The sequence below is a fragment of the Cryptomeria japonica genome, chromosome 1 (genome assembly GCF_030272615.1).
Source record: "Cryptomeria japonica chromosome 1, Sugi_1.0, whole genome shotgun sequence".
In the NCBI taxonomy this organism is placed as follows: domain Eukaryota; kingdom Viridiplantae; phylum Streptophyta; class Pinopsida; order Cupressales; family Cupressaceae; genus Cryptomeria; species Cryptomeria japonica.
Window position 1 is genome coordinate 16216688 of NC_081405.1, and position 126774 is coordinate 16343461.

A 126774-nucleotide genomic window follows, 5' to 3' on the forward strand; every position below is an offset into this window, starting at 1 on the left:
GTCTCTTATGCAATTTTTTGTTTAATATATTTTGCTATGTCAAAGTGATAGAAAGTTTACAAAATCAATTAGGAAATACATAACAAATTTTTTTTAAGGAAGATGTACTTTCTTGTAGCATTTTAACAAACCAAGCAAGTAAACCAAAATGTTCTTGAAGAAAAGTGGCGTTTGAACTTGTAACACATAAGTGTCACCAACCAAAGTCACAAAAGCATAAACTCATTTAATCTTAATTAGTTACATCGTTTAAACCCATTGTGTGAGATTGGGAATCTCATAAATCAAATAAGAGAAAATGTAGTCTCGGTTATAAGAACTTTGTCGATTCGCATGTCCCAAAATATTCTAAATCCATACAATTTGTACCAAGGGGACATGAATAAAAGTCGCGTTGAGTTTTCATCTATTTGTGATACTTGTGAAGTTCAAAATTGTAAGCAAGCCAAACCAATATGTATTAAGTCTAATAATGTCCAGATTTGTTACCATTGTGGAGGTTAAGGTCACCTTGCTAGTAGTTGCTTTGTCTACATTCTTGTACATTATGTGGTTTGCGTACTCATTCTCCCAAAACATTGTTGTCTATCAAATCAACCTTCAAAGTTTGAGACATGAATTTCGATTGGATGGATAATTCCAAATGGAGATCCAAGGTTGATTTGTTAACCAAACTTTATAAAAGAGTTACAATCTATTATTATTATTGATGATGAAAATGTGCCTACTCGTAATGGTGATGTTACTTTTCATCTTCTTTTAACGATGATGTAAATCTTATTGAACCTATATTAACTATTGTTAATGTTGATATTTATGAAATGTCACTTGGTATATTTGATAAGCCACTAATATATTCCAATTATTTGAGGCTATAGAGATGAAGATTTTGCACCGTGTTTAGTATGATATATGCTCTCTATTATTCCTCCATCAAGGAGACCAAGTTGTGGGCATTTTTCTCTCATATAAGAAGGGAGAAATATTTCAAACTAAGCATAATTAGAACTAACTATATAGCAGGAAAATACTACATTTTCAGTTGGAACTTTGTGAACATGATTATATTTTATCTTAATTAGAACGAAGGGGATTGGCCCTATCCAGTAGCTTAATTATCAAAAACAAAAAGGGGGAGAAATCTTGTTAGATACGATTGAGAACTTTAAAAATTGACACCATTTGATTAGTGTGATAGTTAATTTGATATTATGGTGCATTTGATGATGTTTAGTAAATGATTGCAATTTTTATTGGGTGGATAGTATGTGTATGTGTTCCTCCATAATGTATTCATTGCACTCAATGTGTGCTATTTCAAATATTAATTTCATTGATGATGCAAAGTTGTTTCAAATGGATGGTCGGTGACTAAAGTTGTCATTTTATTTTTTTTCAAATAATAGCATACCAATTTATTTTTTCAAATAATAGCATATCAATTTTATTTTTTTCAAATAATAGAATATCAAATAGTGTCTACATTCCTAATTGGCAAATGTAAATTCATAATGGATAGAACATGTGCCAATTTGAGATTTGTCAAAGTAATAGGTTCGCTATCAAAATTTGAGGCCTATCAAGATAACATGAATAGTTGAAATTGTTGGTGTTGGAAATAAGCCACACCTGGACCGACGATGGACTAGTCCAAGAGGGGCCAGTAGCTTAGTGGTAGAGCACTCCAGCAGCGTATGGAAGGTCCTAGGTTCAGATCCTAGCTGGTCCATGCCTCAACATGGTATTAGAGCCAGGTCCAGGCTAGGAGCCCCAAGCACACGAGAGGTGTGGCTTAAGGTGGGGTGTTGGTGTTGGAAATAAGCCACACCCGGACCGACGATGGAGTGGTCCAAGAGGGGCCAGTAGTTCAGTGGTAGAGCACTCCAACAGCGTATGGAAGGTCCTAGGTTTGGATCCTAGCTGGTCCATGTCTCAATAGAAACAAACTTAATACTTGTCATAATAATAGGCTTTTTAAAGAAGCTTCAAATCAACAAGCAAATATTCTCAGCAAAGCAATCTATTTGATTTCATGATAACCCGTTTAAATTGGGGGATGCTAATGTGTTAATCATTAGGGTATAAAACATTTGTAATTTATGAAGTGAAATCTTTATTGATTCATTATTAAAGACCTGACATAATTATAAAGCCAAAATAATTGCAAAACATATTGCCTAAGTATAACGTCATGTAACAATAACAATGTAATAACTAATATATGTTAGCATTCCCCCCCCTTATTACATTGATCATGCAAATGTACCATCGAAATCTCAAAACTCATCGAGGGACCTCATTTTTTAGATCTTTCTTTGAGAAACAAATTGAAAGTTGTTTTGTTGGTTACTTGCAAGTCACATGATGTGGATATTCAAATTTGTACATCATGGGTCATATGATAATGGTTACAATGTGTGTGCAAACAAGGGGAATTTATTGTGGATAACATGGTCTCTTTGTTAATAAGGTGAACCTAAAAGGGTTCTAGTATATTTATGTTGAATCATGAATATCAATAGGAGTTTAATTGAGATATTGATATCCTTAAAGGGTAGTGTTATTAATTGAAGGGAATACTCAAAAAACCTTAGGTTACAAGAACCCGTGTGTAGCTGTCCTTTGAGAGACTTGGTAAGGAGAACTACATGTAACTTTGACCCGTTTGGAAGCGGGAACATAGGCGGTCCTTGGGTGAAGGATGCCCCTGTGACCTCAAGTCAATAGGGGGACGATCTAGGGAGGATAACTCCTAAGTTATGGGGTTGTTCCTAATTGATTTGGCCTTCTCTCTTTACTAGGCTTCAAAAGAGGTTGAAGAGGGTATTACATGGTTATGAAAGGGATATGAAAAATTGATCATTAATATTTATTACATAATGTGTTTTAATTAGCGAGTTGAATGAAGTGAAGTGGTCGTCTACCTTATAGTCAATTTGTTTATCTGGTGAGTAGAGGGCATCTTATGTTGGAACCAAGTGATCTTACATGCTTGTGAAATAAATCCCAGGTGTTTAAGACACTTTGTATATACTCCTAGATCGATCAATTGTGATCTACTTATTTTGAATTAGGAACCTCTCTTCTAGTTATAGTGCTAAGTACAAGTGCTAACTTTTACAACGAATGGAGTTAAGATCCTACGAGGGCATAGGTAAAGGATTGTATTCCTCTAGCATGTAGACTAGTTCTCTCTATTTGAGGTGATCACCGAATCGTAAATCCTATGGCCCGCATAAGATAAGCTTATCTGCTCGAGATTGATAGTAGTCAAGGAGCATATTATGTCAATAGACTGTCAGTTGTACCACCTAGTTAGAGGATGGATACCACTTTATATCTAATCTTAACAAATAAAGTCAAGTGTCATTGTTACCCAATAGAAATCCTAAATTACTGATTCTCACCATCAATAGTGCTTAACTATATGCAAGGAAATTCAACCTCATTCCCAAGTTAATGTAATCTATGTACATGAGTGCGATATGTGTCTTGAGCTTTCCAACCCTTAGCTGATTGTTACCCTTGAGAAAACTAAGCATGGTCTTTAATGAATGACAACCATGTAAAGATAATAATAAGAATATATATAATGTTACCATAATGAATTAGTTCAATGTCCTAGAATGGGCATTACTAGGATCAAGATCTCATAACTACTTGATATTCTATGGTCACTATTACCAAACATCTTATAATTAGCTAAGTATTAAAACATCACCCATCTTTAAGGAAACACCTTAGATATTGGGCAATAATGGGCACTTATAGGGACAACTTGTCCAAATCAAATCCCTGCACATAAATTAGTTATAATATAAGAGTTAATATAAAATAAATCTAATTTAACTATAGTGCCCTTCTTTTAGTTCAAGTGATAATTCCTATAACTAGGTTCTCGTCTTTAGGAAGCTAACAAGCATTTTATAGTCACATAAATCCTTTACCATGGAATCAATGTATTACCAAGTACTAAATTCTAGCATTAAAGATGAGTTTAGCATTATTGTAATGCAAAGCCATGTAAGGTTTTATTTGGATATCATACAAGAATAAACACCTCTTAGGCATGATATTATATCACTTCTACATTTATACACTAAGGTAGAAGTACACAACTCAATTATTCATTTAGTCTTGACATTAACGTCAAATAGAATTCGAAGGACATTTGCCGATATGAACATTGCAACAAAATTAATAACCATGATGTTCTAATTAAACCATTTTTATATTATATATATAGGTATTTTAGTCTCAATCACTAATGGAACTAAAATGCAATCAAGGTGTTGTGCTCTCAAAATGAGTCCATTACTAGGTTCTTGGGTTTAATTACCAGGAGTCTTATGTACACATTGTATGCTTACTTGCCAATCTTTTTAAGTGGTCCAAACCATAAGAATCATGGAAAGGGAATTTGTTTATTACATTATTAATGATATACAAACGAGTGTATGGTTCTTATAGTAAAACGTGAATCTAATTAATAAGTTAGGTAAGCCTCACTTTATCCCTCTCATTTTCCTACATATCTAATCATTGCTACTTATTAAAAATGTGAGCTTTTTTTGAGTCCAAGTGTATGTGTTTCTTACTTGCAAGGAATAACAATGAATTCCAATTTTCTACATGAGAATGAAATTTTTAAAGAAATATAACTATCGTCCACACAAAACCCTTCACACTAAATAAACATGTATATAGAGAATAATCTTTGTATAGCCTACCTTAAAGAGTTTCTGCTTGAAATGCCTTCCCCAACATGACAGGATCCTCAACACAACAAGAATTTTGGTTATAGGAGATGTTGTAAGTTCTGATACTAAAAGTAAAGTACAGATGCTAATAGCTAACAAGATGAGAAAGGGGGGGGTGAATCATACAAACTTAATCTTCCATAAAATCAACAGATTCAACCTCGGTAACTTATACTTCAGCAATATAACCAAAAAACTATTAAACATGCAAACTCATGAACACATAATCATCACAACACTCATAACACCAGATTTAATGTGGAAACCCAAATAGGGAAAAACCACTGTGGGATTTCGGACCCACTAAGAAATATACTCTTCTAGAGTATGCTCAGTTAAAAGCAAATCTTGTTAAAGATTACAAACACATTGCTAGATGTGACCCGGTTAAGGGATTTCCCTCAGATCTGTTAGGATCTTCACTTTGTTAGAAGTGACCTTGTTAAAGGATTTCAAACACTCATTTAGAATGTTACCTTGCTAGAGGGTTTACAAATAAGACTGTTAAGTCCACTCGGTTAAGAGATTTCATGTCACTTACAAAATAACAGTAATAAAATATATCTGCAACTTCACATCTAAAATGCTAAAGCAGATTCTTATTTGCTCAAAACAATCTAGTCATAGGACTTATCTTGTCCCTCTGCTGGGCTCCCTACTCTGTTATTCAAATAGGTTTTCAAGCTTTTGTGCTCGGTAATCACTATGTAGCATCCTTGTGCTTACATTTGCCCGCATACATTGTTTATTAACAATTCCTTATTTATAAACAATTGCTAACCGCTAAATCTCCTTGATCACATTTCCCATGATCAATCTTAGCCGTCAGATCTTCAAACTTGACCAGGTTCAATGTATCCTTTTGATTTGAAAACGTTTTACCTTGCCTAGGGACTTGCATTCCTTTCTTGGAACTTGCACAAGGTTATTGCGGTTCAATCTGCGTTGTAGGTCTTCCTGTCGATTTTCCTTTGCCATAGATCCTTAACAAACTTCATGCACGACATACCAATCATTTATACATCTCCAGCTAATCATTGTCCTTCATTAAATAATGCTTTTATCCATCCAATGCGCACTGTCATAACTCTGTCGCAACTCGGTACATACTAAACTTTACTCGGTAGACATTTTGCCTTCATTAACCGATATCGATAACCTTAGGGTTTACCGACTAGGTTCTTTGCTTGGTGACATAGTATAGTATTAACCTTACAATCAACAACATATGTAGGATATCAAAACAATCTAAACATCATGATTCATCATTGTCTAACTCGGTAATAGTTGCCCATTGAATAACTCATTCCTCCTCTTATTCATCACATTCTTTCTGTGTCTTTTATCGACATCTTAATTCTCTTCAAATCAATCTTCTCAAGATATGGCAACATCATACTGAATCAGATAATCAATTTCTTGACATCAATGACAAAATAATGTTATAAAGATAGTTATCATCCTTCTTCAGTTATATCAATAATCTCCAACAACCTTCTCAATATCCTTATTGAATATCAACAATCTTTCTTACTGTAATGCCAACATATGTCTCTGCAAAACATTTGCAATCACCTTTCCCTCACCTCCAAAGGGTTCTAGCATTGCATCCTCTAAACAAGATGAGACAAACCCAAAAAGTCAGCAACAACTGCACTACTAGAGAACTTGAAAATGGAGACATTGCACACTCTCATAGGGGAGATTCATGAAGCCATGTGTCATGTCTCAATATTCCATTTTCATGGTGCACCCTTTTTAAAAGATGGTTCAAGGAAACTTTCCATTAGAACGATAGAGATTCTATTTTTTTCTCTACAATAATACAAAAAGATTTGCATCTCCTCTACTAGATGGAATATGATATCAACATAATATTTATTAAGGAGGCTTCAAATCACTCATCAAATAACATGAAGTTGCTAACTCGAATGAAAGAATTTGAAATGAAAAGGGCACAAATTGATCTTCTCATCTTCGTCAAGGGCTCTATATTGAAGAGTTTGAGCCATTTGATCTCCCCCTCCATGGGTGAAATCATCAAGTGGAAAGTCTTTGTATATTAAAACTATCATTGAACTTAATAAGGAATCAAATGTTGATTGTTCTATGGGTAATCCTACAATGATGACTCTCACTTTTTGGCCAAAGTGAGACATTGAAATCAACATTCTCAACTAAATCTTCACTTTCTAACACCTATAGTAACTAAACTGTTAAGAATTTGAAGAAGAAGAAAACTATTGAATTTTGAATTTTATCAATAGCTTTTAATATATATATATATATTTAAATTGGAAAAAAGTTGTGAATTTTTTTACATAACTTTTACTAGTTTTTTATAGTAAACATCATTTTTCAAAAGTGGCGCATATGTCGTAATACATTTTTTCATACGAAGGATAAATTATATTTTTTAAATATAGATTTGTAATACCAATATCTAACATTTCTATTTTGTTTCATAATGTTTTGTTGCATAATGTTTTAATTAAGTTTTGAAGTCAAAGTAATTATAACTTAGACACAGGTGTATGTTGAAACGCATAACTTGTTTTGTATGTATCAAAATTCAATTTTGTTTTGTTGGAACAAGGACATCAATACCTAATATATATATATATATATATATATATATATATATATATATATATATATATATATATATATATATATATATATATATATATATATATATATATATATATATATATATATATATATATATATATATATATATATATATATATATTTTTAAAAGCACTAATTTACTATTTTCCCACATATAGAATAGAGAACTTGATGTTCGATGAAAAATCTATCTGCAATAAAAACAAAAAAAATTATGTAATAAAACAAAATATATTTAAATTAATACTTGTTGGAAAGCTCGTATTGGGGGTTGTAATCCTTAAAAAAATAGTTTGTCAAGATCGTTTTATTTGGAGGTCCAACTCGAGCTTTGAAAGTGAAATTTCTAAGGAAAATTGAAGAGGGGGAGGGTGGAGAGGCTTCTTCGAATTAAGGTACCTCCAAGCAAAAACTTACCTTAGTCCGAAGGTCCTTGTAAAAATATTTCACCCTTTTTCAAAAAATTTATGTTCCAAGTTTGGGATCCATAAGATGACCCCTAAAGTCACATTGAGGTCATAGTCCTCAGGAAACTTATATTTTCAAAATGACCTTAATTCACCACTTAAATCGCTTGGTCCCACTTCATACTTTTTAAGACTTAAATGATAGATTACTTTAGGTTTCTTAGGAGGTTGTGAAAGTTAGTTATATAGGTAGTTATTTATAACTAATTTTGTGTTATAAATAGGAGAGCCTTATCATTACAAAAGGTTTTTCTATAATCAACAAAGATGAGAGCTTTCAAGCTTGTAAATGAATAAATATTTTTTGCAATAAATTAAAGGCATCTTACAAGGTTTTAATGTTGTGAGAAGGGTATGAATTTTTGAAAGCTAATTTTGAAGATTCTTTGGTTTATTCATATAAGGTTACATCACAACTTGGTTAATGAATTGGGTCTACCTCCATTTGATTCTCTACATTATTCTATTTAATATTCCATAGTATAACACTAAAATGGGAAGTATGTCATTATTCCTCCCTATAATGTTATTTTCTTGTTAATATTGTATATTGATAAATGACCTACCTAATATATAATCTTTGCATGTGAATAAATATTCTTGTATATTTCATCATACTACCATGTTAGCTCCACATATTGCACCTCACTAATTTATGCAAGCTCAACCTCACAATGTGTCAACCAACATTACTAACATATTCTTAAACCCCATGTCAACTAACAAAAATAAAACACTTCCATTCACATCCCCCTTATTTCAAGTTATAGCATATCATTTTGATGTTATTCTTTTCATCTTTCTAGCAAAGAAAAAACACTATAAAAGTAGTTCTCAATCAAATGATATCTACAAAATACAAGTAGACATTTTAAGGTTGTTTCAATGGTAGAGATTATAATTTACAAAAACTAAAAGTTACCAAGGCTCGATGAATTGGCATATGACTTCAACCTTATTTGTTTCAAACCAACATGACTATTTCAAGAAACTAAAATAATATTTAAGAAATTAGAGCACGAGTGGTACAATTATATTGGAAGATAAATTGACATATAAGTTGGTAGCCTAAAAACATAAACAAAAATCATGAAACAAAATACTAACAAGCTTTATGATTCATGCATAACAAGTTGCCTATTATTAAGAAAACTCAAACAAATACGTTATCTAAAGTTTCTAGTTACATACTAATATAGAGCTCCACACATGCTCATGCCACAACCTGTGTGTTCTATTCTATAGCCATCAACTTCAAGGAAATCTAATGGAAGATTGAGCGACCTATCTTCAAGGAGAACAAACATAATCATAGCTCAAACGAACACATGAAATCACAAACAGGGGGTGATACCACTTATAGATGTGCATCCTTCCCCACGCTTTATATATTTAAAGGCCAATGACATTTTTATCAAAAAGTATCCATTTATTTAAAGATTGTCACCTCTTTTACTAAAGGTGAAGTTGGATGGCTCCAAATGAGCCCACCAAGGATCAAGTCTTGCTAAGTGCAAAGGCTCTGATATCATAAGCGATGAGGCCGAGATCGTGCATCGGACGAATTTGGTGGAATGGATAATCCTTAGTCATTGACTCTTAGTTGAATAGGTTTCAACCTATAGGCCCGTGTCGTCGTATCGGGTGCAAAAACTACTCCATGAAGTCCCTCGCTGGGCTAGTGGCTCACAAGCTTCATGCCCTTGCTAGGCTACCGTACTCACAATTCTAGACCTTAAAAAAAACATTCTTTTTCAAAACAAAAAGCATTAAAGCCTTGAACTGATTGTAAAGCTCACAAGTTCAATGTCTCTTGTTTTGCGCTAGTTGAGATAATAATATTTTTGATACATTTTATGGATCTAAATACTAATTTATAAATTATTTGTCTTATGTGTTTTAGATGAAACCAACTTTGGAATAGGTTTATTCTTTTTTAATGGAAAAAAGATGAATTTACATGCAAAATGTTAAGTGTTGGTCCTCAATGTTTTTGTCTTGAATGTGCAGGTGGGACATTTAGAATTCAAAGACACAATGCAATTTATTTCAAATTGGTATCATCTTAAAGTCATAGTGTCCTATTTCCTAGTTGGAATTAGAATGCTTGTTATACTAATGCATTTGAGATCATAGAAATTATTTCCTTGTATGTTTCTTAATGGAGCTTGGTGACCATTTTTCTTTTGGTGTGAAAATTTTATACAAAGTAATTTTGCAAGCTTGCTTTACAACAAGTTCATTCACTTATTTACCAAAGGTTCTTCACCTCTCTAAGATGTTCACCCCTCTTAATAGGGGCAAACAAGATTGCTAATAGGTCAAACACAAATAGGAAATGGAAACTTGACTTCTAGGAATCTTCAAAAAGGGAAAATTGCCTCTTTCACCTACTTTTGCCCCACCTTCACCTTGAAATGTCCAATTATGATTCGTTTCACCTTGAAATGTCCAATTATAATTTGTTTAAGTGTTCTCAATATATGTTTAACTCATTTGCATTTTTCATATGAAAGAACATTCTCGTGTGAACTCGGTGGACCAAAAAAGTTCCCTAATGTCTCTATGGTTGTGCAAGTGCAATTGAACACAAAGATTGAATTGCTACCTTTTGTTTTGTTTATGCTCATGGACTTAAAATGGATAAATCAATGTAGCTTATTCATCTTGCTTCGCCTTCTATGTTTGAAGTTAGGAATATGAAATGAACTATTATGAATACAAGTACCTAGTCACTAGTATCAAGTGAAATCCTCTTTCCTATTTGTTGTTGGTTTGAATTGGCATGTCATTGTTCCTTGACCCTCGTGAGGACTTGTAAATTCAAATGGGTTGCATTGGAATGTGTGCTACCTTCAGGTGGATTTAAGTGAAGAAGAAGAAGAAATTATTTTAACATCCACGAGGCTAAGTATAGCCTATGGAACAGATTACGATGATTATCCGTCTATTGATAGTAATTGAAAAAGACAATTAAATACTAGCATGTATTGTACACTATCATGTTGTGATTGTTAAACAACAGATATTAGCCATGTATTCTCCCATTTTGTCCATCGTATAGCTTAGGGCATTACATCATCTCCATGTGATCCATAAAGGATCGGATAGACTCCATGCCTATAAGTTTTGCAACTCAATATAGTACTTTCAATGAAGGAAAACGAGATTTCAAGACAAGGGCATACTTAGATGCTGGAGAATATTCAAGATGGCATGGGACATCTCAGAGCAAGCTTTTGCAAATGAGAAAAACAAAGATAAAATAATGTTTTTAGCTTCTAGAAAAAATTGTGGGTTTTAGAAAAGCAGCTGTTTCTAAATCACCTTGACAACCGATGATTTTAACATGATAGAAAATGGCTTGTGGCACTCCAATTTCTTCAAATGTTTAACTTCCTTCCACTTGTTAACTTTTATTGTTGATTGTTAAGCATAAATAAACTATTGTGAACCCGAATTTAGTAATGAGAAAGCATGTAATATGAATTAGAAGTGGATTCAACGAAGTGCATGCTTCCATTAGATTGCGTTTAGACAAATTCTAGAGCAATGAGGTGCTTTAGAAGCTTGCACCTGATCTGAGGGACTAAATAAGTTAGATTAAACAAGTTGTGTAGTAAAGAAGATTAAGATTCATATTGCCATTGCGATAGTGATCAGGAAACTTTGACTCACAATTTGCCAAAGTTTTCTCTTGGGTAAATCTTCTGTTGTCTTCAATTATCGACTAGATACTTTCATTTCCTTGCAATTTATGAGTGACTGCTTAGGGAATCCCAATCTTTCATGTTCTTCATTGGGATCTGTTGTTGATGAACTATCTAATATATGTAATCTCCATTCTACTCAAGTCAGCACCAGCACCATCTGAACATCACTAGCTATTAATGCTCTCAAAATGTAGATATTTGAAATTTACGACTAAAACAGATTAACATACTGACCTTAATAAAATATATCACCTTCAATTTTAAAGCATGACAATAAACTTTCCCATTTCCAGTCATGAGTTTAATTTCAACAAGCATTATAATTGCATTACATTACTCTAATCAATTTACTTGTAAATTTAAATCCATGCCAAGACACTAAACTGGGATGTTGGATGAGGCCGATTTTAATTTTATTTATTTATCATTGCCTCTCAAGCAGAGGATTAATCTTTGCATTCTGTAGAGAATGGCCCCACAGGTTTCAACTCGACTTGATACCCATAAGAAATGCCTCTAAATTTAAATAACCAGTACAATGAATCCAACAACGGCTAAAGATCAAATTGCACATATATCAACCAGAAACTGGGCACAACGTTTTTGCTTTGAATTGTTTTATCAAACATTAGATGGAAAACATGAAATACCAATTTGCAAAAATATCAAGGCTGTTTGCTCTCTGTTGAATAGAGGATTAAAGCTTGCTACTTTGCATAGAATAACATCATAGATCAATATCAACAAATTCTAGTGAACAGTCAAAATTGAAATTAATTTCAGAAAGCATCCATCAAGATGACATCGTGACATCATTACAGGCCTGTAGTGCTTGGCCGGCAAAGTATCTTACATCAACATCGGGATCTTCAGTTAGCTCAATTAAGCAAGGACGAACAGTCTGCTCTATGACCTGTAAAAGAAAATTTCATCAAAATTCTTTCAATTCTTACAACTTTAAGCAAGATCGCAGTTGCAATTCCAATACTATTACAGTACTTACAACTTTAAGAAAAATAAAGTTCCAATTCCAAAAGTAACCATGTGAAAACAAATAAACTTTATACTTACAGACTGATCAAGAATTGGAATGATGGCCTGCAAGACCTTTGCTGCATTAAATTTCATATTTGGAACCCTGTGAAAACGACTCTCAGAATCTAAGAATCCATCGTTTCATATAGAAGCTCCAAGTGCACAAAATAAATCTTTTGAAGTCACACATCCACAAGAAAATTTACCTATCCTTGGCTACATTGATGATAACAGGTAACATTCTTTGGCTTGTAATTTCTGGACCCATGACAGGGGCTAGAAGTGAAATAGTATGCAAAATTGTCATGCGATACAAGTAATGTGGGTTATTGATCATCTGCAGGACCTATTTTCCAAACAACAGGGACACTATCAAACTCAGAAAAAAAAAACAAGACTACATCACAAGACATCATATAATCTAAACTTAAGAGTCTGACCAATCTTAATCCCAGATCATATTTTTCCCTTGAGACTTTTCCTTAACTAGCATCCCAATCATAATCAACAAACCTAATCAGATCTCTAACGAACTCAAACAAGACTACATCAGGGACACTATCAAACTCAGAGAAAAAAAAAACAAGACTACATCACAGGACATCATATAATCTAAACTTAAAGAGTCTGACCAATCTTAATCCCAGATCATATTTTGCCCTTGAGACTTTTCCTTAAACTAGCATCCCAATCATAATCAACAAACCTAATCAGATCTCTAACGAACTCAACAAATTGCACCATGTTATTCCCATGCATTCTACCTTTTTATCTCTAGATATTAATGTTGTCATATCAACCTTTATCCAAGCTTGCAGAAAATGTTTATTTTCGTTAAATTGTAAAAAGACAAACTGTACAGACTTGTTTTCTAGGTAAAACAAATACATTACCAGGCCTAGTTTATAACAATCTAGCAATCGCTGGACGTCAAAAATAATATATCCTTCTATTGGTTGTAAATTCACCTGACAATGAACACTACCTCTAAAATATGTCTTTTCACTTTGATTCAAGTTTAGTTTCATAGTCCAATAACAAACAACTGAATTGTTTCATAATTTACAAAACCTGCATACAATGTAACACTTACGGCAACTTGTGAAGCACTTTGGCTGCAGTGGATGGGAATAAGTCATCAGCAGCAGTGGACAACATCATCTCCATATCATTACAACCAGAGTGTATTTAAATTACCAAAAATACATATTTCATGCCCAGCCAAGCATATTTAACTCCACCATTTCATCCAAGGAGTTCATGCAAAACAATTTGATTGTACTCCAATATTGTTTGGCTCAAAACTGAGAAGCTTGACTGAGGACAAACTTCTTGGGTCTTGGAAATATTAGAATGTAATAAAGACTCAAAAAAAATTTAAAAGTGGTCTATATAAATTAATAGACATTTATATTTTTTAGTTTTGGAATCCAGGTAATATAGGCGATTCGTCAATGGTTATATAATCAATTGTTTTCTGTTACACTGTAACTTTTGAAATGTTTAACAATGTAGACATTTAAAATGAGAGAAATTTCATCCATATTTCAGTGTAAACTGCCATTCAATTCCATAATCCTTGATTTTTAAACATGAATTAGCTCTCTATAAGCATTTTATTTTGTCCCTTTTAAGACAATGCAAAACAGAACATGTGCAAGGATAAACCTTCCTTCAAATTGAAAGGGAAAACTCTCATGTAACTAAAAACTAAACTCATCTCTGGTATGCACAAAGTATCTTTGAGGTTTTTGTATCATACAAACGAAAGAAAATACGTGTGTTTAATCATCGGGTGTGTGCAGAAAGCTACAAAATCTCTTCTACACATACATGGGAGCTTTTATGATCTTTTTACCGACATATATGACCTAATTTATGATAACTAAACACACCTTTTCTTCTAAAACGAAAATACCGAAAAGGGTGTGCACAGAAGAATTGAAATTGTAAGAAAACACAAGATCCTACACCAAGTTACCGATCTTGGTATTTGTTTGGTTTTGGATTCGAGGGTTCAAGCAAAAATATTTTGGGGTTGGGTTTGCTTTAGGTTTGTCCATACAAAAATATATAAAAAATCAGAAATATCTACATATTTGCAGCAGTAATTAAGTTCAAAATACCACAACACCACTATATAAAAACAAAAAAATATTACAATGTAAATTAGTCAAACTCGAATGCCATGATATATATTTAATTAAAAAATAACAATGTGAAGCATCAACAATCAGCCATCATTGATCAAGCATCATCATATGGGTCCTCAAAAATATCATCACCATCCTTATTAGTCTTTAGATGATGTAGGTATTAGTAAATTAGAAGAACCACGGTACCATTGACACTGCCTATAGCAAATACATAATCGGATAAACCATATTATAACATAATAATAAACAGTGTATAATAACAACATCATCCCCCCGCCCCGAATAAAAAAGTCATCTTCTAGACAACAAAGAAAACAAGTAAGCATTAAAATTAGGGAAGATTGTTCAGTTTGATGATGATATTGTAGACAACAAACTATACACAAACTTGGAAGCAAAGTTCACAAAATCAGACTTGGAGAGTACTTGACAAATCAAATAAGTTTGGTGGGGGTCTGGAGGTAATTCCCCCAGCAAAGTTGAGGGGCAATGCCCCTTGCAAGAGTCTAGGGGTAGTACCTCCAATGAGGTCAAGGGGCAACTCCCCTGTGAGGGTTTGGGGGTAGCGCCCCTAGCGGGAATTGAGGAGAAATAACCCTTATGGTGGTGCACAACATTTTACATTCAATCACAATAAGAGAAATGAATTTGTTTGTCTTTAAAATGTATTGGAATCCCACATTTTAGGGTGTAAATTGCATTTTTTTTTGGGGAAAGTTCAAAAGAAGTAAAAAATAAAACAAAAATTAAATGGACAAATTTGGCAAATTCACATAGGTAACTGCCAAATTCACCTCAAATTCACCCAAAACAGATCCGCAGGGTTTGAATGGGACCCGACCCAAAACCATAGAGGACCACATTTGGACCCCAAACCCAAGCCAGACCAAACTGGGACCCAAGCTTTTCAGGGGCCTAACCAGTAACATAGAAGGATATATCTAATAAATGAAATTGGTACAACACTACAATAATGAATTCAATGAAAAATGCAAAATAAAGCCTGCAATAATCACCAAATTAAATTCAATTTTTCAAAACACCCTCAAGATAACACAAAGCAATAAATTCAACAAGCAGGCATAAAATGCCATTGGCTAGAATCTAAATGCATAATGCCATAAAGCACTTATTTATAAGAGTTTACAAGGCTTCAACTTTTGTATGCTCATGCAAGCAATTTATTCAAAATACATACAAATGCAAACAACTGAAGTTCTATGCTAAAAATAGATCACTTGCATAGAAGGTTATCTATTACATCATTCAAAAACACTAGTTACACTGAGACATCAACTAGTGATCCTAGTGCAGCAACAATATCTAGGCCCTCCAAACAGTCTGAAAACTAGAAAAATAAGACCCGTGACCTAAGAAACCTTGAGCAATGATGAATAATACTAAAAAACTTACGAAGAATGAAACATCTCATTTTGCTTTTGTGTTTTTTTTTGTTTTTTTTGTTTTGTTTTGTTTTTTGGTCTTGTTCACAGCTAGGTCAAATTATTTGTGAGACAAATTGTACCCTAAAATTCTAGAAGACATTAATTAAGGAGCGGAATATTCCTTATATAGAAAATTACAAGACTATCTTTCCATAATAGAAACAATCGAGAATAGAAACACAAAAGACAGAAAGGAAACTTCCTAAAACTAACTAAAGACAACAGACAAACAAAAGTTTCTAAATAATAACTAAATGACTAAGATGACCATTATATCAATATTTCAATATTACTTTAATACCCTCCCTTAATGGTCATCCTACTAACTACCCTATAGAATATGCGACATAATCTGCAAGTCATTTGGCCCTGAATGCATAGAAGGCTGGCCCCTTCTCCTTAGTACGCTCTATGACATGAGTCTGCTACTGAGACCCTCCCTAGTTTTGTAGAACTTCCGAATATGACCAAGTTTACCACAATCCTTCCAACATAATGTTGGGTAGCAAATCTATCCCTCCTACTATTCAAAGATATGGAAACAAAGATCATCTGCTCAAAAACTTCACAAGTTAGAAAGAACATGATTTTGCCAAAAATTGTCAAAAGAAGCAACACATGATATTGTAAAAAAACCATCAAAAACTTTTGCAAAAAAACAACGTTCGCCCAAGAAGCCCTAGGTGTGACCCAAAAAAAAGTTGCAAGTAAACACAATTTTGTGGAAAAAATCATCAAACCCTTGATGCGATACTGAAATCACAAACCATTTTTTTGGAAAACGGTGAAAACCCCCAAAACAGCAACACCCTACATGATTTTATTCAAAAAGATCGCAAAAAAATGAAAAATCTTCACGTGTTGAAACCCTAGCTGCGGAAAAATCCACCATGATTTTTTTGGAAAAAATTCAGAAAACCCTCCAGCAGAAGAACCCACTATTTGTGTGAAAAACCCACGACCAAGATTTTTTGGTAAAAATCATGCAAAAACCCTCCCTGATTTTTATGGAAAAAATCATGCAAAACCCTTCCATGAAACGCCTTTGAAAATATTCAATAAAACCCTTCTAAAAATTTCTCACAAAAAATTCAAAAAGAAACCACAATTTTATTTAAAAAATCATCAAAACTTCTGAAAAAACTTTCAGGTAACAACACCACTTTGACTTCTCATAAAAAAACATAAAAAACTTCTGAAAATAAATTCCAAATAAATGCCCACGATTTTTTTTTTAAAATCCATCAAAAAGACTTAACCTGCCCTGATACCATGAAATGATAATTCATTATATATTAATTAAGGAAAATTACAAGATGATATTTCCATAATGGAAACGATTGAGAATAGAAACACAAAAGATAAAAAGGAAACTTTCTAAAACTAACCAAAGACGAAAGACATAAACAGAAGTTTCTAAATACTAACTAAATGACTAAGATGACCATTATATCAAAATTACAATATTACTTTAATAGTTTGAATAGACATCATAGCATGGTTTTTAAATTGGTCCAATTTTAGATAGCCTTACTTCATTCAAGTCACTTAAATTCAACACCCTCAATTAATCTTGCAACTGGAATTTTATTTTCAGCGAACTCCATATTACCTACTCTACTACTTTCAATTGAACACCGAGAATTTGCCCTATTAGCTAACCAGTTTGAATTCCAATATCAACTGATAGCCCAAATTAAACATCTTCAAAGATCAATTACTGCAGCATATTTGGAGATAGGCAAAGTGTTGCATGGTCCTTTTTTCTACAATATACACCCTCCTTTCTTCTAGATATACAATGTTTTGCACACTCAATGCAATTTATTCAAGATAAATACAAAAGCAAACTACTAAAGTTCTATGCTGAAAATAGATCGTTTGCAAAACAAGCAAGCTCTAGATACAAAATTGTCTAGCGTAGAACATCTAATAAAGGAAATCTTCAAATAGATTTCAACTAAATATATAAAATCTGAAAATAAACCTTCGAGAACATTATCTATGAATAGATAACATCATCCAAATATAGTAACGGGTAAAATATGCTACTCCAAGACATCAACTAGCAATCCTAGTGCAGCAATATCATCTAGGCCCTCTTAATAGTCTGACACTTGGCAATCAAACCTTTGACCTGTGAAATCTTAAGCAATGGTGATTCAATGAACAATAATGATCTTGCTAAAAACCCATTAAACCCATTATGAAGAATGAAATGCCTCATTTTTCTTTAGCGGTTTTTTTTCTCTTGCTCATGCCTCAGCAAACACAAACCATGCCCAAAAGACCAACCTAACACTTTTGTCCTCAGACCAAGACTTAGTAATCTCATGTCACACAATTCATAAGACTTGACTGACTTTTGTATCTTTGTTCACTTTTTCTCACACTAGAGAGTCGCATGATCATGAACTTCGATACCATTTTTTGGTTTTAAAACAACTTTGGCTCCACTATGGACATGTCCACACTTCGTGAAGGAGACGCCATGTTTTCATGTTTGAGAAATTTTGGCATGACAATGAGAGGGCGCATGCTCATGGTCTTGTTTCGAGTTTTATACTTATAAGACAGTTTTGGTGGTCTAGTGGAAAAGGTTCATTCCACTATAGTGGCATTTTTTCAATTAAAGCACATTTTTAGCCTTTTTATGGGAGAGCACATACCTCACCACTAAAGTTCCACTTTTTCACACAAAATGCATTTTTTGGCATTCTAGCAAGAGAACACATGCCTCACCACTAAGGTGCCACTTTTGCATCCAAGCTCAAATTTCTGTTTCATTTGATGCCTTGGAAAGAATCCATCACTGGCTATAAAATGGAACTGACTACAACTCAAAAAGACAACATCAATGAACATTGGAGACAAGGATTCCTTAATGACTAACTGCACAAGAAATCGCAGGTGTTTAACATAAAATATGACTATATACAAAAAAAAAAAAGTGTAGATACAACAAAATCCATTGCGGAGAATAGCTGAATGTAACTATACCATTAGCTATCACTAGCTGCTATCAATACCAAATCTCTAAATTGCATGGTATGCATCCCTAAACTGTTTCTTCAGGGGTCTCTTTAATCTATCTCTTCAAAACTTCATTATTCCCCTGACTATAATTTAGAACTTTGAGACTCTTCTTGGTAAGACTCCTATCTGAAGTATCTTGTCCTGCTCACCATAGGTATTTAAATGGAGGAACATGCTGCAGTCAATTGGAACTATGCTTATACATTCAAACTTCAAACTCAACAAGCCATTCTTCTCCTTAAAAGTTTATACCTTGAATCACCATAGTTGTAGTACATTCAGATCAATAGATCATATGTGGAAACAAAAATTCATAGGGTCTGACTTGCACCTTTCAGCAAAAATAGTTGGAACAAGCCAACATAATACATATGACCTATAATAATGAAAGCTCCCTTTTGATAAATCAGACTATAATTAGCCATGGCTCTTTCGACCAATAGAGCCTGTTTAGACAATTCGTAATTTGATCTAGATAAGTAATTCACATGGAAATCTAGTTCTGTTACATTTCACAAATATTGACTGCACAAAATACCAGCAGATTAGTCTAAAATATATTTTTAAAATCCTGTATATGCAATAATACCTGTGGAACAATATGTTGCATAGCCCATTCATGGCCAAATTCTTCAGTAAGTCGTTTCAAATTGTTGGCAGCTGCATCACGAATTGAGAAGACCTGAAAGAAGGTTTTAATGTAAGGAAATCGATTATCATGCAAGCACACTGGGAACTAAATGGCATTATAACAAATATTCAAAAATATTTCAGACTAATTAAATGTTTGTAATAATTTCCATATGTCGACAAATTTGTATTAAGTTCCATATGTAGACATAGAACACATTAAATATAGCAAGTTTAGTAGCATACATATTCTGTTTCTTGAATATTGGCGACTTTAAGTTCATTTTTGCTTGTACATAGAGATGAAAATTTGATGCTATGAAATCAAAGCCAATAAAAGATCTTAAGTTAAGCTGATGTCACAGAACTATAGTGGGCATGTTATAAAGTAATGCCATTTACACCTGTTTTTAGTTAGTTATATCTTTCAATTCTTTCTAATCTTCGTAAATGAGTCTTCGGTTATTCCCTTAACTTTATTTTGTGAAAATTAATATAAGTTAAGCTTAGTTCTCTAAAACCTAAGAGCTTCAGTAGAAACCTGGTCTTCAAGCCACTTCATGCAGAGTGAACCCAATTTATCATTAAAGAAGCCAATTCCCAGCTGACTAGCCAGCAAAGGAATATATTCAATTATTGCAAGTCGAACTCTCCAGTGCCTGTCTTCCGCAAGCTCAACAATGGCTGGCAAAAGGGACTGAGATAAAAGATCGATTCCAATCACCTGCAATGCTCAAGAGACACAACTGAAAATCACCTCTCTGTGCTAAATTTTTTAAAACCAATAATGTATATTTCTGATTCTAAAACAAACAGGAAATTATTTATTTCATAGGCAAAATGAATAAAATTCATTAGAAACACATTTTGAGGGTTTGAGGCATCTAACTTCTAGCAATTGTATATTAACTTAAAAAGGATCAGAAGAAAATATCTCCAAGCAGAAATCAGTAAGAGAAAAAGTTGACACTATTTTATGACAAGAAACCAGATGCAGATCTCAACAAATGATTGTCACAAGGCCACAAAAGTGATCCAGTAGACTTACTAAAAGTGAACAGCAGAAAGATAGGAGCAGATTCTTAGTGAGTTAAATACAAGATAAATTAAAGAGTTTATTGTCCAAGCATGGCATAGAGTTGTATAAAAGATGGAAGAAAACTGGACAAGATGGGGGATGATGGAACTATACAATTCACTTCACTGATTCAAAGCCAGGATCATGACTGTACCAGTTACAGTTGTGCAGAAAATATTGCTAGCAGAATAGGTTACAGCATGCCTGATGAGGTTGAACAACCATATTCCAGCAAGAATAACGCTAATAATCCAATTAATTTGGATGATCATGAAGAACAGCCTATGAAAGGAAAAAAGAGAAATGATGAAAAAGATGATCCAAATTGAAGCATAGCAGACACTGACTAAAGTTTAGTTTTGTCTTGTACAACCTTCAGGATAATTATAAAAATATAAAATTTACATTTGAGACTACGGACTTTGGCATGAGTTTTATTTTATCATATGATGCTTTCAGTTTTTTTTCCTGTGAAAAAGAGATTGATTAAAAGTTCAATGAGTTCTTTAAGGAAGCACATAGATAATGCCAGTGTTTTGCTTATTGAAGTCAACATATGATACTGAGATGCTCACATCACCTGAAGCTTTCAGTGACACACAATCTTTTAGGTTTTCAACTTTTAACACAGAATGAACAAAAGATGTGTTTCAAAATCAAAAGTAAGGAGCTCCAGATAGAGATGAGATGTGTCAAAAATTTGTATTCTTGTCATTGGAACTCCTGTTTGGTGGCAATTTGATGCATGGTATCAAAGCAAAACTCAGCCCTATAGCTTTACTTTTTCTTTTATGTCCTCAGTTCAAAGATAAATAAGATAAGATAAATTTATAAATTTCCAACAAGTGACCGCAAAGAAGGCAAAGGAATTGCAGAACACAGAAAAAGGGGCCAGCCCACAGCGGGAACATCAAAAAATGGTGCCCAAAGAAATAAACCAAAAACAGCAGAAATAACAGCAACACAAAAAAGAGTGGAGGACCCAACAAGGGAACCCCAAAACCCCCACTAAACATCCGGAAAAGCCAAGAAGAAGCCCAAAATGGAAGCCATAGGAAGAGCACAGGCCCCAGACTGCTTCTGAAGATTCTGAGTAGGAGAGGAAGACCACTGCAGTAAAAGGCCCCGGAGGGGCCTCACGGACCTGGAATGACTAGAGAAATAGTTATGTAAATTTGGTTGCTTGAGTAATGATGTGTAGGCAATGTATGCTTTGCTTGTTGATGTCAACATGTGGCACTGAGCTGCTCAGAGCATATGAAGCTCTCGCTAGAACACATTCTTTTATATGCTTACAGTACAAACAAAAGGTATGCAAATGCACTGGTTCAAAATAAAGGAAAATTTGTTATTTGAATCTTGCCTTCTTGTCATTAGATCCCCCCTGTTTGGCAGTGAATATATGAATTGTATCTGCAGCAAAACTCCATCCTATAGCTTCACTCTTTCTATTATGTCCTCTCTTTTATTAACTTGGAAAGAAATAAAATTGAGCAAGAAATGGAGGTTTTATGATTTTTTTTTAATTTAATTCAGCACTGTTTGTGAATGATGCTGGATGTGTTCAAAGACACCTCTGCATGAAATCAGTATATACACCAAAATAATTATTTAGTCATTTGATTTTTCAAGTTTTTCTATGGAAGCATCCTAGTCTTTAACCAAATGAATACTATTTAGGTTGAGTTGCATTTGCTTGCAGATTTTTATTTTTTTTAGTGCAAACAGGAGTGAGGATGGAAGCCATGGTCTGGGGTCCCTTAAACACTGTTACCCTGAGCCAAAAAAAGCACAATAGTGAACAGCCAATTCTTCACATACATCAAAGTAGCCATTAGCAAATTTTAGGTAGAGCAGGCATATGAGGTACAAAGTAGCCAAATAAATAATGATGACAGTTGTTACTGGTGACAAGCTTTTGTCTACATAAGTTTATGACGATGCAGTCTGCATCTTAATGATATGTATTCAATGACCATTTATATTGACATTGACAATTTACCAAAACCAGAGTACACACTTCACTGCTAATCCAACATAAATTATGCCTCTAGAAAAGATTTCTGGTAGCAATTAAGTAAATTTTTACGAGGGATATATAGATATGGGGCAAACCCACTCTAGAACCAAAATTATCAAGCTTGCTTGCATGCATAAGAATGTAAGTCATGTGCTCATGGCGAACATCTTTCTTGTTTTGAAATCCTAATGTTAGCTTTTCTATGCATACAAGGCACTGCATTCAAGAAATGTAATGTACGACTTTCCCATCTATTTGGATCATGTTCCTTCCACCTGTTCAGGACCTATTACACAATGGCCTGGAATACAACAAATCCTCAAGAAAATTCCGAACCTATGTAATCACTGCCTGCTACACTTTGCAAATAAGAAAAGTGTTATAGAATTCTAAACACATAAGAAAAGAACAACTTTAAGGACCTGATTCACTTGATCGAGCTTGCTTATTATGTTAAGTCGGACATCAGGGAATTCATCCTTCAAAAGAGCAAGAAAAATTGGAAGAAGTTGTTCAAGTGTTGCTTCCTGCATCAAAACCACAGGAAAAATTGCAAAATGAATTATTTACCATTAAACCGGTGTTATATAAGTACACTTTCATTCTGCCTCTATAACTCATAGAAACTATAATATTAACAAGGCCAAAAGTAACAGGACCAACCGTATTACTCTCTTAATCAAAAATATATCATCAAGGCAATTTTGACAACAGAGAAATGTTTTAGCTTTTCTGAATTCTGTTTTGTGATACAGATATATTAATTTACGAGCATTATTTTCACTAAAGTAGGATGTCATTAAAAGGAATATACAGAATCCGGAGGCATCTAGCAATAAATTAATTTGAAACATTCAAATGCAAATGCTAGACAGAGCACTAGTGAACAACTATACAGTAGAGATGCCACGATGGATAAGAAAAATGCAAACAAATGATTAAAAATAATAAAATAATTTAATGCCCTTTCACATAACCAACAATAAAAGATAATCATTTGTATTATCAAGTCCATTGACATGGTGTGGGATAAGTGTAAAAGGAATTCAATTTATCCAGGTTTAAAATGGGATAAACTCATCAAAATCTTGAGAAACTAAAAAACAATATACTATTCATAAAATAGAACAAATTTTGATTCTGTTATTTCATGTCACATACAGTACATAAAGATAATAAATAAACATGATACATTAAAAAAGGCCATTTATTATAATAAGTTTGGCTTTTTAAAAAGCTGTTTTACTTTCACCTAAGAGACTTCATATAAAAAGAAAAACTTTGGTCCTAAATAGTAAGTGCTACAATCAAAGGGCAAACGATTATGTAGGGGCGGCCCCTTGTTCTCACCTAAACACTCATTAGGCTACACCTTAAAATAAAATACACCATCAGCATTGATATTTTTAACTCTAAAGAAATATATTCAAAGTAAGACTTAAAGAAAATTTTATATGCCCTAGCATTAACCATAAACTAAAATTTGCAGTTTCCCATAGTCTAATTTTTCTCCACTTAAGTAGAGAAATGAACCCAAAAACATGATAAGTATACATAAAAGCATTTCAAAACCACTTATTTTAAAACTCATGAAATGGCATGGCATATATGGCATGTCACAATTACTAAAATTCATAGCGTTCAGATTCAGACTTGGCAAGCTGATTTTTGAGTCAGACTCGGACTTGGTGCCAAAACTTTGCAAATACTTAGTTGGAAAATCTCAGGGAATTAAAAGAATCGCTGAAAGTTGTGAATTTTAAGGATAAACCTATCATATTGCTTATCAAAATTACATCAATTATCATAGTAGAATTAATAACTCAGAATCCAAAAGCACTGGTAATCATCTTCATGGACTGTAAAAAGTTTATACCTACTAGCATTACTCAAAATCGAGATTGACTGCACAAACCAAAAGTATATATAGAATTCAATTACTCAGAAGAAAAAATGCCACTTTCCATCCAGTGCAGCAACAAAACAATTTTTACTCATTCTGATTTGAACAATAAATCTGGGTATTAGTGTTTGTGTTGCTTTAAAATTGGCTATCTTTGAAGATAATGAAAAAATGGTGACCTCTGCCATCAAAACCCACAAGGAAGAACTTGGGGTTTTGCTCTGTGATAAAATTGTGGAAGTAATTAGAGCAGTAGTTTTCCTGAAGCATCACTTGGTGGAGCATACCCGCAAAGGCTGTCGCACTTCCCTCGCACCAAATGAAGGCTTCTCTTCAGCTTAATTGATCGGATCTTATGAAATTTTTCTCTGTTTTGGTTCGAATGCAATTAGTCTGTTTTAAAAGGTACCCAGATTTTGTCTTATACTGTAAGTTTGATGGTAAGAAGTTTCTTTTGATGCTATAGGTAGTTTTCTTTTGAAATTGATGACCTGGGTATACAGTAATTCTCAGATTTCTGTAGGGGTTTCCCCTCGTGGACTTGATCTTTTGGTTGGATAATGTATATGGTATTGTGGGAAAATAGAAGGTTATTGGTAGGTTGATAATACTGTATGGTATCAGTCTTGATAAAGGGTTGTAGCAAGTACGTTTATTGCCATTTTTCTAATGTAATAATCTCGTAGATCTCTGTAAACTACTTATTATATTAATATAGTTCAGGCTATTGCCTTCTATTTAAAAAAAACAAAACATAACAATTTTTTATTTTCTTTCTTAAAACTAGATGGGGATTTGGTGGTGACAGCCCCCACCAGGATCCCCTGTTGCAATACTGAGCAGAGTTGAGGAGTGGAGGCCCCACCCCCAAGCCCAATTTAAAGGATTAGGACACAGGGACCTTAACTTAAAAATTAAATATCAAAAAATACATATTAATAAAAAAAAATTAAAATTATGTCCTGGGTTGGAGAATCACATAGATAATTATTAGGTTAAAAAGTCGCAAGGCTTACAAGTACACATGCATAAATATATGTACAATTTTAGAATTACCATAATTACCCAATAGCCGTATCAGGAGATCTTTAAAATTCACTGGGTAGCATATCCATTTCCATGCAAGTCTGATGGAAACAATCTGAACGCAAATGGGCAAGTGAAATAAGATCAAAATGGGTGCGTGTTTAAAAGTGTTGATGTTTTTTAAGGTTGGGGATAATGCACTTCTTTGAAGTGTGTTTTTTCAGATGTTATTTTAACTGACTGCCAAGACCGCAGATTGTTAATTCCAGGCTCAGAACTCACGAGTCTGCACAACTAATGTGATTTTTTACAATTTGATTTTTAAGTTCTCTTTAAACTGATTGCCGACCCTGCAGACTTGCTGAGTCCTGAGACAGGACTCACAAGTCCCAATCCTGGACTCATGAGCCTGTGAACCTAATCCAGACTCTCCAAGGGCTCCATAAACTCAATCTCCCGAGTCAGAATGTGTCCCAGGCAAGTTTCAAAACTGTGCTCAGGATTAATCATGAGATTTTAGAATCTAATGCTACAATGATCAAGACTACCTTTCCCAAGACAGGTGCCATTCCCATGATAACAGAAGCCAGCGCAGAGCGCACATGCTGAGAAGAATCTGCTGCCAGGTCCTGCAGCATAAAGAGGAGAATTTGATGGTCATTAAAATATGAAATAAAAATAATTGCTATAAGCTATAGTTTTACATGTTAAGCAAACTCTTCATTCACAGTAATAGAATATACAGGTTCAAAGGTAAAAGTTATAGAGCATGCTAGTTCCAGAATACCTCTTGCCTAAGCCAAAAGTTATTTTTAATATTAAATGGTTTAAAAATACCTTCACACAAGGAAGGATGTGCTGAATAGCATGCTGAGGATCCAAAATTCTACAAAACTTTGTCACCTTTCCTGCAGCCGCAATACGCACTTCTGCTTCGTTGTCACGCAACAATCGTACATATGCAGGCACAAGATCCATCCTTAACACAATTTTCAGCATTATTATATTATTTTTTGGATTAAAATTTTAATTACCTAATCATATTTGAACAAATTCTCTTATCAAAATTGAGGTAGTGCTAATGATTAAGATTATGCTAATAAACACTAGTGGACTTGTTTGTAGTAAATAAATCCTTGCAAATTAATTCATAATAGAAAACACCATCACTTGAAGCAAATCATGTCGAAACCATGCCCATAATTTTTGAGTGAATCTTATTGGTAAATCCCCTTGAGCTATTTAACTTATGACTATGCTAGTAAAAGTTTGTGTACTAATTTGTGGTAAGTAAATCCTTCTTGCCAATTAAATCAAAACAGAAACTTATGATCCAGAGCAAATCATGCACAACCCATGCCAATGATTTCCCAGTAAATCTTTAACTGGAAATACCTTTTAAGAACTATCTTGATAGATTGTGGCACAATTATGTGTACAAAAAAAGCCTATCTCAGCATAGAAAAGAGAAGCACCTGGTACTCTCAGAACCAATTGCCTCACAAAGCTCATATAATTGATTTGCAACCATGTAACGAACTCGCCAGGACTTATCCTGTTTGCAGCATAACTTTATTAGTCATAGTCGGATAGCATTACCTGTGCGAGAGGCACTAGGAATATTTAGAAATAAACAGCACTGTAAAATCAAATAAATTCAAAAAAACACAAATAAAAAAAGACAATTTTCAGTCAATACACAACAGTTTGTCAGCACTTGAATTGGATATAAAACTAAAGGAGTTCCCCTAACAATGAGTGAGGTAACTCACTCATCAATTTGTAAACAACACAGTGATAAGCAAAAAATAGCAATTTGTCATAAATGCAGTGAATTGCCCACAATTATTTTGCACTGGATTTTGACAACTCAAATCTGAGTTGTCTCACTGTTTTCCATTTCATGTATTTGACAAGAATCCCTTATAATGAGTAGGGAAAACATGCACAATCTTTCCCAGCCCTATATTTTTCCATTGTTGGTGACCACTATCATGAACATAAAATACACAAAATACTTCAATAACTATCATTTGACACTGCTGAGAAAGTAAATTCCTTCTGTCATGAAGTCCTAAAAGACAAATTTAGTTCATAGCACCCAAATGTTCTGATGTTTGTAGAAAGAAGCCCAAGGTTTGAGAAAGGAACCCCTCACAGAATGCTAAAATAAGATTGTTGATATTAAATTCACATGCTCAGAGATCCTAGCAGACTAGATAACCCCAATAAAAAACTATTTGCATTTCTTACAGAAGTATATTAGCAAGATACATGGCAGATGCAAATTGTTTCTGAAAATTCTTATAAAGGTTAATGGTTTTTCTTGTTCCTGGATGATTTCCAAACTCTCTTAATTCCTCCCTTCAGATTGCTTCAGAAAAACTCCACAAATGTTTTCCACTTCAGAAAACCACAATAATGGGAAGTATACAGCAACTGTCCTATGTTCTACCAGAAAGTAGTTTAATTATACTTCTAAATTTCAAATTCAAATCAACAGGAAAAAACTATGCTTGTACATTTTCATATTACATGCATGGAACAAATCAACTTCAGATGATTAGATTTATTTCATTGCCTGGGAGAAAGAGAGAATGATAGGGAGAATATGCTCTGCACAATCCTGAGGTTCCAACAGCTTTCCAAGTGCTGCACATCCCTCCACAGCTAACAGCCTTACTGAATCCTGATCTGCAAAGACAGAACAGATGTCCACAATGTGAGGTAACAGTCTCATGACTGGAACTGCATATATCAAACAAAAACAAGTAATCACAAATTGAACAATAATCACATCGATAGTTTAAAGCTTCCTGATACTTCAGAATCTTAGATAGCTTTACGCTAAAAACACTATGATCAAGGAACATCACCCAATATTCCTATGTTGGCATTACCAGATGCCTTTTCTTTTGTTACTAATGTAAAAGCCAAGAAAACACACACACGAAAAAATGAGTAATTTAGATATCTTAAATACATCCATTCTAAAGATGATGAGAGATATCAATATAATATTATTAATATAACAAATTACTGTTGGTGTTCCATCATTTACCCACGTAGGTAGTTTGTTCAGATTGTTTTAGGTTTGTTATTGTCTTGTTTACTTGGTAGTAGTTCGTTTTCAATACGGAGTACTCCCGTAAGGCTGTTCAACAGAATTTGTAATAATTTTTGGGTATTTATACCCCATCTAATGCAAAGAGAGATTATCGGGTTTATATTTTAAAATGCTGATATGGTATCAGAGCGGGAGAAGATCAAAATAGTGGCACGTAAATCTACAATTTTCTAAGGTTGTGGTGATCCCAATGATTCCGTAATCTTGAATGATTATCGACTTTGAAGATGAGTATCGGCTGAAGCAGTTTAGTGGAGCTCACGTAGCCACTCTTGTGGTTGTGAAACTCTTGTGCAGATCAGCCATTGCATGGTTCAATATTACAAACTGCATTGGGGTTGAAATACGGTGTCCTGCCTGAAGTAAAGCCTGTGCAATCATTGAATCCACTTTATACAATACTCCGCAATCAATTGGTGCGTTCCATGATTCCTCAGGCTAATTCTTTCATTTGTGCCGATTTGAGGTGAAATCAGGCCAGTGAGACTGAGCATCTTCGAGCCTGACGATTAGCGCTCTGTCTTGGAGGGAAATGTTGATGGCTTTGAGATCTGTTTGAGCTGCAGCCATTCTCTGGTGCACTCATGGATCGTGAGGTTTTCACTTTCGATCTCCTGATCCGTAATGTTCCCTTTTTGGGATGATATGGTTTATGATTGGATTAGCCTATTATTGGCCCTCGTAGGTTAAGACTGACGGTTAGAGGGTCCCAGTTGGCAGTGCAGGAGGCTTATTCCCATTCTAGAGGTTAGTAGTGTTCAGGATTGCTCTTTGTTTGGTTCAATTTGGCACACTTACTAGTTATAGTAAGTAACTATTTTAAGAAAGTCAGGGTTACTATTTATAGCAGAGCACTAAACAGGCCATGATTGCAATGCACAATTGGTTTGATTAGATGATGAGGGATTTACTATTTATAGTAAGTCAGTGGTTGATAAAGAGGTACCCTTACTATGTTTAGTAAGGCAGTTGAATGCACAATGGAAACAATGGTTAACTCCCAAGTTCACACGGAATTGAGAAATAATGATTATTTGTGGAGTTAATGTTATTTAATTATTAATAAAGTGATTACTTTATTAATAGAGTGCAATTATAATATAAGATATTAAAAATCACTTAATGTGCAATGGGGCCATGACCCTCAATTAAGTGACTTAAAGTGCAATTAATCATTTTTAATATTTGAGGCCTATTTATTGATGCATTTGATAAAGTTGAAAGATAAATATAAAATATCATTTTAAATGATATTAATGTGCATCTAATAATTCAAGTCTTGGGCACCCACTTATGAGGATATTAAATAAAGTTATTATACAAACCCTAAAGTTGTGGATTTGAAAGTGGATTTAAATGCTATTAAGGAGATTCGGGTTATAAAAGGACTCAAAAAGCAAATGCTTTTTCATTCTTGAAGATTATAAACTTTTTCTTTTTGATATGAGAGCTGTGTGTAGAAATACACAAGGGTTTCAGTCATTTCCAGCATTGGAGAACGAAAACTCTTCAGTGTCTTTGCCATTTTGAGGCTGTGAGAGATCAGCTGAATCATTGCCATACTGTGGGCTTCATCCAAGATTCCAATCTATGTATAAGGAGCAGATTTGTGCAAGGGTTTGAAGCATATTTGAAGTCTCATCTATTGCAGTCTTGTAGCTTCATTATTGCAGCCATTGTTTATCAGATTTCTGGAACTGATCAGCAGTTCTTAATCACAGGAAATCTCAGATCAGGTTTATGGCAGGCCCATGTGAGCGTCATAGGCGTGGACTTTGTCAAAGTATTGCTTCAGATTTGTATCAGAACTTATAACCTTTAAGGGTATGTACATCAACACACTTAATATTGAACAAAGGTTATTGTTTGCCAAGTGTTTGTCTAAATGTCTATTGGCTGTAAGTGTCTTTTGCTGTACCTTCATGTTGGGTTGAATAGATGCATGCCAAATGTTTGATAATTTGTCAAGTAGCTGTAGCTAATATTTTCAGTCACTTATATGCAGGTGAAAAGTAATAAAAAAGCTGGCATATCATTTCTATGTCATTGTTAGTCAATCTTGCATTGCTAGAAGCATTCAAAACATCAATTTGCAGCATACAAACAGAAACTCATAACAGCAAGTTCAGAAATTGTATGCAAAGTGTTCGACAATATTCCTTGAGGGTTTAATCGGCGACTTGAGGTCAAATTAGTCAAGGGATACCTCGTTGTAAATGATATTCAATTCTCAATTCAAGATGCAAGTTATATTCAAGGTTATCTTTTCTTTTAACTATGTATTATATATTCAATATGATAAATCTGATTATCTTCTTTTATATTGCAGGTGAGAGGAGTATTTATTGATTTCGATGTCCTTCTCACAAATGCCGATTGATATTTATATGTAAGCAGGGAGGATCAAGCAATGCCTTGACCGGTCATGTCTTTTAGACATGATCGATCAAGACATTACTTGATCGCACCCTTTGGCTTATCGTAGCATTTACCAATCAGTGTATACTTAACTAACCACCCGATACTTAATCGGCATGTCTATTATATGCAAAACAACCGATATTAATCGGTATGTATTAGTTAATCTCGATAACCATCAATGTTCACGGTTTAATATATCAACCAATATTAATCGGAGTACATAAGTTAGCCCGATAATAATCGGTGATCACAGTTAATATGATAACCGATATTAATCGGAGTGCATACGTTATAATGTAAACCGATATCGATCGGTATTCTGTGCTATGAGATTTGCAATCGATGATTATCGATAGTTAAGCATTGATCGAACTTTACAAGTAGATTGAACATATACAAATGAAGAATGATCATCAAATGAAGGAACAATAGCTTGAAGTTTTTCATCATAGTTTATCAATAGGATAAATGATTGAATGAGAGACTTTATTTATCTCTCATTCAATCATTTATCTTACCGAAGCTATCATGCATTAACACTCATGATCAGCCTTGAAGAAGCATTTTGGATCAGCATTTAGCTCCTACGATCCATTCATGTTATTGTGCAATGAACAACATTTGCAAGTGTTTATGGCTTCATTGTTCTTGTGGGTCATTCATTGCTTCATAGAGCCGTATTTTCTTAGTTATTGGCTTGCAATTACCAATGCATTCTATTGTGAGGCCTGTATTTTGTGCTTTGCCAGAATTCTAGGTTGTGCCTCACTTCCATCTCATACATTGATCGGGGCTTGCCTTGGCTAGGCTCGGTTCTTCTCGAGATTTTGGCAAGGATTGGTTCTTTCTGAAACTTCAGACTGCTCTTTGGTGTTTTTCACTGGGACACCATTTTGCATGGTTGGCGGGCTCATTATATGTAAAGGCCTTCATCCTCTCTGGCATATACATTCGAACCACATACCAAGCTTGACAGACCCATTGAGGGGGCTTCATCTAATCAATGCTTGGGATTCCATGATTGGTGTTGCTGAGTGTCTTGGGTATGGTAAACAGGTTACACATCATGCAGATCCTGGTCAATCATATGAAGACAACATCTAAGAGAATGTGCATCAAGAGGTTCATCGTTCCAGATCTATTCTATCTGGTCATTATCTTCACATTATATAGTGATTTTTCATTGTAATGCTTTACACTAGACTCGAAGCTTCAAAATGAGCTAATATTAAGGGTTTTATCTTTTAATCAATATGATTATTTTTAATTTCAACGATTTTCAATAATATCTTCTTCTCTGTTGATAAGAAAGAGGACAAAATTGCATCTATCTCTAGTTAACACAATGGCAAGCAGTTTCTCCAAAATTTCTCAACTGCTGCGTGTGAACAATTACTCTGCATGAAAGACCAAACTAAGAACTCAGCTCGAGTTTGAGGAAGTTTGGGATGTGGTTAGTGAAAAATAAATTGAATGAATGATTCAATGATCAGATGATTACATTGAAAGATATGCACATGTATATATAGAGGTTACAAGACGATGTTCTATAATTAGCACATAACGTTGAAGTAAAAGATTAAAGAGCTAAACACTAAATTAAGCGTGAAAGCCAAATTAAGCTTAAAAGCTAATTAACTAAAAAGCTAAATGAGTCGACAACTAAAAATAGAAGATGACCACTAAAAATAGAAGATGACCATTATAGAAATTAATTTTACTTAACAGTTAGTGGGGCTGCAACACGACACAAGACAGATGCTAATGACTTAAAGAAATTTGATCAAGCCGACAGAAAGGCAAAATTGATCATTTTGTTCAATGTGTCTGATGAAGTTCAGCTCTTTATCCGAGACTTGTCCACAGCCAAAGATGCATGGGACAAGCTCAAGATGGTGTATGAGACGAAGAATCAGAATCAGATCTTGAATTTGCAGAGTCAGCTACATGGCTTGAAGATGAAAAATGGAGAACAGTAGGAATCCTTTCTCAAAAGGATTGCTAAGTTGAGGGCTTCCCTACAAGCATTGGGACAAACAATTGATGATGCATTTTTGGTGCCTATTGTTCTACGGGCACTACCTTCCAAATATAAAGTTTTTGTGACAACTTCAAATGTCACAGAGACAACGCCCACTTTTGATAAGCTAGTGAATCTACTTCAAAAAGAAGAGTCTATCAGCCAAGATCATGGTGACAATGATCATGCAATGACCACATGGCATAAAGGCCAAAAGCCTATGAAGCAATTCAGTGGAAGGGTTGGGCTTGATGTGAAAACTTGTTGGTACAACTCCTTCAACAAAGGATCACCCAATATATCACATCAAAAGCCATTTCTTAGTGGCAAACCACAATGGGAGCAGAAGAACAAACAGAAACAACAAAGCAATGTTATTGAAGCAGAAGATTCTTCGGATGAGGATTACGTGCTTTTAGCCCACACTTTAAAAGATGGTGCACAATCAACCTCAATATGGTATATGGACTCTGGTGCTACAAAGCACATGACTAGACAGGAGTGGTTTCACACATTGAAACCCCATCACGGTACAGTCACTCTTGGAAATGATACCACCCATGAAATCAAAGGTATTGGTGACATCTCTTTGAAGTTTAGCATCAACCTTGTAGCTTCCTAATGTCTTGTACGTGCCAAGACTTACCAAAAATCTCCAATCTGTTAAACAATTTCTTGACCACAACCTTAGGATTGAGTTTGATAGCAATCAAGATAAAAAGATTTCTCTTATCAAAGATAAATCTAAAAATGAAAAGATTGTTGCCAGTGCTACTAAGATTGGAAAAATGTTTAGGCTTGATACAACTGCTAATAATCAAGCCTTAGTGACTAAGGACATTGATCTTGCTATGCTTTGGCATCGTAGATTTGGTCATTTGAGCACTGGTTACTTGCTAAAACTTAGTAAGAAAAGCATGGTCAAAGGGCTTTCATCCCTTGAGAAATCAAGTGTTGTTTGTTCTAGCTGTATTATTGGAAAACAACACAGAGCATCCTTCTATCCCAGTGAACATCGTGCAAGCCAACCCTTGCAGCTAGCACATACCGATCTATTCGGCCCTATGACACCTACTCATAAAGGATGTAGGTACTTTCAGCTTTTTGTTGATGATCACACAAGGAAAACATGGGTATATTGTTTGCAGCACAAAATTCTCCACATATCTAAAGGAAAATGGAATTCCGTGTCAACTGACTGCAACATACACACCTCAGCAAAATGGTGTTGTTGAATGAAGAAATCGCAACATCGTGGTGATGGTTCAAAGTATGTTGAAAGATTCTCAACTGGATCATGCATATTGGGCTGAAGTTATACACACTGCAGTTTATCTCTTCAATTGTGCACCAACCAAAGCACTTGATGGCATCACACTAGAAGAAGCACGGACAGAGGTAAAGCCTTCTATCTCTCATCTTCGTGTATTTGGATGCACTGCCTATATGCATATTCCTAAACAAAAAAGGACGAAGCTAGATGAAAAATCAATGCAATGTATTCTTCTTGGATATAGTAATGAATCTAAGGCATATCGCATTATGGATCCAAAGACAAAGAAGATATACATTAGTAGATGTAATTTTTTATGAGAAGCATGATGTAAGTTCTCCTCCTCCATCATCATCTACTTCAAATAGTGCTCCCATATTCAACATAGATAGTAAAAATGATGGGAACGTTGATAATCAATCAACACCCACCAATGTCACAAAACCTTTCCCAAAGTGGTATACTAGTACGGAGTACCATTCAAGATGCAAAGCTAGATGGAGTTCCAGACACTTCAACTTCAAGTCCAAGGACTCGCAACATGGCTCACAATGAGGTAAGCTTTGCACTAATGACTTCAATTGTTGATAATTTTGAGTCATCCACTGTTCAAGAAGCGCTAGAGTTAAAGCCTTGGAAAGAGGCTATGGATGCAGAGTATCATCTTTGATGAAAAACAGCTTGTTGATCTACCACCAGGTAAGAAAACAACTGGATGTAAATGGATATTCAAAACTAAGTATAAAGCAGATGGTAGTATAGACAAATATAAGGCTAGGCTTGTAGCCAAGGGTTATGCCCAGAAAGAAGGAATAGAATATGCAGAAACATTTGCTCCCACGGCAAAAATTAAAACAATTAGAATGATTTTTGCTTTAACTGCCCAATTTGGATGGAAATTGTATCAAGTGGATGTAAAAAGTTCCTTTTTTAATGGAGACCTTAAGGAAGAGGTTTATATGACCCAAACAAAGGGATATATTGCACCTGATAAAGAAGAAAAGGTATGTGCAAACTTGTCAAATCCCTATATGGTCTCAAACAAGCTCCTAGAGCTTGGTATATCAAAATTGATGAACATTTGTTAAAACATGGTCTTACTAGGCATCTATATGATCTAAATCTCTACCTCAAGGATCAAGGGAGGGATATTGTGATAATTAATGTATATGTTGATCACTTAGTTATCACAAGTAGCTCTGAAGAAATGGTTGAGACAACCAAAAATGATCTCAAGAAGGCATTTGATATGACAAATCTCGGGCTACTGCACTATTGTCTAGACTTAGAGGTATGGCAAACAAATCACCATATCTTTGTATCTCAAAGAAAATATGCCAAGACGCTGCTTGAGAAATTCGAAATGATGGATTCCAAGCCCATGTCTACACCTACAAAATTAGGATTGCAGTTATCTACATCTGATACATCTCCTCAGGTGAATTCAACTCTCTACTGACAAATGATTGGAGGTTTGATTTAATTGACTTACACCAAACCAAATATTAGTTTTGTTGTTAATTATCTATCAAGATTCATGCAAGAACCAAAAATGTGTCACTGGAAAGAAGCAAAACGGGTACTAAGGTATATCCAAGGTACAATGAATCATGGTTTGGAATATGAAAGGAATAATCAAATTCTTCGTGACAGGGTACATAGATGCAGACGATGCAGGTTCAATTGATGATAGGAAATCCACATCCGATTTTGTTTTCTTCCTAGGTTCAGGACCTATTTCTTGGGGAAGTAAGAAGTAGGCCATAGTTGCTTATTCCTCAACAAAAGCAGAATATCGTGTAGCAAGTGCAGCAATTTGTGAAGCAGTTTGGCTACAACACATATTAGAAGGCTTGGGGATACCACAAAACCAACCTACAATCCTCTATTGTTATAATCAGAGTGTTCTCAAGCTTGTTCGCAATCCAGTGTTTCATGAACGAACCAAGCATATTGAAGTTGACTGTCACTTCATACGAGAAAATGTTCAGCAAAACAACATCCAACTCCAATTCTCCTCAACTCGGGAACAACATGCTAATATCTTCACCAAGCCTCTTGCACGGGTGAAGTTTGAAAGTTTTCAGGATTCTCTTATTAGTACTTTGAAGAAATGATTTAATAAGGGGGGAATGTTGGTATTCCATCATTTAGCCACATAGGTAGTTTGTTCAAATTGTTTTAGGTTTGTTATTGTCTTGTTTAGTTGGTAGTAGTTTGTTTTGAATATGGGTACTCCCGTAAGGCTGCTCAACAGAATTTGTTGTAATTTTTGGGTATTTATACCCAATCTAATGCAAAGTGAGAATATTGGGTTTATATTTTAAAATGCTAATAACTACTTACATAATTAATTATATTTATATAAAAAATTATTTAATAAAATTATTAATTATTCTATTATTCTATAATTTCTATTATATTAAAGAATTATGATTAAATTAAAATTAACATTTATAAATAATATATAAATATTTCCCCCTGTTCATTGGGCTCTCAAAGTTTAATCAAGGTCGGATATCCAGAAAAATGTAAAATGGTTAGCCCCTCAACCTTGGTGTCTACAACTGAATTTCAACAAAGCTTCTAGGAAATCTAAGGGTGTCAAGAGCTAGATGTATGGTTAGAAACGCTTCCAGGAAAATGATTTGTGCTGCTGCTAAAAAGTTGATGGATGGAACAAATAATGAAACCAACACATGAGCTCTCCTTCCCGGTCTACCAGATAACATCAAATATGGAATCTCATCTATCTCAATCAATGGAAATTTGACGGTGATTATAAGCACTAGAAGAAATAGGGGCTCCCATGGCTTGAAAGTGGAGAATATTTTACAATGAATTTGGCTTATTGTAGACTCTCTAAATTCATTTTCCATCAATAATTGTTTACGTAAAGCCAATGAGTTGGAGGATTACATAGCCAACTATGCTATAAACTATAACAATAAAAAATAATCATTGATTATAATTTCTCAAGATAAGATAGCTAATAATTCAAAATATTTTCAGAAGGTGTTGAAGGAATCTTTACTGCATGGCATTCTTTTTCTTGGCAGATGGCATTTATTGGAAGGTCCTTAAATGGTGTTGAGAGGTGGATTGCTTAGCTTTCTTGATTTCTCTTTTCTGGAGCCCTCAGACAAATGGAGCCCAAATTTCAATTTACTCTCTGAGAGATGCCAGATGGCTTTCCTCAGCCCTATAACTGAGCAGCACTTGGAAATGATCTTCAATTTGGGTTCAGAAGCTGTTGAAAAGGGATTAAGATGGTTATTGGGACATAACTGTTGATGTAATGTCCCCTATTAGGACTTAACTTAAAATTTGTCTAGATGTTGGATATAACAGATCTGAATCGGATTAGAATCTGATTCTCGATCATGTATCTGCTGCTTATCTGATATAAATGTTGTCTTCTTTCACTGATTGCTGAACTTATTTGGAGTTGATGATCTTAGGCCAGTTTAGAATGTGTACTCCTTTATCGGCTACTACAGATTTTTTAATCTGTTGATGTTCTTCTCAGAGACTGATTGCTTCACAAAACTAATCAACAAAGCTGTTATCAGTTCGATATCATAGATCTAGGACTGCTCTGGTATGAGTCTGATCTTAATTCGCACTTGTTGCTTGATATGATCTTTTTCCCAGTCTGGATTGATGTCCTCTTTTATTATTTGCTGAAGAAGTTCAATTCTGATTGGATGCCTTTTACTATTTCAGATCCAAATTACTATTTTCTCTTCCCACTCCTTTTCCTTCAATCATGTCCCTCCTTAAATATGCTTCTCTTGTTGCTGAAGAGTTGTGTCTCCTTAGACAGCCACCTTCTTTTCAAGGGCGGTGTCTATATACATTTTCCTTTTGCTCCTTAACTAATATTAAACATATTTGATCACTGGATTTGATTGCTAGGCTAAGCTTAATATCTGAGTCTCTTCCTTCTTCCTTTTTCATCCCAAATGAAGTTCTCCTCTCCCTTTTATATCTCATGTTTGAGGAAGTCACAACTTTTCATTTCATGCCTTTTGACCATTCATTAAACTTGACTAAATTTTATTTATATTAAATTTTACTTTTGTTCTTTTCTATTTTAATTTATTATTGTTATTAATTATTAATAAATCCTATTTCAACAAGGGAACATTACAGTTGATGCGTTTTTTATGACACCTTACAACACAAAAATAAAATACTGAGTATCTTAACCTCTTGAACAAAATCTCCTCAAATGCTAACTTCATGATCAAACGAGGTGACTCCAAGGTTCCTATAGTCAGGTCTTGACATTCACAATGTCCTCCCTCGACTTGAATAGCTTGCCTTGATCAATTTGCATTTTCATCTCCATACTTGGGAATTTTCCTTCTAGTGATGCTTTTGCATCCTCATGTTAGGGAGTTCATTGCCTTGAACTCAATCATTTTCTTTGTCACTCTTGGAGTGTGAATCTTATCCTTCCTTGCAGTGTTAAACTTGAAGTCTTCATGTTGCTAAGTCTTGATGCATCATTCTTCATCTTCTTGAACTCCTCGATGTGAATTCACATACTGAACACAAGATCTTGGATTTCCGAAGGAAATTCAAGATGTTGTAACAGTATCCTTCCTCATGTACATCCTTGCACATGCTTTGTTGAAATGTTCCTCCTTGGTGGCTCTAATCTCTAGCTTAATGCAATCCCTTGTTATGGTTGAGTCATTCATTTGATTCACCTCCTTCTTAGATGTTATCCCTTTTGAACACTTGAACCTTGGTGTGAAGATGTTCTTCATGTTGTTAAGCCTTGGTGTCGATCTTCCACGGCATTGATGAATTTCCCCTTCACCTTTTGAAGGGCTCTTGGTCGTTTTCCTCATTTGATTTGCCTCGTTGGATCACTTAAACTCTAACTCAAATTGTGAAACCCTATCTTGCTACCTCCTTGAATGCCTTGACGTTGAAAGTCCTTCAATGAGCTGACCTTGCAATCAATCCTCATTTCCACACTTTTGCCTTTTCTGGTTCCTTGTGAAGTTCTTCTTCATTCCTATTGCAACTATACCTGAAAGACAAAGAAGATCACATGAAAGTGGATAAAAAATGAAATGGAAGTTTAAACCCTTGCATCACCAAATAGACTTGCTAATCATTGGAAATAATGATTTTCATTAGGAAAATGATGCCTCCAATTATGTGTTGTCTTTCTGGTATGCTCGATTAACCATGGGCAATAACTCTTATTGCCCTCCCAACCATAGACGATATATTCGTCTCCCCCGAGCACTCTAATTTATATTGATCTGCATATTTTGTTATATTGTTGTATTGTTATATTCCCCTATGAATGAGATCACACATCTCATTATGTATATGTGAGAGATGTCTATACACCAAGGGTCGCCACCCTTCCAAGTGGCACCAATTATTACATTATTAATATAATATTATAATTATTGTATTATCATATAATATAATAGTTATACATTATAATTATATTATCACATAATAATATAATTATATTATCTCGTAATAATAATATAAATATAATCACAACCTTTGTGATATCAATGTCGGCCTGTGGATTCCAACCATAGCTACAATAAAATCAACACTCCCTCTTAGCTAGGGAGGAATCCTTCTTAACCTTTAATAAGTTACATCACTTCATTGTGATGATTGTCCACAATGGCTACATCCATATGTGAAAAGGAAAGATATCACCTCACTATGATATCAAGCATTATGGCTTATCCAGGGATATCACCTCACGTGACATCCACCATAGATATCTCCTCATGTAATATCCACCATTATGGCTTATCCATAGATATCACCTCACATGATAGCCACCATTATGGCATATCCATATATATCACCTCGCGAGATATCAACCATTATTGTGAGATCGTCACCTCACAATGATGGTAAGATGCACAAGTGTTCATCATTGTGAGATCGTCACCTCACAATGATATTCACCATGGCTCATCCAGAGGATAAACACACTAGTATAGGAAAAAATCACCATGGACTCTCTCACGTGGTATTGTCATGGCGTCACATACATGACATCCACCATCAACCATATCAAAGGGTGGAGATAAGGGCTTTCACCTCAAGTTTCCCTCAAAGAGAAATGCATTAATCAAGAGTTTACACTTTAAACATCTTTTGAAAAAGAAGAATACATTAGAATAACATATAACTAAATCAATGATGTTGAGACTCAATCTCAGCTAGGGCTTCATTCTCCATCATACCAAGCTTACCTCGAAAGTACACAAACTTTATTCTAAAGAGAGGCTTGGTGAGAATGTATGTCGTCTGCTCATTAGTGCTAATGTATCTCAACCGAATAGCATTCCTTTGCCCCATATCTCTAATATAGTGATATTGAATTTCCACATGCTTTGTCCTATTATGAAATACCAGATTGGAGTATGCATCACACCTGGCAAGTCCCAAGCTCACCAAGTATCCATCTATTCAGGAATATCACGACCTAGGAGTCAGCATAAAGGCCCTCCGACCTACATACATGGGACTCCATCCCATGAATCATAGTCCTCTGACTGATCACTAGAGAAACCATCTCGACATGGTCCACTCCCTCTGAACCAATATGATCAAGATCCTCGGATGTCAACCAAAGCACATCCTCTTAGCTGCTCCCTCTATCACAGAAGCATACCCTGCTGACATGGTCCCAATCATGGAAGATATTTTGCTCCAAGAGACTCTCATTAGATGATATACATACGGCTGAAGGTATGTTATTTCCTCCTCTTTGAAGAAACGTCTTCAGCCACCAACTCAGTCTCATGGCTGCAAGCATCAAGTTCTTCCTTCCTTGAATGCAATCTCTTATGCTTCTTGGTCCGTCTTGAAGGCATCTTAAAGAGATTAATGATAGTTTATAGAACTAAACTATCTCGAAGAGAAATACCAATGTTAGAAACATGCATGGATCACTATTCCAATATAATTGCATTAATTAATAGCCACACAGAAAATTCATGAACATTATGAAATACTTATCTCATTTAAATCAAAATCTCTTCAAGTCCCCTCGCAGTCCACTCCCTTCTACCAAAGGGTATCTTGATGTCAACCTTTTGATCTCCTTGTTCAAGGCTACCCTCTGATGGTCTGTCAAACTCTCTCTGAATGTTGATTCTTCCACTTCGAAGAAACTAATCTCATCTCAACGATATTACCTACTAAGTACAAAGTTGTTTGTTTAATTTGATTTTCTCCCGATTTTCTATCATCTCTGATTTGAAATCTGCCATGCTTCGCATGGAATGAATGTAGTCAAAGTCTAAGATCACGATTTGAACTAATGCAAGCCAGCAATTTGTGCAACAAGGATGAGAGAATTTCACAACATATGAATCAGGCTATAAGATATTCCCCCTGGCAGCCTCTAGTAAATGCAAGGTTCCTCTTCCACTCTTGCATTCCCAAGCACAAGCTACAACAGCTGAGAGGGTGGTAACGATTTATCCCTGTTATGGTTGCTCAAATTAATCCTTCCTTCATTTGCATTGTAAACTGCCTGGTATTGGGCCCAATATGTCGTCCTCCTCACGGTCAACTATCCTAGTCTGTATTCATTCAAATGCCATAATCTCTTCTCTCATGTCAATCACTGACCTCTGCGGCAATCACCTTATCCTTATTTGATTGCAATGGATTCTGGCTCTGCCCTTCTTATCAGCAATCCTCTTTTAAACACAATGTAGAGATTATGAATTAGACTGCAACAAGAATGATTTCTTCTTTCCACTTCAAGTTTGTCTAGAAGACAGAAGATTACACCACATTCTGGAAGAAAATGCTTGTACCAAGTAGAGATAGGCAATACAGGCTCCCAATAGCCTTGACCTGGTAAGAGTCGCTCTCTGCCAATTAAGTTATAGACCACACCTCAAGGAGTCACCAATTCTCAAGTAATTGTCTGGTGCTAAGAACAACAACGCCACACCCTAGCAAAGAACTTCACATGCAGTAGGAAAGACTGTTGCCCATGAAGATAAGGATTGCACCATAGCAAAGAACTTCATGTGCAGTAGGAAAGACTATTGCCCATGAAGATAAGGATCAATAGTCTTAAAGAATGCTAAATCTGAACAGGATAAAATGGTGGCCAGAATACAACCTTCTACAGTTCCAACACTATATATGGAGAATCGCACCTTCAATACTATGCTTAATTTTGTCACGCCTAGAGCACTAGATAATTCACAATCTGTCAAAATATTGTCATGCCAAGTACACAGAATGATACACACGCCGAAGCAACAAGACTCCCACCAATGAAGTTTTATGTGCCTCAACCAAGAAAAGGTTGTTCAACTTTTGACAATTTGCTCCTCTGTCCATTCTTGCTTTATGTCCTTGAACAATATTGTGGAGATTCTGACTAATTTTGTCTCCCAATAATCCTTGGGCTTTCCGTAGAGCATTACTTGAAAAACACTTCAACAAGATCGTGAAATTCATGCAATGGGCTCGGTTGGCCGAAGGCGTGCCAACAAAACAGCTGTTGGGCATGTGATTTATTCAGTCCATCCATCTTATAGGTTGTCGTTAAAGGCATGGAGGGCGAAGACAAAAGGCCGATGTAGCAAGTTGTCACGATGATCTAGTTGTCATATCCAAGCTAATTTGTGGGAGGTAGCAAAGCATCGATTTGATCTAGATCATCGATATCATTCAAGACAATAAGGAGGCGGCAATGTTTTAAATGACGTGCCAGAAGTTCCTTCCCTTCACTTATGTTGGGAGCTATAAAATGTTTGATCAGCAGTTCCTTATTGTGCGTTAACTTTGAGGATTACGCGTCTCCATGTTATATTGGATGAAGCCTCCTTTTACATTTGCCCAGCGCTTGCCGCTAATAAGGCTTTCAAGGTAACGTGAATCTGGTAGAGATTTGTATTGCCTGTCGTGAATCACAGGCCAAATACATAGAACGTTATCAGCATACGTTCTGGATACTCCTCTTTGACCTTGCTTTCATGCACAGCCGATCCTGTAGTAAAAAAAAAAAACTCTTCTGCTCTATAGAAAATAGTCGAGATCGTAGCTTATGCTGACTTGCTTCCAGACGATGTTTCTCCAATCGCTCAGGTCCCAGGTTGATCTTCCTGCTCTGATACCATGTTGTTTTTCTGGTATGCTCGATTAACCATGGGCAATAACTCTTATTGCCCTCCCAACCATAGACGATATATTCGTCTCCCTCAAGCACTCTAATTTATATTGATCTGCATATTTTGTTATATTGTTGTATTGTTATGTCCCCCTATGAATGAGATCACACATCTCATTATGTATATGTGAGAGATGTCTATACACCAAGGGTCACCACTCTTCCAAGTGGCACCAATTGTTACATTATTAATATAATATAATAATTATTGTATTATCATATAGTATAATAATTATACATTATACTTATAATATAATTATATTATCTCATAATAATAATTATATTATCTCATAATAATAATATAAATATAATCACAACCTTTGTGATATCAATGTCGGCCTGTGGATTCCAACCACAGCTACAATAAAATCAACATTTTGCACATATAAGGCTTAGGGTCTAATGTTCCTTTGACAAGCTTCTGATTTTGATCAGATTCATCCTGAATTTGCACGAAGTCTTCCTTGACAACCTCGCCCCTAAATCTGATTCCTAATTCTCCCTTTATGCTTGATGAATTTCACCTTTAAATTTGCCCTTGCAGTACTGCAGGGCTTTTCTGCCTCATCAATTGGTGCATCAATCAATATTCTTGATTGATGCACAACAGAAAACTCAAGAGGTTGAAACAGAGTTCAACTGGAAGAAAAGAGAGAAGCGGGAAGGAAAAGAAAGAAAAATTGTGGAGAAGGTCTCAAAGGACATTAAAGCTTTAATTGATGTTGTCCCGAAGAAAGGCAGGAAGAGAAAGAACCCAGAAGTACATATTGAGCCTGTTACTGCTAAAACAGAATTTGAGGATGGCACAGTGTTGGCATTTAAGAGGGTTGTTAGAAAGAAAACAGAGAAAGCTAAGGTAGAAACTAAGAGGAAACCTGTCAGAAAGGTTTCGATCAAACTACTGGCACAAAAGCAAGTACCAAAGGCAACACCTTCAACTGCATCTGGTACTGCTAAGAGGAAGAAGAAGAAGAAGAGTGGCATTGAATCTGGTAATATCATACCGCCTAAAACTTGTGCAAGACTATTAGATGAAATTACTAAAGATGGCATGTTGAATAATGTTCTAGGGTAAGGGTAAGGGTACCTAAGCATATTGTATAAAAATACTCAACCGACGTATGCTTCATGGTAAAGAAAGATGAACCACTAATGGAATAAGTTAAGCCAAAAATAATTTGGATTGAAGAAATGGGCTATGAGGTGGATGCACAAATTATTGATGCATATGCAAAAATATTGATTGATGCACCAATTGATGAGGCAGAAAAGCCCTGCAGTACTGCACAACAGAAAACTCAAGAGGTTGAAACAGAGTTCAACTGGAAGAAAAGAGAGAAGCGGGAAGGAAAAGAAAGAAAAATTGTGGAGAAGGTCTCAAAGGACATTAAAGCTTTAATTGATGTTGTCCCGAAGAAAGGCAGGAAGAGAAAGAACCCAGAAGTACATATTGAGCCTGTTACTGCTAAAACAGAATTTGAGGATGGCACAGTGTTGGCATTTAAGAGGGTTGTTAGAAAGAAAACAGAGAAAGCTAAGGTAGAAACTAAGAGGAAACCTGTCAGAAAGGTTTCGATCAAACTACTGGCACAAAAGCAAGTACCAAAGGCAACACCTTCAACTGCATCTGGTACTGCTAAGAGGAAGAAGAAGAAGAAGAGTGGCATTGAATCTGGTAATATCATACCGCCTAAAACTTGTGCAAGACTATTAGATCACGTCTATTTTATTTATTTCCACTATGCATTTACACTTTACCTTACCTTTTTACCTCATCAATCCATGTGCATTATCCTTAGAACTTTGCATTTTGCTAGTTATATTTCAAATTCTGCCTGACTGCAAATCTGGAAATGTTTCTTGGTGCGAACTTGCTTAGAGAATTTTGAATTTGATTTGTAGCTAATCACACCTTTCTCTTGAATTATAAACATTGCAACCAAAGATCGCACTCCTTCCACTATTCCTTAACAAGCCGACCTTGCATTAAAACGTTTTATTTTTGCCAATCAAAATTCGAAATTGCAATTGCTTGACAAGTCTGCATTCTTTCCTCTTACAATTTTGCAATTTAATCAATGTTGAGTGCTCAAATTTGAAGACATTTTACTTGCAATTCAAGCATGGAAATTCGTACTCCACTAGGGAGTGGAAAATCAACATGAGGAAGGAAGATTTGTTTTCTCAAGATATTTCTTTTAATCACCTTCAATCGCCTGAAATAAGTGGAAAAACGCAACCCAAAAGGAAGGAGTGAAATTTGCCATGCACAAGGAAGATTTGCTCTTGAAAAATTCACCAAAAAATGGAGTGGAAATTTGCACCCTAGAAGTAAGGGTGGGAAAACACAAGGAAGAAGGAAGATTTTGCTTCCTCAATATTTCAATCAATGTATGATTTACAAGGAAGAGTGGAAATTTGCACTCTACAAGGAAGATTTTGCTTTTTATGCCTTAAACTCTTACTTCCTTCTTTCATCATTCACCTTAGCAAGGGTGGAAAAACGCACCTCACAAGGAAGTAGGAAGAACGACTTTCATGTTTTTTGACCACCTTCATTCCACCTTTACTTGCATTGCTCATTATTTGCTTAAGAGTGGAAAATCGACCCCTACAAGGGTGGAAATTTGCACAGTAGAAGGAAGATTTTATTTTCCTTGTTTTTCATCCTTCTTTGTTCAAATTATTAGCAAAATTTTGTCTAGAGTAGAAATTCGACCCCTAGAAGGAAGATTTTTCCTTCACTTCCCTTTCCTTCTTGGTAATTTGCTCAATTGCAATGGGTGGAAAATCGATTAGCACAAGGGGTGGAAATTTACACCCAACAAGGAAGATTTTCACTTTCATCAAATTATGCCTAGTAAATTTCCTTTTAGAGAGGAAAAACGACCCCTAGAAGGAAGGTTTTTCACTTCTCTTTAACTTAACTCTTAATTTCCAAGAGTGGAAATTCAATAGGTAGAAGGAAATTTCCAATTTTATTGTCAAACAATCTCCATCACTCAATACTAGGTTTCATCAGCTCTCCAAAGGGTGGAAAAACAACCCTAAGAAGGAAATCTGGGAAATTCGCCCACCTTGACCTCTTTCCTAACGACGCTTGACAATTTTGACATTTTCAATTACACTTTGCATCTTGACAACTTTACCTCAACCTACACACCTCTTCCTCACTAAAAAAGATTAATGACTAGGAACAAGCTAAAAGACAACTAACCCTAAAGCAAAGCAAAAAGTGGGGGTCCCCATTTGCAATGGGGTGATGAGTGAAAACGTCACAACAATGACTACTTGGAACTGCAGTGGGCCGCAGTATTTTGATGTTAAGGAAGACTTAAAAGGCAGTCTTGATGCAGCTTTTGGATTTTACTTTGGCTCATTCAGACTGCCCCCTTCCTATGGTGGGTGGTGATATTCATGGATTGGTATATATAGCCTCCTTTCAGGAACTAGAAACCTATTTTCTAGCTCTAGCAGAAGAAATTGAAAGAATGCAGCAGCAAATGGCAAAGAGTAAATGGTGTGGAAAGCTCCCCTTCATTTAGGTTTGATATCTTTGATTTGAAGCGCCCTTGCAAGTTGCATATCCTTCCACAAAGCAAAAGCCCAGAATACAAAATAGCAATTAAGTTCCTCAAGCAATATGTGGGGCTCAATGTTGTTGATGTAGGAGCTAAAGACAAGGCAACTGTAGCTGAGAAGATGAAGGTGTTAACAGTGGTCTGATATGCTTTTAAATTTCAGAATACGAATAGCTTGGTTTGGTATGGTTATATTGTATATACACTGGTTTTCAGCAGGCATGTGTGTAATTGGTCACTACTTCCTTGTTCATAGGGTCTGTAGCCTTTTTCTTTGTAAAGGCTCAAGCTCCCTTGTTAAGGGTTTTACACTTAAATACTTATATTAAGACAGTTTAATATAATGAGTGGACCCCAGTCCACATTAAAGGATCAAATATATTTATATAATTATTGCATTTAGATTATATCTATCACATTGTATTCTATTTTAATTATTAATTTTACAATATAATATAATGTAAGAGAAATTTCGCTCAGAGATTTTTATACTCCTGCACTGCAATAGTTCACAAGGGCTGTTCTTCAGATGTGAAAGGTACAAAAAAAGATTCCAGCACAGCAATTTTAGAGTATAAGGTGGTGGCAAATCGGCTGGTTGTGGACAAAGCTATCAACAACAATAAATCGGTTGTATGCCTGCACCCAAAAACCATAGGAAAATTACAATTGTTCCATGATAATGCTTGAAACTCTTCTGGTTCTTCCATGCATCTGGCCAATAATCAAAAGCAAAATTACAAAGAGGCTTTAGGTCAAAAGCCATAGGTTCTAGAGGGTGGGTGACAAAATAACTATTCACATTCCATTTCTGGTGCCTCTACTTCTGGGCCCTCTTCTCCACTTTTTTCTGATCATCAGAGCCCCCCACATTGTATTCTCCAGTCGGATTCTGTTCCTGAGATCGCATGGATATGTTTGCCCACAATCATGAGAACTACCTCCAAGAGCATGCGCTAATTTGCAGTTTATGCGAATGTGACTGAATTCGCAGACTTCGCACAAATGTATCAGTGACAACTGGAAAGAGAAATTAGAAGAAGAAATCAGCATATACCCATGTGCCAAAGGGTTCTTCATTCTGGAATTCGAAACCGTGGAGGACAAGGAACTGGTTCTTACCACTGGCCCCTAGTTCTTTCAAGGAGACTTCCTTTGCATCAAACCATGGTTCCCTTCTTTCGATCCACAATTTGAGACCTTCTCAACTGCTTTCTTGTGGGTGTGATTACCTTATCTTCCCTTGTATATCTAGGAGATTGGTTGTTTGAAGGCCATTGTAAATGGCTTGAGGAAATACCACAGCATTTCTAAAGAAACAATAAACTATGAATGCTCCACATGTGCTTGCCTATGTGTTGAAATGGATCTTTCCAAAGGGCTTCCTGCTGAGATTTCCTTGATGGTAGGTCAGAGATGTTGGAGACAAATTGTAGATTATGAAAAAATTAATTTCAGATGCAGGAAATCTTTTTCAACAGGCCATTCTATTTCTTTTTTAGTAAAAAATCTCATGAGGAAGCTAACACTACAATCAATCAACCCATCTGGTGGGTGGGAGTGGAATCACATCATTATGTTGTCCCTCCCAAAACAGAAAATGATTTGGCTTCCACAGATGTACTTCACGAAGTTGATCCGAAGCTTTGTGCACCCTCTTCGCTGGATCTACCTCATAGGGCACTACAAGATTGTTGTGTTGAATTAAGAAAATTTAGTGGATCTGAGATCTCAATGAAGAATCCATCCACTCAGCCTAAGAATGACGAGATTTCTTCGGAGACCAATCCAGATCTAGCAGTTGCACAAAACGATGCAATCTCAAAAGTGAAATCGTCCAGGATCCCATTACCCCATCCATGGCAGAAAAAGAATGGACAGAAGTAAAAAGGTGCAATGTCCCCACTTTGAAATACAAGTTAATGGTGAATAATAATAAAAATTAAAATTAAAATATACAAGTATAACTAAATTTTAATTAATTTAATGAATGGTCAAAAGACATGAAATGAAAGGTTGTGACTCCCTCAAACATGAGATATAAAAGGGAGAAGAGAACCTCATTTGAGGGGGATAATTTGGAAATCAGAAGTGCAGATATGATTTAAGTGAGGAGTGCAGAACTGATTGTGAAAGGTTGTGTCCCTTTCAAAGGGCAGAAATAACAAAGAGTCGCACTCTTTCAAATGGTGCTAAGGGTGAAGGGTGTGTCTCTTGCCAAAGGGCATACATGATGAAGAGATGTGACCTCTCCCCCACATTGAGTGATATAGAGGAAAGGAATCAAAAACCTCCAGTGATATAACGGTAACCAACGATTAGACCATATCAACACTGTTATTAAGTTACAGGCATCAATTAGCCATGGGGAATTGGATCATTTATAATTAATTATATTGGGTTATAGAATAAGCAGATCAACAGAATCATCAACCAGCAAGTGGGATCAAATTCTCACCCATAGAGCAATTAAATCATCAATGAAGATGTCTATATTGAATGATCGATGGAATGAAAAGCAATAGATCAGATCGGACATACAGATCTGCAATCAGTAATCGGCAAACTGATAATCATAGAAAGGAAACAATTCAATTAGCATCACTGTTCATAAAGAGCAGATCAGTCATAAGATATAATGCAGATCACATTATCATTCCAGATATAGCATTGAAAGAGACAAGCAAGTCAGTCAATCCAAAGATTCCAAACAGAATATCTGATTTCATAATTAATCAAGGTAAATATAGCCAAGCTATATATAGTCAATTTGTTTGAGAGGGATAAGACAAAAAGCTTTCCAAGACAATTTTAGAAGCTAACTGAAGTTCCATCAAATGGAACAGAAGCTAAAGCAAAAATAAGGCTGTAAACAGTGTTCCCACTACCATTACTGAGAATCAAAACTACAATTCACAAACTTGCATGAGGCAATGCATTTTGCAAGCCAATTTAGTGCTATATAAGGATGAATTGATGCTATTTATGGGGAATCTGCAAACTACGAGGCCACGCCTCTATTTATCAACACAGGAAATTTATCTTTGCATAGGCGGCTTGATTACACAGAAAACACTTAAAATTTGGTATCCTTGAACAGCAACAACAAGGATTAGCAATGGAGAATGGAGAAAAGGAGAGGTTGTTCATACTCTGGAAGTCTATGGTACACAGATGAATCTCAAGCCATATTGGGTATGCGCCATGAAAGAAAGGAACGATGGGGGTATTGCACATAGAAGAGATAATCAGATAAATTGAAACTTTTTACAGACATGAAGGGGTCGAATCATGAGTCGCTCACAATCTGGTTCTACTCTTTCAGTGTACAATCTGAAGGAGGCATTCACTAGAATGGAGAGTATAGGATAAGATAGAAAGGGAGATACATAGGGAAGAGGTAAGAGTCTTCCTTTTTTTATAAAATCTTTTCATCATTCCATGAAAGATTATTATGGGTTAAGGATTATATGCATTCTGTTTTATATCAATTAGATATTCCTTGGCTTTCAAACTTGATATGAAATGATAGGGGAGCATTTTTTTAATACTCTAGCATTAGTCACAGTTTGATTGAGGGTTTTCGATACATGATTTCTATTTTGGAATTTAGCCAAGGGTTTTAGCCGGAATAGTTGAGGATTCATGTTTATTCCAGCCAATTTCATTTGTATGGTTATCTTTAAATTTCATCATTCAAACCATTTTGGACCTATCTTAAAATACCCAACATTGCGCCCCAATTACCATAAACATTTATTGCTCTAGAAACAGAACCAATCTCATCATCTGTCTTCCTTGCCACAAACACTGTTTCAACCATTTTAGCAAGCATGCATACCTGCACATTAAATATTTGCAGAAGTCTTTCTGGGTTCCTGTATGCTTCCTTGCATTCTCCTGAAAGTTTTTAAAGCCTTAATAGCAAATCCATTTCATGTCGATCCTCTCTGTACTGAGGCCATGAATAAAGATCCCATCGAATTACCCTTATCTGAAAAACTAATCCCATGCTTTTCCACTCAGCTGAAGATTCCTTGATTCTCTTGGATGTCGTAGGACATGGGAGAAGGCCGCTATTTACAGTAATGTTAAGACTTGAATCGATTATTTCTTAGCCATAGTAATCCAAGGGGCTTTAGATTAGGTCAAGCTAAGAAGTGGTAGATTATATTATAGATCGGTTAGATCATTTTGTAGACTGGTAAATTACTAATTAGTGTTGGCTTTGGTGAATTATATGCTATAACGAATTCTAGGAGAGAATTAGGGATCAACTATAAGCTTAGTAAAGTAGAAAAGCATTGTAATCAATAGAAATTCATTTGTAAACAATATTTATGAGTATGTATACTATTACAATTTTGTTATTAGATATCAACTGATGTTGAGTTACTTTTAGGATGGGCTGAAGATATTGTCTCTTATGCAAGTGCAGATATGATATCAATAATAATTATAGTATCTTTGGCGTTTGAAGATTTAAACGAAAGAGAATTTTCATTTTGGAGACCATTTAAGTTAAAGATTATGTGTTATAATAAATGTGCTTGGATAAAGTGTTATTGCTCCTTGAGTTAGAATTTTCATCTTGACTTTACACCATTGAAAGTAATGAAAAAGGGTCAAGAATTAGAGTAATGACAACCAGATTTTTATATCATTTGAAAAAGGTATAAAATTTATACATTGTACCAAAATTAGAAGAATGGATCAACAATCTTGATTGGAATAGGGTTTAATGATAATTGCAATAGTCTCAACAATATTCTACATTGTGATGTTATCTCAAATATTTAGAGTAAATAGCTTGTGGAGTTGGTGCTAATAGTTGTCAAGAATCATTGTTGAATATCTATATAATGCTATTATGTAATACTATTCAATTAATACCATAAACTTTGAACGAAGCATTTAGTTAGGTTCTCTCAATTTACTAATGAATGAATAAAGTATTATCATTATGTGTAACTATTAGAAGTTTACATATCATCAATACACTTGAAAACAAGTAAGATCTTCCATAATAGCATTTCCTTCATATACGCAATCAAGTACAAATTGATTCGATCTCTTGTTAATTTATATAAGGAATAGCCTAAATCATCACGAAAGTATAGTTCAGAAGTACAATATCTTGCTTAAATGAATGCTATCTTTCGAATAACAATGTGAATTTACAGAAGAGACTCTAGACCCAATATGAAAGAAGTTTCATCTAGAAATGAATATCCTCCTTACTTCAAACAACTATTTGTGGTTAAAACTACTATCTTGACCTCCTATAAAATGGAAGAGAATAATGCTTACGAAATAGGATGAAATATATCTTCATTCATGAATTAGACCTTATTTAACCTTTTAGGCTAAGTATGAATGAAATGCCTATCTATGCAACGTGTGCTTATAAATGAATGTCTTGAAATCTTTGATAACTCAGGTGCATGTTGATAAACAATTGTAATAATTGACTTATGAGAAATTGCACTTGAACTAGTTTTCACGTGTGAATTTATTTATCAAAGGACAATGCATAGATGGAAGCTTTTGTAAGCCTATGAGCGCTTTTTATAGACTTGTGGATATGTCTGGCCAGTTGTACTTGCATTCACTTGTGTGCTCATGTATGCCTTAATGCTCGTATGTGCTCATGTCTGCTCTTATTGCTCATGTAGCTTTTGTTTACTTCTATATGATATATGCATCTTGTGTGCCCATGATATCGCTACATTAGTGTTATAATGTGGATATATCACACTACACAAATTCCTTGCTCTGTCAGATTTACATTGCTAGTCTTCCCCGTGCTATCATGAAAGATTCTAGGTAAGTGTAACTACTTCATGGTAGGGTGGAAACACATTCTGACAATGTTCTCGCCCATGATGTGCTTGAGGGAGACAGATGTCAAAAGTTCCTATCATGGTGGCCTTCATGTTTTGTACTCATTGTATTCAACTTGGTGGTCTATTGTAAAGGTATTTGTTTCCTTATGTTTAGCCTTGTTATTGGCTTATGAATCTTTATGTTGAAATATAATTTCAAGTCTCCGCTAGTGTATGTTGAATACGTGGCATTAATTTTATGCTTGACAATGTGTATTTTGTGGATTATGCTAACTTAGTATTATGATGGTCTTTACAAGTTACAAGTTTCAACAGTTTCTATGATAAGACTAGAATAAAGAGCATTTATAAATGAGAAGATGAAAGATCTTCAATATGTTTCAACGTTAAACAGTTAAAACTTAAAAGTATATTTGCCCACATGAAAGAACAGATATATAGCAGTTTCGAAGATAATAGTTAGAATAGAGTATAACAATGGACTACACTCTACATAATGCTTTTAGCAAGCTTCTAGAATTCTCAAACTAAAGAGGCTCCAAAGAAGCTACAAACAGAAATTCGTTTAAAGACGAAACAAAAACTGATTGGCATTCTGATGAACAATAAAAGGATGTCCAACCCAAAGTGGGAAACCTGAGTCCTGTCAGAAAAGATTAGAAAGAATCCATGAGACCACCAAGATGACTTAAAATAGTCTATAAGTGATCCAAATATCCAACAGAAAGGTCCCATTACCAAAGTAAACAGAGTTGAGGATGTGGGAGCTCTAGAATGGACAAACTCAGTCTACTCGGAATCATTAGAAGAGGAGTCTCACTCGTCAGCAACTGTAAAGGCACTGATACAAGAACTAATGATGTCCCCTGTAGAAAGCCCCAGGCTAAGAGATCCTTGTTGGATGACCCTAAGGAGGCATGAAGTGTGTTGCCCAGAACTCTGTCTCTGTCAGAGAATAAATGTAATAAGTGCCATGAGCATTTTAAACAAGAAAGAAGCCAGAGTGAATTTGATAAAGAAGAATGCTCAATAAGATGGCAAGAAGACCCTTGAGCAGAGTAGAATAAAAGTTTTTTGAATGGATGAAGCCAAAGAAGATAAAAGTAAGGTACACAATTATGTGAGGAGATTCGGGAGACGTAAGCAAAGAGCAGCATTTTCCCTCTTTGCTAAAATAAATATGGAAAAGACGGAGCTCTCAAATTGTGAAAGTTGTAACATAGATGACTGAGAAAATATCAGAAACAAGTTGGCAACCTGTTGTGACGTTTTCACACATCGCCCCATTGCAAATGGGGACCCTTACTTTTTTTTTGCTTTTTAGGGTTTGTTCTTTGGGTTTTTTTAGGGTTTTGTTAGCTAGCCTTTGCATTTTGAGTGTCGCCCAAGTGATCACATGGATAAGCAAGTCCGGCTTGAGTGACGTCCTGATCCAGAAATTTGGCTAAGTCTGGAATGTCCTGATCCTGAAATTTGACTAAGTCTGGAAACTGAAAAACCTCAAAAAGCTAGATTTTGGAATATAACTCCTGGAGGTCCGAAACCACTCTCAAACATCCTGAAAGTATATATGGAATATAACTTAAAGTATAAGTTCTTTCTTATACTTAAATGTTATATTCCATAAAAGTTATCCTGATAGAGAGTTCGAAAAGTCAAATTTCGCTCCTGTCCTTCACTGAGGATCCAGAGCGAATTTCGCTCCTGTCCCTCTCAGGAGGACCAAGGCAAAGCGCTCCTGTCCCTCACCAAGGGACCAGGGCGATAATACTTATTAGAGCCATTCCTGATCGTGTTTGGACGAATTGAGACATCAAAGGCATGGTGAAGGACGAAATGAGCATGATAGAGCATCCAGACTTGATCAAAAGCAATGAAATGATGAAGTTTTTGCCTAAAAGGTCAAATTCGCTCCTGTCCCTCACTGAGGGACCAGAGCGATTTTATTCATATGCACATTTTTAGACTTTGTTTGGACATTAACTTTTATTCATAGCATGAGGCAGGATGATATCTTCCCTAGCAAAGACATTTCATGGTGAAAAGTGAAGCATTTGGGCCTGGAGGGCAAAAATCGCTCCTATCCCTCACTGAAGGACCGGAGCTTGAAATCCAAAATTTCCTTGTCCTTGAAAGATTTGAACGATTTGACGACTTGAGGAGAACCAAGGAAGTGCTTTTTACCAGTTGAATATAATTTGAAGGCACAAACATGAGGAAAAATAGACCAAAATGCAAAATCGCTCTTGTCCCTTAGTCAGGGACCAGGGCGAAATCCATTGTAGCTCCCGTCCCTCTCCCAGGGACCAGAGCGAAATTCTTCATAAGGTAAAATTCAGGCAAAAGCAAGCAAGCTTTAAGTTTGAAGGCAAGAAAGGAGGGTGAAACTAGACCGTTGAAGATAAATTTGGAAGTTGGCAAAGTGTAGTTGAGCTTGAAAGTATAAATTCGCTCCTGTCCCTCAGGCAGGGACCAGAGCGAAATCTTCATGAAAGCTTAGATTTTGAATGTTGATCATGTTTCAAGTGTCCAAAGGGGACCAAGGGACTTCATTTTACACGATGAAAGCAATGGCAAGTTGATGAAAGCAAGCATGAGCCCAGGACATTGAAGTTCGCTCCTGTCCCTCAGTCAGGGACCAAGGCGATATCCACCATATTTGCCAATTCATTCAAAATTCATGCCAAGTCAAGATTGTACATGGTTGGCGTCTTAAGATGATGATATGCAAAGGTTTCAAGTGTCAAAAGACTATCAATTTGAACAAGGAAGCTATATCGCTCCTGTCCCTCATCAAGGGACCAGGGCGATTTTCATTAAATCATTCGTTTTCCTTCAAGATCACGTCAAAGTCAAGGTTCGCAAGATCAAGGATATCATTTGCAAGGTGATGAACAAGGAGTAAAGCTTGAGAGATAGCAAATGTTGGCCAGAGCATGAAGTTCGCTCCTGTCCCTCACCAAGCGACCAGGGCGATATCCACCTTAGAGGGCATTCATCCACCAAATCAAGACGATCAAGCTCGAGTTTTTTGGCAAACATGCCAGTCTCAACGTGAGGATGGAGGTTTTGAACATAAAAGGCAAGAGAATCAAGACTAAACATCAAATTCGCTCCTGTCCCTTAGTCAGGGACCAGAGCGATAGGTTTGTGTCCTTACCTCTTCCAAATTTGGCGCTAAAACATTCTTTAGATTTTATTAAATGCTAGGAAAAAATAGATAAATTTGAAATCCAATTAAAGTTAGCATTTAACATTAGCGCATGGGTCTTTATTAATTAATTTTTGCCTTTTAAAAATCGAGTTTATTTAAAATTATAGGCATTAAATTAATTAATTATAAATAAAAATGGGGCACTTGATTTAAAATTTGTTTCATTTTACAAAGGTCGGCCTTTAAGTTTATTTTAAATTTGCCTTATTCACCAAAGTCGGCCTAGGGTCAATGTGAAGGTGAGCGCCTATAAAGGGAGGTGTTTATTTCATTTTCAAATCATCATTTTATCCTCTTTCATATGCAATTTTGGAGAAGACAAGGTGCGAAATTATCATCAAAGAGGAGTGCGTGTTTGTTTCAAGTAAGGCGAATTTGTTATCTTCAAGACATTGAAGACTCCTCCCCCAAGGTGGCGAATTGCTAAAGTGGACGTTCATTTGGAGAGAGATCACGTTGAAGCCATCAAATTTTGATTTGTGCCTAGGCGAATTCCTTTGTTTTGCATTTTTAGAGTTAGTTCTCAAGTAAGGTATGACAAGATCCCTTGTTTTAATTTCGAATTTTGATCGTCATAGCCTTAAATTTTGAAATTTTGAATTCTAATAGCTCAATCGTCGTTTAGGAAATGATAACTCAAGGACTTATTATGAAGTTTCCTAAATTTAATCTCTAATCTAGTTATTCATTGCAAAATCATGTTGCTAATTTTGAAATGTTGTGTAGGCATCAAATGGAGATCTCATCAAGGAAAATCAAGCCGGATCAAGGACGGTCTTCGCCGGGACGATCAAGCCAGGACAAGGGCGACCTCTTCCAAATCCAGCATTCCAAGGCAAGGTACATCAATCGTCTTGCACATCAAGGACAAAAGGAGTTAGAACAAGAGTTAATTAAAGATAGCCTCTCAACGACATCAAATTGAATATCTAGCAAGCTACAAGTGTCAGATGAGGTGGCATCCCAGTCATCACTCCTCCAGTCAGTGTGGTCCACCTCAGCATGTCCAGATTCAATGTACCTAACTCATGGAAGGTGGCACAAACTCCGATGTACCTACCCCAGCTATCCATTGGTCGATTTTTCCAGAGAGGACAAGTGTCCAAGCAATACAATTTTATCATTGGTCAAGCATTAAATATTATGTAATGGTTGTAACAAACCCTAATTAGGGTTTTCATTGTAAAATCTTGGCCATTGATCTCGAATTGATCTAAGCCATCGAATTGTATTGTGGGCACTATATAAGCCCTGGCATTTCATTTTGTAAAGGCTAATTAGCAATAGTTAGATAATAGTTAGAGAGAGTTGTAAATAATAGAAAGCAGTTAGTAGATAGAGAGTAGTTAGAAATCGATAGAATAGTAATTAGAGTAGAATAGGAGGACAAGGCAAGAAATTGTTGCCATTGATTGTAAACAAACTCCATTTTCATTGAAGTAATGGTGAAGTGTGTCGTTTCTTGCAATTTGCATGGTTTCTTGTTGAGTCTTCAATCCTAGATGGTAGATGATTAGATGAATGGAGGAAATGTGATTGATTAATGGTGGAATTCGTATATCCATACTACTAGCAGTTTGTTGATTGCAGACTTGCCTTGTGTAGTCAACTGGAATCATTCAGCTTAAGCTCAATTTCAATTTGTCGCTTCTTCATTGATATGCATCAACTTGATGGTGTCTATGCCTGCGGTGATGATTTGAACATCATAAAGCTTCCCTTAGAAGATCGCACTAGCCTTGTGGAGATGGTCCATTGATGTCAAAACAAGACCTAGTTAGAGTTTCATCAAAAATCAAATCATTGCTCCTACATTCTTAGTATTAGGATTAGATCTTCTCTTCGCCCTCATCCTTTTTCCATTTTTTCAAATCTAAGCCAGTAAGAGCCTGTGTTCCAGCAAAGCAGATCGGAAGTTCAATCATCAGATGTAAGTCCCCTTGTGATTCCAGCAAATCACATCATACCACTGGAGTTTATCCACACGTAGAGACCCTACTAACCAGAACATTGGAGTCATCCTAACTGATCCTTCATGCGAATCTTCAGCAGTTAGAGACTTTATTCAAGAGAGGATAAGATGCCTTTAGGTATTTTATTCTGTGTATGATGGTGTACAAAATACACGTCAACACAACCTTTGAAAGACTAAAGACCAGCAGTCTGAGAGGCAAACTAGTACTGAACCAGCACAAAAGATGTTCACTCTTGGATCTGGATTTCAGCCACTCATGAATACTTTTTTCATAAAAAAGATGACAAATGTGGAGATAGAGGAGGTAGCTTATTGTATTCAGCACTTGAAAGTGGAGAGTGAGGAAAATAAGAAGAAAATTTTCAAGAGGGGGCTGATAACAAGCAAAAGGGGTAAGAACCAATGGTTTTCAATAGGACTGAAGTGTTGCTCCAACAGGTCATTGAGCTAGAGAAGATCATCAACACAGAATGTAACAAAATTATAAATAAGCTGAATGACATGGTGACAAAACCATAAAAAGTCCTTGTGGAAGAAATCTAATTATTGGAGAGTATTCATGATCTTCTGTGATTCACAATCTAAACATTGGAGAGTATTCATAAGCTTCTGTGATTCACCTGTAGAATTGTAGAGAACTTCGGCAATTTCCTTTGCCAGAAATTCTAGATGCAATTCTACAGAGAGAAGGGAGCTGAAAGTAGAGAAATGGTACAAATGCAACCATGGCTAAGAAAGGGCAAGTCGAGCCTTCAGCCTGCTTTAATTAAGTATTTTGTTATGTTTTGTCTGAATTAGATGGTCTTCTTCCCCATTGAATGCTTGTGTCGATTTTATAGGTGATCTCCAGTGGCAACCTTGGTTTCTATCATTTTGTACTTCAATTTTCTCTCATTGTTTAGATAAAAAACTCTATTCACAAAAAAAGATATAACTGAAATGATACACACATACAACAATGTGCAGCCATTATTTGGGTTGGCTTCTGTAATGTTGGAACCCAATCATCAAAATGTATCCTCAACTTTTCATATGAAGTTCTGCTATATGCTAATTGCATTCTGCAAACAGGATTTGCTTTCAGCTTTGGAACTCTCTTTGGGCCAACTAATGTGATTCTAAGAAGAAATAAAATGCTCCAAGTATACTCAGAAAGCTAAAGAATTGACTGAAGCCACTGAATAAAGACAAATGCTGTATCATAACCTAAGCTACAGGAAAGATCATATACCATCATGAGTAAGGTCATTGAAAAATGACATGATATCTATCTTTAAATATTGTGGTTCAACTGTTGCAGCAAATTTTCCCAAGTTCGATGCAGCAGATCGCCTGACCATTGGCATATCATCCTGGCAAATTTGACCATATATGGACCGTAATTCTGCCTTTAACAGTTCCGATGCACTTGGGTATGCAATATGAAAAAGCCCACATGCAGAAACACGTGCTGTGAACCATTCACCAGCAGCAAGCCTCTACATACAGGAAAAACAGGATTCAGCAACCACCAAGAATATAGCATAAGACATCAAGAATTTGTTTTGGAAAATAATGTTAGCAAAATTAGAAAAGTTATAACATATAATGTAAAATTAGTAAAGTTATAACATATAATGCAAAATTAGAAAAGTTATAACATATGATGCAAAATTAAATATCTTTGGTGATAAAAAGCCATTAAAAAATATTTAAAATAAGGAAGAGCAAATGAAAAATTAGAAAAGTATGATAATCTAGCCCATCCTTTTAAAAAAGAAGTGCTGGCAAAATTAGCAAATAGAAAATATAACAGCAGCTTGATAATTCACTGGAAATGAATTGCATTGCTTATATTTTTAAAGATTGACGTTGTCAGTGCAACAGTATACCAGTTGGCTCAAAAATAAGTCAATAGAATGCAAAGCTGTTCGCTGTATTGTTTATTTCAACTACAGTTGCATAGGCAAAGATTCCAAAAAGTTCTACTGCATTTGTGTTCAATCTTGCCAACAACTGCTCATCAAAACCCCCAATTTCCCTGGTGTCATGATTACAAAACCTAGCACACACAAGCACTAGTTCTGCACTTTGGGCAGACCCAAGGAAGGCAGTCACTTGTAAATACCTGCACACACAAACCTTTGGGCCAATATATCCCCTTTCTCTTCTTTTTCTTTCAAATTTGCCCTTGTATGCCAATATCGCCAAATTTCATATAACAGGTATTAGATAATGCATTTTGTAGATGACATGGAGGAGAGGTACCTTGATACTAGTAATTTGTCTCAACTAACTCCGAAGAAATTAGCTTGACAAACTAGGTTATCAAAAATGTAGCGTGTTTTTATTCTTATGGGAAAAGGCAATGATCAGAAGCAGCACAGCGCATGCTAACATAGGAAGGAGCAACACAATGATGGAGGCAGAGAAAGGGCAGTGAAGAAGTGACAGACTACAGACTGGAAGATAAAAGATGCAGAAGATGATATGGGTGACCTTAGGTGTGGATTTCTTTCACCCTCCAAAACCCTGTGGCAGCCATGTAGACTATTATGCTTTCAGCTGCTGGCTCCTCTAGCCCTAAGATTTACATGAATCACAAAAATTCAAACCCTGTCCATGTTTGCAATTATTTTTTCAAAGGCATATTCTAATTTATAAACCAACTCAATCTCCAATCCTAGGGGATAAAAGATGAGCTGAAGCAAATTGATTGCATCTGGCGACAATTTTAGTCAACACTCCTATCCCTGATCCTCACATCCCTCCTCCACAACCAAACATATCTCCTCTCCTCTCCCTAGGTGACACAATGGTGATTTTAGCTACCAAATTCTCTTTATTTTCACGTCTCGGAAAATTGTATTAATCTATGTTACTAGGTCCCTCTACTAGGTTCACCTAGGGTCCCATCTAGGGTGCCCAAGCGGACCTTGGGCAAACCCAAGGGGACACATGGCACTTGAGCGCTGAAAAACAAAAGAAAACACTTTTTTTGTATTTTTTTAAACTATAAATACTCTCAATAAAACAATTTTGCCCTAACGTGCGAGCATATCACTTGTGTTCTTTCATTTCACAAACACATTGGACCAGAAGAGCATTTTATGCCTCCGAGCTGCTATTGTTGAATTTTGAAGGTTGCTTCATTTTTCTTGTAAGGTAAGGGCTAGAGGAGAGTTAAACCTACACCAATAGGGGAGAAACAGTTGTAAAAGAAAATTTAGCTCAAATAGAAACTTCCACATAGGTTAAATATGAACATGTGGAAAGAGTTCAAGTGGTTCAAGTTATTCTATTATGCATTTTACTTTTGGTATTGTAGCATCGTAAATTGTACACCTTATTAGTGTATCTAATTTCACACTCTCCTAGCACTCATTTTAGTACTTCCTATTCCTCTATGCATTATAGGACCTTTATTGTAATTAATTAATATTTAATTCAATGTTATGAGTCTTATTCCACTTTATTACATCATCACACTATTATTTGTGCCCTTAATTCTAGGTGTGCCCTTTATCTTTTACTCTCCTGATTTATCCTTAATCCTACCCCAATTTCAACTTCCAAAACATATTTTGCATATCTATAAATCATGTTTTGAGCCACCGAGCTGGAATTAGCATTAGAATCCTGATATCTTGCATCCCCAAAAATTCGGGATAAAGTTGTCGAGACCAAGACAGTCACACCCTCTTGGTCCCACAATTTTTGCCCTGAATTTTGTGAGGATAATAAGGCGGTCCTACCCTAGTCAAATTGAGCTCCGTGCGAAAAATACACTAAATCTAAGTCGGCCTTAAAGTGATTTTAATTACTGGGGATGATCCCACACCGCAACACTATGTTGCGATCCTTGCCTAGGTGAGGTCTGGGGTTCGAAACTCCGCATGCTTATGCTGCTTTGAACCCTGTGGATGGCAAATGTGTGTTTTTTCCCTGCAGGTATCACGTGGCCATTAGGTGGCACTTTGTGAGTGGTTCACCGTCTGCGGAGGTTGGTTGTTGGTTGGAGCGCCTGCCCTGATGTCATTGGTTGTTGTGTCCTTCACCTGCCCCCGTGTACTGATGATCCCGTGCTTTCCTTGGTAGCGTCTGGAGGTTGTAAAAACAACCATGTTTGCCTTGCCCTATGGTGTGCCACAGAGGTTCACAGATGGTGCCACGATTGGTGTGGCTTGGAGAGTACCAGGTGTGCCACGGTGGATGCAGAGTTGCCACGTTGTCTGCAATCTACAGAGGATGCGTTGGGTGACTGCCCCTATGCAGTGGTGACCATGCTATGCCCGACACAATCAATAACATGTGCGCAGGATGGTGGGCAATCTGCGGGGGTGGTATGAAGGTGGGTGTGTCTTGGAGAGATAAGTTGTGCACGCTAAGTGAAGGGATAAGGTGTGCGCGATTATGGAGAGATAAGGATAAGGACATTAATGGAGAGATAAGGATTGGAGTGATAAGGAGATTAATGGAGAGATAAGGATTGGAGCAATAAGGTGTGTATGGAGGGATAAGAAGAGATGAAATTGGCACAAGGAGATATAAGGTGTATATCTGAGGATGAGGCCCCTCAAAAATGTGGTCTCACTGGTTAGTTGCTCCAGTCAAAAGCAAAACTAGTTCATAGCTCCAATCAAAGGCGATTCGGCTTCAGCCCCTTACCGATCAAATAAAAAGTGATTTTAATTATGAAATCCCTATATAAGGCATCCCTCTCAATTCATTTCAACATCTAGAATATCTATCATTATTGCATTCCATCACTCCAATTCAAGAGCAATTCTTCTTCCTCGAGAGCAAACTTAATTCAACGAGCAGCAAACTACATCAGAACATCTTCATATCATGTTTCAATTACGATTTCATGATGGATTTTATAAAATTTATCATGTTATTGCATCATACCATGGAAGACTTATCCTAACAGCATTGCATCACTTATTGAAGGAATAATCATCTACATTCAAGCATTTCAATTTCAGATCTAGCCTTGCCCTCAAAAGGCAAGCTTTCCAATTCAATTCAAGTTCAATTTCTATTTCAATCAAGGTTAATTCCAAAACCAAAGTTTGAACTAGGCAAACCCCTATCCACAACACCCTTTCTTTCCTCTTATGTGCAGCTACAGGTACTCAGTGGGAGCCATGAAGATTGAAAAAATGACCAAGACTCAAAAGCGAAGCACCTAGCCAAATTTCATCAGAAAGTGCCTAAACCAAGCGCTCAGAGCGCCATGGTCTTGGACTAGGGCATTCTGAGCGCCATGGTCCTCCCAAAATAGGTCCAAATTTGATTGGGAGCGTTTACAAGCGTCTTAGAGACCCAATTTCAGACCCATGTTCAAAGATTCAACCATTTGGACAAGATATGCCTCAAACACCATCATTACATCAATTTCAGCTCAATTATTAACAAAAGGTGCACTTTTGGATTTCCTTTTCATTCCCATACATGTTTTGAAGTTTCTATTTCAGTATTAGGTAGCATAATCAGTCCAAGTTGCTAGTTCATGTACATACCTTCTTATCCTAGATTTGGCATTCAATTTACATCCTTTCAATTACATTTTAAACTCAAATAAAAGGAATAGAATCCAATTAGTATTCAACCCTCTTCCTGATAGAATTGAGGTTGGATATATTGAGTTCACTTTCCTTTTAATGTGATGTATGTGAAAGTTAGGTTGTTTCCTAGTTTATAAAGCTTAACTTGTGAAACCCTAACTTTTTCCTAGCTTATAGGTGTAAAAGTAAAAGTGTTTTATTTGGCTAAAATAAGTCTAAATAAAGTGTAAAAAAACATTTGGACTTATCTTCTATCTCGTCCTTATAAGTGACAAGGATGCTTTTGTAAATAAACCTAATTTTTGGAAGATCAGATTTTTAGCCATATTAGCATAAAGATAGCAAGCAAAAAGATCGTAACATATTGAGTACATTGAATTTCCATGCAACTGTGAGTTGTATCAATTGTGGTAGCTGCCTTGTAAGTTTTTTGAAGGAACAAAAGACTTATTTGAAGGTGTAATTATCAAAGTTACCCCAAGTTTCCGGGACGGGGACGGCAGGGGACACCGGGACGCGTTTCCGGGACGGCAAATTTTTTTGCCAAATTTGGGGACGGCAAAGGGGACGGCTATATAAAATATAGGAAAAATTTAAAATATATAGGAAAATTTCAAAATTCTGAATGTTCATATGAAAACATGGATAAAGCATGCATACATACATTATATTCATATGAAAACAATAAAACATGGATATAGCATGTGTATGATACTATGAAAAGTTGAAAACATTTTAGAATGTAAATTCTGAACATACAACATTGTTAATACTCAATAGACAATATGCAATTATGCATTCATAAATCAGAATTTCAATTCATTCACATTGTCAATATGCATATCAATAGACTCAGAGGTTAAATTTTCCCTACTTCTATCAACGCAGTTTCCCCCCATATTTTTCAACGGGGATTTGGGGGCAGCGCCCCCAAGGTGGGGTCAAGGGGCATCGCCCCTTGCAAGGCCAAAAAAACTTATTCTTTAATAAAGGCGTTGGGTGTTATTTTTCTATTGACTCGCCAAGTTTGGCAATTTTCTAATCTCTGTGTCAAAATGCCCAAAGGCTACACTGCTGCCATATAGTTTCATTGTCAAAATTATGAATTAAATTAATAAATTTAAAATTTAATTAATGTTATCTTTTATATTTTTTATTATTAATAACAATTTGAATTAATAAGGGGCCTATATTAGAAAATTTCAATAAAAAATTGAAAATACAACTTTTTTAATTTTTTAAATATTTTTTAAGGGCCTTAGAATGGGGGACGTCTGGCTGTCCCTGGGACGGATTGGGGATGTCCCAGCCGTCACCGGGACGTACGGACGTCCCCTGGCCATCCCCAAGTCCCCGAAACATCCCCGAGACGGGGACGGGGGTTTTCAGGTTGGGGACGCATCCCCGGGTAACTCTGGTAATTATTTGTGTATGCTTCCACATTTTGAAGTTTTGATTGTTGTGTGATTAATGCAATGTTAAGAGTATAATTTTGTTTATCAACATTAGGCTAGCCATCTTGCTCGAAATTTTCTTCACAATGTTGAGTGAATCTTTAATTTTTTCCAAGTTCTTGATAAAAAGATTGATGTTTCTTTTTAAAAAAATTGAATTTTGATGCATAATAAGGGGTTATAATGTTTTCAATTTTTTTTAAGTTGGTAGGGTTGTAAGTTTATATTTTTTCTTGTTTTATGTTCATAGAATGGCTCGTAGTTTTAGTTTAATTGCCCCCAATGCAGAGAGTTCATTAAAATTTGACATAGCATCACCTCTTTTAGCAACATACAAAAATGATTGAACAACTTCTTAGTGGTGGGGATTATTGTTAGTATTGTAGCCAATGTGGAACTAAGTATAAGAGCTCGAATGAAAGCTCACCTATGCACTATTACTGACTTGTGAATAAGGGTTTGTCAAGACCAAAGTGAAAAAAGGTTGCCAAAGCAACTAATAATGGGGTATATTAAAGAACAAAAGGATACCGACATGATAAGTAGTAGACCAAAGGAAAGAGCATATCCTCTTGTCAAGAAAGGCTTGCAAAAACCTCCTAGTGGCTTATCACAACCAGTGGCCTATATGATTTCAAGCTAATTGCCACCATAAAGAAGAGGATGCCCCCTTTCTTTCACATAAAGAGAATCATTGGAAAAGGCCTTCAAGAATGAAGTGACGAGATTGCCTATTGCATGTATGGCAAAGGGCTTCCTTTTAACCTTGTTTGATCACCATGTTGGTAGGACAATGCCAATGCACCTACTGATTAGGTTAGTCCCAAGTATTAAAAAATGTGAAACACCTTATTGGCAAAGGAACAAGCTTTACTAGAGACATCATTGATAGCAATCAAGGATAAATCACTCAAAACAATGTCCATTATTTCTAATGGATGGAAAATGCCAAAAACAGACCATTGATCAATGTCAATGCAATGTCCCCTTAAGGAGCAAGTGAAGAATGCAACTTTCATTGCCAATATCCTCATAGAATCATTGAAATGGTGGGCTCTGAAAATATTGTCCAAGTCATAACAAGCATTAGTCAAAATTGTAAAGCAATTGATTCTATAGAAGAGGGTATGTAAGGGCAGATGTTTGGGACACCATGTGCTATCCACTCACTCAATTTACCATTGCAAAAGATTGGTATGGAGATCAAGTGTGTCAAAGAAATCTACACAAAGGTTGAGGTGATTCAATTGTTTGTGACAATCATCATGTCACAAAGCATCTTCAAGAGCTCCAACTTGGAGAAAAAAAAAATTGTATTTTTTTAATTATTGATGTGTGACATGTCTTATATCTTTTAATATTTTAATTTGTTATTTTACACCATGTTAGGTTGGTGGAACTCGATTTCTTTAGACGATTTGAAAACACATGAGACACATTGAGCACTATGGTTATCAATAGTCTTTGGAGTGTATAGAGGCAATCGAGTATAAAGGGTGCCCAAAAAGCCAAAGCATTGATCCTAGTTGATGAGTGATGGGCTCATGTTGAATATGTTTTAAGTTTCACTAAAAACATTATCAACATAATTAAAAATGTTGATATGGATCGCCCATGTTTGGGTGAACTTCTGAAGGCATAGACTCCAGGGCTGAAAAAATAAGAACCATAATAGAAGCCAAGGAGCATGACTCAACAAATGAATTTTTCAAAAGAGTGCAAGAGATCGTTGTTGACTATTGGAACAAGATGACCACACCCCTGCATCTCCTATTATTTGCTTTGTCCCCAACGTATGATGACAAAAATATACTTTCCTTGCCAAGAAGGGTGGCACCATATAGGGATGAAGAGGTTGTTGCTGACTACACAATTGCATTTAGAAGAATATTCCCAAATGTAGATATACAAAGTGATTTCTTGAGTGAGTTTGACCACTTCATATCTTCTAGGAATCATGAATGGTGGTACATACATGGCCAAGACTCTATTCCCTTGCAGCCTCTTGCAACAATAATTCTCTCATAAGTATACACCTCTTTATTTCTTAGCTTTCTCATTTTTCATTTGCTGCTATACATTGTAATTTAAGTTTTGTAATTGTAATTGTTGTATGCAAATTCAATAAGTTGAGAGTTCTTTTCAACTAAGCAGAATTAGAGTACATATTGCATCCACCAAGTTAAGCGCACTTAATTGTGTGCAAAAAAAATTGAGGAATCATTGTACACTTCAACTTGCATCTCTTGTTACATAAGACACCTAATTACAATGAGGTGGTGACAAAGGAATTGGGATTTAACTCCTAAATGTGCCAACTTCGACACTACAGTTACACAGCTTGTTGAAGTCTCTATAGATGAGGCAACTTTTGCACATGACATGACTAGAGGGATTAGCACTACAGTTGATAGTGGTTCAAATGAAATTGAACCAAATGTTGACTTTGCTACTTTTGATAAAGAGCAATATGAGGATTATATAATATTGATTGTAATTTTCATTGTGTATTGACATTTGACAAATCACTAAATTATGATTTTAAGAGTATTTTCATTTTTGCAAATTATGAGATATTTAAATATTATTGGCAATTATGAGTATCATTATTTTTATATTTTATAGTTTTACATTTTTAATATATATATATATATATACATAGCCAAACCCTATCCCTACCCAAGGAAAAAAAAGCTCGTACTGTCATAATGATTATCCATATCAAAACTGGCAACTTAGGTATGAATGCAATTGCAAATGATATTGGGGAAAGGCCCCTATTCAAGAATTTATATCTTGGACAAAAATCACCAAGGGAAACATGGAGGCTCCACTTGTAGAGATCCTAGAATGCAATTATTTTCTATTGCAATTTCAGTCAACTAAAGATTGCAGGTGGGTTCAACAACACACCCCTAGTTTTATGTAAAAGATGGTTTATTCATGGCCCTGTGGGCCCCATTCTTCAATCCAACGGTGGTCATATCCAAAATTCCAATTTGTCTTTGACACTATAATCCCCCTCTAGTAATGAGAGACTTAAGACCCATTCAAAATGTGATACACCAAGTGGATGAGTTTGGGAAAATGGATGTAGAGCAGGATGATTCAAAGTGTACGTTTGTGAGAGTGTGCACTATAATCGACATTTCAAAGCCTATCATAAAAACTCTCAAAATTCACTCCTCGCAAACCAATTTTGAACTTTGAAGGGTTGCCTATGAGGTGCTTTGAATGTAATATAATTGAGCATAAAATTGATTCAAAACCAAATTCTCCCTTGGTTATCAATTTGTAATCTCAAGAAATGGGTTAGGAAATTGGGCATCCTAAAAAATGATTTTGTTTGGTGAAATCACAACAATTTCTTTAAGAAAACTTAACCTCCCATCTCCTCGCCCATGGATATGAACACTAGCTTACATCTTTTATTTGTACCCACATAAGCATTACAAAATGAAAAGCATCCTACAACACATATTTGTTTTCCAAGGATGAAGAGACTTAGCATTGTTTGGAACAGGTTCTTGAGGACAAGGATCAATTCCTCCACTCACTTAGAAGAGTAGTCTTAGAGATGAGTGACTTCCCTAGGGACAAAGATGATTTGTATTTCATCATTGGCACAACAAAAATCTTCTAAACAGTGAGCAAAATTTACAAACCAAACTGCAAGACTACATGCAAGCAAAAAGGAAGGTAGACTAACTGAAAAATTATGAGCAGAAGCTTGTGACTGAGTTGATGGTGGAGCACATTGGACCATGGGTGATATCCTGCCCAAAAGCAAGAGAAGCGAATTTCAAAGCACTTGTGAGGAAATATGCCTTGGCATGGATCATATACATGTTTCTAACTGCAACTGGATTCTTACAACTGGAGTAATTTCATTGAACAATTTTGTCTCCTTTTTCTATGACTTAGATAGGTATCCTAGGCAAGTTCTCTAGACTTCAGCAACTTCTCCTTTGTAAAGGACTAAGTCCTCTCAGTTTATATTTTTTATTATTTTTTACTATGGGATAGGCCCCAACCACTTCAATGATTGATCAAAAAATGTAGTGTTTTGTGCTTTTCTAGGATTTACTAGAAAAAAAAATTAACAGGCACTTTACCCAAAAACCCTAGTTTCCTTTTGGATCCAAAATCTTGTAAACCCTAGCTTCCCTTTAAAAACCCTAACTTATTTTTCTTGAGAAAAAAACAAGGTATTAGAGTAAACCTACATTGCTGAATTGGGTACGTGGGTATGAAACATTGGTACAGCAGAAATTTCTTGGGGGGTTGGGTATGTTCTCAGTACATCCATACAAAAATAATGTGTGTGTGTGTGTGTGCATCAAAATTCGAAAACTCGAACTCAGACTCGGACTTGCCACGGACTCGTGGAAGGACTCGGCAAGGACTTGGCAAAAAAAACCATGGTTTTACCAAAAAACAAAAAGAAATTAATGTATTTAGAGAACATAAGAACCATAATTGAAACATTACACGTCACAACAATCCTATGATCTCCAAACACTTAATATTTGAAATTTCATCATTCATACTCATAGTTTCAAACTTTAAAATGTATAATAGTAGCATAAGTTTATAAATGTTTACAAAATTACATATAATGATATGTCCAAATGTGAGAACAGAGAAACAACAATGAACATACTAAAGAGAAGACTACATCTTCCTCTTCCCAGCTCTAGTGAAAACCAGGGGAGAGAGAGAACTAGAGGGTCTAGTTCTAGGAGTCTAGTGAAAACCAGGGGAGAGAGAGAACTAGAGGGTCTAGTTCTAGGAGTCCGATGTGGCTTCTCCAACTCGCCAAAATTAGGTTGAGGGTAGCACAACTTGCTAGGGTCTGAGGGTGAGAGAGAGGGGGGTAGAGAGATAGGTCTAGATCTTGGGGGAGAGAGCAGAGAGTGAGATAGAGAGTGGTAGAGAGAGGGGATAGAGTAAGAGTGATAGGGAGATTGATAGGTCTAAAATTCGGGGCAGATAAAGTGAGTGAGATAGAGAGAGCAAGAGAATGCTAATAGGAGCCTATTGATTACTGAAATTTGACTATCTGAAAATTTTAAAGATCTTCTAAAACCTAGAATTTGCATTATAACTCCTAGAGATCTGAAACCACTCTCAAACATCCTGCCAATATATACATGAAATATAACTTAGAGTATAAGAATACTTAAATGTTATATTTCATGTATATATTTTGATGGAGAGAATGAGACTGACTTGAAAAAAAAAAATTAGATAATTTTTTGACGTGTTTCCTCTCCTTCTTCAAACCCTACAAACCTGTTTTTAGCAAGTAAGAATGCCAAATGAGTGAAAAATGATTAAAAAAAAAAACACTTTAAAACATGGCTGGGCGTACATGCTAGGCGACGCGAGTCTCTGTAAAAAACTCGCAAGACTGTGTAAAAAACTCGCGAGTCTTTTGTTAAGACTCGCCAGGACTCGGCTTGTGAGTCCTTGGCGAGTCGACTCGACCTGCCAATGGACTCGCGAGTCCTTGGCGAGTCCCACAAGTCTTAAAACTATGGTATGCATACATATATATATATATATATATACAGCAAAAAAATAGAATTAAGTTTAGAATGTCATATACCAATACATATGCTAAACAAAACCATTACAAATTTCAAATGTTGAAATATAACATACTAATTTAAATTCAGTTTTCAATATCAGAAAGATCAAACTAGAATCTCATGATAGATAGGTTCTGAGTTTACTAATCAGCACTGTAGGTCTTAAGAATATCAAAATGATAAAACTAGAATCACTAAAAGTTTCGGAAACATTTCGGCATCTAAAAACACGAACCCCAGATGCACCCATAGGAGATTCGTTTCAGAATCCGATTCTGGTACGTTTCATACCTGGAAACGCCCCAAAAAAACCACAATTCAGCAACTTAGAGTAAGACAACCTACTGAACATTAATGAGACTTTTTCCTAAATTCTTTAAGCAAGTTTGAGATGAACGGCTTATCTTGGAGAACTCAAAGACCCTAGATATTTTTCTTCCACTGATTTCTCCTCTCTCACAGATTTCTCCTCTCACACAAAACAAGAAATCTATATTAAAAACTATTGCCTAAAGAAAGCATCGTCCTTTTGAACCCTATATCCTTTTTTACGAACATTGGTTGCAGCTTTTGAACATTTTCCACCTTTTTGTTGAAAAATAAACTCTTTGAAAGCCACTCTCCAAACCATGTCTAAGAGAAAACCTGACTCACTGGCAAAAAGCGGAGTACTCTATCTTCAAGTGGATGTGTTTGTCTGAAATGGGAAGGAGGAGGTTCATAACTTTTGAAACTCTCATTCCATGGGTGCCCAGAAAATACCAAGTATTTTTGTTTTTCATTTTTCAAAAGTTGTAACAAAAGTACACCTGAACCATGCTTTTTGTCAATTGGCTGGAATGGCATCTTCATCACAAGGGCACGATGGTAGACAAGGCAAACCACTCGTCCCTTTCTTAGTTTCCTTTCTTTTCATTTTTGTTCTATTTTTCTTCTCTTTTTTTTCTCGGAACTTGAGGTGACAAGACATACCTAGAATGCTTTTGTCATCTTATCCAAAGTGACAAAATGGACAAATGGATGTGCAGGCGCACTTATCACCTTCCACACGCTTTTTCCCTTTCTTTCGATTTTTCAATTTCATGACACCTTGATCAAAAGTGTGCATTGCACATGCTTTTAACCAAGCATCCAAAAGACAAAAGTGCACACCAAGCATACTTTTTCCTCTTTTCACTCAGTTTTTCAAGTTGTTTCCATTTTTTTAATTTTTTATTTTTAAATGGCTGATTCTGACCTTTACAAAAATAGTCACCCATAGGCATCACTAGATTGACATGATAAACTTGAAAAAATAGGTATGATAAGTAATGGATTTTACAAAGACGAACAGGGAGAAAAAAGGGGAATGAAAACAAGACAGACAAATAAATACATGACAAAATCGAGAAAAGTTCATAGGGATGTAAAAGACTGAAGATTTTAGTTTGGTCCTGGTCTATGTGTTCCCTAGTTTGTAGCCTTGATTAATGTAGTTTGTTGCTATCTTTTTTTGTTTTAAAATTAAAATCTATAGTTTCTTAGCATAGTATAGGTTATGTTACTTTAAAGTTTTAAACGGTTACTATCTTTTAAGTAAGACGACATGGGCTGACTCTGTACATCCAATTATATGGGCACATGCAGTTCTATAAAAAGCATGTTATAAGCTAAAGTATCCACAAAGACATAAGGAAGAGATGGATTGCTCCTGCTTTTTTTATATCAGGTTTATCATTAACAACATGTGTTCCAAAAGTTAAGTCGAGCATTGTAATATCAACGGTGCAAACATTGTCAATCTAGCAGACCTGACTGAGTGGTAAAGTTAGTTATCACTCTGAAGGCCCAGATTCAATTACTCTTACTGGCTCCATGGCCCATGGCACACAAACAGGAGCCTGGTCCCTGAATACACAGTGTGCACTTCCACTGCATTAATACAAGAAAAGCTTATACAGCAATTCCAGAGAGTAATTGAATCATGGCCTTCAGAGTGATAATGCCCTAACTTTACCACTCAGTCAGGCCTGCTAGATTGACAATGCTTGTACCGTTGATATTACAATGCTTGATTTTAGTTTTGGAGCACATGTTTTCAATGATAAACCTGATATAAAAAAAAAAGCAAGAGCAATCCATCTCTGTTGTGTGATGAGCCAAATGGATTAAAAATTTAGTCTAGGTTTTAATCTTTGCAGATGTAATCCCATTAAGCAATACAAGAGTCTGAATCCTTAACTAAGATATCCCCATCAAGCCCTTTATTAGGAAATCTGTTTACATAAAAGAGTGCATTGGAAAACATGAAATCTGTTTCTCTACAGGCACAATCTTCTGTCAGGCATGGCCGGACAGGTTTTTTGAATGAATAGGAAAATAATTTCCCCTATAAAAGGCTAAAACTTTTAACAGAAATTTTAGATTCTGTGAAAGCATGGAAGTAAACATTATATAACACACAAGATCAATTTTTTTTTAAGTATGACAGAATAAGAGATCTACAATGCCAATAGGAAAGCAATATAGACACATCAAGAAGCAAAGACCAAATTGAATAAATAAAACAACAAAAACATTCAAGTTACTTAATTGCATATAAAGATTTATTATTTATCCAATTGCATATAAAGATTTTACCTTGACAAGTGGAATAAACCAATCAATCAAATCTCCCTCCTTCATCTTAGAACCAATTCGGCATAGTGATTCAACAGCTTTATCTCTCACACATGTTTCCTCTACCGTACAAAGACTTTCCAAAGGAGGCAGCAAAACATGAGCATAGTCAACTCCACCAACATATGGAATAAAAACTCCCAATTCTTCAGCCATTATAAGTAAAACCTCATCATCGTCGTCATTGTTTTCACTCAAAAATGGTATTAATTCCTTCCTTGTCCTCTCTTCACCAAGAGCACGAGCAATTGTTGAAAGCCTTCGTGTGGAGTTTAGTCGTAACTGAATGTCTTCATTTTTAAGTTCGTCTATAAGAATAGCAATTGGATACAATGGCTCATCAATTGTAGCCATGCTATTTCACAAGATTTAGAAACTGCACAGTAAGCATTAAGTTAGAACACAGTTAAAAACTTTAAAAACACCATAGAAAAAACAAAAAATCATTGCAAGACTTCAATTTAGGAATCACGAGACTGTATAGAAAAGTCTGCAAAATGCAAAACATTCGGAGAATAATATTATATTTTAATATATGTGAAGGATCAAACTAAATAATGTCAAGGAATATCAAAAGGATCAAAATTCTCACATTTAAACATCACAAATGGCAGAATTCAATATTTTTATTTTCCTTAATGTCAGCCTTCAGGCATAAAGAAATTTCACCCATGCTAAAACACCATTTGTTGCACTACTAATTATCTATCACCCAAGGTACAACTATTTGTTTCAAGAAAGAAAAGTTGTTGTCAGAGACATTGACAAAAAATTTGGTTCACCTATAAAGATGACATAACTCTAGCATCATAAGATCATTTGATGAATAGAAATTAGAATTTTACAGACCGGACCATTAGAAAGAGAATGTAGGAATAGAAACCCCAAACATTATTGTAAGATAGTGTCAAAAAGATGGAATTTAGAAATGACATATACCAGTCACATAGGGGCAACAGCAAGCAAAATGTTATGTGCCTGAATGTCTTCCTTTAATAATTCTGAAGCTTCAAACTCTATGTATTTAATACTAAAAAAATGCTACAAGATATAATGTTATCGAGGTTAAATGGAAACGAAGGTGGTGGTTTCCCTCTACCATCTATATAGCCTTTATTACAACAAAGAAATAATGGAGAAAAGATGGATTTCTGTTGTTAAGAATTGTGTAGAGATAAAACTTCCCACAACAGATAAAAGCAATGAAATTCTATATTGGACTTTTAAGGTTATACCATCTGATTTTAATATAAAAAGACAAAAACAATTTCAAAAGGAGGCACATGCCCACAGCTAGTCATAATCTCTAACCATCCACAAATAAAGGGATAAGTCATAGAAGAGCTAATTCTAGTCATATGGATGTCAAATAGAATACTCTTCTTTCGGTTCCTTCAAACTTAATTATGATGATGCCTGTAGTATTAAAGTATTGTAATGTTCCTATAATGGTCATCTTAGTTAGTTTAGTTAGTTTCTAATTTTGGCTTCAGTTCACGATTGTTTCATTTAGAAACATCGTCTTGTAATCTCTTATAAATAGAGCCTTTCATCTCTATTTTATCCAATTAACATTTCATGGTATCAGAGCGGGTCGATGGGGTTTTATAAAGTTTGGCAAATTTTTAATAAAAATTCAGGCCTCTTGCCTGGAATTTTTTTTCCAAATTTTTTTTAATCATTTTTTAATGAAAAAAAACGTCTCTGATTTTCGAGGGTTTCCTTTTTCATGCATGAAAGGGTTTCCCGCATCCATTTTTTTTTTTGAGAGCCGAAGTCCCCTTCTGTGATTTCTAAGTCTGTTTACCAGCCCGCACAAAGGGATTTCTGTTCGGATCGTGTGTTCGAATTATTTTCTGCACATGTGTGCTTTCTTCTGTTCGTGGACCATGTTTTTTCTCTGTGTGGGCAGCACATGTTGCAAGATATCAATGTCTTTTTTTTGCAGCAGCCTCACACGTTTTTTGTAATGTTCCCTTTTGGGAAGACACTAAATCTTGCCCAATTGACTTGTAGAATTATTGCAGGTTATATATTTTCAGTCTGCTGTGGTAATTTGGACAGATTCAATTTGATGTTGTTTCCCTCTTTAAATGCACCGGGTCTGGTGTTTATATCAATCTGATTTGCTGCCTCTACTCAGATATATATATGTGCGAATGAGAATCCTTCCTATTCCGTCAGGTCTGATTTTCTGGTTATTGATTTAAGTTTTCCTCTTCTTTTCCTTTGATGTCTGCTTTATTATTGTTTGCAGATTTGCATTTGTATTTTGATCTCTTTGATAAATGTTTATATCATTCTTCCAGATTTTCTTATAAATTCTGGTTTAGGTCTGCTTTTAATGCTCCAGATATTTTGTTCTATTCCATGGATCCTTCCTTCTGAAATGAAAACTTCTCCACTTTATATCCTCTAGTGTGAGGGAGAGTCGTGCCTCTTCTTAAAGGTCACAACCTTTCACAATTACCACCCTTCGAAAGGGTCACAACCTTCCATCAGTGCTACCCCTTTGAAAGAGTCACTTCCTTATCTTCTTCCCATTTATGCTTCCTTAATTCCTTTGCTCCCTTCTTTCTTCCTTTTTTTTTTCCTTTTCTCACCAAATGAAGTTCTCCTCTCCCTTTTATATCTCATGTTTGAGGGAGTCACAACTTTTCATTTCATGCTTTTTGACCATTCATTAAACTTAACTAATTTTTAATTATATTAATTTTTATTTTTATTCTTTATTATTATTATTTATTAATAAATCCTATTTTAACAAGGGGACGTTACAGTCCGCCCTACCCAAAATTGCTTGTCCTCAAACAATGTAGGTTTCTAAGAACTGAATGAATCAACCCTTGGAGATTGGTATTTCTACTTTAATTTGGTTAACCCAACACTTGCACCATACTATGAATATTTCTTTATGTTAAAGCATGGGTGATCTTAACCTATATTTAGATGAGGATTAGAAGCATGGCACATTTCTATGACCTCAAATGCAACTTATATCTTTCTAGTTATTCACATCTCTAGAGCATTTTAAGTATGAACCAAACACGGAGCATGCACATAAAAACACGGAGTATACACATGAATATATGCAAACACGGAGCATACACATGAATATATGCAGTTATGGAGTATACAAACAAATACACATGTTGTTAGATCCCTTCAATGGCTTTAACCCTATCTTTCCATTTGAGCTAGAAAGTGGGCCTAACCCCAATCTTTCTACTCCCAATCCATTTCGAGTCAGAAAGTGGACCTAACCCCAATCTTTTTACTCCTAATCCATTCCGAGCTAGAAAGTGGGCCTAACCCCAATCCTTCTATTCCTAATCCATTTCGAGCTAGAAAGTGGAGCTAACCCCAATCTTTCTGCTCCTAATCCATTTCGAGTCAGAAAGTGGGCCTAACCCCAATCCTTCTACTCCTGATCCATTTCGAGCTAGAAAGTGGGCCTAACCCCAATATTTTTGCTCCTATTCCAATTCAAGCCAAAAAGTGGGCCTAACCCCAATACTTTTGCTCCTAATACATTTCGAGTCAGAAAGTGGGCCTAACCCCAATTCTTCTGCTCCTAATCCATTTCAAGTCAGAAAGTGGGCCTAACCCCAATCTTTTTGCTCCTAATCCATTTTGAGTCAAAAAGTGGGCCTAACCCCAATCTTTTTGCTCTTGTATGCTCATTGACGTGACATAAACTTTCTTCAATATGCTTCAAACATTTGCTTCATATGTCCCATAGATCTTGAGGATGTAAGGGCAACATAATTACTAGATTGACTCCTCCACAAAGATCCATTTGTTTATTGTCCCTCATCCTGCCTTGTTTTCTTACTTGGATTTCATTTTGTTTCACTGTTGAACATTGCCTCTATATTATGTAATTGGCTTTCTTCCTTTCTCTTTCGATAGCCCTTAAAGCTCATTGACTTAATTGCATTAACTAATTTCCCTCAAGATGGCAGGAACATGCCCTGATACCACTTGTAAGGTTCACTTTTGTGAAGACACCAAATCTTGCCCAATATACTTGTACAATTATTGCAAGTTATATATTATCAGTATACAAGGGAGAAGGACCTGCTTGCAGCATCTGCATGTCAGAAAGCATCCTTCGAAGCCAATTTGCCTCACATGCGGCCTTGACTGTTCCCCAGTATTTGGCTTCGATCAAGGAAAGAGCCACGGCCGGTTGCTTCTTGCTGCTCTATGTGACGGCACCAATACCCAAACTGAATACGTACCCAAAAGTGGATTTTTTGTCATCCATTGATCCTGCCCAATCTGAGTCAGTATAACCAGTCAGCTTTGGATCGTTACACCTGCTATACACAATGCCATAGTCTGAAATGCCTTTCACATATCGTAGCACTCGCTTCACTGCAATCCAATGATCAACTTTTGGGGCTGTCATGAAGCTAGAGATGTAGCCAACAGCAAAATTGATGTCAGGTCTAGTGGCAGTGAGATAGACGAGGTTGCCTACTAGCTGTCTGAATTTTGTTTCATCTACTGCAAGTGAATCAAACTTGGCTGATAATTTCAGCCTTTCTCCATAGGTGTGGAAGCAAGTTTACAATCCTCCATTCGAAACTTGTCAAGCGAATTGCCAGTAATGATCAAATCATCCACGTAGACAACAAGAAAGAGGATATCATCATCGGAGAGTTTGACATACAGATTAGTGTCAGAGGGATTGCGCTGAAAACCATGTTCAACCAAATACTAATCAATCTTGAAGTACCAAGCCCGAGGGGCTTGCTTCAAGCCATAGAGGGCTTTTACTAATCTACAAACCTGATGTTCCTTACCAGGAACCTTGAAGCCAGGAGGTTGAATCATATAAACTTCTTCTTGCAACTCACCGTTGAGGAATGCACTCTTAACATCCATCTAGTGAAGTTTCCATCCAAATTGAGTTGCAATGGCGAGAAGAAGACGAATAGTGCTCATCTTGGCAATAGGAGCAAAAGTCTCCTCGTAGTCAATGCCCTCCTGCTGTGTAAAACCCCGAGCAACCAATCTGGCCTTGTACTTATCCAAAGTACCATCTGCATGATACTTGACTTTGTAAACCCATTTACAGCTGATAGGTTTCTTTCCGAGGGGCAAATCAGAAAGAACCCAAGTGTTATTCTTCAGAAGACTATGGTATTCTATCTCCATAGCCTTTTCCCACTCAGGAATGCCTTTAGCCTCGGAAAATGTCTAGGGCTCATGGATGTTGTGGATGTTGGCCATAAGTGCAAAGTTGACTGTATCGTGTTGCTTTCTCTTGCGGCGAACTAATCTATCCTCAAGAAGCTCATCATCACGAAGATCTCCTATTGTCTTGGCCCACCATTTAGGCCTGAGGGTAGAAGTACCAACACCTGGCATTGGAAGAACAACATCCCCTGGAGTTTCTGGAACAAAGACATCTGGATGTGAATCCTGAGGAAAATCAGGTGGTGCTATATCATGACCGAGAGATTCCTCATCTTCAGAGTCAAAATGCTCTAAAGCCCTCCCATCATGGGAACCAAGAGGAAGACGAACACCAACATTCGAAATCTTCACAGACTGAGTCACAGGACTAGGAGTAGTAGAAGGACCGGTAGTCTCATCAACCACAACATCACGACTGAAAATGAGACAATCTGTCTCCACATCAATCAACCTGTAGGCATTGTGGTTGTCGCTGTAACCGGTAAACATAAGTGTTTGGCTCTTTGAATCCATCTTAGCACGCTTAGCGTTTGGAATCCATACATGAGCAGTAGAACCGAAGACATTCAAATGGCCCACTTTAGACTTGCGTCCTGCCCAAGCTTCTTCAGGAGTCATCTTCTTAACGGCATGTGTAGGTGATCGATTTAGAAGGTAGACTACAGTGTAAACTGCTTCATCCCAGTATTTCTTAGGAACATTTCTATGCTCTATCATAGAACGAGCCATTTTAGTAATGGTGCAATTGCTACGCTCAATGACACCATTCTGTTGAGGGGTGTATGGTGTGGTGAGTTGGCGTTTAATGCCATGTGTAGCACAAAATGTAGAGAAGTCATTGGAACAAAACTCCCCGCCATTATCTGACCTTAGAGTGATAATCTGAGAACCGGATTCTTTCTCAACTAAGGCCTTAAACTGCTGAATGTACTGAACACATCTGATCTATTTTTCAGAAAATACACCCATATTTTATGACTAAAATCGTCAACAAATAACAAGAAGTACCTGCAACCAATAACAGAAGGTGTATTCATTGGCCCACATACATCAGCGTGAATCAACTAAAGGACCTTGGAGGCTCGCCAAGAATCGCCATCCGAGAATGGTGTCCGATGCTGCTTCCCAGCTTAACAAGCTCCACAAATCAATGATTTTGAGGTTGGATCTCAGGTAGACCAGCAACCAAACCCTCCCAATATAACTGAGAGAGATAGTGCACGTTTAAGTGCCCATAACGTTGATGCCAAAGTGTTCTGATGGATGTACTCCGAACAACCAGAGCGTGCTCCTAAGAATCATCGGAATCAGCAAGTTTATACAAACCATGATCCTCAAGTCCCATAGCGATTGTAGTATGAGTCTCCCTATCAACAATGTTGCGAATGGACAAACTGAAGATGACATCTAATTAAGGAGAATGCCTCATGATCTAACTGACGGAGAGGAGATTATGTTCCATGCCTGGAACATAGTAGACATCAAGAAAAATTAAATTTCTACCTCTTGAGTGAATCTGGAGAGTACCCTTACAAGCAACTATGTACTCCTCTCCTCCCTCTCCTCCTCCGAAGATTACTGAATCCAAGAATGGTTCAAATTTCATGAACCAATCCCAACGATGAGTAAAATGTCGCGAAGCCCCTGAATCAATATACCAGGCAGAAGAGTGTACCGGATCTGCTGTTCTCTTGGCCATAAAAGCATAGAAAGCAGATTCTTTATGTTCAGAGTGTTCGGCAACATTTGCTTTCTATTGAGACCCTCCCTACTTCTTTTGTTCAGAAGCCAATCAAATTCGACACTCGCCCTTCATGTGACCAAACTTATGACAATAATTGCACTGAACGTTCTTCTTCTTCTTCTTGTCCTGAGAAGAACCAAAGCCTTTCGACTGAGAAGATTGAGCCTTCCCTTTGTTCTTGAAGATTTGGCAGAGAACGCTTGCTCGGTGGAGGAGGAATTGGTACTGCTTCCAAACTGTTGGCGCTCCCGATCTTGCTGCAAAAGCTTGTTACAAAGATCGGAAAACTTTAAATTGACGTCAATGGAAGTGATATTGAGCGTTTAGATGAAATGCTCATAAGATTTGGGCAAACTCTTCAGAGTGATGATGACCATGTCCTCTTCCTCCATGGTGCGACCAATCGCCTCAAGTTGGTCACGGATGTCCTTGATCTTTGTCAAGTGATCCTATAGAGGTGTCCTTTCGTCCATCATAATCAAAAAGAGCATGTTCTTCAGAAAGAATACTTTGCTCTTGTTAGAGGTTTCATGGAGACTCTTCAAATGATCCCATATCTCCTTCGCAGTTTTTTCGGACGATACCTGAGGTAGCTGCTCATCGGTGATAGAGAGTTTGATGAGCATGACTGCTTCCCGATTGCACTCATCCCATTTGTCCTAATCCTTGTTGGCTGTAGTAGGACGAGACACATTTCCCAAAACAACTTGATCGAGGCAACGATATTCAAACATCATAAGTATGCACTGCTTCTAGGTGTTGTAATTCTTCCCGTTGAACTTTTGGTTGCTTTCAAGCATTATATTTGTCAGAGATACCATCACGTGCCCCAAGGTCGAAGTGATGAAGGCGCGAATTCCAATGCACGAAAACCAACAGATGAAAATAGAGGGTTTTTAAAATTCTGCAAATCGGATTCGAAGGTAGAAACTGAAACCCTAGCATGGTTTTCAAGACAAAAAAATTGGAAGACTCGGAAAAATCTGAAAGCAACCCAGTTGAGGTTTCGAAAAACCCACCAAGAATTTGTAATTGAAATAAAATTCTGCCTTGAAACATAGGGTCAAAACCCTAGGCGAAGTTGCAGAAACCCTAGAAGAAAAAATCTGCAGACCCAGAAAAAAAAAATATTATTTTGAACATCGAAAATAGACTTAGTGTTTTTTTTTTAAAAACCCTTAGGCGCAGCCTAGAAACCCTAGCCGGAGGCAAACAAAAAATCACGTGCAGAAAAAAACCCTTTTCGCGCAACAAAAAAAATTCGGTCTATTCAGGATACCCAAAAAATCAAATGCGAAAAAATCGCGTTTTTATAAACACAAAAATCACGAAAAAAACCTGTGAGAAATCACGATTTGCTGGAAAAAAATACAAGTTTCGTGCCCTAGCCGAAAACGCGATTATCTGAAAAAAAAATAGGTTTTGTGCCCTAGCTCTGATACCATTTTCAGGAAAAGAACTAGTAAAAATATCTTAGTTATCTATTAACTGAGAAAAGATTACAATATATAGAAGTTACAAAATACTGTAGATATTAATGATGTTACCTACTTCTAACTACTGACTACTGTAGACATCATTGACCATTAATAGTAAAGAAATATTATTCTAACAAATAATAGTAGTGGGTGTATACGGTGAAAATGGATACAACAATATTGAAAGACTAAATGAATTCAACCACAAAACCCTAGCCTAACAACAACAAAGATCCACCATAACATATGAAGATTACCTAAGACAATGCAAATCAAATGAAATCACAAAGATCATACCATCACATGTCCAATAGGGTTTGGATCTCCATTCTTCCCATCTCCATTGATCTTGCTTGATATATTTGCTCTCAGATTTTATGTGCACAAGAGCTCAACAAAGAACGGAAATGTGGTTGCAAGTAGGATCGCATATGAAAGTACATAAGGCGTAGTGTAGTCGAGTGCGTAATTGAGTTGGGGTTTTATAATGAAGAAAGAATCTCCTTATATAGAAGACACTATAAAAAATGGAGGGATAAGATTGAGAGGTGTAAAAGATAAATGGTCGGCTATGATTAAAGGGTAGGTAAAAGAAATAAGAAAATAATGAGAGGGTAGGTAGTGTATGAATTAAGAGATGAATGACATGTGTCATGGGTAGAAAAGGTTATTGAATTAATTAAATAAATAAAGATTTATTTAATTAATAGAAGAAGTGGGATAATTAAATAAATAAAATATTTATTTAATTTAGGAAAAGGAAAATTTAAATAAATAAATGTATTTATTTAAATGAGAAATAAGGCTAGAAGAGGATAAATGAATTAATTAAATAAATAAAGATTTATTTAATTAATAGAAGAATTAGGTTAAAATAATTAAATAAATAAAATATTTATTTAATTAGACATGACAATTTTAGGTGTCTACAGTGGGGCAAGTCAAAGTCAAATCCAATATGAATCTAAAGTCAACCTATTACACAATGTCTACTGTGCATGAATGTGACCACTTCACAAGGGACTACTCCAAACGTCAAGGCAAAATAGAATTACATTGTCAACGGTTGTGACTCAAAAATCATAATGATGCTAGATGTCCAAATATGAGCATCAATTTCATTGATGTAAAGACACATGATGAAGTATCAACCATTGCTCAATGCCCAAGCAAAGAAGGTTGTATACCCAAACTTGCATACTAAAAAAGAGAGATTTTGAAAAACAAAAGTAGAGGTGGAGCATGCTATGAATAAAGAACATCACCACTCAAATACAAAAGCATGTAAGGCAATAAATCTGTTGAAATTAGATAAAATTATTGCAAGGCAAGTACTTCAAACTACCATACAAACCAAAGTAGTGAAAATGTTGCAAAGTAGTGAAAATTTTGTACCTGAGAGGAATGAGACGATGCATGTTACCATCCACTTAGAATCTACAAATAATAAAGAACCCAAAACTAAACCTCCATTGTTGGGAGACCAAGCGGTCAATCCAATGTTATTGGTAGTTAACATAGCATGGAAACTAGCAGTGATGAAATGGAAACACATGGAAGATCTTACCAATGGTGAGTCTGGCATCCCACAAGATACTTGCCATAGATTGGGTAAGCCAACTTTCCAATTGGTAGGAGTGATCAACAAGGAATAGAAATGCTTAGAGTCTTCATGGAGCAAAAGGTAATTAATGGTACTCGGGCATTTCTACTTGTGACGTATTCACACATCGCCCCATTGCAAATAGGGACCCCTACTTTCTGCTTTCTAAGGTTTGCTTTTTAGGTCTTTTAGGGTCTTGTCTATTAGTCTTTGCATTGAAGGGTCGCCAGGGGGCTCATTAGGGTAGCATGCTTTGCTTGAGTCAGGTGGATCTCCTCAAGAGGTCAAGTCAATTGAGTGATTAGGGGTTATTTAGACCATTCCTAGGGTGTTTTTTGTACTATCTAGTCACACTTCAAGTTGCTAAATCAAACCTTGGTTGAATGCATAATGTCCTCCTAGGTCCCATCTGTTGAGACATGGACCAACTAGGACTCGAACCTAGGACCTTCCATACGCTGTTGGACTGCTCTACCACTGAGCTACCGGCCCCTCTTGGACCAGTACATCGTCGCTCCGGGTGTGGCTTATTTCCAACACCAACAGCCCCCCTTAAGCCACACCTCTCATGTGCTTGGGGCTCCTAGCCTGGACCTGGCTCTGATACCATGTTGAGACATGGACCAGCTAGGACTCGAACCTAGGACCTTCCATACGTTGTTGGAGTGCTCTACCACTGAACTACTGGCCCCTCTTGGACCAATCCATCGTCGGTCCAGGTGTGGCTTATTTCCAACACCAACACCATCCCTTATATCAAGGGCAGAGTGAATTTGCCTTGAGAGGTCTGGAATGTCATCCCAATCCTCAAATGTCCTGAAATTTGGCTAAGTCTGGAATGTCATCCTAATCCTGAAATTTGACTGTCTGGAAAATTGAAGAATCCTCCAAAAACTAGATTTTGCATTATAACTCCTATAGGTCCGAAACCACTCTCAAACATCCTGACAGTATATATGGAATATAACTTAAAGTGTAAGAAAGAAGAAAGATATAAGGAAATGTCACTTATACTTAAATGTTATATTCCATATATGAATCCTGACGGAGAGGCTAAAATGTCAAATTTCGCTCCTGACCCTTCCAAAGGGTCCAGAGCGAATTTCAATTTCGCTCTTGACCCTTCCAAAGGGTCCAGAGCAAATTCCTCTATAAGACACTCCACCTTGACCGAGATTATGAGCTAACCCATTCCCAAGCTTGAGTAAAGGCAAAACACTTGTTTGAAGTGAAGAAATGTGAAAATGACGCCAAGACTTGAGCCCAAGAAAGAATTTTGCTCCTGACCCTTCCAAAGGGTCCAGAGCGAAATTCATATAAAACCATATTTTTTCACAAAATCTTGAGCTAGATGTCAACGTGAAGAGCAAATTCACATGATCATGATGGAAGGAAGCCTAACAAAGTATGTCCAAGGCATGAAAAGGAGAAAATAAGTGAGAAATTAGCTCAAAATGAGAATTTCACTCATGACCCTTCTAAAGGGTCCAAAGCGAAATCCTCATTTGCCCCTCTATCTTGCCTAGGACATTGGAAAGACCTTGTTTTGAACTAAGTAGGTGGCAAATTCACTTGAATGTGGCGAGAGGAGGGTGAGTTTGATTAAGTTTTAAGATGGATTGGATGAAAGAGGTGTGAAATCATCCAAGATTGTGAATTTCGCTCCTAACCCTTCCAAAGGGTCCAAAGCGAAATTCTTAGAAGACACCTTTTTTCTTCCTTGTTTGCACTGAAAGCCTTGTTCCTTGGACATGGTGGGGTTAGATTGATATGTTCTTGCCTTAGGGAGTGATTGAAAGCATTGAAAAGTGAGGATTTTGTCCAAGAACATGAGTTTCGCTCCTGACCCTCCCAAAGGATCCAGAGCGTAATTCCCAAAATCTACCTTTTTCTCTCAATTTTGTGTCAAGCCAAGTGTGGATCAAGATTGAAGATGTCCTTAAGCATGGCTTTGAGTTGCTTGTGATCATCAAATGTGAAGGAATTGAGCTAAAACTAGAATTTCGCTCCTGACCCTTCCAAAGGGTCCAAAGCGAAATTCTTGAAGAACACCTATTTTTCCTTGGAGATGGTCAAACCCTTGGTTTTTATGGCATGGATGGGACTAGAGTGATGTGTTCTTGCCTTTTCAGGTGGATTGGAGTTGAAGGAATGGAGAGTCAAGCCTAGAACATGAATTTCGCTCCTGACCCTTCCAAAGGGTCCAGAGCGAAATTTCCAAAATCCCTCTTTTCCTTCCATTTTTGTGTCAAACCAAGTGTGGATCAAGGTGGATTGAGCTTGGAAAGACCCCTAGGCGTGCCTTTGAATGGATTGTGGCCACCAATGATCAATATTTTGAGCTAGAACAAGGATTTCACTCATGACCCTTCCAGAGGGTCGAGGGCGAAATCCTAAATAGGTCCCGTCCCTAGCCATGGTTTCTCCTTTCAAGCCATTTTGAGGTCAAACAAAGTGTTGCATACATGGGAGTGGGATCCAAAGATGAGAGTCCAGGTCTAGAAAGTGAGAAGGATAGATCTGGGTGAAGGAAATCAAGCAAATCTTGAATTTCGCTCCTGACCCTTCCAAAGGGTCCAGAGCGAAATTCTCAATTCCACCTAATTTGCTCATGATGAAGGTCAAGTTATGAATTCCTAAGCCTTGGTGGAGAGAAGGCTAGCATGTGCCTGTCTTGGGAGACATTTTGGAGTGGAGAAATGATGGAATTTGAGCTTAATCAAGAATTTCGCTCCTGACCCTTCCAAAGGGTCCAGAGCGAAATCCTTAAAAACTCTATTTTGCTCCAATTTTGCATCAAACCTAGTGTTAATTGAGATTAGAGGCATCCTTAGGCATGCATTTGATCAAGTTGTGATCATAAAATGTGAAGATTTTGTCCAAGAATGCAAATTTCGCTCCTGACCCTTTCAAAGGGTCCAGAGCGAAATTCCTTATAGGTCCTATGCTTGGCCAAGGCCCAAAGCAAAATCCTCTTTTTTTGGCCTTTTCGGAGGTCAAATCAATGGTGTCTTCAAGAGAAAGTGATTCAAAGGTCAAGTGAAGTGCAAGGCTAAAAGAATGTGATTTGAGCCAAGAATGCAAATTTCGCTCCTGACCCTTCCAGAGGGTCCAGGGCGAAATCCTTTGAAACTCCTATTTTTCACCTTGTTTGAGCTAGGCAAAGGTCTAGGTATGAGATTATGATGAAATGAGGTCTAAATTGAGCAAAAAAGCAAATTTTGCTCCTGACCCTTCCAAAGGGTCCAGAGCGAAATTCTTATAGGGCCTGTCCCTGGGGAGGATCCTAAAGCAAATTTCATTTTGATGCCTTCTTATTAATGATTTTAGGTAAAAAGTGCTATGACTAGGATAAATATATCATGTTGCTTAATCATCTTTTGGTTTGTTTTGCAGATGGAAGAAGGTCAGGTCAGGACAAGGACGACCTATTCTAAGCCCATCATCATCAAGGACGTTCCAAAGGCATGGTGGAGGACTCAAGATGCTTTTAAAGCGTTGGAAGACTTCAAGTGTTCGAGCAGTTGCAAGCTAGCCTCGAGACCTCATTCTACTACACAAAGAAACCACATGATGGCAGAAAAGAATGACACTTCAAGGAAAGGTATGCTATCGGAGAAGGAAAACTTGACAATAAGAAAGCCTCATCAGGCACTTGGGAGTAACAAAGGTACATCATTCATCACATCAAGGACAGAGGAGGATTAACCAAGACACAAACGTCAGACAAGGTGGCATCCCAGTCACTGCTCCAGCAGTCGGATTGGTCCACCTTAGCATGTCTAGATGCAATGTCCCTGACTCATCGGAGGTGGCACAAACTTCGGTGTACCTACCCATGCTTCCTATTGGTCCTCACTCCTGGAATGTAATTTTCTCATTGGCTAAGGAAGTTTGTTGTAACAAACCCTAATTAGGGTTTCTATCCTTTAATCCTAGTCATTGATTCTAAGTCAATCAGAGTCATCAATTTGTAAAGAGCTCCCTATATAAAGCCCTGGCTCTTCATTTGTAAAGGATAATAATAGTTAATAGTTAGGAGTTAGCAAAAAGAGAGATAGTCAATAATTAGTAGCTCAATAGTAGATAGCATTTTAGAGTAGAGTAGAAAGAGAAGGCAAAGATTGTTGCCAAGATATTGTTGCAAAAGACATGTAAACTTCATTGAAGGAATGGTGAATTCTATGTGTCGATTCTACAATTTGCATGGTCTCTATACTTTTCAAGTTTAATTTCATGTTATTAGATGAATGGAAGAAATTTGTATGATCAATGGTGAAATTTGTATATCCATGCTACTAGCGGTTTGTTGATTGCAAACTCGCCTTGCGTAGTCAACTGGAATCATTCAACTTAAGCTTAACTTCAATTATCGCTTCTTCATTGATATGCATCAACCTGATGGTGTCTATGCTTGTAGCGGTGATCTAAACATCATAAAGCTTTCCTTAGAAGATCGCACTAACCTTGTGGAGATGATCCTAGCATGTCAAAGCAAGACTTAGTTAAAGTTTCATCAAAGGTCATCCATTGCTCCTACATTCTTAGTATTAGAACTAGATCCTTCTCCAACCCTTATCCTTTTCCCTTTTTTAAATCAAGGATCAGTAAAGACCCACGTTCCAATGATATCCAAAGCAAATCAGACGCTCAGGTCATCGAATGTAAGTCCCCTTTGTTGGTATTATGGATGTGTTGCATTAGTTTTATCATTGATGACAACACTTATCCTTCTGGAGATCTTTGGTTATGTTGAACCGGCACATTATGTTCACCGGCAAGTTCAGTGACTTATGCACAGTCACCGATATATTGTTCATCGACAGGTTATATTGTTCACCGGCACTGAGGATGACTTGTTATCATCTGGAGATCACTTGGTTATGTCGAAAACATGGTTTGGATACTTAGCTTTGGTGCTTTGGTTATTGGTCTAATCGGGTTGACATATTCGTTGTTACCAGCAAATTGGTCTAGGTTATGGACCGGCATGCATTATCTATTCCAGATCAGCACGGCACATTATGGAGATGACTTATTGATTGGATATTGTTGCAAATGTATTAAGCCGACATGATGCATCGCATCTTGACTTATTTGTAAATGATTTTATTGTAATATTCTTAGTGAGCCGACCTACACATTTGGTCTTAGGTTTTGGTATATATGCAAGATCTCATTTGTGAGATGATGTAATAGGAATGTAACGGTATATGGTACATGGTTTTGTAACATGGTATGTGCGAATATTGAAGATCATATGAGCAGACCATAGAGAAGGTTCAAGGAAGGTTTGAAGGTGATTATCAGAGCTTAACCAGTACTGAATCCAACATTGGAGATGCTACTTTGAGCAGTACATTATCATTGGATTTAACCATCCAATTGTAGTCAATGTGACTCCTATTTTGTGATTGAGCAATGAGCTCTAGGCAGTTGGCCTTTCTGCATGTGCAGACCCCATTTGTATACACATACTATCTACAGTAGTATCATCTGATTGTGGGTAAGGTTTCCCACCGTGGTTTTTCCCCTTACAAAGTTTCCACGTACAAATCTTTGTGTTATGTGTTGTGGATGTTGTTTTTGTTTTATGCATTAAGTTTCACTGATATTAATATTAACTGCTAATCTGTCAACCGACATTAAGTTTGGTTTACCGGTATTAAGTATCAAGTTTGATTAAATTATAGTTGGGATGAAATTCATTGTCAGTTGATTTAGCCCCCCCCCTCTCATTTGCCTCGGGTCCTAACACCCTTGTGATTCCAGCAAAATCACATCATACCGCAAGAGCTTATCCGCACATAGAGAACCTACAATCAGAACCTTGGAGCTACTCCGATTGATCCTTTTGTGAGATCTTCAGCATTCGGGGAAGCTTTATTCAAGAGAGGATAAGGTACCTTTAGGTATTTTATTCTGTGTTTGGTCGTGTACAAAAACACATCAACACTACTTAACTTCATTGTCATCTCATTATGAAAGCGAGCATATGATGCATTGTTGGATCAAGGTTGGTCGGTTGCAGCCAAAGTTGATCACGATTGGTAAAAGAATATAACCTACATTGAAAACAAAGGTTCTAAATATATAATTGATTTCAAGACAAGTAGTGAACAAGGAAGCAACTTCCTCAAATTCATTAGACTTTGACTCTAGAAAAGTGTGCACTAAGAAGCATGTATAAGGTCCCAAGGTCCCCCATGGGTTGAATGTCAAAAGAATATTGGAATTGTAGTTATATTCGAAAGATGAAACAAACTCCATGTGTGGCCTATTCCACTAGCAAATGATGGACTATGGACTATTTTCATCAAATTACAATTTTATTGAAACTGTGAAGATTAAGGAAGAGGAACCAAGAGTCGGAGATAACAATAAGCAAATGAAAAAACCATTTAATGTTGAGGAAACCTAAGCAAACATAATTGAAAAGTTGAATAATTCATGCATGTCAGATGAAGTACATGATTCATCGTTGACAACTTATTGTCAAAAGCTAGAAGCCATCAATTACACAAGCCCAACAAAACTCTCCAAAATAAACTCAATGGGTGATGGTATAAGCAAAAATGTTCGAGTTACTAAAAATTTTAGTTTAAATTTCCTCATTTTATGTTGTACTAACAAATGTTATAAAGGAAAACTCCAAATATGCAAATTTTTGAAGCCAAAAAGAGATATACAAGGTGATTGAATGAAAGATGGAAAGGGAAATGAAATATGGGCCCAATGAAAAACTAAATCAAATATTAAAAGAAAAGGCATTGTCATACATCAAATTGAAAAAAAAATCGTGTAACTCTTTATTAGCCACCATATGATCTTCAAAGGAATTGCAAAAGTATCTAAGTTTTACCATACAGCAGCCCATTCTTCAATCAATCACCATAATACCTATTTCAAATGTTCTTCCTATCGTATGACCCCACCATGTTGCTTCACCTTTGATATGACATGTATTTCCAGCAGTACAAGCTCCTACAGATTCTTCTATCATACAACCAAATATTTTGTACTCCACCAACATATTCCCAAATATTTTGTATTCCCCAATAGTACAACTCTCTTTTGTACACTTGTCAACAATATGGTCAAGTAATTAACACTTTATCTGCTTTACGATAGACCATTGATAGCACTACACGATCAACCCATTGATTTTCCATCTATCGTACAATATTTATATATTGCAAGTGTAGTTCCTCCCAACTATACAGCACAGGCAGCACCTTCTCCTCATTGTACAGTCACTACTAAACCTTCAACTTCCGGTTGTAAGCCCCTGCTAGAAGATAACAACATATAGTCTACACAAGAACTTCTAATCATATGATCATCACATTTGTGATGTACATCTTGATCATTATCCTGTTGTATAGTTTGGCGTTCCCCACCATTTTGTCATCGTTGTATGGCCCTTGTCTATTTCACATGTTGAGACGAAAAATCTATCTTCCATTTCAGCAATACAGTCTTTCTCTTATGAAATTGGCAAAAATAGGGAGCCATTCCAACACATTAGTTAGTTGGGAGAAGGCAAATCCATGGCATATGGGAGAACCGGTCAAGTTTTTCATGATAAGGATATATCTGAAATGCAATAAGTCCCATCTGAGTTTAGTGAGCAACTTGCTTAAGTTTCTTCGAAGTCAAGCGAGCATTCAAACTTGTCTCTTGTTTGTATGGTCCTTCCAGGTGGTTCATTAAATCGTATGGCCACAGACAAGTACATTCTCTATACAGTGCACTGCCTTTTAAATTTGTAAAATGGTTAAGGTTTGATGATCTTTTTAAGAATTTTTAAGAGGAGACTATCTCAATGCCACATATAGCTGCATTGAGGGCTTTCTTGCTTCCATATATGGTTCAAATACAAAATGTTAGGAAATTCAAAATAGGATAAAATAGAATGTTTTACAATCTTTCTCTTCTAAATTTGGCAGACAGAGAATTATTCCTATAGGCTGGTAAGTTTGCATCTTAATCTAACAAGTGTTAATTCCTATAAAACCTTTCTACAAGAAACTATGCAAAACCCAATATACAAAAGAATAGCAATCATAAACACAAAAGATATACCTTAGGAAAACCCTTTCCAAAAAAAACAGTCTTTAAAGCACCATACAACTCAATGTATCATCTCAACAATAGAAATAGAGTACATCTACAAAGCTCTCCATGCAAAACTGCTTCAACAGCAATGAGCAACATAATTGCATTTCTTGTGAACAACATATGAGATACACACACCCCACTCCATGCTCCTAACAGGATCTCTCAACAAACAACCACTCATTACTCAGCCTCCAAGTGTGTACACCAAGATTCTCTCACAATGGGTATGTAAGCACATCTACACTACTACCTATATGTTTGCTTATATATGCCAAGCTTGCACAAAAATACTAAGTGGCAGTACATAAAATCATGGACCTATTAAACTATGTGCTCAATAAATCATGACTCCCAATATTAAATACATTCCCCCAACCTGTCTCCCACATGAAATGCATTTCCTATGTCTCATACAATTTACAAGTGTCCCCAAGTTTTCCCATCCTAACATGGTGTGCAAATCTTAAGATGCACCACAACTTAATAACAATATTACAATATCATCATACAAGGTGTATGATACACTTTCCCAACACCAAACACCTTGATCAGATGGACAAGATGAACTTCCATACGTTTATACTAGGTGAAACTCACTGAGCTGTTTTACGACGCAAACCGGCTGATGCAAGAATCTTGGACCTCATTACTCCTATAAACATTCCTGGGTATTCTAATACAAAACCACCAGCCCTTAACAGAATTCGACCCTGCCAGAGAGTGTAGTGAACTCCTAACATAAAACTGGGTATAGCATACCAAGAAAGGCAAACATTTTAAATGATTTCACACCAAAGTAATTTCTTATTAGTTTTATGTGTTTCCTTGCTTGCCTGTCTACCTATCTTAGCTGTTGTGTGCCTTACATCCTGTATATTTATCACCTCCTACAGTCCCCCGTCCCCAATTGCGGATATACCTTAGTAGGAAAGAAAAACGTAAATCATATCAATAATAATTAGTCACCAAAGACAGTGTCTGCAACTTGCGAGGGTAGAAATCCCGATATAATACAAAAATATTCAGGTGAAAAAAGCTTTAGATTCTGAAAAAGTATCTTTGACAATAAAAAAACTCGAGGAGGCTGCAAACGGGAGCCATCAAACATATGTAAAGTTGGTAAGCCGGCTGTTAGCGGCCACTAAGTACAGTATAGTTATTAATCCTTGGAGGAATTGTTCCCATAAACAAACCAATGGTAAATTCATAATTATGAACTGATAGTCCAAGAAGTTGTGGCACAATGCTAAGGGAGGACACCCACGCAAGGGCATAACCCAAGTTCAAATCTCTTACCATAATAAGGCAACCCATAACTCCACGGACATATTCTAAGGTTTAGTGTAACAATTAAAAGTACATTCCAGCGCGATCCACGTCTACAAATCTTTGATGGTGTAAACAAGAAAACATTTTTATGCCTAAACAAATTTTAGGCCGCCCGGGGAAAATACATTCTCACGTGATCCATGGTTACAAATACAAAGAATGTAATCTGTGAATACCCTACACATCATAAAAGACAGATCGCTACCTCTCCAAGGATTTAGAAAGAAAAATAAGAGTTGATAAATGGTCTGTCATACTGAGTTTTCAGCAACCTAATCTGTTCAAATTATTTATAGCAGTAGAACAGCTCTAATTCTTAATGAAGGAAGGTGGAAATGAAGAAACTTTACAAAATTCAAAGAAAGCAACAAATTCACAGTGACCCAAACCCTGGACGAGTTCGGGCTAAAATGATGGACGAGTTCGGGCTAAAATGATGAACTTTCATTTACAGAAAAATAAATAAATAGAGGATAAGAGCAAAATTTGCAGGAGATATCACAAAGTAATTTCAATTTAATTCAAATAAGAGCTTAAATAACTAAAAACTAATCCATTAATATGGCAACTCACCCAAATCCCTGCGAACTCTTCAGATCCGATCTTTCCCTTTCGCTGATTTTTTTAAAATAATCCAAGCAAAACAAATTGCACCGATAACAAAGAAGAGCGAATCAGAACTGGGTTAAAATGTAAGCGTATGTCTCTATTCCTCTGAAATATGTCCGCAGTACAAACAATTGCCGGGGATATAAACAATGAATTCCCAAAAACCTTTTTTATGTTGTAATCTGTGTGAGGGTTGTATTCATTGTGCCTGGAGAAGGTTGTATTTTGTGTTAGAATAGAATAGAAGAATTTTAATGTTAAAATAATAGATTTTAATTTTTTTTAATTGTTTATCTTTTTATTTATTTAATGAAGAGTTCTTTTGTTTTCTTAATAAAAAATTTAATTTTTTTAAGAAAGTTGTTATGATGTATTTGTGTAATTGAATTGAATGACATTATAAGCTTCACATTTTAAAATAAAGTATTTTCATATCTAATTATTTAAGTTATACAAAAGATAAATTTTATCCTTTCATTGTTCAATTGGCCTCTTCCATCTACCTATTTTAGTCGAGGTTATATGAATTATTTCTTAACTAGCATGCCTATATTTAGATAAATATATATAAAGTATATCGAGTAAAATATTTCAATTATTTTTTCTCTAATGGAAATCCAACTTTTAATTAAAATGTAATTTACCTAACACAATCCAAATTAATTTCTTTAAATATCATTGACTTAAAGACATAAATTAAGGTTATATCATTCAGTAAGGGTACAATTAGGCTTAAGGTTCAATTAGGGTTAGAGTTGGAGTTCAATTTAGGGTTAGTGTTCACTTAAGGTTAGAGCTATGGTTAGAGTTAGACTTAGAATCGATGTGAAGAACACAAATGGACACTAAGAGGGTGGGGTGAATTAGTGTATTTTAAAACTTTAAGTTCAATGTGCAGATTCTAAGGATGTAATACAAACATAGACACACACACACAAGAGCACGTCACATAACACCAGATGTACGAGGAAAACCCAATGTGAGAAAAACCTCGGTGAGAATAGTTGTTGGAGTCTCCTGCTCCAATCCAGCCTCATAGTAAATAACAGTTTACAATATGTTTTAGGGCACCAACCCAAGGAGCACCAACCCCTGATATTCTGAGCACCAACTCCTAGTTTTATGAGCACCTACCCCTGCTCTGAGCACCCACTCAGAGATTATATGAATGTAGATTTCAAGTACAAGTTATACACATTGTTGCAAATGAGGTTTTGCAACACTTACAATCTGGTATTCTTCCTTTGTTTATTTCTTCTCCTTTTGTCTAATTGTCTCCTCCTCTCTGCCTCAGCTTCACCTTTCTCATACTACTTTGTTCTCAATCTTTTGCTACTACAACTGCCTTCTTTTCTCTATTTTTGCAATTGCTTTCTCTTTGTTTTTTATATTACTCTCTCTCTCTCTCTCTCTCTCTCTCTCTCTCTCTCTCTCTCTCTCTCTCTCTCTCTCTCTCTCTCTCTCTCTCTCCAGCAATGCACCACTTCCACACTTAACCTCTCTCTACACTTCACTTCACTTTGTTGATGTCTTTCTTTCCTCTCTGTTTGTTCTGAAGATTACACTCCATCAGCTCTATTCAGCAATACTTCTCTTAACCTATCTTCTTCACTACTCTCCTACACATAAAAAAATACCCATCGACAAGTAGTGTTATCTTTATTTTTACCTATATTTTCTATCTCAACTACTCATGTAGAATCATATTTGCAGCTACTGTTTGATTGGTTTGACTTTGCACACATAAAGGATTACTTCTATTGCAAACTTGAATATGTTATTCAAGTCGGTTGTCTTGAAGATCTCTACTGTGGAAATTTTATTTTGTCTTCAGTATGATCTTAGACTAGTTGCTTACATTAAATGTGTTATGTTTGTTTTCATATTGTTCTGCATATAGATTACTAAACTTAGTAATCTCAATCTTCTCTTCAAGGATACGGTCTGAAGTAGATTGGATTTATCTCCTTGAATTGACCACCTGCATTGAGTGGCCCTGCTCTGTTCTTCTCACTTTCTACACTGGGTTGCTATTTTTAGCAAACTTGTTATGTCCAGTAGATCTTATCTCCTTCAAGCTGGTCATCTTGAGTCGTGAACCTGTCTGCAACTGGATTGTCATTAATGAGATCAACATCTTTTGTCAACCTACCCTGAAAGAATCGACAATAATATTTTTCATCGTCGGCTTTCACATATCTGATTTGTTATGCCCACCAAGGAGCCACTTGTCCTCATATTCTTCATCCAGTTCAGATGGTCAAGGTCAGTCAAGATCCATATGGACTATCGGGTTGCATAGATCAGTCGAACTTCACACCATGGATAACCTTTTGTGTTATGTGGTCTGCAAACATGTTCATCGCTATAGTGATCTTGAAGTTGGTTTCTCATAGCTCCATCGGTATAATATTAACTATCGGCATAGGGAAAACATGCTAGATCGACCGAACAAGTTATTCTAATGTCACACTGTCTACCTCCCTTTATCAGAATAGGTATCCCGAAATGCATACTCTGCAGTGACAGACTTCATCGGTATAGGCTACTTCGAACTGAAAAAATTCACGCCAAATTACCACTTATTGGGATGACCATCACTATCGGCATAGGAAAAATTGGTTAGAACAACCGAACAAGTCATTTTGATGACACACAATCAGCTCACCCTTTATCGACATAAGCTATCCCGAACTGAAAAACTTAAAGCCAAACAACCATTCATCAGAATAGTCATAACTATCGGCATAGAGAAAACATGTCAAAATGACATAACAAGTTATATTGATGGCATACTGTCAATCTCTCATTATCAACATATGTTATCTCGATGATCAAACTCCATGGTGACAAATGCCATCGGAATAGTTATTCTGAAATCACAACCAAAAGGTCAACTCTTCATTTTCTTTTATCGACGTAGGGGTAATTTTCCATTCCGCCCTTGGTAGCTATTATGATACGCCTCCTCAGTCTCCTTGTCAGCATAGCTATTATGATATGACAAAACACAAAGGAAACTCCAACATCGATGTACTTATTTTGATCTGATAATGTTGCAATATAACTTGTGTGTTAAGTGTAAGGAATTGAAACCATCTACAACTTGCAACACTTGTTTCTCTGCACTCTCCAATCTGCAATCTCTCTGGCGTCCACTCTGTAACACTTGTTGACATCATTGATGAGTTCAATTTAGGGTTAGTGTTCACTTAAGGTTAGAGTTGTGGTTAGAGTTAGACTTAGAATTGGTGTTTGTTTTACGTTTGGGGTGACGGTGGGGGTTAAGATTTTCAATTAGTGTTAATGTTGGAATTTTAAATAAGGTTGGTGTTAGGTTTATGATTAGTGATAGGGTTAAAGTTTAGAAAGGTTATGGTCAGGTTTAGGGTTCAATTTAGGATAAAGTTAGGATTATAGTTGTACGTTCAAGATCGTGTTAAGGTTAGTATTGGGGATCGATTAGGGATAGGTCGAGGGTTAGGATTGCAGTTCAATTAAGGTAGTATTCAATAAGTGACTATTAAGGTTAGGTTTATTGGGGATTATCGAGTGAACAAAATTGTAAATGCGCTTAGAGGTATTGGTGGAACGCTAGAAGAAAGTGAAGTTCTAAGTTAGATAATGGAAACATTGCCCAAAATCTATAAACCTAAAAAAGTATGCGATTGAGAAAATTCATGATATGCATAAGTACACTATGGATCAGCTCCTTGGTTCACTCTCTCTCTTCAAGGAAACATTCAAAGTTACAAAGAAGCCTAAAGAATAACCAAAAGAAAATGAAGACATGGATGAGATTGAAGCAAGTTACCCCTAAATTTTTTTCATTGTGGAAAAATTGGTCATTATGCTTCTAGATGTATGTATAAAGAGGATTATGGTGAAAGATCTAATGATGATTACAGAGGAAAGGATAACTACAGAGGGAATAACATAAATAAGAAAAGAGATAACATAGATAAGCAAAAGAAGAGATTTTGCTCGATGAAGACCTACTCATCTAAAGAAGAAGATGGTGAAGAATCAAATGAAGAATCTATGTTTCTAGTTATAGAAGAAAAAGATAATGAGCAATTCAAAAGTTTGGAAGATGTGAGAAACAATGAGAAACTAGTGAGTGGGAAGACTGCACTACGTACAAAAGTGGAACCAAAATCATGGATCGTTGACTGTAGATGTTCAAATCATATGACCAATGATAGAGGTGAGTTCATCAACCTTGAGAAGTATGATGGTGGATCAGTTAAGTTTGTAGGAGAGGAAGTTGCACCTATTTGTGGAAAAGGAAGCATCTCTATTGATGGTAAGCATAAAATCGACAATGTTTATTATGTTAAAGGTATGAGATATAACATGTTGAGTGTAATGTGTAATAAAGGTTATAAGGTCATATTACATGGGACCAGATGTTAAATTAGGAAAGGAGGGTCTGAAAGACTAGTTGCGAAAGGTATTAGGACTAATGAAAATGTCTACTATGTGAAGGATAATAATGGAAGTGGTTGTTTGTTGGCACAAAGAAGTGAATGTTGGTTGTGGCACAAAAGAATGGTATATATCAACTTTGATAAATGGTGGAGATTGTTTCTATTCATGTTGTTATAGTTTTAATAAGAATGATCAAACTTGTTGATACTGTATGCAAGTCATGTTAGTTAGGAAAGAAAACAAAAAGGAGATTAAAAAAAAGTAGTATGCTACTCCACAACCTTTGGAGTTAGTTCATGTAGATCTTTGTGGACCTACAAGGATAAGAGGACTAGGAGGAGAAAGGTATTTTATGTTACTTATTGATGATTATTCTAGAATGATATGGGTTACTTGTTTTACAGAAAAGTCTAAAGCATTAGATAGATTTCAAGTATTCAAGTCAATGGTCGAGAACCAAATAGATGGTAGAATCAAATATTTGAGGTTTGATAGAGGAGGAAATTTTACATCAAATGAATTCAATAAATTTTGTGAAGAACATGGTATTAGGAGGCATTTTTCTACTCTGAGGTCTCCTCAATAGAATGGTATAGTTGAAAGGAAAAATACGAATATTGTTGAGATGGATAGAACTATGTTGAGAGATGCTAACCTGTCTAATGTGTATTGGAAAGTGTTTATTGTTGTTTGTATTCTTAACAAGGTACAAATCAAAGTGAATCACATAATGACACGTTATGAACTTTGGAATGGAAGACCTCCTATAGTTAAGTACTTCAAAATATTTGGAAGCAAGTGCTACATAAAGAGAGATGAAGAAGATCTAGGCAAGTTTGATGCAAAATCAGATGAAGGAAACTTTTGGGGGTATTCTACAAATAGAAAGGCTTACCGATGTTACAATAAGAGGCTATAGAAGATTGTGGAAAGTACAAATGTGAAAGTTTCTAAAGAATGGAATCAAGTTAAGATTGCATTTGAACCTAAAACTATAATAGAAATTATACCGATTTATATAGAAGAGAAAGTTGATATGAAAGAAGAAGAGACTAATAAAAAAAAAGAACCTGAACAATATTCTAAAACACTAGCAAAGTGTGTGTAGAAGAATCACTTAGAAGATCAGATCATTGGAGACAAGAGAAAAGGTGTTCAAACAAGAAGAAGACTTGCAAAATTCTGTGAACAAGCAAAGTATTGTTTTTTATCTCAAGTTGAGTCAAATACCTATGCAAAAGCTAGTAAAGATGAGAATTGGATAAATCAATGGAAGAAGAGTTGAGTCAAGTAGAAAATAATCAGACACAGGAAATGATACATAGATCGATGGACAAAAATGTGATAGGAACCAAGTGGGTGTTTTGGAACAAGCTGAATGAATATGGAAAAGTCGCTAGAAACGAGACAAGATTGGTCTGCAAAGGTTATTCACAAGTTGAAGGTATAGATTTTGAGGAGGCATTTGCTCTAGTAGCAATGATGGAAGCTATGAGGATGCTTCTTTCATTTGTGGCTCATAATAACTTCAAGGTATATCAAATGGATGTCAACTCAACATTCTTAAATGGAGAACTTGATGAAGAAGTATACATTGAACAACCAAATGGGTTAAAGTTGTCAGAAGATCCAGATATGATTTGCAGATTGAAGAAGGAATTGTATGGATCTAAGAAAGCTCCTAGATTGGTATTAGTTGTAGGAGAATTTCAAAAAAAGTACAGAAGATAGCAATCTTTATTTCAAAATTGAAGGTGATAATATGTTAATTGTTGTTGTGTATGTTGATGATATCATGTTTGGAGGAGATGATAGTGTATGTAGAAAGTTTTTAAAAGAGATGCAAAAGGAAATTGAGTTGTTTATGATATGTGAGTTGTCGTTTTTCCTTGACTTACAAGTTAATAAAAAAAAGGCATTTTTATTTCTCAAAACAAGTATATCAAATAATTGTTAAAGAAATTTGAGATGGAGAATTCTAAATTGGTTGCCACCCTTATGGCTATTAGTTGTCAATTAGTCAAGGATGATGACTCTCTAGATGTTGATCAAAAAATATATAGATCTATGATTAGAGGATTATTGTATTTGACTACTTTAAGACCGGATATTATGCAGAGTGTTTGGTTGGCAACTAGATATTAAGCTAGTCATATGCAATCACATGTTCAAGAAATTAATAGTATATTCAGATATTTGAAAAGGACTTTGAATTATGGGTCAGGTATAAAAAGGACAATTTCACTCTAAAAGCATATACAAATGTTGATTCGGGTAGATGTGCAGACAATAGAAGTACAAGTGGTGGTGTATTTTTATTGAGATATAGATTCATCTCTTGGTTGAGTAATAAATAGGATTCAGTATCATTATCTATTGTAGAGGTAAAATACATTACAACAACATGTTGTTGCACCCAGGTCATGTAGATGAAACAAACTCTAAAAGATATCAATGTAGTGTATGATGAAGTAATTCCTATTTTGTGTGATAATATTTTAGTGTTATTAACATTTCAAAGAATCTGGTAATATATTCAAGTAATAAACATATTGCAATTTGGTATCATTTCTTAAGAGAGAAAATTGCAGAGAAGGAAGGCGGATTGGAGTATGTACCTATAAAGGAACAGAGTGCGAATATCTTTACTAAGGCATTGGTGAAGGATACCTTTAAGTATCTTTGAAAAAATTAGGGGTTATTTCCCCTCTTTTTAAAACTAGATGCATCCATATGGTGCATCCATCTAGGGGGAGTTCTAGAGTTCATCTTTTGTTCTCGGATTGATGTAGCGATTGCTCTTAGGGGGCATAGTGAGTATTGTAGTTATCAAAACTTATCAGTAAGGGAGAGAGAGAGAGTTTAGTAGAGTATCATTTTGTCTTTGACGTCAAAGGGTGAGAGAGATATAGACTGGGAGAAAGATCAATTGTACATGTTCTTTGTTGTTGGTGGTGTTGTCATCATTGACAAAGGGGGGATGTTGAAAACTTGAGTTGTTGTTCTATTTTGTCATCGATGTCAACCTATCTTGTGTTTTCATTGATCTTACTATATGTTGTATATGATCCAGAAGTGAGTGTTATAGTATTGTTGTGTGCTATGGTAAAGATGTTAAGGTATTATTTGAAGGTTGGTATAGTGGAAGTTTTAATATGCAGGAAACAATATTTATGCAGGAAAGAGTTTTTAATGTTTTGGTGGAAGAATTCTTTTCATTCCTCTAGTTTGTGAAGATTATGTGTTGCAACTTCAAATATAATGCTTATGTTCTATGTATATTGCACTATCATGTTTGCAAATCTTTTATTTCTCAAATGGTAGAGTTGGAAGTTGTTGTTTCTGACAGTGAGGGTGTCTATCAAATCTGGTCCAAAGAATGCTTCATGACTTCTGATATGTGGATTCAAGTGATACAATTCGCGGGACATGTTTATTTTGTTTGTGCAATGTTCCAATTCAGTTTTCTAGTCATGGTCTGATTAGTATATGAAGTTATGATGTTCTGAGTTCAGTATTGTCAATTGATCTGGTTTTTTTATTGACTGTGATGGTGTATCCTACTTGGATCACATTCTTTTGCTCCAAGTTTTTCTTTGCAAAATAATTTTGGTTAGTGTTTTGGGTCTCACCACAGTGTATGGAGATCCACATTGTGTAATTGCATTGAAGGATACTTTTGGGTCGACTGGTTAGCATGCTTTAATATTTATCTACACGTTTCAGTTGATGTCAACTTTAAAGGATGTGTTAGTGTGTGTTTTTCATTAGAATCATTTGGAAAGGATGTGTCGTGATGTATTTTGGTACTCTTTGTCTCCTACAGTGGACTAGAATGGATATTTTAGGTCCAGGTGGCTAAATTTATGTAATATTGTTTATTTTGTTTTCGGTCGACCCAGTCAAGGGTTTTAATGATTAATTTTATATACAAAGGAGTGTGGATGTGTGAGTGTATGGACAGATGTGTGTGAATTGACAAGCAGTGAATCAGAATGATTTGAAAGAATATTTGGTGTTTAAGATGTGTGAAAGTTAGTTGTGAAGAGCGTCGATGATGATATCTTTAGTGTGACAATGTTCTAAGATAGTGTTTGAAATCAAATGCATTTATCATGATCTCAGTCGCTTGACATAGTGGTTCAAAGACAATTTCATGATCAGGGTATCTTGTTCTTTTCAATTCATCTATTCCTTTCTTTGTTGGAATACAATGTGTTTATTGTCATTTTTTTGTATCTTGCCCTAAAACAATGTGTCTCAGTTTTTCAATTCATTTGTATCTTCCCATAAGGTTGTGCGCCTTAGTTTTACAGGTCCTCTTAGGGTGGTGATCTCTGGACGTAACATTGTAATAAACTATATTCATATTGTGAGCGTGATTCTCACTGTGGTTTTTCCCTACTTAAGGTTTCCCACATAACTCTAGTATCCATGTGTTTGTTGTGCTTTGTGCTTTCATGATTTATTCTTATAGTAATTATATAGTTGTGGTTTGAAGTTTAAAAGATCAAAGATTAAGAAGTTTGAGGTCTAAACTAATTCACCCCCCTCTCAAACTCATGGTGTGTTCATTAGGTATCTCCTATTCTACACAAGCTAACCTTGTGGATTCTTTCTGAATTTTTATTTAAAACTTTTTATACTTGTAACTCTTGCAATTTACCATATTTTTTAGGTTAGTATCTTCATTTCTCAAAGGCAATTTAGCCAAATCATTACATGTTTCACAAACTCCTTTTATGCAATCTATTTGACAAGTTACATTATCATCTAATTTATCACATAAGATGGATGTTATGAATTGACTTGCTCGTTTAGGAGGAATATTTTGAAAACCATCACTTTCTTCTCTAATATTTCAAAACACCTAATAGTAGAGATCAAATTCAATATGATACCGACAACAACAAGTTTCAAAAACTTTATAATTTATATTCACATAATATGGCATTAACCTTTCAAACATTGTTTGTCCAATATTTATATGAGGATTTGAATTACAAAACGTCACATACAATTCATGTTGTGTTGTGTCTAACCAATGTTTTGTATGAAAATCATAACAATTGGGTCAATCCTACGTTTGCTAACATCTCTACTATTTGATGAAGGATGGGTATTATCATTCTAAAAAGTTGAATCAAGTTTCCTAACAACACCTTCAATCTTTTAGAATGAGGAGCTCTACACATGAATGCCCAATTGTCTTATGAGGTACTATCATCCAAAATCTTTTCCCTTTTCACATAGTTTGAAATAGTCTTTCTACTAAAACCAAACTCGGTTAAAAGTGAAGAGATTTATCTTTTTCAAGGCATTCTTTCACTTAAAATAGATGTCAAAATCACTCTTCTTGACATGGTCTTATCTGTTAATCGAGATTGTTTCTCAATGGAACGCAAACCTTTCTTAACATTTTCAACAATATATTTTTGTAAGTGATAACTTTTCCTCTTTTTAAATGTCGAATCTACACCCAACGATTGTAATGACTCTTTCAACTCATTATGAACAAGTAAAGTTTTAGTTTCTCCACGTCCATTTCAAGTGAATGATCTAAATTTATATAACAAAGATTTGTCTTCGCCTATTTAGCTAGATTCACAATATGATCATCCATTACCAATCTTGACCCCTCACCAATCTCCATTTTTGGACTTGGGCCTCCTCCATATCTTCAATTATGTGTTCTTCTGCCTCGTTTGCTCCAATATCTAAATTTAGCTCGACTTATGCTTGAGTTTCTACTTGTTGAGCCCGAGCTACACACAAAATTCATATATATACAAGAGAAGAAATTAGAATATATTTAACCACTCGAGTCAACTTATAGGTAGAAAAGAATGTTAAAAAGAATGATAGAGATTTAAAAAGATTTTTAAGTTGAGAGAAAGAGATTTAAAAAGACTTTAAGTTGAGAGAGAAAGAGAGATGACCTAAATCTAGAGAGAAGGATCTAAAGAGAGAGAGAGAGAGAGAGAGAGAGAGAGAGAGAGAGAGAGAGAGAGAGAGAGAGAGAGAGAGAGAGAGAGAGAGAGAGAGAGAGAGAGAGAGAGAGAGAGCTTTAATGTGTGTGAGAGGGGGATCTTTAAAAGACTTAAGTCACAAGAGAAATAGAAAGGGGATCTAGAGAATGATAGAGAGAGATCTAGAGGTCTGGAGAGAATGATAAATCTTTAAAAGGACTTTATAAAGATCTAGAGAGAGAGAGAGAGAGAGAGAGAGAGAGAGAGAGAGAGAACTTATATATTAGAAACAAGAGAGAGATTTAAAGAAGCTTATGATAGAGAGATTTACAAAGACTTTAGGTTGAGATAGAAAGAGGGGGGGACCTAAAGAAGGATAGAGAGAGGGCCTAGAGAAGGATCTAAAGAGAGGACCTAGAGAAGAATAGAGAGATATTACCTATCTAAAAAAGGATAGAGAGAGAAATATATTTAAAAATACTTAAGGAGAGAGAGAGGGGGGGGGTACAATGAGAGATCTAGAGGATATAGAGAGGATGATAGAGCTTTAAAAAGACTTTAAGTTGAGAGAGAAAGAAATTTAAGAGATGACCTATCTTAGATCTGGAGGGATATTATAGAGAGAGAGAGCTTTAAAAAGAAGTTTATGATTTAGAGAGAGATTTAATAAAAAATTAAATTGAGAGAGGAAGAGAGGACCCGAAGAAGGATGAAGGATCTAACCGAGAGGACCTATAGAAGAATAGAGAGAGAGAGAGAGGACCTATCCAGAGAATGATAGAGGGAGAGAGAGATTTAAAGAGAGAGGGAGATCTTTAAAAAGACTTAAGTTGAGAGAGAGAGAGAGAGAGAGAGAGAGAGAGAGAGAGAGAGAGAGAGAGAGAGAGAGAGAGCCTATCTATAGAATTATCTAAAGAGAGAGTCCACCTATAGAAGAATAGAGAGTGAGAGACTGGAAAGAAACTTGCAGTCATATATATGAGAATTTTCACATAACCTGATTGAGAAATTAACAAAATAATAACTTGGAATCCACATGCAAAGAATAGGCAACATACCCATCAAATTTGACACAAGATATACCCCCAAGAAAACCCTCGTGAGGGAAAAAAACTAGCCTCCAAAAGCATCTATCATCCATATATTATTAGTAATGCATCATTACAAATACAACCATGAAAGATTTTGAAACCTCGTCCATCAACAAGAACTTGATGTAAACAAGCATGTAACCACACATCCCATGCCATGCTTCTAACTTCCATAAATGTTAACTTGGCTTCTATCAAACAACTACCCTTGTGGTCACTTTTATAGACACAAGCTCCCACAAAACCACCAAGATACATCAAAACCATGTGCTAATACCATGGGATACTACCCCATTGACCCCACATCTAATACTGGGTACTTTATTAATTTACTTTCCCTAGTGTTAAGTAATTATGATATAATATATCTCAATAATACAACTCATCAAGTGGCCTTCAAAATATTCCAAGAGAATCTCTACACTTTACACATCCATGTGCAACTCACATAATAAAATAAAATATTATAATTTACAAACATTATTATGCAAGGTGTACAACACCTATTTTCTCAACAGAGACAACCTATCTAGAGCACATCTAGGGAATGACAAAGAAAGACAAAGAGAGATTAAATGAGAGAGATATTTAAAAAAACTCAAGTAAAGAGAGAGAGGGGACCTAGAGAAGGATAGAGAGAGATCTAGAGGATCTAGAGATAATGATAGAGCTTTAAAAGGACTTTAAGCATAGAGAGAGAGAGCTTTAAGAGATGACCTATCTTAGAGAGAGGGGTCTTATAGATCTAGAGAGAGAGAGAGAGAGCTTTAAAAATAAGTTTTTGTAGAGAAAGTGAAAGGACCTAAACAAGGATAGAGAGAAGAACTAGAGAAGAATAAAGAGAGACAAATTATCTAGAGAAGGATAGATAGAGAGAGAGAGAGAGAGAGGATCCAGAGAGAATAATAGAGCTTTAAAAAGACTTTAAGTTGAGAGAGAAAGAGCTTTAAGAGATGACCTATCATAGATTTAGAGAAATCTTATATAGAGAGAGAGCTTTAAAAATAATTTTATGACCTAGAGAGAGAGATTTAAAAAACCTTTAAGTAGAGAGAGAGAGAGAGATAAGGCCCAAAGAGGGATAGAGGACCTAGAGAAGGATTTAAAGAGAGAGGACCTAGAGAGAGATATATATATTTAAAAAGACTCGAGAGAGATATAGAGGGGGGGAAACCTACAGAAGAATAGAGAGAGATAGAGAGATTACCTATCTAGATAAGGATAGAGAGAGAGGGAAAGATCTTTAAAAATAAGTTTATGAGAGAGAGAGAGATTTAAAAATACTTAAGTAGAGAAAGAGACGGGGGAACCTAGAGAAGAATAGAGAGAGAAAGAGACGACCTATCTAGAGAAGGATAGAGAGAGGGAAAGAGTCTTAAAAAGAAGTTTAAGTGAGAGACAAAGATTAAAAAAGACTTAAGTAGAGAGAGAGGGGGGATAGAGAAGGAAAGATAGAGAGAGAGGGCCTAGAGAAAGAGAGAGAGAGAGGGCCTAGAGAAAGAAATAGAGAGACAATTTGGAGAGGGATAGAGAGAGATGACCTAGAGAGTGGTTGGTAAGAGAGAGAGAGTGGTTGATAAAAAATAGAAAGAGAGAGAGAGTGGTTGCTAAAAAATAGAGAGAGAGAGAGAGGTTGGTAGAAAATAGGGGCAGGGAGAGCTCGGGAGGGGGGGTGAGAGAGTGAAAGAGAGAGGAAGAGAGAGAGAGAGAGAGAGATCTAAATTTAACATCGCAAGTTACATGATACAATATTAAATAGAAAGGTAAGGATGCATACACACTTTTTGTATATAATATATTTTCATTGTTTATTCACATAATCTTTGTGCCTTTGCAAATGAATGCTTTTGTGCACTCTTATTTTGTCTTTTCCTTCTATTTCCAATCTCCTTTTTTTGAAAACATGCTCTTTAAAAATCCCACTCCAAAGAAATTCTCCTCAATTTGCCTTGTAAAAGAAAATTTCAAACTAATCTTGCAATTTTGTTTTGAAAATAAAAAAGTAATTTTTGGAAAGCAAATTGTTTCAATGAACCTCGATCGTTAAAATTAAGTGGGTTTCCACGAACTTGTCCATTTTAATGGGTTCGTTTGAACAAACCCTTCTTTCAAAGGCGTGTTCTAATGAACCCTCTAATTTTCTGTCTCTCCCCTCTTCTTGCAACTTTTTGCAAATTTTTTACCTTCAAAGCTCAGGTTGAAGGTTCACATAAAATCATCTTGACAAACCAAACTACAGGATGATAGACATTGAAACAAGCTTTCCAACAACTATAACTTTAATATATTTTGATTTTATTATGAGAATTTTTTTTTAGTTATACTAAACATAGGTTTTTTTACCAAACATCAAGTTCTCTATTCTACACAAGAGGAAAATAGTTTTTTTTTTTTTTGAAAAATATGTACGTAGTAGGTATTGATGTCCTTGTTCCAACAATTTTTTTATTTTTAATTTTGATACATATAGAACAAGTTATGTGTGACTTCACACACCTATGTCTAAATTATAATGACTTTGACTTCAAAACTTAATAAAAACAATATTCAACAAAATATCATGAAACCAAATGCAAACATTATATATCGATATTACAAATCTAAATTCAAAAGAATCATAATTTATCCCTTCCAAAAAAAAAGTTATATGTGACGACATGAAACTCACTCTTTAAAAATGGTGTTTTCTTTTAAAAACTAGTTATTGATAGTTTTGATACTTAATATAAGTATAGATCCAATAGCCAACAAGATGAGAGGGGGGGGGGGTGAATCATACAACCTTAATCTTCCATAAAAACATCGGATTCAACCTCGGTAACATATACTTTAGTAATATAACCAAAACTGTTAAACATGCAAACTCAAGCATATAAACATCATAAACCTCATAACACCAGATTTAATGTGGAAACCAAAATAGGGAAAAACCACTGTGTGATTTCAGACCCACTAAGAAATATACTCTTCTAGAGTATGCTCGGTTAAAAGCAAATCTTGTTAAAGATTACAAACACATTGCTAGATGTGACCCGGTTAAGGGATTTCCCTCAGATCTGTTAGGATCTTCACCTTATTAGAAGTGACCTTGTTAAAGGATTTCAAACACTCAATCAAAATGTCACCTTGCTAGAGGGTTTTACAAATAAGACTGTTAAGTCCACTCGGTTAAGAGATTTTCTGTCACTGTCACAAAATAACAGTAATAAAAATCTATCCGCAACTTCACATCTAAAATGCTAAAGTAGATTCTTATTTGTTCAATACAATCTAGACATAGAACTAATCTTGTCCATCTGCTGGGCTTCTATACTCTGTTATTCAAACAGGTCTTCAAGCTTCTGTGCTCGGTAACCACTATGTAGCATCCCTATGCATACACTTGCCCACATGCATTGTTTATCAACAGTTTCCTATTTATAAACAATTAGGTAACCACTTAATCTCCTTGATCACATTTCCCATGATCAATCATAGCCATCAGATCTTCAATCTTGTCCAGGTTCAATGCATCTTTCGATCTGAAAATGTTTTACCTTGCCTTGGAACTTGCATACATTTCTTGGTACTTGTGCCAGGGTATTGCGGTTCAATTTGCACTGTAGATCTTCATGCCGACTTTCTATTGCCTTAGATTCTTAACAAACTTTATGCACGACATACCAATCATTTAATCTGTTCCAGCTCATCAACTTCCTTTATTAAATAACGCATGTAACCATTTAATGCATTCTGTTATAGCTCGGTTACAACTCGGTAAATACTAAACTTCACTCGGTAGACATTCCGCCTTCATTAACCGATAGCGATAACCTTAGGGTTTACCGACTAGGTTCCTTAGGGTTTATCGACTAGGTTCTTTGCTTGATAACATAGTATAGTATTAACCTTACAATTTACAACATATGTATGATGTTAAAACAATCTAAACATCATGATCTCATCATTGTCTGACTCGGTAACAGTTGCCCATTGAATACCTTATTCATCATATTCTTTCCAATGTCTTTTACCGACATCTTTATATTCTTCAAATCATACTTCTCAAGATATGGCAACATCATACTGAATTAGAAAATCAATTTCTTGACATCAATGACAAAATAATAATATCAAGACAGTAAACATCCTTAATCAGTTATATCCATAATCATCAACAACCTTCTCAATATCCTTATTGAAATGCCAACAATCTTTCATTGTCTGTTATAATGCAATATTGCCAACAATCTCCCCCTTTGGCATTGATGGCAAAACCAATTGATTTGACCTTAAAAGATTCAGATTGTCGTGATTCTAAAATGCTGAAATGCTCTCCCCCATACATTAGACTTCTCCTCTTTTCTCAGTCTTCTCCCCTTTTTATTAGTCTTCTCCCCCTTTGACAACAATGCCAAAAAGTAAAGAACTAAAACACAATTTCTTCCTGCATGAAGTGAATTCCTACTGTAATGTGTCAATGCAGTCTCGGTTAGAGCATTTTGTCTTCAATTCTTGTTCCCTGTAATATTTTCTTGTAACATTTCCTGTACACCTTTAGAAAACATCCTAAAGTGTATAATGCAGCATCAACTCCTAAAAGATATTCGATAGAGTCATCGAATTGATGCTTTCACCGAACTCGGTCAGTGAGTAGAAGATAGGAGTAGGACCCCTAACTTACTTCTGAGATATTCAAAAGTGTCCCTTGGTAGTGGCTTGGTGAAGATATCTGCTATTTGTTCCTTTGTGCTAACATACTCCAACACCACTTTCTTCTCTTGAGTTTCTTCTCTAAGATAATGATATTTAATAGAGATGTGCTCTGTCTTAGAGTGCATAACAGGATTCTTTGAAATATTGATGGCACTAGTATTGTTACAGAATATAGTTACTGGCTCGGTAACTTTCTCATTTATACCTTCCAACAATTGTTTGATCCATGCAATGTTGGTACAATTCAATGTTGCAGCAACGTATTCAGCTTCTGTTGTTGACTATGAAACACATCCTTGTTTCTTGATAAGCCAACTCACTAGTCTTTCCCCTAAAAATAAAGCTCCTCCACTTGTGCTTTTTCTGTCATCAGTGTTGCGTGCCCAATCAACATCAGTATAAACTTTTAAATCAAAATCATTTCTTTTCTGATATACTAAGCCATAATCCTCAGTGCCTTTCAAGTATCTAAAAATTCTTTTGATTGTTGTCATGTGTGTTTCCTTAGGATCTGCAGAGAATCTTGCAACTATACCTACTACATGTGCTATGTCTGGTCTGCTGTGAACAACATATTGTAGCTTTCCAATCATGGATCGGTAAAGTGTCTCATCAATAGATGCAGATTCATCATTCTTTGATAATTTACAGTTGGTAGTCATAGGAGTACTTACTGGTTTTGAATCCTCCATTCCAAATTTCTTCAAGATTTCCTTTATGTACTTGGATTGAGTAATGAAAATCTCATTTTTCATTTGCAGTATCTGTAAACCTATAAAATACTTTATCTCACCGATTAATGACATCTCAAATTCTTTGCTCATTTCATTTCCAAAGTTCTTGCATAAAGAGTCATTTCCACAAAATATAATATCATCAACAAATATGGCTGAGATCAGTATTCCATTTTCATCATTCTTCATGTACATATTGTTGTTCTCACTTGTCCTTATAAAACCAATCTTAATCAAATAAGAGTGCAATATTTCATACCATGCTCTAGGTGCTTGTTTCAAACCATATAAAGCTTTGTTCAATTTACATACCTGATCTTTATTCTTGTCTTCAACAAATCCTTCAGGTTGTTCAATAAAAACTTCTTCTTCTAATATTCCATTTAGAAATGCAGATTTGACATCCATTTGATATACCTTGAAGTTTTTGAAAGCAGCATATGCCAACAATGTTCTCACTCCTTCAAGTCTAGCAACAGGTGCAAAAGTTTCACCATAATCAATTCCTTCTTCTTGAGCATAACCTTTGCAAACTAGTCTTTCTTTGTTTCGAATGACCTCTCCTTTTTCATTTAGCTTGTTTCTGAAAATCCACTTTGTACCGATTACATTTTTGTCCTTCGGTCTTGGGATTAGTGTCCATGTTTCATTCTTCTTGATTTGATCAATCTCTTCTGTCATAGCATTTATCCAATCTTCACTGTTAAATGCCTCTTTCACTATTCTCGGTTCAAATTCAGATATCAAACATGTGTTATGTCTCAGTTTGTTCCTTGTCATCACTGGATCATCCTTATCTCCTATAATCTGACTTGGTGCATGATGTCTTCTAACATACTTGGCTAATACAGGCTCGGTAGGCTTTGTATGATCTTCTTCATCACTCGGTAACTGGATATTTTCTTCATTTTCTTCAACAGTCTTCTCGGTAAGACTTCTCAGTTGAACATAGACAAATTCATCATAGTCTTCTGGTTCCTTGGAATTTCCTTCATCATTTCTTTTTGCAAATTCATCAATTTTCACATTTGCACTTTCTACTATTTTGTTAGATGATTTGATCAGACATTTAAATGCTTTGCTTCTAGAAGAATAACCTAGAAATGTTCCTTCTTCACTTTTCTGATCAAACTTGCCATTTCTATCATCTTTGTGAACATAGCATCTACTTCCAAAGATTTTAAAATAACTTACATTAGGTTTCTTATCATACCAGATTTCATATGGTGTCTTCAAAGTACCTTTCTTCAATTGTACTCGGTTCAAGGTGTAAACTGTTGTGCTTATTGCTTCTCTCCAAAATGTTTGTGGCACCTTCTTTTCAATCATCAGTGTTCTAGCACAATCCACAATCGATCTGTTTCTTCTCTCAGCTATTCCATTCTGCTGTGGAGTTCTCGGTGTAGAGACTTGTCTTTTAATACCATGATCATTGCAAAATAAGTTGAACTCATCAGATGTGAACTCTCCTCCTCTATCTGATCTAAGACATTTCAGTTGTCTTCCTGTTTCATTTTCAACTCTTGCCTTGTACCATTTAAACATTTGAAAAGCTTTTGATTTTTCTTTTAAAAACATTACTGACATCATCCTTGAATAGTCATCCACAAATAATATGAAATATTTATCACCATAATAACTTTGAACTTTCATAGGACCACAAAGATCAGTGTGCACTAGATCTAAAATTCCCTTAGAAGTGTAAGACTTACTTGTAGAGCTTGATCTTGTCATCTTACCCATCTACCATCCTCGGCACATAGCATTCTCAGGTTTTTCAAGACTTAGTAGACCTCTTACTCGGTGCTTCTTGCTTATTTTGATCAAATTATCAAAATTTACATGACAAAACCTTTTATGCCATAACCAAGTATCATCTATCTTTGCATGCAAACACTTGTTACGAGTTGAGTCAAGGTGAAATGTGTTACCTTTTGTTTGTGTCCCGGTAGCAGCTAACTTTCCATTCTTGTCATGAACTTTGACAATTCCTTTCTAAAATTCTATTCAGTAACCTGTATTGTTTAGTTGTGCTACACTCAACAAATTGTACTTCAAACCTTCAACCCAATAAACATCATTGCATCTTGCATTGTCAAGAAGTGTTATAGATCCTTTACCTTTCACTGGACATGGTGCATCATTACCAAATCTGACATAACCTCCATCATAATCTTCTAATATAACAAACTTGTGTTTATCTCCTGTCATATGATGTGAGCATCCACTATCTATGATCCAAGAATCATTAATGTTTATGTGAGATATTAGGGCTTTTTCTTCATACCTTTTTTCATCCGATCCATCTTTGATAGCCACATAAAATACTTCCTCTGTATCAGTTTCATCTGATTTATCATCATTGGATTCCTCATCAGCTATTAAGCACGTCTTTCTATCTCTTCTTCTGAAGTCTCGGTGTCCTTTGTAATGATTATCTTTCTGTCTGTCATCTCGATAATCTCTCTTTTCAGTAGAATCTTTGTCAGGACAGTTAGAAGCCATATGTCCTATCTTATCACAATTGAAACATTTCAAAGGTAGTTTTCCTTTATACTTACCTTTGCCTCTCGGTAACCTTTTGGCTAATAGTGCTTCAAACTCTTCTTGCTTTCTAATTTCCTCATACAGTTTGTGTACTTCCTCCATGTTCTTACGAAATCTTTCACTTGCTCCACTGTGATCTCCTTCGAAGTACTTATACTTTCTTTCATTGAAATCATTAGATTCATCAAGATGAAAATAACTAAATGCAGATTCAACTTTATTTACCAAAGATCCATTGTTATCAAAGTTACTTAATTCAAATGCATGTAGCTTACCAATATTAGAATCTAAAGAAACTGGCATATGAGGTACAGACCTCAATTCATTGATTGCAGAGACTCAGATTGCATAAGCCGATAGAAGGGTTCTTAACAACTTACTTGTTATATCCTTTTCTTCAATAGTTCCACCTGCTCCTTTGATTTGATTGACAATCTCCTTTAGTCTTGTATTGTACTGAGTTATGTTCTCACCTTCATTCATCCTCATAGATTCAAGTTGTCCTCTTAGACTATCTACTTTTGATCTTTGAACATGTTCATCTCCTCCATATAATGATATGAGCTTATCCCACATTGTCTTTGCATCATTGCAACCTTCTAGATCATTAAACTCTGAATTGGTCAATGTAGATGTTGTTTCAATCATTGCTTGAATATGTTCTTGCTTTGCCTTTATCTCTTCCATAGTCAATGGATAGGTGCTCGGTGTAACAAAATCATTCTCCATATAGTATACAACATATTCTCCAACTCCTGATAGATGTAGCTTCATTCTTTTCTGCCATGTAGAGAAACTTGACTTATTCAGCTTCGGTGCATCCCTCTTATACATCTTTGGATCTTTAACTCAAGTGCCTTTAAACTTTTCTTCCAGAGTCCAAAGCTCTGATACCAATTGATAGTTTTGATACTTAATATAAGTATAGATCCAATAGCCAACAAGATGAGGGGGGGGGTGAATCATACAACCTTAATCTTCCATAAAAACATCAGATTCAACCTCGGTAACATATACTTTAGTAATATAACCAAAACTGTTAAACATGCAAACTCAAAAGCATATAAACATCATAAACCTCATAACACCAGATTTAATGTGGAAACCCAAATAGGGAAAAACCATTGTGGGATTTTGGACCCACTAAGAAATATACTCTTCTAGAGTATGCTCGGTTAAAAGAAAATCCTGTTAAAGATTACAAACACATTGCTAGATGTGACCCAGTTAAGGGATTTCCCTTAGATCTGTTATGATCTTCACCTTGTTAGAAGTGACCTTGTTAAAGGATTTCAAACACTCAATCAGAATGTCGCCTTGCTAGAGGGTTTTACAACTAAGACTGTTAAGTCCACTCGGTTAAGAGATTTTCTGTCACTTTCACAAAACAACTGTAATAAAAATCTATCTGCAACTTCACATCCAAAATGCTAAAGTAGATTCTTATTTGTTCAATAAAATCTAGACATAGAACTAATCTTGTCCATCTGCTGGGCTTCTATACTCTGTTATTCAAACAGGTCTTCAAGCTTCTATGCTCGGTAATCACTATGTAGCATCCCTGTGCATACACTTGCCTGCATGCATTGTTTATCAACAGTTTCCTATTTATAAACAATTAGGTAACCACTTAATCTCCTTGATCACATTTCCCATGATCAATCATAGCCATCAGATCTTCAATCTTGTCCAGGTTCAATGCATCTTTCGATCTGAAAACGTTTTACCCCGCCTTGGAGCTTGCATACATTTCTTGGTACTTGTGCCAGGGTATTGTGGTTCAATCTGCACTGTAGATCTTCATGTCGACTTTCCATTGCCTTAGATTCTTAACAAACTTTATGCACGGTATACCAATCATTTAATCAGTTCCAGTTCATCAGCTTCCTTCATTAAATAACACATGTAACCATTTAATGCATTCTGTTATAGCTCGGTTACAACTCGATAACAACTCGGTAAATACTAAACTTCACTCGGTAGACATTCCGCCTTCATTAACCGATAATGATAACCTTAGGGTTTACTGACTAGGTTCCTTAGGGTTTACCGACTAGGTTCTTTGCTTGATAACATAGTATAGTATTAACCTTACAATTTACAACATATGTATGATGCTAAAACAATCTAAACATCATGATCTCATTATTGTCTGACTCGGTAATAGTTGCCCATTGAATACCTTATTCATCCCCTTATTCATCATATTCTTTCCTGTGTCTTTTACCGACATCTTTATATTCTTCAAATCATACTTCTCAAGACATGGCAACATCATACTGAATTAGAAAATCAATTTCTTGACATCAATGACAAAATAATAATATCAAGACAGTAAACATCCTTAATCAGTTATATCCATAATCATCAACAACCTTCTCAATATCCTTATTGAAATGCCAACAATCTTTCATTGTCTGTTATAATGCAATATTGCCAACAGTTATCAAAGGAGATGGAAAAAGAAATGCAATTTGATTTCAATATTTAAAATATATATATTTTTAGAATCTACAAACAAATGTCACAAATCACTAGTTTTCATCATCTTCAAATTCCTTATGGTTTAGCAGCTATAGGTATCAGAAAGTGAAGATTTAGTTCAAAATGTTCATTTCAATGTCAAGTTTGGCCAAAAAATGTAACACATTATTGTGGGATCACCTTGTATATGTATATACATATATGTATGTATATGTATGTATATGTACATACATATATACATATATGTATAAAAAATTTGTGTGTGTGTGTGTGTCACACACACACACACACACACACACACACACACACACACACACACACACACACACACACACACACACACACACACACACCTATATATCCTCATGATTGACAAAGTTTACAATTAGAACCATTGGAAAACCACAATTCCCATAATTTTTATAGTAATATAAGTGAACACCAACTACGAGTCTCTCTAATCTCCAATGAAGAACAAATTTTTCAAATATATGTATAATATATAAACATATATATATTTCATTTATATTTATACACACACAATGAAAAAATTGTAGATTGGACTGCTAGACATCACTTTATAGATTTATAAGCACACAGTAATCATATTACAATTGATTTTCAAAACAAAATGCAAGTATTTCATTAGACAAATCTACATCCAATAAACTAAGGTGTAATACTCAAAGATAGTGCTCAATCAACGTCCAATCTCGTTTGTCTAGATCGGCTCTTGGTTACAATGTGCCTATGCACTTAGAGGTATTCCCTCCTTGTGGATTGAACCCTATTTCTTAACCTCCAGACAATGATATTTCTCTCTGCCAAATCAAATCAATCCTATAGTCGTGCCTTCTTACTTCCTTGTCTATGTTTTTATGCATAGGAAATCCTATCCCAATGATCTTACGTTGGCTTCTAAAATTTTCATCAGTTTCCTCTCTAGTCACATGTGAATACAACTTAATTTGTTTGTTTGTTCAAACAAATTGCTTTTCCTCCAATTTTTCTCGTATTTTAGGCTCCTTGAGGCTTCGAAGCATGCATAAGGTGAGAACTATATAGTTTTATTCATGTTATCAGCTTCAAAAATAGTCATTCAAACTTGAAAATACACACTTTTATTAGTTCTCACCAGGCCAGGACACTATTGCATTCATGCAATCCATTTTTTTAATCAGTGAATAGAATTAAAAATTTTGAACTAAAAACTTATAGTCTAAGTTCAATCTTTTTTATTTTTTTGAAAAGGGGGGTACAAATTTATTGAATCCAAAGAACAGTACAAAACCAAGTCCAAAGGGGACCCAAAAGAGTCCCACCTAGCACATCATATCATCATCAACAATTTTATCTAAAGATACCACACAATCCCGAGGCAGCTCATCTCTACGCCCAGTGTTCCATCCATCCATTCTCTCAGAAGCCCACTTCGCTAAACCGTCAACTGCCTTATTCCATTCTCTAGGAATGTAACAAAAGACTAAAAACTCCAAAGAGTCTCTCACACTCAAAATTTGTCTACCCACCACTACCAGATGCCAATCCATACTATTGAGATTCTGCTTATTCAACATGTCCACAATAATTTGGGAATCAGCTTCACAAATAATCTTGCTCCAGCCAAGAGCACAACCTTTCTCGAGAGCAAAAAGGACCGCCAGAGCCTCCATAAAATTATAAGTATGATATCCCTTGTAAATAGAGAATAGGAAGATCACATTTCCCGAACTATCCCTACCAATACCTCCAATACCTGCATTCCTCGGGTTTCCCCTCAAAGAACCATAAGTATTAATCTTCAAAACTCCCAAGGGAGGAGGAGACCACTTACCATTACGTTGAACCTTCTTTTGACTTGCCGACTCCTCACTTGCAGACTTCGTCCAACCATCAAGTCCTTATTACACCCTCCCAAAAGATTCAAGTTCTTTATAATAGACAAATCTTATGGCTCCACATTAACAAAAAGATCACATTTTGCCCACAAAGTTTCCCACAACCTATTAATGTTTCTCTGCCAAACTTGTTGCACCAGCATCCTCTTATCTTGAAAAATCCTATGATTTCATTCTAGCCATAGTTGCCAGATGATAAAGGAAGACCCAAGATCCCACACAACCTGAAGGAAGGAGGTTTTAGCCAGGGGCCTACCAAGACTATTCTAGAACTCCAAAAGATTATTGGCATGAACATAGGCATGCCTTCAAGCACCCCACCAAAAATGCCAAATATCCTTAGAAAAGGTGTAATGGAAAAATAGATGAGAAGTACTCTCTTCATTACTGTTACACAAGAAGCACACTGAAGGTCCCTCAAATCCTCTTTTACAGGGGATCTCCCAAATTAGACATTTATTCTACACAACTAGCCACGAGAAGAAATTGCAGTTGAGCCAAGAAAACTAATTCCAAACCTTTTTCCACCAAGGAACAACTTCCTTCCCAAAAGTCAACCTGTCGAGCTCCTTGTAGCCTGAGGCCATTGAGAATTTACCCCTTGGGTCGGGACCCCAGGTAAGGACATCATGATCCTTCAGCGAGCTACAAAGTCTACAATTCAAAATCTTGGCAAGTTCCTCACGATCCCCAACTGACCCACCAAGGGACCAAACCTAAGGATCTTTCGACCTAGCCACTACCCCACATCCTAAGACTTGATTGGCTTTAAAGCCTTCCACTTTACTCCAACCAGCTTCATGTCACGAATAATATTTCTCAATAATTATTTTATTATGAAATAATGTTTAATTTTCGTTTATGTAATGAAATTGAAATGGAAATGAAAATTTTCTTTTAGTGAAATGAGATGACAAAAAAAAATAGAAATTCAAATGCAATGAAATGATTTACATTACTTTACTTATGTAAATGTAATTGAATGATCAGTGTTATTTTTATTATAATTGGGATCATCATCGCTAATGAGCTATCGAGTGCAAGTGGATACAGGAACAGGTGAACGTGAATGAAGTCGAGAACATGGTTTAGGTAGAGTTGTCTTAGCTCATAGACTTCACTAGAATAGATGGAATCTCACACACCACTATTAGAACATATAAATTTATATATGATAGTTCTATGATTTGATCTCGTGATTGATTTAAAATTCGAATTGCATGAGTGCTTGCAAATGAGATACTTTATTTAAAGAAATATTTGTTGTTAAAAGAAGATTAACTATGGATATTGATTGTAGATTTATACTTTCTTGTATGCAAATATGTGTAATTGATGAAATATCCTACTTATGTGTTCACTCTTGTGTAATTGATGAAATATATGTGTATGAGTTTGAATATCAATTCGATCATATATATGCATATATGTATATAATTATAATGTATATGTTAGAGCAATCTTTTATTAGCTATTAATTATTTATTTAATTATTAGTCTGTTATACTCTATGCTTAAGCTAAACTTATGAATCTTATAATTCTTTAGGGTTTTCACCTTTAGGGTTTCGAGTATCCTTTTATAAGTATTCTCTCTTTGTAATTTCATAACAACTGTAATTATTGAATTGCATTCTTGTTGCACAATCAATATGACTCCTCTTTTCTAGATCTCTGAATTGTGGCCTCCATAGCTGTTTTGCTTCTCTCTTTCTGTGATAGGTTTGCATGCAAGTGATCTTTGGGAGCTGTAGAGTTGATTTTTCCTCAACTCCAATATGGTATCAGAGCTCCAGATTTGCATGCCCCTGTTCTCTTCATGAGAGATTTTGGGCCTTGTTCTTCAGATTTGTGTATTCGGGGGGTTTGTGTAGTTGTTTTTTTACATTTTCGGGGGTAGCTAATTTTTTGGTACATATTCGTGCCAAAAGGACCTCGCGGTTGGATTCAGGAGGCTGATTGAACGGATTTTGATATATAATTTGACTATTTTCGGTGACAGGGCATGATTTTTTATTAGCACATTTTTCGAGGCACAAAAAATCCATACGACTGTACCTACAAATGTGTCAAAAAAATTTCATCAATTTTTAAAATTTTATTTTTATTTTTTTACCCTCTTTATGCCCTACAAGAGGGATTTTTTTCTTTTGGCCGTAACTTGGTCATACGAAGGCGGTTTTTCAAAAACTTTATATCATCGGAAAGCTCTTTTCGAGCTCTCTTCAGATCTGGAGGTTTGATCTTTTGATTTTTCTTTTTTTAATGGTGTTTTTTGCTGTCAAATTCAAAAGTTCCTTTTTGCACTCCGGGAGACATAACTTGAGCATCTGAACTCCGTTTTTCAAAAAATTTATATCGTTGGAAAGCTTGTCCTGTGTATTTTCTAGTCATATGAGTTTTCTTTCTAGATTATGCTCCAGGTACATTTTATTCATATTTTTATTTGCCAGCACTCTGATGAATATCTTGGATGTTTCAGGTCATGGGATCTCTTTCTTTGAGTAGGATGTCTCGTCTTTGGTTGTTCTTTTTGTTTCCACTCTTTTGTCTCTACTAATCATTGTAACATTTTATTTATATAAACGTACTGAGATAAAGTGCCACCATGCATTGTATACTTGGGATCTTGCACATCTTGTGCCTTATTGTACATGCACTACTTATAAAGTGCCATGGGGGGGGGGGGGGGACAATGTTTGCCTTTTGTTTGCCATCTACCTTTGTCAAGTGAGTCTTCCTTCCATGAAATTAGCCTCATGATGTGTATCAAGTGAGTGTTCCTTCCATGATACTATGTACTTTCTCTGCACCTTCGATGTTCCTAGTTCTTCGTCATGCAGTTCCTGTTGGCCATTCTTTTTAGTGTACCTGTCCCTCTCCCTTTTCAGCATTATGGGGAGGTTTGTCATGTTGTTCTAATGCTTCCTTGGTTCGATTGATCAACTCTTCAGGCTTTGGTGTTTCATACCATCTATATCTTCAAGTTTAGTTGTTTGCCTTTGTTTGCCATCTGATTCAAGTAGTGTCATTTGAGGGCACTCATGCAGATTACAGTCTTCTCTACCTGGTCATGTTCTATTTCAGTGGAGGTTCTTCACATCAGCAGTTACTCTTCGATAGTGTTTGCAGCTATTTCTTGCTTCAATGGTGTTCTTCATGCTTTTTTTTTTCCTATCTTCTGGAACACTCTTGTTTGGAGGTTTCTTAGTCCTTCACTTGAGTTTTCATCTCTTCTTGGAGAGGATTTTTATTCCCACGGGGTTTTCTCCTTTTTTTCCACTTTACTGAGATTTTATTGTACTTGGGTACCTCATCAGGCCTAGTTGTCGAGACCCATTGTTGCTTTCCTGCATTTTTCACATGTTTTTTTAGTCCTTAGTTGTTTTTTAGCTACTCCTTAAGTTCATCTTAAGGGGGGGTGTTAGAGTAATATTTTATTAAATAATTATTATTTATTTAATTATTAGTCTATTATACTCTATGCTTAAGCTAAACTTAGGAGTCTTGTAATTTGTTTAGGGCTTTCACCTCTAGGGTTTCGAGTATCCTTTTATAAGGATTCTCTCTTTGTAATTTCATAACAACTGTAATTATTGAATTGCATTCTTGTTGCACAATCAATATGACTCCTCTTTTTTGGATCTTTGAATTCTTGCCTCCATAGCTATTTTGCTTCTCTCTTTCTGTGACAGGTTTGCATGCAGATGATCTTTGGGAGCAGTGGAGTTGATTTTTCCTCAACTCCAATATTACATATATAGTATTATCATGAAATTTGATTACCTTACTTTTTGAAAATTATGTATATGTATATGTATACATATACATAATCATTAAATATTATGTATAAATATACATATACATAATCTCTATGTTCATATTTTTATATATGTAAACATTTGATATGTGTGTGTATATACATACATATATATATGTATATGTGTGTGTGTGTGTGTCTATATATATATATATTTGTGTGTGTGTATGTATATAAATATTGTATGTATGTATATATGTATGTATGTACATATATATATGTATATGTATATGTATATACATATACATAGATATCTGTATATGTATATGTATACGTATATATACACATACATATGTGTGTATATATATATACATATGTAATCTCTATACACATATATATATATATACAGATACATATAAATATAAATATATATTTAGGAATTAAATTGAATTATTAAAAATGACTCATTACTTGAGATTTTAAACATATGGCTCTGCTCTGCGAATTTTCAACGTTTTCGACGCTTTCATCCGCGCCTTGAAGTTGGAAGCTGGATCGAGGCATGCTCGCGGGAGTACTTCTGTGTCTACATGGAGGGGTTTATCTCCTCCACTCAGTTTGCACCTCCTATCTCGCCCATCTACTTGTTCTTTATCTTTCTTTCTCTGCTCTGCATTTATTACAGATTACTCCACCCCATCTGCCCCACCTCGCGCACCCTAACCCTGGTTTCCGATGGAATCGGAGTCAGACGGTGTTAATATTTCTAACCCTAAACCCACCCTGCATAACTTTCCAACCCTAAAAAAGTCCTTCGCTGAGATCGTCGCCCCGCCTGCAAATGGAGTCCGCTCGTCGGTGCACTTCATTAAGGCTCCCGCAGACGAAGGATCCAGTAAGGCAGGTATGTCCCCTTGCAATACCTCGGACCCCTTCGTTGTTTCACCAAATTCTGAAATGATAAGTGAGATTGCTTTGGAAAAATGAAGACTATGTGACACTGCTATCTTCTTCGCCTGTGTGGATGCTCAAAAATGCCCACCTAGGAAATTTGTAGACGACTGGTTTCACAATCTATGGAATCTCAAATTAGGGGTTAAAATTACATTCTATAGACAAATATAGAGAGGTCTTTTTCTCATTTTTTCAACTCGCATGAAGCCCAAATGGCAGCACTTAAACGCCAGTACTGGATGGTAGGGAATACCTCTTTTCGAGCCCTCGCCTGGTCTCCAACGGCAATTAATGAGGAAGTCCTGGCATTGTCCTCTCCCAGATGGGTCATCCTCAAGGATGTCCCCCCTTTTTTGTGGTGTTTCCTTCCCCAACTAATGGCACCATTTGGTAAAATCATTCAGGTTGATGAAACTGCTAGGTTAGTGCCCAACCTAGACGCAAGAATGCTTGTCTCAATCAAGCCCGAAATTGACATTCCGCCCTCTTTAAACCTAGATATTAACGGAGACACATTCGTCTATCCGATTGAAATGCTTGGAGGATTGAATGCTTGTCTCCTCTACAAAAAGGAAGGGCATATTCACAAAAATTACCCAATTATCAGTCGTAGGAAGCAAAAGCATAATTATGATGAAGCTTCTGTAAACCCTAAAAAAGTTAATGATACACATCCTCCCCCTCCTATTATTGTTAAATCTAAAGACATGGTGTCCGTAGATCTTGGTCCCGCTCCTAATGATGCTAACCCTCTCATCCCTGATCTCGCACCCTTGACCTCCAAGCCCCTCATCCTTGCGTTTGACCCCTCTCAAAATCTTGTAGAATCTCCCGCTGATTGCTTTCAACTTGTTACCTCAAGAAAATGGAGACGTAAAATCACCCCCCTTAAAGCCCTAAATCTTAGTCGCTCCTCCTCCAGCCAATTGGCCTCTTCTCCTAAGCCCCAGGTCCCTGACCAATCCCCTATCAAATCTGTGGTTAGAAATATGGTTAATAAGTTGGAAAACCCCAGTCTTGGTGTTGATGGTGCTAGCATTAGCAATAACCCTGCAATGATCCTCAGATCCAGAACCCCCATTCAATCAATCTCCTCTTCATTTGCAAGACTTATTTTTGATACTAACACCATCGATCCCTCGGCTTCATCTTCGCTTAAAGACCTAGAGGATGGTCATATCATAGAAGTTATATATGCCAATAAGGGTCTAGATGAAATTAGGCCTAGAACTATGCTCCCTGACTTTCCAGGCTCCCAGTTGTCTGGGTTCGACATAAGAGGAAATGCAGATACTAGAGCTGAGCCTCCCGAAACCAGTGAAGATGATGATGAGTCTATGAAAGGGCACTCCCTTAATAAAAAAAAAAGGTAGGCCTGTGGGCTCCAAAAACAAGAAGAAATCTAGCGATCAACAACGATCTCCCAACCAGCCCCCCGTAAACCCTCCTCTTTGAAGAAATACATATCTTGGAACATTTGAGGCCTTGAGTTGCCTGACAGAAAATATGTTATTAAAAGATTTTTGGACTTGCATAAAAACCTAGATTTTTTGATGTTACAAGAGCTTAAGTCTGTTGGGTTCTCCCTTGACACAATGCTTGACTTCATTTGGCGAGATGCTATCAAAGTATATACCAACCACCCGAGAGGTAAAGGAGGAGTTGGGCTCCTTCTTGCCCCTAAATGGACAATGTACCTCAAGGATAAAGGGACCTCCCCCTGTAATAGAGTAGTCTCGGCTACCTTTGAGGTTAAGGGTTCTTGCTTTGGCATATGCTCCATTTATGCATCTAACGATTATAATGAAAGAATATCCCTTTGGAATTGGCTAACTTCCCTCCCAAATATTCCTTGGGTCATGGCGGGGGATTTTAATATGACCGAATCCCAGAATGACAAGGCTGGGGGACTCCCGTTTGAATGGAAAAACACAGAAAAACCTCATTGGGATAGATTCAAACAACATCTGCAACTATTTGACCCCCTGGAAGGCACCAAACCTGATACCCCTAACCTATGGCACACCTGGTACAAGTTCTAGCAAACCACTAATAAGATCTACTCCAGGTTAGATAGGTTTTATGCTAATAAAGACTTCTTCTCCTTTTCCCCCAACCAACTTGGGAATGTGGTTGCAGTCTTACTGACTACCCTGTCTGACCACTTCCCCATTCTAGCCATTATCAACATCAAGAACTCCATCTCCCCTAGCCACCCTTGCAATAAGAAATTCTTGCTTAATACCTCCTTGCTGCAAGATGATGATGTCCTAAATGCCATCAAATTAATTAGACTCTTCAATCTGCAACCGCATCTCCCCAAATCCCCCACGATTAGATGGCAGAGGAACATTTCCTCCTGGCAGAATCTTATCCAGACCATTGGCCAGAAGAAAGCCAAGGACTTCATATTCATAGAAAAAACTCTTACTCTTCGACTCCACTCCCTATAGCATGATATTCAACTTCAACCTTCTTCCCCTACATTGGCAAAGCAGGTCGTCGAGGCTAGAGATATCCTCAGAAAGCACCAGCAGGTTAAAATTAGAGGTGCCTTCATCAGAGCCCGCAACCATTGGCTTCAGTTTGGTGATAAGGGTTCTAAAATATTCTTTCAACTACTCAAACAAAAACAAATCAAGGAAAAAATTGATAGAATAACTATAGACGATAAGGAACTCCTAGATATCAATGACATCAAAGAAGCCTTTGAAGTTTTTTACAAGACTCTGTTTACCTTCGAGGATAATGAGGCCGTGGCAGATGCCCATACCAGGTGTAGGTCCATTATTCCTAATAGAATCTCTGAGGACGAATCTAACCTCCTCAAAGCTAAGTTAACTGTGCAAGAAATCAAGGATGCCATTAAAACTCTCAAGGATAACAAGGCCCCAGGCCCTGATGGACTGCCTACTGAATTCTACAAAACTAACATCGACTGGATCTCCGACGACCTCTATGATATCTATAATGAAGCCCTTGCCACTGGCACCCTGGGGGAATCTATAAATAGGGGTATTATTAAACTTATCCCTAAAGAAAGGGACAAAGCCCTGATTGAAAACTGGAGGCCAATTACCCTCCTTAATGTCTCCTACAAGATCCTAGCCAAAGCCTCAGCCTCCCGCCTTGAGAAGATCCTCCCCAAGTTCATCTGCTCCACCCAAACAGGCTTCATTAAAGGCAGATACATCTTGGAGAATCTTGTAACGAGTTGGGAATCCATGGAATGGGCCAGAACCTTTGACCAAGATGTCGCCATGTTCCTTGTCGACTTTGAGAAAGCATATGACAGGGTGGAGTGGAACTTCATCCTCATGATGCTCTTAGCCTTTGGCTTTCCTAGCGAGTTTCGTGACTATATTCGAATCCTCCTCAAGGATGCATCCGCCCTGGTTCAAATCAATGGAACCCTCTCCCAGCCTATTCCCCTATCTAGATCAATAAGTCAGGGCTGCCCCCTTGCCCCTGCTCTGTTTGTCATTGCTTCTGACGCACTGTATTATCTCCTTAGAGATGACACCCTCTCCCCCCGTGTCCAAGGCATTACCCTGTCGGACGACTTTGAACTGATTAACATCCAGTTTGTTGATGATACCTCGTTCTTCCTGAAGCTCTCAAGACACAATATTGATTCCCTAAATAAAAAACTTGACATTTTCCGTAGAGCATCCAGAGCCCGGATATCCAGGACCAAATCCATTCTACTTGGATGGAAAGATAATCCCCCGGACTGACTTCACCAGTTTGGCTATGCGTGGGGAGGACCTACTAAATTAGTCTGTTATCTTGGTATCCCCTTTTCGATATATCCCTCTCTTAAGGACATGTGGGGCTGGGTTAGGGAAAAAATAGACAGTAAACTCAACAAGTGGGACAATAGGGTTCTCTCCCTTGCTGGCAGGATTCAAGTCTGCCAAAAAATCGTATCTTCATACAGTATCTATTACTCGTCGGTATGGATGTTTAGCAACTACCAAGTCTTTGAAATCCAAAGGGCTATCAGACGGTTCCTTTGGTCGGATGGGAAGGGAAAAAGGAAAGTCCACGCGGTCAAATGGACCTGGTGCCACTTGGATAAAAAACTTGGTGGGCTAGGCCTTAAGGATCTTAGGCTGCAAGGCATCTCCGTTGCAGCCAAATGGATATTTCACTCACTAGAAGGACAAGAACCCTGGAAAATCCTCATCAGAAACAACATTCAAAATGGTGTTCCTAAAAAGGCCAAAACATGGAAAGCTCTCTCGCTCAGTGACCTAATAGCTGGCAGTTTTCCCGTGTCTGTCCAAGGCACTTGGGTGTTTAA

The 126774-nt window shown here is 36.1% G+C and overlaps 1 protein-coding gene across 1 annotated transcript; it reads right to left on the bottom strand.

The window, feature by feature from the left end:
• Window positions 1-12148: 12148 nt before the first annotated feature.
• Window positions 12149-94133, bottom strand: LOC131028202 (serine/threonine-protein phosphatase 2A 65 kDa regulatory subunit A beta isoform). Its single transcript, XM_057958450.1, has 13 exons — window positions 93871-94133; window positions 73776-74190; window positions 59791-60037; window positions 28482-28594; window positions 27376-27455; window positions 26738-26879; window positions 26449-26529; window positions 23394-23498; window positions 20415-20597; window positions 19833-19925; window positions 12813-12952; window positions 12643-12709; window positions 12149-12484 (listed from the first exon to the last, which is right to left on the bottom strand). The coding sequence occupies exons 2-13, from the start codon at window positions 74166-74168 to the stop codon at window positions 12365-12367; spliced, it is 1764 nt and encodes a 587-aa protein (XP_057814433.1). The 5' UTR covers window positions 74169-74190; window positions 93871-94133; the 3' UTR covers window positions 12149-12364.
• Between the last annotated feature and the right edge of the window lie 32641 nt (window positions 94134-126774).

What these genes read in the sequence shown, in the direction of transcription:
- LOC131028202 (XM_057958450.1), bottom strand. Translation starts at nt 74,168, where the DNA reads ATGGCTACAATTGATGAGCCATTGTATCCAATTGCTATTCTTATAGAC. An exon ending in GGTTTATTCCACTTGTCAAG is followed by an intron (nt 60,038 to 73,775) that starts GTAAAATCTTTA and finishes TCCTGTATGTAG; the next exon opens with AGGCTTGCTGCTGGTGAATG. An exon ending in CAATGACCTTACTCATGATG is followed by an intron (nt 28,595 to 59,790) that starts GTATATGATCTT and finishes CTGTCTTTGCAG; the next exon opens with ATCAGGATTCAGTAAGGCTG.